This window comes from Oreochromis niloticus, linkage group LG6 (genome assembly GCF_001858045.2).
Source record: "Oreochromis niloticus isolate F11D_XX linkage group LG6, O_niloticus_UMD_NMBU, whole genome shotgun sequence".
NCBI classification, from domain to species: domain Eukaryota; kingdom Metazoa; phylum Chordata; class Actinopteri; order Cichliformes; family Cichlidae; genus Oreochromis; species Oreochromis niloticus.
In genome coordinates, this window is record NC_031971.2 from 25,042,805 (window position 1) to 25,172,647 (window position 129,843).

General features: G+C 40.0%; 3 protein-coding genes across 16 annotated transcripts; 1 reads left to right on the forward strand and 2 right to left on the reverse strand.

Annotated features, from left to right (window-relative positions):
* Window positions 1–3,287: 3,287 nt before the first annotated feature.
* Window positions 3,288–66,843, reverse strand: LOC100691640 (phospholipid phosphatase-related protein type 5). 6 transcript variants are annotated; one of them, XM_025907786.1, is made up of 10 exons: window positions 66,613–66,843; window positions 62,080–62,159; window positions 61,247–61,362; window positions 53,878–53,988; window positions 33,975–34,163; window positions 11,255–11,375; window positions 10,613–10,863; window positions 8,426–8,602; window positions 7,175–7,305; window positions 3,288–5,306 (listed from the first exon to the last, which is right to left on the reverse strand). In XM_025907786.1, the coding sequence occupies exons 4-10, from the start codon at window positions 53,986–53,988 to the stop codon at window positions 5,198–5,200; spliced, it is 1,089 nt and encodes a 362-aa protein (XP_025763571.1). In that variant the 5' UTR covers window positions 61,247–61,362; window positions 62,080–62,159; window positions 66,613–66,843; the 3' UTR covers window positions 3,288–5,197. The 6 variants fall into 6 exon arrangements, with proteins under 6 accessions (XP_025763571.1, XP_003447984.2, XP_019215337.1 ...); XM_003447936.4 differs by lacking the exons at window positions 61,247–61,362; window positions 62,080–62,159; window positions 66,613–66,843 and adding an exon at window positions 59,839–60,334; XM_019359792.2 differs by lacking the exons at window positions 61,247–61,362; window positions 62,080–62,159; window positions 66,613–66,843 and adding an exon at window positions 59,839–60,331 and having other exon boundaries at window positions 7,159–7,305.
* Window positions 66,844–66,930: 87 nt separating this feature from the next.
* palm3 (paralemmin 3) lies at window positions 66,931–100,555 on the forward strand. 7 transcript variants are annotated; one of them, XM_013272975.2, is made up of 9 exons: window positions 66,959–67,400; window positions 86,178–86,235; window positions 88,597–88,649; window positions 89,128–89,208; window positions 94,282–94,409; window positions 95,017–95,089; window positions 96,987–97,011; window positions 97,595–97,645; window positions 98,755–100,555. In XM_013272975.2, the coding sequence occupies exons 3-9, from the start codon at window positions 88,605–88,607 to the stop codon at window positions 99,717–99,719; spliced, it is 1,368 nt and encodes a 455-aa protein (XP_013128429.1). In that variant the 5' UTR covers window positions 66,959–67,400; window positions 86,178–86,235; window positions 88,597–88,604; the 3' UTR covers window positions 99,720–100,555. The 7 variants fall into 7 exon arrangements, with proteins under 7 accessions (XP_005469987.1, XP_013128429.1, XP_005469986.1 ...); XM_005469930.3 differs by lacking the exons at window positions 66,959–67,400; window positions 86,178–86,235 and adding an exon at window positions 66,931–66,952; XM_005469929.2 differs by lacking the exon at window positions 86,178–86,235.
* A 7,901-nt stretch (window positions 100,556–108,456) lies between these two features.
* Window positions 108,457–111,966, reverse strand: LOC109202420 (uncharacterized). 3 transcript variants are annotated; one of them, XM_025907788.1, is made up of 3 exons: window positions 111,649–111,966; window positions 111,258–111,539; window positions 108,457–109,451 (listed from the first exon to the last, which is right to left on the reverse strand). In XM_025907788.1, exons 1-3 carry the CDS (start codon window positions 111,863–111,865, stop codon window positions 109,405–109,407), a joined length of 546 nt encoding a protein of 181 aa, XP_025763573.1. In that variant the 5' UTR covers window positions 111,866–111,966; the 3' UTR covers window positions 108,457–109,404. The 3 variants fall into 3 exon arrangements, with proteins under 3 accessions (XP_025763573.1, XP_025763574.1, XP_025763572.1); XM_025907789.1 differs by lacking the exon at window positions 108,457–109,451 and adding an exon at window positions 109,639–110,013; XM_025907787.1 differs by lacking the exon at window positions 108,457–109,451 and adding an exon at window positions 110,691–110,796.
* Between the last annotated feature and the right edge of the window lie 17,877 nt (window positions 111,967–129,843).

Consider the following 129,843-nt stretch of genomic DNA (forward strand, 5'->3'; position numbering starts at 1 on the left):
ATGTCCAAAACACTAATTTAACAGTCACAAGTCATTAGAATAGCACACGTAAATTATTAAATTGAGTGGTTTTGCACTCTGAGGCAGAACTTAAAGATGTAAGTGATTCATACTCTAATTGGAGTGGATGTGTGCTTTTGCTCAGTAGCCAGTTCGTACGATTGGGAATGGGGATGCTGGCAATCAGGATGTAGAAAATGTGTGTGTGTGTCTGTTAGTGTGCGTATGTGTGTGTCAGTGTTAACAAGAGAGACAAATAGGAACAGAGAGAGAAGCAGGTGCATCACTAATGGCTTTTTAAAAAGGTTACAGCGTAGCGCTCTTCTTTTCTAATGGGGCTCTGGCTGTGCTTGAGAAGCAATTTCCGGAAAAGATAATGTTGTCGAGAGAGTGCAGAGAGTTCTCTGTTTGCATGTGTGTGTGTGTGTGTGTGTGTGTGTGTGTGTGTGCGTGCGTGCATGTGTGTATTTGTGTTGTTATTAACAAGACTGACAAACACAAACTCAAAGGAACACAAAGAGGGGGCGGGAAGAGATTGGGGCAATTGAGAGAGAAAAGAGAGGGAGAGAAATTGCCTTTGTCTTTATTGCAAAGTAATTGTGCCATTGCATTGCATTTATTAGTTGATGAATAATGCCTGCTCCCGGGCCAGCAGAGGTCTCAAGCCAAAATAAATAAATAAATAAAATTTTCTCTTTTAGCATATTTTTACATTCATAATGTGGGGTTTGATTTCATAAACATTAAAGCTGGTGAGTCCTGAAAGCCCCTCTCTTGCGCTTCCCTTTCCCAGTAACCATGGTAAACAGTGCCACCCTGTGTCCACAGTTACCTGCTTCAACGTTTTGAGCCACGTTTCTGCAGATTCATGAGGAATAAAGCTGCAATCCCGATATCCTGCAGATTTTAATAGTATATTGATAAAGACAGATTCAGACAAATGTACTTCCAAGTTCTCATTAGATAATTAAATGCAAGTGCATATGTAAATACATTTCATGTGTTGAGTTGTACATCTTAAACAAGAAGTTCAATTAAGACCACTAAGGGGCAGTACTTTCCCATTACATGCTTTACAACAAATTGTAGTGTTTACACTGTGAAATTGACAAAATTAGTAACAGTCGGCTTTTCAGAATGTGATGTTGATGAGAATTTTATTATTTTATATTTATTTATTATTTTCCTAAAAAGGAAATGAATGAAGCAATCACAGATGCAGACTAATTGTGGTTGGTATCTCCAGGAACACTTCAGATAAGAGAAACCCCTTTTTTTGAAGCATAATGAGAATCTAAGATCACAGTTTGAGTCAAGCCCTCCATGATTTCTAATATAAAGTCTTTTTGTGTCCAAATAGCAAAACGGTGTGCTGTACAATACACTGAGTACTTGTAGTGTGTATTGTGCAGATGTGTGAAACTGGATCATGACTCCAGTATTTCAAGAACCTGAGCGCAGACAGATCTTCCCCACAGATCATCACATGTCATGACATACTGCAGCAAGAAAAATGAAAATTGAATTCCATCTAGTGGCATGCTGGGTCACAGTCACACTGTCCCGGCTGGAATTCTTGTAATCAGTCACACCGGTGTTTCATTTAAAATGTCTAACACCAATCAGCTGCAATGTTAAAATCACCTGCCTAATATTCTGTCCGTCTGCCAAAACAGTTCTGACACTAGACACCTCTAGCAGTGCCCTGTGGTTGGATAACCACTGTGGATCTGGCTCATTTCAGTCAGAGACATTATAATAGAGAGACATGGCACCCATATTCAAATCTATGGTACAATTCCACAATGGCAAAAATGGTGATATTAGTATAATTTCCAGGGGGGAAAAGGAGCTTTTAGAAATTATTTCAGGGGCAAAGTCAGCACATCACTGCAGCTGTTTTTATTGAATTTGTCACATGATGGGTTGAGATGATTTGGGCATGTAAAGATGAGGGATAGTAGATTTATTTATTTCAGCCTGTACTCGATTATTCCAGCATCGCCCATCATAACATACACTGGCATCAAAAGACTTTCCTTGTAGCCCTTCACTGGCTTAAAATAGTTTAAAAAATATTATTGCTGGTTTTTAAATCCCTGCACAGTCTTTTTGTGGATGCTCTCTGCATCCACAAACTGCTGACTCCATATGATCCTGCCTGAGATTTTCCAACATGACCTTTATAAGTAATGCCAAAGACTCGTCAGGTCACTACAGGTGATCAGGCCTGTGCACTTTCAGCAGCACGACTGTGATATTCCCTGCACGAAGAACTCGGTCAGATAAGTGTGATTTATTTAAATCATTTTTCTTCTTTTAATCTTGTTTCCACTGAATTTCAAATCGCTTTAAATTCCAGTGATTTTTTGCATTTTTCAAATGTGTACATTCTTATACTTTAGTGCTTTGTATCTTTACTTTGTTCTATAAAAATCCAAAAAAAAGTCAAAACAAAATAAAGGGTGCTGTCAGGGAAGAGGAAAAGAGGAAGACCACAGAGATGCTTCATGGATGTAGTGAAGGAGGAGATTGTTTTTTCTTGTCACTGTTGTCAAGATTAACAAAAACCATTTGTCCATTTTCTTCAGTTATCTAATTCAGGGTCAGGGGGAGGCTAAAATAGGGCAAGAGAAGGGTACACCTGGGACAGGTGTACCCTAACACAGAGAGAGACCTATGGCTGGTTTAGTATTGCTAATAAACCAAACCCTGTGCATGTTGTTAGACTGTGGGTTGAATTAAACAGAAAGGCCTCAGCCGCCTGTGGATTTGAACCCTGGACTCAGGGGTGGCTGTAGCTGGGGGTAGTTGGGTTTGGCTAGAGCAGGTCATCTACTAATTGGAAGATTGGTGGTTTGATCCACAGCTGCTCCAGTCTGCATGCAGAATATCCTCGGGCAAGATACTAACCCCAAGTTGCTCTTTGACACAGAGTATGAATGTATGTTAATGTTATATAAAAAGCACTAAAGCATAGTGAATATTTGTGTGAATGGCAAGTTATATAAAGTGCTTTGAGTGCTCAGGCAGAGTAGAAAAGTGCTATATAAGAACCGGTCCATTTACCATTCTTGCTAGCTGCCCAACTGAAACAAAGTGTCCAAAAACCGTCACTTGCATGTGCAGCATTCACCACTACTGAATGTCCGGTATTTCAAATAAGACCATGTAACAAAAAAAAGAGTGAAACATAAAATCTATATCTTCATTAATGGTAGCAAGGAATTCAACCAAATCACACACAAAACAAAGTGAAAATTAGAAAAATGTAATTCACCAAGCGGTGTGTTATAATTGTGATTTATTTTGTTAAATAAATACAAAACAGTGACATTTCAACATGAAAATAACATTATTTAGACAGTTATGGTATTCTCTATCTCTTCAGTTGTTTACAAAAAAAATTCTGACTGAAAAGTTTCACCGTAGGTAATCACAGAGCTATAATGAGCACCTGCTATAACAGGCATTGTTAAGAAGCCTTGGCAGGGGTCCTTCGAAGGCCTGCAGTTACACACATGCACAAGTGTGTAATTATAGCAGCTACTTTTGACAGTTTAACTTAAGAAAACAGATTGCCAAATTAACAGTTATGCTGCCATACAATGTGCTCATTATAAACATACACACAAATAAGCACACGCACGCACGCGCACACACGCTTAATAAAACCTTAACAACGTCTTCTTTATATAACCCAGTGTGTAGAGTAGTATACCCTCCCTGGAGTGTCCTTTTGAACTGAGCAGAAGCAAGCAAGTTGTGAGCCAAACATCCCAATTTTATGCTTTTAGATTTCACACACTTCTCCACTGCGCTACATTCCTGCTTTAGATCAGGCTACTACTCACGTTCGTACAAGACAGCTTCAGGTAGCTTCACATTTTTCACACAATAAAACATAATGTGGTATATACTGTGTAAAGAAACCTATATACTGTACAAAACTATACACAGCTCAGAGGGCTTACCTCTGTCTTACACACTGGTCTGTGCCATCACTGTTAGAGAATCGGTGAGAGGAAACACTGATGGAGCTAGGAACAACTAGACAGGACAGATGCATGAACTGCAGCAAACTGATGTCATAACCACTCTTATTACAGACTAGTTTTGGAAACACCAGCTGATATAAATGTAGGAAACATCATACAGGTGTCCAGTATTTAGATAAATGTACTCTGGAATAAAAGACGATGCATGGAAGTGTTAAAAAAGGGGGAGAGGGAAACAGACAAAAGTTTTTTACAGACTTTCACATTGGAACAGGCAGTATGTCAAATCACAGAGCTCTCCATAATGTTTCACAGGATGGACATTAATCCTACAGTACATTTAGAACACACACCTGAATAGAAAGGAATAAAGATATTTGGAAAGTTGGTGAAAATCAAATGCTGTTCACTTCGAGGATGAATTAAATGATGCCACAAAACACATGTGGCATCACGAGCACAGCTGTAGTGTGTATAAATCTCTCTTCTATCACGTCACACAATATAAAATCAAATAAAATAGGATACAACACAGTTTCGTGAACACTGAGTCAGTTCATCTGTGCTATAATTTACAAAAGTGCTTTCTCTTTGACAGCATCTCTTATTGACTTTGAGGACAAAAGAAAAGGTTAATACTCTCGATGGTACCTGTATTCTTATTATAAAGGTCTTTGTTCTTATTCCTGTCCTCTGCTTGTTTCTATTTAATCATCCTGAGTGTTACAAAATGGTCTTGAGGGCAATTCACTTGTGCCCGGGATTTTCTTCGATCCCCAAACCCTCAGCGCTGCTGAGTTGTTTTTTTAATTGTTTTTTTTGTTGTTTTTGAAATATCAAGTCATCACCAGCCAACAGTCTTTATAGTCTTTGTGGAAAAACTGGACAAGAAAGCAGGAAACAGTATTGCTTTAACAGCTCTGGCTTTGGCGAGTCATGAAATGGGTCTTTTTCACCCAAAGGAGAAGGTAGGCCACCGTGGATGACAAACAGGACAGTGCAAGGTAAGGAGGGCAAGTCTCTGTCTCCGTCTGGTCCTTAGCAGATGGCGAATTTTGGCCAGGCTCGCCGTGTGTGATTTTTGCTGGTTTGTCTCATTTGACGGGTGGACCTTCAGACCTGGGTGGATTTGACTCGTCTGAGAGGCTTTCGTCCTTCAGGGTGGGCGAGGCAGGGCGGGGGGCACTCAGTGGGCAGGTCTAGACTGCGCTGGTGAGGCAACGTCGTGAGGGGAGGAGCACATCGGGAGGGGCGGGGGACGGGATTGGCTGATGGTCATGTGATCTCAGAATACGGTAGCCCTGGAGCCTAATGGGAGGACACAGGAAAGGGAGGGGAAGAGGAGAGAGAAAATTCATATCAGAACACATTTTAAAATATTTGGGAAGTTAAATTTTAGAGAAAAGGGCAAATAAACTTGAGTAGACTGAGATAATAAGAGTAAAAAAATGCACAGTGATGATGTCTAGACAAGATATCAGACAGAGATCAGAGCATCTGGTACACATTCAGACATAATGAGTCAAACAAGGACAAGACAGGAGGATCATTCCATAAAAGATCCATAAAATCTAAAAACAAGTTCCCATCTGACCCCTCAAATCAGCTGACTTTTTTTAGTATAGAAAAACAAAGCCTTACAAAGTTGCTCCTTCATACTGATGTATGAAAATTGTCCAAGCTGGCTGATCTCTCTAATAGGTTGTCTTGTTGCACATATGCTTATGAAAATATCAATTCCACAGGTCTCTGGATGCGTGTTGTTTTGTCACTATGGTTGTTGTATATTCACGTCAAATTGCAATCCAGCCTTTGCACATACAATCACTGGCAATCACTGGTACATCTGTTCAATTGTTCATTAATGCAAATATTTAATCACATAGCAATAACTGGGTCCATTTAGACCCATGTACACATGGTCACGCCGACGTGCTGAAGTATAGTCAGACTGCTTTGAGGTGACAGAAAGTAAACAGTAACTTCAATAACCATTAATCATAACCAAGCTGTGCAGAAGAGCATATCTGAACGCATGTTAAACCTCAAAGCAGATCAGCCACAGCAGCAGAAGATCACATAGTGTGCAACTCCTATAAATTGCACAGGAAACAGAAGATTGGAAAAATGCTGCCCGGTCTGATCAGTCTTGATTCCTGCTGCGACATTCAGACGTAATCAGAATAATATATCAACAACATGAAAGCACTGATCCATCCTGCCTTTGATCAACAGTTCAGACCGCTGGTGTAATGGTTTGGGGAGTATTTTCTTGGCACACTTTGGCTCCCTTAGAACCAATTGAGCATTGTTTCACTACCACAGCCTGCCTGAGTATTGTTGCTGACCACGTCTATCCCTTTGTGAGCCGAGCAGCTATGTTCTGATGGCTTGAACATGACAATGACATCACCGTACTCCAATGGTCTCCATAGTTACCAGATCTCAATCCAATAAAGCACCTTAGGGATGCGGGGAATGGGAGATTCAGGATGTGGATGTGCAGCCAAGTAGAAATCTGCAGCAACTGTGTTTCCAGCACCTTGTTGAATCTATGCGATGAAGAATTAAGGCATTTCTGAAGGAAATGGGTGTTCAATTTAAAAAAATGGTAATTTATTAGTAATGATTAGTAAAGGATTTCAACACAAAGGAATTGGAGCTAGAAAATGAACTTGGTATCAAAACAAAAGACCTTTTATATTCCACTTGTTGTGACCAGCCACCTCGATCACTTGTGGATATGACCCTTTAAAGTAAATGCTTTTTTTCTGTTCTTCTACATTACAGACTACATCCCATGATATTGATGCTCAAAGCTGGTTATAGAAATGCATAACAATAGATAAGATCTGGGGTTTAGACTGTAGCACTCAAAGTGGGTGTAAAATTGATCTGAAGCTCAAAAAAAGATCACAAACACTGAAAATATGTAATATGATGGCCTGTAATATGTTAAGTATTTTTTTTTCTGTAACGTTAAAAATGTATATAGTTTTTCCAAAGACACTACAGCTGATTCTGAGGAGGTCAGGTTGGAGGCACTCACTGATTTTTCATGGAATGAAAATGCCCAAACCTTTCGATAAAAAGCAAGTACATGTACATTTAAAGCATTGTTTTGATTGTTTTGTTACATTTCGTTTCCCCCACCCCTTACCTGGAGGCCACTTAACTTTTCAAGTGGACTCTCCACGCGGGGCAGGCTGAGAAGAGGCAGCCCAACGGGGGGCTCTGAGCGATGTGGAGGTGGAGGAGTTGGCGCTGCTATCTGGGTTGGCCTGAAATTGTTGATCACACATGACACCTGGTAGAGAGCAGACAAAAAAGGTGTAAAGGGAAAAGGAAGGGAGAAATTCGCTCCACTCCACTATAGAGATGGATGATTTTCTGCTGCATGAAATGCTGAAGTGTGCATGGAAACAGATAGTGAAGTGGGAGAGGGAGAGACTGAGATAAAAGAAAGAGGGATAGGCAATGACTTTTGGGGGAAGGCATGGAAAGAAATTTATATTCTTAGGGACACACAACAGAAACGACTTTGATCTTTGAAGTTAATACTGATCCTAGAGGTACTTTCTGGAAAATAGATTTGGGTCAAGAGGTCCAACACTAAATGACACTATTTGAATTATCAATGTGAAAGACTGTTCGGTCCATGCTTTTTTTTTTCTTTCACAGTCATGTATGGAAGTGCATCCTTTTTGTAGCCTCAATCATCAGTAAATCCTCCCACTATCATTCCTGTAACCGTATTTTACCACATTTCTCCCTTCAACATGTCCCACACACAGAAAATGTAGTGGAACAGATCACAATTTGAGTTTTTATGATGGTGATGGCACAGAAAGTACGACTTCCACAAAAACAGCATGTAAACTCGAGAGTGACAAGAAAATGGAGCTAAAATGCAAACAGACAAAGGACAGTGACATAGGAAAAGCACGCTGGTGACACAGCCATGACCACATTATTTGTTTATTTTTGCAACAGTTGTTCTCTGTAACTGAAAAAAGTAAATGCAATAAATGTGAGTTAAAATTCTACCTTTAAATCACACATTTAAATACACGAATACAAATATTAACAGAACATTCAGTCGGTTTAGTCAGAGAAGATTGTGATGACCATTGACAGTAATTTACATTTGACTGCCAGGCCTGATGGCAGGTATCGATGACAGCAGACATGGCATTGATTAAGTCAGGCACAGAATGAAAATAAGGAGGGTGGAGGATGTAGGCGGGTTGCTGAGCAGCTTGCAGAGAAAGAAGCAGCTGTAGGCAGCTTATAGCAACTGACAGCATATAAGGTGACTGTGTTCCTATCTGGGGGAAGGTATAAATAGGCTATGCTCTTTGCCTCTTTCAACCTACTTTCTTTTACTACCCCTCCCATTGTTTCCTCCCTCTCTTTCTCCTTCTTACCAGAAAGGCAGCAATGGCACCACCCGTTACGAATCCAGCCAGAACATCGTTCCAGTGGTTCCTGTGTTCAGTCACCCTCACCACCCCAACCAGCACAGCCAGAGACAGCAGCACCAAGCATAATGTGGGCTTCATCAGGCGGGTCCCTTTTGTCCTGAACACCAGAGTCACATACATCTGGAAAGCAGCAATATACTGAATTAGACACATTTTTAAAATGCTGTGTTATCTTAACAAAGTAAAGAGTTGAACAATGTGTTGAAAGCTCAAGCAGCAAGCTGAGATAATGCAAAATATTCTAGACACTGACTAGCTTAATAGTTCAAACAGCTTGAGCAAACCACAAGAGGCCGCACTCTGCAGGGATTTTTGAACAGCTGAGTGGTTTAACCGCAGAGAAAGCAGCATAATAACACCACCACAGCTGGTTTAAAGGTTCTAAAATGACAGGAGCAAGTTAATGTAACTACAGAGAAAAGAGGCAGAAGGGTGTACGTTCTTTTTGTCCAACTTAGATAGTTAAGTGAATGCTTTTTACTTTATAATCTCTTACATGAACATATTTTAATTCGGAATATTCAAAACTTCGAAAGTTGGGTATAAAACTTGCCAGTTTGCAGACGGATTGTTTTAAGAAAAGATGATTTTTGGTTCGCTATGCTCTATGTAAAGACTGTGTTCAAGCTGATGTTTATTTCAGTGTGTTCCTAAAATGTAGATTTATCCAGGGATAATCGGGAGTTTTACTTCTGTTTTTTATTTGTGCACCTACCTTAAAATGTGGTTGAAAGAACTGCCAGGCTAAACCTTATATTTGTCATAACTGATGTAAAGTGGTAGCATTGGCTAGTGTTTGAATCCCGACACATATGATTCTGTACCCCAGGATCTCCAACGTGGAGATGGAAATGGACAGCTGCTGCGTGTTTGAGGAGCAAGTGACTCTGGGATGGGATATAGAGCCACATGGCCATGACAAAAAGGAAGATGCACACAAATGGCAATTTAAATACAGTTTATTTTAAAGAAGGAAAGAACTTAAACCAACTATGATGTATGTAGACAGTATAATCAGTGGTGTAAGTTGGAGCATGGGTAAAGGAATGGTTCATGCAGTGTTGTTTACTGTAAAAATCCAAACCACAGAGCCACCCAGCAACTCAGCTCAGAGGCATTTCATAGAGCGCTGGTGTGCTCAAAACATCACTTCTAGATGCAATAAATCAGAAAACTGGAGTTCTGCAGTGTGTGAACCTTTAATTCTTTTCAGTGTCACTGATGGGAAACAAGCCACACCAGCCCTCCAGTGCCTGTGGTTAAGACCTGCCACACAAACAGGTTGAAAGGAAGGAAGGGTGGAGGTGGTTGTCACGAGATGAAGACTAGTTCATAGAGGTACATAGGGCCAAGACTGTGGAGGGACTTGTAGAAGATCTCATATTTATATCAGTGCACTTTATTGGGAGCCAGTGTAGGCGGAGAGTAGGGTTGATGTGCTGCCAGGATTTAGTGTGTGTCAGATCCAAGTAGCTGAAAAATACTTAACAGTGGAAAAAAATAACCATGTTTTCAACCTGGTACAAAAACCTGTTTGGACATCTATACATATACAAATATATGGGGGTAATCTATTCTATTATTTTAATTTTAAAATTACAGACTGCTGAATTACAGGTGGCTGAGGGCTCGAGCTGTCTGCTAGCGTTTACCTCAACTATCTGAAACAAGCCATGTTTTCATTTTACTTCCTTTTGAAGCATTTTTCCTGTAATTATTTGACAGATATGTATGATTAATTGCACAGCCAGCCCAAGTAGCCTATGCTCCAAATTTGATGAGTAAAATTATAGTATTTCATTTATATTTCTTCTGGCACAAATTGGCAGGTGTGTGTGTCTGTGCAATTCACCTATATAGTCTGTGGATGCACCTGGCTTGCCAAGCTCAGCAGCTGATAACTCAGCGTTCAGCATTAGGTAGACTTGAATAATAATAAAAATGTGCTAATGTTAAACAATATAAATAATATTAGTCTGCTTTAAGCCACTTATCAGAAACTTTGCTGGTGCTTTGTTGTGTGTTATAGCTCTTCTAAAAACTCTTCATAAAAGTTGCCTTAATATAAAGTGAAACCAGATCATCCGGTGCATCTCCCTTCACCCAGACTCAACAAAGAAAGTTTCCTACCACCGTGTAGATGGCTGAGTAGAAGCTGAGCGCTGCATCTTTGGAGGGGAAGGATTTGCGGGCGGACACCACCAGATACGGGTTTCCTGTGCAGGCTCGGTGCTCTGCGATGTACTGCAGTGGAGACTGGCAGCCCAGAGCTGTGTAGTTTGGCTTACAGGCAGATAGGAAATGAGGCGTCTGGTTTCCTGTCACCACCTGACCGGCATTGGCGAAGATGGTGGTGGTAAAGAGGCCGAAAGAGTACACACCTGAGCGAAAGACAGACAGAGTGAAAGTGAGGGATTGTGTACAAGAAAACAAGCACTCACCTGGGATTTCAGCTGTTATTGTTGATTTTATGCGTTTCGCACCAAAAGACTAGACAGAAGCAGTCTTTGCTTTTATGCTTCAGAACCTCTGTCTGTCATACAGATGTGGTGTAAAAGATCACAGAGCATCAACAGAATGGGACATAAAAATAAGGCTAACGAAAATGAGTCCACAGGAGACTCGTGTTAAGGACAAGGGCTTTTTGTGTTTAGTCTACATACTGTAAGATGGAGATGTAGTGGTGTAAGCCTTAATGAGGCTTCACCCCAGAGAAGAGAGGCTTTATTAGTTAAAGCAGAAGAAGCTCTGATCTTTAAGACTGTGACTGACCCAGAAAACGTACGATCCTACGGAGGAGAGGGTTGAAGTAACAGCAGTCAGCCGTCACTATGGTCTTCTCCTGAGCGCCTTCTGTCTTCACAAAAAAACTGGTCACCTCCCCGATAAGAATCTGGGACACACACACACACCAAGAGAGAGAGACCACAAACATTTTTGTCAAACAGAAAGCTTAAACTGTACGCTTAAGTATTGATCAGCCTCGATGAATATTCTGTCAGTTAAACATGGTGCAAAGCCAAAATTATTCATGACTGTTTCTCCCTCAGCCTTGATTAAAATTTCCCCTCATCATTTGGCTGATTTTATGCTGCTAGTAAATCCCGACACCAACACCTCCCATTCCTTGTCATCAGCGACAGTTTGTTTGTCAGCGTCTATCCGGTTTTTCCGTTCATATTTTACTGCAACTCCATAAAATCATGGATGGACTGGTTATGTCACACAAGTTAACAAGCTCGGTCTGAAAGATAAGATCAATCAAACCCATTTTATATGACTTTCTTGAAATGCTTAAAATTTATGAGCAAACGCTTTAGCTCACACTGATCGCACCCCATCACCCATCACTGTATATATCAGTATTTTTACATTCCAATACTCATTTGAAGAGCGCACAGCCCAAGCATCTGGCAGCTGTTTGAAAAGCGCTTTTAAGTCAAAGCAGCAGGACCTTGATCTCTTTTGACAGGAGAATAAATTGACTAAACACTATACTACACACTCCAGGACACCATTAAACTCTGCACACTGAACCTGTCTGATCAGGGGACCTCCGCTGACAGAAGCATGGGTATATGTAGGTTACCTGCTCATACAATATGCATGGCCCAGGGCCAAAAGCGTGGGACGATGCTAATGCACCAAAGCTCATTGCCCTTAGTGTGGCAGATGAAGGCTGAGGTTTGTGTTCCGGAGTAAGAATTACCAATAGAGGACTCGGTGTGACATGTAATAGCGTGTGTGCCACCATAAATTATCTGTTTGCAGCATAATGTCACCTGAGTGCTGCAAAGCTATGCAACAGGGGTGTGCAGGTTGTGAGTGTTGCTCCTGCATCCCTGCGATCACCTTCAAAGTTTAGCATGAAAAAGAAGACGACCTACTACAGAGTATTTATCGAGATTAATTCAGCAAAAAGTGTGAATTCATTTTGCCCGAAGAGAGCTCTAGTCCCAGGCATTTTTCTTCTTAGTGGAAATTTTTCCCTTTCAAAGCAGTCCTAATGTTTGCTATCCCGTCCCTCTGAGCTATCGAGGAAATTCATTTAATGATAGTATATTGTATAGTGCTAAGTGCAAGTGATTTCCTGGGTCTACATCAGAAGAGCTGGCGTGTGACTGAATAATAGATAAAGAATAAAAAAATCTTTTAAAACAAGTATCATCAGATAAATCTGACTCTGCCTTATTTGTGGCTGCGGTTTGTGTAGATTGTCAGCTGTAAAACTTGGAGCTGGTGGGTAGTTAATACTTAAATACATCACGACAAGCACTTTGGCAGAGTTTCATCACCCTATACATATGGTAAAATAACTCCGTACCCTCAACAAACACATTTTATCAGGTTTAACGGGATGCATGTTAAAGTTTTGATTTTTCAGAACTGAGTACTGGTACTGATGCTAGAGTGAGTGACAGGTGTGGGTAGGTAGAGCTACGTGTCAGACTGGAGCTGCTTGTCAGTTACTGACCTTATGTGCACATCATTTCTGTGGACTTGATGGCTGTATGACACATTTATTCAGTATTTATTTATTTATAAAGTTTTGTTATGTATGTAAGTGTGTTACGGTCATTCTTTGGGTCTGTATTTTCTCTAGCTTCTCTGGTGCACTGACTTGACATGTTCCACCAATAATGCGTACGCATGGCAGATTTCACCCTGCTGTGTTGCTTTCAGGCAGAGACTTGTACTCATTCATCCTATCCTGCGATGTCTCCTGCAGAGATTGAGGTGACACCCACCTGTCTCATAGTGCAAGCTTCTTGTCATTTTACTGAGGCAGATATGTTGACTTGATATATAAAACTCTTTTTTCACATGAAGAAATACAAGTATAACAGGTAAAGCAGTTACATGTAAATTTCAGTCCGATGCCCAAACTTAAAAAGCTCTATCAAGCCTCTGTTGGTGGTCATGAAACTTGGATCACAGTGAGTTTCATTGAGAAAGCAACACTACAAAGGAAAGGCGTTCTTGTATTTGGTTTAAAACATATGGTTGCCACAGCTGTCAGAACCCACAGAGGCCGTGGCAGAGCTTTAGAGAGGAGAAAATGAAAGCAGTCTTCTTTTGATTCTTTGAACTGGACTTAGGTGTTGCTATAAAAATGAAAGAGAGCATCTTTTTGAGAGGAACATGTGTAGTGAGGTGATTATTTACTGAGGATGCAAGGCAATACAAAGATTTAAGCCATCACAAGGAACTACCTTTGTAGTGTTTCTACAGTAGGATCACGATAAAACTCTTCTAATGTATTCCTGTGAGTTGGCTGTGTGAAGTGAGTGTGGGGAGAATATGTAGAAGACTGGAGGAGACAGCACCACTGATGATAGATACAGTAGCTAGCAGCCAACAAGGCAGGAGGCAAAGAGACTTGCAAATGGTGCTGGCAAATAATCATTGTGAAGCTGAGATTACAGATTAAAGAGGTCTATAACAACATAATTAAAGCTATCAAGAGGCTCAATCTACAATTCTCAAATTAGTTTTAGCAGCTTTCTTTCTAGTGTGGAGTGCAAAAAAGATTTTCTTTTGTTTGCTTTTGTTTTTATAACAAATCAAGGAAGCATGCCACGTGTGTGGTTTACGAGTGCTCTGGCTGCCACTAGCATGACCACAAAAAGGAAGACATCTCTGCAGGGCAGCAGGATGTGTAAGCAGCGTGACACAGAGCTTATAAAGAACAGCATGCGCTAATTGGGTGCAGCACGTTATTTGGCAGTTTTTAAACTTCAGCAAAACCCGCAGAAGACAGCTGCATCCCTTTTTGTACATATTACACACACTGTGTCTCGAATCTCATAATTCCATACTTATGCTCACACCATTAACTGCGTACGTGCATTCGCGCTGACAATTATATGGCTACATTAAGTACTCTATGAGAACGCAAATGGTGGACTGACTAATTGTCAGAGTGGCGCAGTATACATTTCTAATCCTTAATGGTTGCCAGCTTGACAACGTAGCAAAAACTTTCAGCGTGTAGAAGCAGGACACAGCAGCTGTTACGGCCATCAACTTATCGCCATGACCAAAAGACTTCTTTTTTTTTTATAGAGAGATAGAAAGAGCGTAAAAAAGAAAAAACAAGGTGAAATGGGTTTGGGCCAGAGGAACAATGGGGTCTTGGACCCAGAACCTCCTGCCCTGAAGAAATAAAACTAAACTAACAAATAAAGCTGCAGAAAAACAGGACCTCCATCCCAGTCATCAATTATGCCATGTGAAAGAAAGAAGAAATAAGTGAGGGAGAGGAGGAAAGAGGAAAGGTGGATAGAGGAAACAAATACAAGGAAAGAGCATCTAACACTGAGTTAACTGTAAAAAATAACACTAAAGGTGGTTGTGCTGGCTCACAGAACATCAGATGCGATGTGCACATTCAGACCTGTTCTAAAAGGTGTGTTTGTGACAGTCAGTAAGCTGGTAAACCTAATGGATGGATGTTTTTTAAATATAAATAAGAACAAGTAGTTACAATTACAGATCAAATCAAATCACAGTGCTATCAAGTCACTGAAAGGATTAAATAAATTAGAATACCATCATCTTAATCACTTATACATCCACAATTATAGTATTTTCGTTGTCTTTAAAGGTCACCATGCTGGAATCTAGTGTAACACAATAAATATCCATCCATGCATCCAGCTGGCATTTTATGTTTAGCCACTGATGTTACGCATGTTTTTTCCTTATTCATTCATGTTAAATTGTCATCTTCACTTCAGAAGAATTCAGTTCTAACTTCACAAACGCTCACAAACTGCAGAAACTAGCACAACCATCATTTCTGGTAAGAGGACAACTAAATCTGTTCGAGACAATCCACCTCACAACTAAATACTTAGTGAAGGTGCACAAACAAATTAAGTAATTAAGACAATAAACATTTCCACTCAAACAACCACCTGGTTTAATTCTTTCTTATTTCTAACAGCTAATGGCATTTTGTGTAACTACTGAGGGAATATTAATCCTGCACAGCTTCCTCAGAGAGCATACCGAGGTTACACCAACAGTGTTACTTAATGAATACTGATTTGTCAGTATACGCCTCAGAAAATCTCTCTTACAGACCCACCTCTATATTTTTTAAAACATTACATAGCTTTTCAGATTGCACAGCAACAAAAACAATTCAGGAATTTATGTGTTTGCTATCTTATTTATATTCCACAGCATTGAACTCAAGTTTCTTGATGATCCCTTGAAGGCAACATCAAACTGAAGGAAAATAAAATACAGTTAGGCTGAAGGGCATGTGGGAAGACAGAGTGGAGGACACTTGTTGAAGCATGTATTTGAAGGTTTAGGCTTAAATAAATTATTCATTTCTGATGTGATAGCAGTGCAATGTTCAGTGCTTTAGGAAGTGTGGTGTTTCATACAGCAGCTACAGCTAACAACACTCCATGTTACTGAATGGGCTTGTTACCCTTCCTCTGTCATGTTTTTCTCCCCCTAATTCTCGCTGTGAGAAAATCAAGACTGCACACCAATTAGGGAAGTGGTTGCCATATCCACTCCATTATCATTAATTTTTTCAGCTACTCCAAAGCTGTGTTCACACTGACATTCGCAGGAAGGTTTCCAACTGAATTGTTATCCCCTACATGTCTCCTGCTGTCATCAGAATTATGTGGTTTCAATCCTTTTTCCCCCACACTGACCTCACTGAAAGTAACTTCCTGCTGCTCCACAAAACCCTGACTTTAATCACAGTGAAACCTCTGAATGGAAATTTTAAAAAGTAGTCTTGGTTTTTCCCAGCTTTTAACAAAGAAGTCTCTCTATAGTAATCAGTAGGTAGTCCAGCCCCACCAGGGCTGCACATCAATATGTGGCATTGCAAGAAGGTTTGCTACTGTTGCAGCACAGTCTCAAGAGTGTGGCAGTTTTATCAGGACACAGGCTGTAACACAAGGACAGAGCACCAGTGGCAGACTTACCAGTTCTGGGATTCTCTGGTGAATGCTGATTGAGCTGCGAAGTGTGAGCACGGGACCCACTAAGGATGTTAGCACTTGTTAGCCACCCTCATAAAGGCTATTTCTCAGAGTCTGATTAGGAACATGCACATGAGTAGCCTGCTGGAAGCAATTTTGTGCCTCCTCTTCTTCCTCGCACAAAGGAGCAGAAACTGGTCCTACTACCAGGTTAATGCCATTCTGTCACCCCAGCTCTACTCATGTAATGGCACATCTCCTTGTATTTTCTCTACACTTTTGAGACTGCGTTAAGAGACAGAGCAAACCTTCTTGCGAAGGATGGATGTGCCATTCTGGAGGAGCTAGATTGCCTGTAAAGCCTGAATGGGTTGCACGTACCATCTCTTTGCTTGTGACGTGAACATAAGCAAAACACAAAACTTGAGAAAATTGAAACAGGAAAAGATCACCTGTTAAACCACTTCCTTTTTGGTGCTTGTCTTGTTGTTTCTCCAGTCACTTTCATTTGCACTGGGAGGAGATAAAATGGATTCACAATGGTTTATGCTTCCTAACTGAACAGACTGACATCCATGAAGTTTCGTGTAACACTGTGATGATCAAGTATTCACTTAATTTTGTTGAACAAGGTATGTTTGAAACATAGTAATATACAGTACCTTTGTATCACAGCACATATATCAAAGCTACACTTATAAATATTTAATAATAATAAAACATGGGGATTGTTTGCAGTTTGAGAGGGCTCCCCTCAGTAATACAGAGTTAATTTGTATTTGTCTCATTCTCATAGCTTTCCAGGATTTCCTACATTTCCAATGATACAAAAAAATTCCCCGTATTCAGCCTGCTCAGCTACAAACAGCAGGCACACAGTTAGCAGCTATGGGCTCAGGAGAGACAGCGAGGTGTTGACTAATCAGTAAATCTGTGGTTTGATCCCCAACTCATCCAGTATGTATTCTGTAGAGTCCCCAGGCAAGATACTGCACTCAAAACTGCCTCAGATACATCCATGAGTTTGATGTTTGTGCATGTGTACGTGATAGATAAAGTGCTTAAAGTCTGCAGAATAAAGTGCTGTGTGACTTTTTTTTTTCTTGGATTGCAAAAGCGTTAAAAATGTCACTCAATTTACATAGTGCAGCATTTAACAGAACCACATATTTCCCTTAGTAGTTAATGGAGACCGGATGCTTTCAGATTAAACAGTTATAAAAGAGAATGAATAATGGAATTAATATTGCCAAGTATATTACTTCAAATGAATGCTAATGTTGTTTTTTTAATGGTAGTTGCTAGCTGTGTAAATAGGCATCTGTTGTTGGTTGTTGATAATATGCTAGTCCTGTGCTTTTACACAGTACTACCATATTATAAGTCTCACTGAATCTCACTGAGATTAAAAATCTAATTTCCAAGAGAGACCTGGCATCATGGCAGCAAAAATTCAAAAGCACATGCACCACATAACAATTAAAACAAATACAATATTCCGTACAAACGTGAAAAATATACAATAACAGATCATGAAGAGCGACGTTAAAAACAGTCACTGAAACAGTGATGCCAGGTCTCACTTGGAAATGAGATTTTTAAATAATAAATGAAGGATTAATAATATTATCACAGGTTTAAATGTGTGGTGTGCAACACATGTGCATGTCTTTGCTTATCCTTGCAGTCGATCACTTTCTCTCTTAGACTGTAATTCTCACTCACAAATATCTTTTTTTTACTTGTTGTATCAGTAAAAAAGTTTTTTTTTCACCATAGGCTCTAAAAATCTGGCAGTGCTGCACCCTAATCCTTCTTCACCAATAGGATTCCTTTCCTCTTCAGCTCAGGCAAACCAGTCTTTGCTGGCTAACAAAAGATGCACTGGGTGGGTCATTGCACTGTGTTCTGAGGGTTGTTTTGTCCAGGTGTGACCGGTCACCTTGTCCAGCTTTCACATTGCAAACAGGAGTTCAGAGCTCTTTCAGAACCCACACACGCTTGCTGCATAGTCAGTCAAGAGAGTGAGCGAACGCTAAAGATGGACATGGATGGACAAACCAACTGTCTGCCTGCTTCTCTACCACTGAAGCATTAATTCAGCAATATGCCTCCATCCCAGGCTGCTCATGCAAACGAGCAGACCACTAATTTTGCAGCCCTACTTGTTGATGTAAAGGGTGCCAGACTATGAATGTGGCCATGAAATGAACAGTCAGGCCACTTACAAATATCCCGATGGGCTGTTGCATTTGTTCTATATCAGCAATGAAAAAAAGGAAAGGCTCTTAAACCAGACAAAGCTAAACGCTGCAAGTTAGGAACATTTAGGGTGAAAAAATTCGAGCTACCGTAAAGCATACACACACAGACACAGATGAACATATCACTGATATTTATAACTAGTCTGTCACTTATTATATCAACCAGTTGAGCTAAGAATGAGCGGTCTGGTGCTTTGTATGAACAGGATGGCCCGGTATGGAGAAAAATCCTTGCTCAGTATTTGGCAGGTGCACCACATCGGAAATGCAACTACAGACACCAAATTTAAAACTGCACTATATTAAAAAAATACAGAGAGATTTATCTGATGCTGATAGACTTACTCAACATTGTGCGAAATTATTTGGCAAGGATTTGCACAAACCAGACAAACCAGATGCTTATTTACATATATACAATACCACACTCCAGATTTAACTTTTGTCACACAGAAGTATTTCAAGGCTTCCAGTGTATCACTCGGACCAGTGATAGCAGCCAGTACTGAGTGTGTAAAATGCAACTGAACAGTTGTAATGTAAAAAAAACAGCTGAAACAAAGTTAATGTATGGAAAAATATACTGAAAACACACAGTTTGCTGCCAGTATAAATGACATTAATACATAAAGAAAGCTTGAAAATGCTGAAAATGCTTTATAATCAAGCAGCAAGGTCTTCTGTCTGCGTGATTTGATTCTGACAACTTCATGTCAGCAGAATTTCTGTGAAACTTCATAAATCTGCTAAAGCAGCAACAGTAAATACCCTCTCGCATTTGCAGCAATGCAAATTAAATCCACAGAAGACATTGCCATTTCTCTGATTTTAAGCAATAGCAAATACTCAACCACAAGGACACACATATGGTCAACCAAGCCAAAAGAGAGAGGGAGAAAAAAGAAGGGGTGCAAATATGAAAACGGTGAAATATTATTATCAGACAAACAAATCGTAAAGCAGGTGACAAGATTTGTGAGGAGGTTCCAGGTTAGAGCAAGGTAATGAGGTGAAACAGCATTTGGAATTACAAAGCAACTGATTCCAAGCTAATAATCTGACTCTAATGGTGCTAAGCATGGTTGGGTAATTTGAAAGTATTTGTGAGGTTCAATGAATTTGTTAAGATCAGAACAATGTGGATGAGAGCTGCCAGACTGCCAGCATGCAGCCCAAAGCAAAACATAACCCGCTTTCCATGCTTTAGGTGTCTGGTGCCATTATGTTGATTGAAAATCAATCTGATCATTCATGGGTTGCTTCCAAAGCCATCATGAGGTCTATCTGAAAGGTATTTTTGAGGTAACATTGAGGTATTCATGCAAAAGTGGGATATAGTATAACAAATTCCAACATGCACTGATTTGATTTGATTTAGGAGACTCCAAATGAGCAAGGCTAGGCTGTAACAGTATGGAAACGTAAGTACACAAGACAGGTGTCTGAATCCTGCCAACATTAACTTTAATTCGCACAGTCTTGGTGGACTGGAAATCCACTGAAGCAATGTGAAAATCTGACTTGGCAGTCAGTTAGTTTTGAGCAGATGTTGGCTGTTTTCTGGAGGCAGTTGCCGTGTTTTTTAGGCCATATTTATTTTTTGTAGGACTATTCGGGGGGGATAAAAGAGATCTCAGGTAGTGAGAGGAGATGGCAGGATACAGGCAGGCGTTTGTGCGAAAAATACCTGAAGCGAGATAACGCAACAGGGTGTGGGAATGAGACGACACGGAGATAGTGGAGGGCAGAACATGGGGTAGCAGAGAGGGGTACTAAAAAGAGAAATGATGAATGAGTGTCACAAACTGCCCTCTCCTGTCACAGAGATCAAATAACTTTCTTTGTTGAGAAAGTAGGCACATTTATTCATGTGTTGTGCACAAATGTGTAGGTGTCTGTGCACAGTTAAACCTGTTAGTGTGACTTTGCAAGTCAGGGAGTAGCTGTGGAGTCTTTGATGTGCAGCCCTGACAACTAGAGATTGAAAAAGTTATAAGGACATCCAGGGAAACGGAGGTGGCACAGGAAAGAGAACATGAACGTGTTTGCTCGAAGTGAGGGAACAAAATCAAGAGACTGAGTTGATCTTAGTTGATCTTAATTGGCGTTTTTTGGGCTCCCTGTGACCGGTTTTGGGTGTAACGTGATACACAGTCACACATTGCTCTAATCACATGAAATTTTTCAGTAAGGCTATATTGTAACAAGTTACTGCACTAAATACAGTAATCACATTGCCGTTATAGTAATATCACTATTTGTGTTGCAAAGGTTCTTCAGTTTTCTGTGCACCAGACAGATATATATAAAAGAAAATATCAAATAAACATGATTTTTCCTTCTTCAACTCAGCTAAAGACAGCCAAAAAACCCAGAGTGATTTTAAAGATGAGTGTTTGCTATGGAAGCCCGTTTCCGCCACTAAAGAAAAAAAAAGGATCCATAACTCAAAATTTCGACTTCTTAACTCGAAATTTTGAGAAAAGTAACTTGAAATTTCGAGTTAGCGCTGCCAATCAGTAATCTACGTGAATGATGTCATTTCCTTGTTACCCGGAAGCTGAAGCCCTCAGGTACAAATGCTACAGCTAAGCTACCGGTATTACATCCAGTCATGAATGCACAGATTGCTGATTATTTTAACCGTGGCTTCAAAAATGATGAAATCCTTGTGTTATTAGCTGAATCACATGGCGTTACTATCAGCAAACGTACTCGCGAAAGCACCAATTTGTTGCGATCCGGTTTTGAGTGCGCGTTACTCTGCGCCATATGCTTCCGGGTAACAAGAAAGTGACCTCATTCATGTAGATTACTAATTGGCAGAGCTAACTCGAAATTTCGAGTTACTTTTCTCAAAATTTCGAGTTAATAAGTCGTAATTTCGAGTTATGGATACTTGTTTTGATTTTTTTTTTTTTAGTGGCGGAAATGGGCTTCCATAGTTTGCTGACCCCAGCCCAGCAGCTAGAGCCTGAACTTCAACAGGTAACAAAAGCAGTGACGAGCAGTCAGGCTTGAAGCCTCCATTTCTACTTGTTCATGCTTATAAAAATCACTGTGGAATTTGCTTTGTAGGAAGTGTCTTTGTGCTGGTTTTCAACTTTGCTTCGTGTTGTCGGCTTTGTGTTCATATGTAAAAACTGAAGAAAAGATGGTATGTGTGTCCTCATTAGGATAGGAATTTGTGTTGGTGTGTGAGCCTGTAGCCTGAGATTTCTATTGTTAGCTGGTTATTATGTAACAACGTGTTTCAGGTCATTTTAAAGAGAAAACAAAAACGTAATGTAACGAGTACTTGTGGCTTTCTCTGCTTTTAATTATGCAACGTACTTCATTACTTTTCGTGAGTAACGACCAAAACACTGCCTGTGTCTGAGTGACAGTTGATTGTGGGATGTGCTTTTGCTTGCTTTTGTAAGCATGACTCTGCACACTCAGTCTTGTTTCACAAAATCCGAGAGCGAGCATCGAAAAGGATGAAAGCGTGATCGTTATTATTTTAACATCAGAGAAAAACAGCCTGTTGAAAACCTAATTTTTCAGGAATGTATTGTAAGACGAACGGAGCCGTTAACAGGCATCTAATCATCAGCTTTGTCTGTAAAGGCAAGACCTGCAAACTCATGTTTTTCTGTAACATCAGATGAGTCCAGGGTGATCAGTCAAGCGTCACTTTCAATTTCTCAGCTCCTCCACAAAGAAATATACGAGAGCTCCTTCAAAAAAAAAAAAAAAGACATCAGATCACACACAGACACACAATATATGTAGAAAACAGACACACACACTCGTTCGCAGGATGCACTGTGAGTAACAACAATCAGGAATCAGTGATGCAGCATTAAATGTTGGTTTGACGTCACAACGTATAAAAAGCATGTAAGGCTTGAGGCAGAGTGTGAAAATGTAAACCGATGCATCCATTCCTTCCTTTTTTTTGGTTCCAGATTTGCGAGGACTTCTTCGCTAACACCTCGGGCACACCGTGAGAAAACAGTAAATTTAGCTATCCATTTACACCGTGAAATGCTCAGAGTGACTCACATTTGATGCAGTGTTACATTCCTACTCTATGTATTTACGGTTTGTGTCTATAACGCGTGTCTTGATAGATGTCCTTTACAATTATCCACAGTTTAAAAATGATGTAATGCTGAAAACGGCTCTTCGTCGGTTAATGTGGAAAGAAGCAAATTGAAAGAAAAAAAGCCTTCATAAGGATTACACTGAATCTACATAAGGCTTCTGCAAATATCACATGACATCTGTTGACACTGCAAGCCCGGTGCTCTACTTTAAACACACGCGCACGCAGATACACGGCCAGCCTTCGCACAGACTAGCAATGGTAACCATGACAATTTAGCTTCATCATCACCCACACTCTCTCCATCCTTCTCTGTATCTCTTGCTCTGCTTTTACTCTGTTTTTATTTTTTTGTCTTTTTTTATAGGCCAGCTTTCTCAGTCTTTGTGGAGGAGAAAGTAGGCTACCAGAAGCATCTCCCTTTTCCCCTGTTTTTCTCTGATATAAATAAAAAAAAGTCCTTTCTTGGCTTCTCTCAATCCTGTAAGATTTTAACTATGACCCCGATATTCTTCCTTTCCCATTTTCTCTATTGTTTCTTTTGCATTTTCACCTCTCTCGTTCTTTGAGTCTCCCCTCCCTGTCCTCTTCCTGCTTTGTCTCTATTTTTTCTATTTATTTCTCTTTCCATATCCTCATAATCTTCTCCCCATATAAGTTTCCTTCCATCTGTGTCCTCTTAAGAAGAAACTGAGGGACCCTGGCTCAGGGGAAGAGACCTTGCAGCTAATCTACCAGAGTGCGAGTATATTGGGGGATTAGGGTTCTCATCTGCGGGTTAGACCATGTCTTACAGGCTATCACAATGGGAGCAGATAGCTGGTCAGGCGTATCAGCATGGGGCTACATGGCCTGCTGTCTTCATTTCTCAGACCTCAACCGAGTATGACTGGCAGTGACAGGATAAAGCTGTGATTATCCCTTATTATCCCTGCCCTTTTTTCACTGCTCCACCTCATACACATGATGACGCAATCATCTGTCTAGTTTTCTCGCCGTCTTTCCTTCACAAACACATACAAAGTAAAGAGTGATAGACACGGCTCGAGACACCGTGATTTGATGGTCGCTGGTCAAACAGCTTACAACTATTTTTACAAGTGCAACCCCCTTTAGATGATGAAAAGTAGCTTATAAATCTAATAATTCACCAGTGACAGTCAAATAACTGTTGCACAGGAAGTAGAATGGATCATCTACAAGCTGGAAGACTTCTCTATAAGTTCAATCCACACGTATAAGGCTACGTTCACACTGCAGGTCTTAATGCTCAATTCCGATTTTTTGATTAAATTCGATTTTTTTGTCTGCTTGTTCACACTACAAATAAAATACGACAGCAAACGTGCTCTAGTGTGAACGCTCAAAGCGGCCCGCATGCGCAAAAGAAGACGTCACACACAACTCGCTCTGTTTAGACCCAGAGCAAACAGTATTGTTTGACTGATGGCCCTTAATATAAAGACTTCGGACTTTACGTTTCCCAATTTTTGCTTTAAGTTATTTTGTTATTTACATAATAATGTAAATAACCTAATAATTATCCTTATTGCTGTTTTAGAGAGGAGCGGTGCTTCAAAGGATAGTTGCAGATTTCTGTCAGAATCTGCAGATTATACAGTACAAATAAAATGTTCACGTTGTCTTCCAAACAGTTTCACTGACATCTACACTGGATGGCCAGGAAGCGTTCGCGATGTCTTCTCGGGCGCTTCTCGGGCGCTGATAATTGGCGTCTGTCTTGTGTCAGTGACGTAAAAGACGGATTTAATGCGACATGACCGTTCAAACAGCAGTCGCTTTCTGAAACATCAGATATGTATCGGATTCAGGACCACATACGAAAGTGACCCAGATCGGATTTGAAAATATCGGATTTGTGCCGTTCACACTGTCATACCATGATCGGATATGGGTCGCATAGGGTCAAAAAAGTCGGATTTGATGCGCTTTCGCCTGCAGTGTGAACGTAGCCTAAGTGTCCTCGAGACCCTACTGCTAACTAAACATGTGTCTTTGTCAGTTCAAAGGTTTTAAGGATCAGGACATGATAAAAAAAACATCAGGTCCATCGCAAGTCTTAAAATGAGGTAAATACATCCTCAGGTGAACAACATCACATGACATGTTAAATGTGTTATTATCTATTAAACAAAAAAACTAAACCAAACGCAGAAGCAGTGTTTGCACAACTGATACAGGATTTTAAAGACATATCAAATTTGATTTATGGGCAGATATGTTTTCCCCAGACAAATTAAACATAAACTGATTTCCCCAATATTTGTGTAGTTATGTGTAGTTTTATGCGTCCCCACTGAGATAAAACAGTAATGTCATTTAATTATGTTTGCAGATCTGAAAAATGAAGGTATGTGTAAATACAATGCAAAGGAGGAAGGACATCTGAGACAGGGGCATTTCAAAATAATTGTATACCTATCATTCTAGAGTGACAAAGATGATTCACAAGTGGAAAAAGTTCACCCCCAATGTCTGACCATGCAATGCTCAAAGAAACTGCAAAGATATAAACAGAAACAAAACAAGAGCTGCTTCTCAGACGCTACAAGCCTCAGTTAGTTAGATGTTAAAATTCATGGCAACTGGAAAAAATGTGAAAAAAAAAATCTGTTGTTTGGAAGTGTTGGCAGGAGACACTGTTCTCTCGAAAAAGAACATGGCAGCAGCTGCAGAGCTGCAAGTGAACAAGCCACAAGACCTCAGGAACAATGTCCTTTGGACAGACGAGACCAAAGTGGAGATGCTTGGCCATAATGCACCGCACCATGTTTGGCAAAAATCCAAATACACAATATCAGCACAAACAGCTCACACCAACTGTGAACCACAGTGATGGAGGGAGGATGATCTGAGATTGATTCACAGCCACAGGACCTGAGCACTTTGCAGTCAACGGGTCAACCATGACGCCAAAGTGTTCTAAAGTAAAATGTGAGGCCGCTGTCCGACAGCTAAAGCATGGCCAAAACTGTGTCATGGAACAGGACGATGATCCCGAGCACAGCAGTAAATCTACGTCAAGGTTTTGCAATGGCCGAGTCATCAGATGTAAACCTCAATGAGAGCGCTATGCATAAACAAATATCCCTGAAAGTGATTATTTTAGGTTGTGCTGCTAAATCCGGTTCTACAAGCTACAGAGTCACAGGTGTCCCTAGTTTTTTCCTCATTGCTTCTGCATTTTGGCTTATTTTTTGTTAAATAAATAATGACAGCGAGATTTGTTGCTGTTCATCTGAGGCTGTACTTACCTAATTTTAAGATCTGGTGAGAACCAGGTGAATTTTTTATGTGCTGATATGTAGAAGGTTGTATTTCCTTTTTTTACAATTGTTAATGCCTGTCTAATTACAGTCACCTTTTCTCAGTTTAATACATTCTCTAATACTGATCTATGAAAAGGAGAAAGTAATAGGCTAATTTTTAGTGATTTTACTTATTTCTTGTCCTTCTGGTAGTTCCAGACCATGCCATTTCCTCACCCTCAAGCAGCTGTCCTGAGTTTTTCCCAATGTTCCCCAGCCCCCTCATCTACACATGCCAACAGTACACATTTGCCCATCATTTCCCTAATCAGTGTGCAGCCATTTTCACTCTGTTCCCTGCAAGAATGTCTTCTGTGCTTTTGCCTTCACATTCTCTGCTTATCTCTGTGGAGTCAATTTAACCAGAAAAATATTTATACCGGACTGCGTGCAGGACATTTTGTTTCACTTTAACCTCTTTCAGCTCTAAATGACTGTTTTCGCAAACAGACGCTGTTATGTGCGCTTGGTGTGACTATTAAATCACACCAGAAACGGTGCTGCCTTTCAGGGCCTCCAGAAATATTTAAGGTCCCGCTCACAAATGAAGCTATTAGGGCATAAATTACACTGGTCAAAGCATTTTGTTAACCTCTGGGGCTGAAAAATGAAGCCAAGACAGCAATGCCAAAAACTACATTATTTGAATGGCCACTTGAGGCTGACTCTAAATGCAATCCCCATAGATTCCTATGTAAAATAAATAAACAGGTTTATAGCCTGTTTTTAGGAACAAAAATCGTTTGGTGGGACCTTAATTTAAATGCACCTGTTTAAATGAAGGCTTAACGTGATGTATTATCTGGGTCTGACTGCTTTGACTGACAGGTGGATGCTGACACAGGCCACTGATAGTTGTCAGCTAGGCTTCACCTCCAGTAGTTCAAGTCTGGGCCTCTCTGCAGTGTTTGTAGTGTTGATTCAATTTAAAGCATCTTTATTATACTTATCTGACGTGCACACTCTTGCAGTCTGTGGCAAAGCGCTAACCAAGTTTGCTGAAAACTTCACATGCACTCAGTTATTAAAATGTGGTGACCTCTAGCTCTGAAAAATCAACAACCACAGGCTTCAAAAGTTAACAAACAAAAAACAGGTGACATCATAGTGTCCACATCCATGTGTTATATACAGTTTAAAGCTCTCGTGCACTGCAATTCAGCAAACCATGGCAACAGACACAGTAGGTAGCACTGAAACACACAGGATTAATCAAACATAATCAAGTAAACTACAGAGTGCAAACAATAAGCACTGAAAATACAGTGACGGCAGCATTACAAGCACCTTTTCACAGCAACTACAACATCCATGGTTTTGGAACGAAAATACTGGAAGAGTTTCAGTGTCACACTCAAATGTGTCCTCTCACTCAGTGGCTCTGCTCAGTCTTCTTCTGTCTTTCATATGTGACTCCATTATTCACGAGGGATTGTGCCCAGGCTTAGCAGTATGCAAACTTCTGGTCAATTTGTATATGATCATTTTGTTAAGTTAGGCTTATGTGTGCACGAGTGTCCCAAAAATACAGACGTTAACTGCAATCAAGTCGAAATGTCTGAACAAAAGGACGAGTTCAGAGCCGTCATGATTCACGAAAGACGCTCGTTTCAGCTTTCCTTTACAGTTTATGAGTATGCAGTTGTATGTTTCTGTGCATCGTGTGCATGTGTGCGAGCAGATTTCTTTTGGGCTGCTTGTCAAAGATGACAGGTCTGATTAGAATAACAATAGGAGGTAAATATAGAATAGAGAAAGGCAATAAATGAGAACAGGAAAAGCCCGGATTTTCTGAACATCATAATTTTCGAAACATTAGCATAACAAAGGCTCTGTCAAGGAGTATGATGGGGACCATTTTCATACATGAGAACTCCACTGTTGCTGGGCTCACCCACAGCCTTCCACCATTTTAATCTGCATGTCTACACCTGAGCTGGGAGTAAAGAGGGAAACCAATTTCCACATCCACAAGTGTTTACGACGGAGAAACAGAGGACTAGTTGTTGCCGGCTGCAGTTACAGCTGACATTTCCATCTCATTTCTGAGATCTAATCGAGCAGATTGGCTGTTGTGATGTAGCCGCATGTTACTACAGGAGGAAGAGTTTGGTTTGTGGTTACAGAGACCAAACTTCTTCTAAAGAATTCACAGGTTACAGCATATTTAATGACTTTGAGCCCAAAAAGATCAGCAGGAAAGGAGTTCAGCTTTTGTGTCCGACACCTTTGACAGAAATAACTCTAATAAGATAGCTTCTCCCTCAGGAAGCTATCTTATTAGAGGTGTGAGAACATTACATTTGGCAAAATCATGTTCTCTGAAATGATAAGCAGCAGGGTTTTTTTATAGCCGCCTTGCCACTGAGAATACTAACCAGTAGTCACGATGTCATCTGTCAAATGTCCTAATCTGATATGTCCCAGCAAACAGACTGGAAATATAAGCACTGGCGATTTGATGTTTTCTGTACAATCCAGGTTTAATTTTGTGAACAATTTCCTGTTTTTATTGCAACCAGTGGCAAAAACAAAAGAGTTGACACTAAAAGACTTGAAAGCCATTTAAGTTTTTATGCCTTTTCTTCATTTTATGGTGTTAAGCTCCACTGATTGAGCTCTTTTAATATCTCAAAATAACTCATTGTGACAAAAAGATAATTACCAAACAGCAAAAGAAAGGAAATTGACAATTAAAAAATAAAGCACTGTATCCTGTCTCTCCAGCTTCATCACGCTGATCTGCAAACACCCAGACATCTGACAAGCAGGAGCATCTCCCCCCTCCGAATGCTGCATTTATTCAAAGCTACTTTGCTTTCGCCGGTCCTCTTCCACTCCCACTATTGTTCCCCTTCATCACTTCAGACCCTGTGATGACAAAAACAGCACCATACAGATTTTCATGCATCAGGAGCTCTCCCTTGATAAACTCTGGCATGACTGGATAATGTGGTCTGTATCCATGCTTTGCCCCAATCCCCATCTTTCCGTCTCATGGAATTGCATAATGCATGAAGGTTTTTTCCCAAGGTTTAGCAGACAGCAGAAAACAAACTTGGAACAGAACCTCTTGTTTCTTTCCCTCTCCTTCACTACCCCTCCTCCCTTTCTTTTTTGGCTGCCCTAACACTTCTTTATCATTGTCTTTTCTTTCATTTCGCCATTTCTCTACCTCGATGTTGTAGTTTGTATTTGCTGCGTTTTGAACTCGTTCTGTCTCTCCTCTCAAAGAGCGCCCTCGCTGTGCCTTCTCACACAGTTTGAGAGGCTTATATTTAGCAGCATTAGAACGGAGCTCTCAAGGGCAAAAGTATTTAGCATTATGCCTCTGACCCACATAAAAAAGGTGGAGAAATAAACCTCTGCATTCAAAACTTCATTCATTTGTGTGAGCGTGTGTGTGTCCACGTGCTGTGAAAGCTCACACCAAGCCTGCAATTACCACTGGATGGATTGCAGTGTGATATCAACATGTACACATAAGGTCTCCATTACGCAAACCATGCACTCAAATACACACACACACAGATGCACGTAATTAGCAAATGGTTCAAATAGCACTTCACCTTGCTCTTTCAGCTTTGAGTGATGATTAAAATGAGTGCTGAAATGTCACCTGTAATGCATTTGGTACATGTAGTGCACACGCGGGATGCTACATGCTTTGCACTGAATACTGTGTGTGTAAAAACAGAATTATCTGCAGTTGTGGAAAGTCCTAGAGATCGCCTGTGGCTACTCTGACTGGTACTTAGATCCGAGCACTACTGCGTGCGTGCACACACACACGCGCGCGCCGTTTTCTATCTTCACACACGAAAATGGTTTTCAGTGGCCGTGGAGGAGATGTGTGCCGTCATCCTCCCACACACTTACCTTCGCTGATGCACTGAAACCTACAGCATTTTTGCCAAGTACCACACAAGTGCCTTTACTTCACTCACCCTCTCACTTCCTCTCTGTGTGTCCCTTTAGCATTGTGTAGCATTCACGTACCGCACACACTCACACACAATCTGGTGTGTGTGTGTTATTCAGTTCTTACAGGTTGTTTGAGATGAACGAGATTTGCACTGCTTTTCAGCACCGTCAGCTTCAGGACAGACTTTTGGGTCAAAGAGATGGAGTGGATTCTGTTTTAACCAGTGCAAATCAAATTTTCACCAAGGCTAATGTGTGCTATTAGCTATTGCTTACCATTTTTTCTAACAAAAATATGTGAAGGACTTGATGGAAAAACAAATGGAAAATAAATAATTATATTATGAAAAAAAAACTCATGGAGCTTTTGATTGTAGTCCAGTGCCTTAGTCATTCAATCACCCTTGCTTGGGTGAGATTGCAGAAAACCATAATGGAAGCCAAAATTTATTCCAGGATGAAAAAACAAGCTTAAATAAACAGATAAAAAGAAAAGGCAAGGCTTAATTTAAAAAAAAGGAAATGGATACTGAAACTGTAATGCACCCAACTGACTTAAAAAAAAAAAATTCATGGTCACACACCAGTGCAGAGGTCTGACAGATGTGTTGAATAGACCTGCTTCATCTTAAAACAGCTGAAAACTTGAAATATTTTATTTGTCTTAATTCTTCGCAGCGTAGTCTGAACAAAGCGCTGGAGACATTCCTCAGAGACTTTGGTTCATAATGACACAATAGCATCACACAGTTGCAGAGTTGAGGCCAGTGAACTCGCTGTCATGTTCAAGAACTCAGTTCGAGATGATGTGAGCTTTGTGACATGCTGTGTAATCCTGCTGGTTAACATGGCGGTTACTGTTGCCTTTCTATCAGCTCAAATTAATCTGGCCATTCACCTCTCATAGCAACATGGCATTTTCACACAGAGAACTTTTTTTTCAGATAATCAGTGTGGGAAAATCCCAGTAACTCATCAACTTCTGAAATATTCAGACCGACCAGTCTGGCACCAACAACCATCATCCGCTCGGTCGTTTCAACCATGTCTACACGTCTAAATGCATTGAGTTCCTACTATGTGATTAGCTGATTAGATAACAGTCAGTTAAAGAGGTGTACCTAATAAAGTACTGGGTGAGTGTATGTTCCTGCGTTACAGTCTCCAGTAGATCAGTAGAAAAGTACAGAGCCGTTTCCAGGAACGTGTACTGAAGGGTAGGGTACACATTCCTTGAAATGTTAACGGTAAGATGAATTATATAATGTTCAGCATATTGCCAGTAAGAGGAAATTTAAATGAAACTTGAATTCCTGAGTCATGCCTCTGACACTGTCTGACCTCACATATCTCTGTAGATGAAGAAAAATGTATTCAGCTGAGCAGGTCCTCACTTCACTTCAGCTGAGTTGTTTAGTATTATATTAAGCATGTAGCACTTGGAAATGTGATGTTAACATCATTTCAGAACTTTATATCACTTTGAATGGTGATGTCCTCGTCTGAACAGAATTTGGCTTTATATGTGATACAAAATACAATACAATATATAAAACATCACTTTTTAATTTGTAAAAGACATGTAAGGTATGACTTCACTAATCCTGTAGAAAATATCTTTTTATACTCATTACCTTATTTCGCACGGCTCTGCAACGTCGCCTGAAATCCATTATTACATAATTGCCAGCCTTACATATCAACACATACGCTTTCCTGAAAACAAAGACACACCAAAGAGCTTCGCACTTTGCCATCGCATTCTTGAGAGAGCCTTTTCACGCACGTTGATGCATCTCATGATGTTTTCTTTCTCTCTTTTCTTTCTCTCTTTCTTATCTCCTCATTATGCAGATAATTGAAGAAGTTATGCAACACAAGTGGCATAATTTTTGGATTAGAAAGTAGGAGGAAAACTCTGAATTTAAGAAGACTAATGCATTTCTTTGTTACATTACAGACATATTTAATCTCATTACAGTAATGCGCTATTTTGTTTTGCTGCTTAAACGCTGTGTCAGCCAGAGGAGCACCTGCCCTGAGTGTCAGTGCAACACATGCCTTATCTTAGAGAGAACTTAACTAAACACATTCCTGCATGTGACAGATTCATTTAAAGGTTGTACAAAGTTATGCAAAGACATTTCTAGGGGCACTCAAGCTATTTCACTATTTATCAGAGGGAGTATCTCTCAACTCGCAAAAACTGCAGTAAAATGTCTTCAGTGGCTCTGGAAGGAGTGTTGTGCAGTCAGAAAATTTGAATATGGGGCTTTCACTTGGGTTAGTCTAATAAATAAATGGACTCTAATGGAACAAAAAAACCTTCCTAGATGCATCATGGGAAGTGTAGGTGTCAGCATTTCTGGAGATTCAGTCACACTAAGGACTCAATGTCAGAATATCTCAGTCCTCATTTAATGGAGGTACTAAACGTAAATCTCCAGAGTTCTGTTTTAAATATTTTAACTTGGGCAAGACAAAGCAGCAAGTGTACATGAAAAGAGAGAGCAGCAAAAAAGAAGAGGGCCTAAAGGGAAAAAAGAAAAATCTGTGCAATTTCTGGTGAATTTGAAAATAATCTTGAGCTATTAAAGATACAATCCACACACACGAGATATGGATACTTTGTTAAAACAAGTGTTTGCACGGTCACTTGAAAGAATTAGTCCATGTTGTGTTTGTAGCTAAAAGTCTGAGTCAAATTTGAGGGAGAAGTTAGCCGAATGTCTGCCTTTTCATTGTTACTAAAGAAAGACTTGTGGGATGGAGCGTTATCTTCCAGAAAAAGAGAACACAGATGCTCTGACTTTTAAAAAAGCCGCTTCCCTTCTCCAGGCAAAATCACACCACTCTGCTCCCACTCTGTACCCCGACGCTTGGAGCCTGCAAGCATTAGAGCGCATCTAGGCTCCACCTGTGCATCTGTGATATGCACGCTACATACACAAACACGATGAAGCTGTAGTCCAAAATGTCAACTTTGGATGATTCCTAAACTGGTGGTAAAGTCTCACACAACCTAAACATCACTTACACACAATAATGTGCAAGTGATACACAAGTAAAACAGGCCAACTAATGATATATGTGAGTTTATAAAGTATGTGTGGAGGATTTTTTTATGTGTGCACTGCCCTAATATGTGTTTCTGAGACAGACATGTCCTACTGCCAATTAATTGCAGGGCATCAAAGAGGCAGTCCCTAAGAGACAAGGCAGAAGTCATGGATGCACAGCTTTGATGAGGATGTGAATGTTTCATTATTAATGATATTCAAATGTACTGATGAGAAACTGTGCATGCTGTGATTAACTTAGGGTAATTACATGAATTATAGTCACTATAAACTGATTGAGTGCCAATGAAAATGGATAAAATCCTAGATAATTACTAAAAGAAAGCACTTTAACACTGATTGGTCTGATCTGCTGTATTATGACTGACAGTATACATTTCTCTCAGTTACTGAAGATGCTTCTATATGCATATTGAAGTAACAGGTGAAAATAATGAAACTGTGCAGACCTAAATAAGGCACACCACTCAGAGGTGATGTTTTATTCTGTTTTAATGCAGTGTGGAAATAAGGACAGACTTTCTGTACACTGTAGCTATCTCTGACTGCTCTGTGGAGGACAAATATAGTGCCCGTTGCCATGGTTATGACAGAGAACGCAACCACACAAACAGAGCTGCGAGTCCACGAGGATGCACACCTACGCATCGCTACCCTGTTTTAATCCATAAACACCACGTGTAGATGAGGAGGTACCGTCCGTGTGCGTGTGCGTGCTTATTTCACATGCTGTGGGTAAATGTTGTGTGCATGACTGTCATGTATATTCATGTAAGATATGTGTGTGTGCGTACATGATGATCACATGTGGAAGTTGTTTTTTTTTTAAAGTTGAAAACAGACTCACCGTCACAGTGGGTATGGCGGTGACGAGAGAGTAGACGAGGACAGGTGGAGCCTTGCTGTTTTCTTCTGGTCCTGGGTACGGCTTGGAGTAAGCTTTGTCAAAGCAGAAGAAGCCCTGGATGTGCACGGGGAACGTGTCTGTGTACTCAAAGTAGTACGCCAACAGAACGGTCCCTGCCATGATGACCAGCTGAAAATAAAACATATTGGTTCCAGCTTTAGGATTGGATCCACAGGAGAGTGTAGGAGTTGGGAAAGAGAAGACAGCCGTAAAGAAGAGAAGTGGAAAATATTGTTGCGGTTTTTAAAAAAAAAAAAAAAGAAAAGGGGAAAAAAAGAAGAGATTTTTCCTCCACAGAGCAAAATGATGGATGCTTCCGTAATGTGTAAAATGAATCAAGTGTGCATGGAGAGATAGCGAGGGAGGAGGATGACAGGGAGGGAGGAAAGGAGGGAGAGTGAGGGAGGGAGGTAAAGATAGAGACGGAGGGAGGCAAATAAGGAGAAAGACAGATAGAGAGAAGAATGAGAGCAATGAGGGAGACAGAGTGAGAGAGAGAGAGAGAGAGAGATCCCTTCAGCTGTGTCAGTATGTAGAGTGGGAGGGTAAAGAAACAAATGGAGAGCGATCAAAGAAAAAAAAGCTGTATGGAGGAACAGAAGAAGAGCTGAAGAAGGGCAGGAGAGAGAGTGGAGGGTGAGACACAGAGAGGTGAAAAAGAGCAGAACAGTGAGGAAGGAGCAGGCAACAGGGAAAGGAAGAACCCGGGCAAGAGCAGAGAGTATGAGAACAAGAAGAATCATAACCAGTGTACATGAGTGTGGATCTCTGCATAACTTTGTGCTATTCTGACATTTATAAAATATCAGATTTATGCAAAGCAGGAGCTGTGAAGCATAAAATATGACCTTCATCGCTGTTAAAACATAAATAATAAATAAGCATTTCAAAGCAGATTGTATGTATGTGAGGGAGAAGACAGGAAGAGGCGATGATAAACATAGAACACATCAAAAAAATGCAAGATATTCTCCCTAGATGAGACAGATGCACAAGTTCTAATTATTCATTTATACTCCAGTAAACAGCGCACAGACGCTCTTTGCAGGAAAAAAACAAAAAGCGACTGCAGTGCGAGCTCCTGCAAATCTGCAACTGAGAACTGGAGGTTTGTGCAATATTAGCTTGCCCTCGCAGATCGGCCCGAAACAAAAAAACTGCAAATGAAAAAGGAAAATGTGAGTTTAAATATAGTGAGCTGCTGATTAGTTTCCTCTTAAGCTGCAGCCTAAATGCTTGCTAGATGGACTTGCATTGTATGCGAAGGACAAATTTATCAGCAGCAAAACATGAGGAGCCTCTGCTGGCAGGCTGAGCTGCTTCACAGCTTCAGGGACAGTGAGACAAGGAGCAAACTGTAGCAGTTTTTGTGGCTGTCACCGACAATTTCTTATTTTACTTGAAGGAGGTTTTACTATTTAACATTTGCACATTAACAAAATATAAATGAACAAATTAATCATGCGATGAGATCCTTGTTTTTCAACCACAACAACAGAGTGCTACATCATAAATCAAAGCAGATCTTAAGAAAGGACCCCAGCTGAGAGCTAATAATTATTACAGCTTATTAATGATTTCCTAGGTTTGTTTGTTTTTGATTATGTGCTGGACTTCAGAGTTTTCCGGTTGGTTACATTTCAGTTTTGCTGCCTCAACTATGTCTTGTTAAGTCTCTATGTGTGCTTGGTGTTTAGTTACTTCCTGTTTTTTGGGGGGTTTTTTTGCTAGTCTTGTGAACCCCAGCGGGATGTTATCAGTTTTTCTTCCCTTGTTTCCCTCTTGTTTCCCCCGCTGTGTCCTCTATCCCTGTTACCCCGTCTGTATTTGGTTTGGGGTAGGAGTAGTTTTAGTGTTTTATTCTGTGTTTTTTAGTGGTTCAGTTTATACTATACTATATTTTGCCTGCATGCTTTTATTTTGAAGTTTTTCTTTTACTTCATACCCACACCTTAATCAAAAAAATTATTCACACCTGCTCGTGCTGCATAAAAGATGGGAGGTGAGGGCAGTGACACAGAGGAGGCACAGAGCATATGCAGAGGTGGCACAAGCATGAAGATGGCAGAGCTTCACAAGAGCAACAGGATGGATTGGCCAGATGGATGCCAATGAGATTGGCTGTGGAATTGTCTGTGGAACTGGTGCTGGATGTGGTGGAGGAGTTGGACCCGGTAAGAAGGCCTTTCCCAGTGTGATACGACTGGTGAAGAGTGACTTCTGTGATGGTTGGTGCTAAAGCATGTGATTCAAGACTGCTGCACCTGTGCATGTCGTCTGTATAAGTGGGACATCTCATTTCATTTCATTTTTTGAAATGCTCTGCTCTTGTGTTATTGTAAATAAATTATGTTAACCACTACACTTGAGTTTTGTACTCCTTGGCTACCACTGCCCTCTTATTTTTAGCTGCTCTCCACCTGATGGAAAAGGACCTTCCCTCCTTACATATTTAAGCCCTCAGTTTTCCCATGTTCCTTGTTGTGTCGAACTGTTGAGTTTCACTGTGTTTCTCCATTGCATCTCTGTTTGAATTACTGGACTTTTCTCATGTTTCTCTTTTCTCGCAGCATAAAACATGTTACAAAGCTCAGGTTTCTAGCTTACCATGAGATCTACTAGCAGAGGTTTTAAATGCACGTAAGTGATCAAATGGAGCACAATCATTTGGTGTGCTTAAAAGAAAAAAGGCATGCCTTCTTTCATTCATCTATCAGGTGTTGTTAATGACCAAAATGAGGTCTGGATACACCTTATGTTGCAGTAGTAGTAAACTGCTGAACTGCTGTCATATTAGTGATATCAATAGTTAGTGTAGCTTTAAAAGAAAATCAGGCAGGAAGCCCAAATGTCAAATTTATTTATTTATTTAATATGGAGATAGTCCATAATAAACGGGGCTTTATGGAGCTCCAGTTAATAAATGTAATCTTTCCTGAAGGTAAAATGCAGCCAAATTTGGTGCAATGGGATTAATAAGTGAACAGCTCTCTGCCATTTCAAGAAAAGCTGTTTTATTACAACTTATACTTCATATAGTTCTTATATGTTTCATCTTCACGGTCCTTGCAACTCAGAGAAAAGGAGAAACTCACATAAAGTGTGACTTTCACACAAGAGTAACATGTAGACAGGACGCTGTGGTGGACAGATGGGTTGACAAAATACTGGATTTTACACAAAGTCCTTTATTTTTACTTTCTGATTCGCTTATTTAGTTTTACCTCACATAAACATAAACCCTACAAGCTGAAAATTGATACTTAGCACTACTCACTGCATTCCAGTGAAACATCATGAAATCCTCAACAAAGTTGGAAGTGCAACATGCTTCACTGTTGATATAGCCCCATGCATCATGCCATAGACACTGGTGGGCACCTTGCACATGTCTTTGAGAATTTAGTCACTTGTAAATGTGCTGGCTGTAACAACATCTTGGAGACCAGTTAATGAGTGCTGTGGATTCCCGCGGTCTCAGCTGACTGTTGAGCAAACTCACTGTTGTGAAAAGACTTCAGGGAGTCACCTGGCAAGGCAAACATGCCATCTACAAAACTCTTGCTTTAACTTCCTGTATATAATGTAACTTCAACTACACACAGAGCAAAAGATGCTTAACATGTTGAGTGCTTTTAACCGAAAGCTTCTAAAATGCTATTTTAGTTTATGCGATAATGCCAAGCAGACTTGTATTCATTCATTTGAAATAAAGAGATGTGCTGGAGGAGCTTCATCTTCCTTTACAGCACCAAAAGAGAAAGGTTTCACAGTGGCAGATGGCTGGAAAAGTGACATAACACTGAGAAACGTCCTCCAACATGTTTATGCTCTTCAGCAAACAGAGAGCCCACATGGATTAATGCTATAGGGAGGGGAAGGGGAGGCTTAGATACTATTCTGCTTTATTACACATAAAGGAGCACTGAAGATGGGATGGAGAGGGTGACCTAATTTAAACTCCATTCATTACACTTTGCTGTCTGATCTGCAAGTCTACACGTTTCTCTGCAGTGTTTTTGTAAACAGTTATTGAATTTCAATGAATGGATTCCCTACATGAGCAACAAGATCAAATAATTGATCTGTTCCCCGTGGCAATATGCAGAAGTAATCTACATAACTCTGTTTATGGGAGACGTCTCACCGAAGGTCCCAAATGAAGAGAGCATCATCATGTAGGCCCTTCGAGCGAGATCTTTAAAAAACACACACGTACAGGCACCCACAGCCTGTAGTTTCTATATAGACTAATAATGTCAAGCAACTCATTTCTCCAAGTTTTTTTTTTCCATCTTCGTTTCCCTTTACATGAGCTTTGTGTGTGTTTTTGTGTTTCAGTATGTGGGTGTGTTTCCGTGAGTGTCTGTAGGCATGTGGGTGCATTCCCATGTCTGAGCAGGAACTCTGACACAGATACGCTGTGTTGAACATTTCTTGCCATCATCCATTTCTCTCTTCTGCCCGAGCTACAGAAGGCTTGAGGGAGGGAGGTGTAGATAGTGGGAGGAAGAGAGCGAGGGAGGTCTGCGAACAACCATCAAAGTTTAAACAACGTTTGAAAACAACTGCAAAAAAACCTTCCTGGGAGATTACGCGTCATTTTGGTATCTACTTTTGCTCTACGCAACCGTCAGTGTCTGTGTACTATATGTCCCATCAGACTTATACATCTTGTACTATGATTTACTCAGTACATTTTCCTTTTTTGTTCTGCATAAGCCTTAGAATTAAGTATCATGTTTGCTTGTAGTCAGAAGATTCAAATTTTCACAAGAAAGTCAAAGGAGATCATAGTGAGCCTTACGGGATTTTAACACTTCAACACTTTTACAGGACCTGCCTATCCCCAAGTCACTTTCCTGGCTTTTTGGGGGGGGTTATCAAGGTGTTCGCAAGCCAGTCTCTCCACTGTCCTTGGTCCTGAATATGACTGAAGCCTGAAGCATCTCACCTAGGAGGCATGATGTAAGAGGGTTTGAAGCCCAAGTAATCCAAGCAGCTATGCTGTCTAAGGCAACTTGCCCCTGGTAAGATTTCCCAAGACATAATGTATCCTGATTGAGAGGCCAGACTAAGTGCATTTCAAAAGAGCCCTTTGACAATGATACCTAATACCCACCCTGGGTATTAGGGAGGAGCTCATTCACGACCACCGGCTGGCCAGTGGGGCCCTTTAAGGACTAAGCCAGAGCTACCTGCATAGGTCCATCCTCCTCTGGGCCCCACCAGCAGCAAGAGCAGCCAAAGAGCTCATGCGCTTTGTGGACTGGGTTGGTGTCAAAAGCTCTTGGTCTTTGCTAAACCACTCCCCAGTTGCTAAAACTGGCTAAAACTTCTCCATTTGGACAGATTGATATTCTTGAGTAATTAAAGTTCTTTAACTTGGTAAAACCAGCAAATATACATAGCATCCCTACTGATTACAAATTTAGAGCTGATATATAACATTTAATCCATCTTTATTACACACAAACAAGAAACCAAATCCCTGCATATTCTGCAGGCACTGCCAGTTTGCCTTAATATCTGTAAAGGTCAAAGCAACTTCAAGTTGATGGTTTCTAATTAGCATCGAGGAACATCCTGCACAAGTCACCTTGGAATATTAATTTGCATAAAATTATTTCTAAAGCATCATGAAAAGCACTGATGAATTAAAGTTGCAGGGTGGTAATGAAGGGCTATGGCAGGCCAAATGTCATTCTGTCACAAGTCATCTTCACACATGCTCTTTAACCAGGATACTGCCGTTGTAGATTCATTAACATCTTCGCTACAATAGTAACCAGCAGAAGTGCTTAAATTTTGAATTTTTACACAGTAAGTCTTCCTCGCAGCCACTGAAAATAAATTTCTTCTTTATTGCCCCCATAAGTCCTGACTCTGGCACCCTTTGAATCCAGTCGGTCCACCTGTTTGTCCCACTTAAAGAACTGCTCACCAGATGGTCCACACCTTGCCCTTTCAATTCTGTCCTCATTTTTGTTCAGGGTGTACACACATAAGACCTCCGCCTAATTCTCACATACAAAATAAAACAAAATCTTTTCTTTCTTTCTTTTTTTTTCTTTTTAAACGTAGCATAATTACATTTTATTAAAATGTATCTTGCACTGGCTTTATATCTGGCACTTGTAAATGTTCAATGTTTCTCTTAGTAATTTATCAGCTCTTTGTTAAATTCTTCAGAGGCTATTTGGGAAACTCGCCTGGAAACAGAAACAAAGCATGGTAAAATTGTAATGAACCAGCCTGCATTCACACAAAAGTCTTCCTAATCAAACAATAAATATGTAATTTCTGCACGCCTTCAAGAGCAACAACTATCATGTGGAGGATAAGACAAAAATTCAAATTAATTCACTTTCATTTTAAGAAATGTGATGGTAGAGTGCAGAATGGGTGAGCAACGACAACTCACTGCTGTAAACATCAAATGTCTCCAAAAACCTGCAAATACATGACAACACGAAGCCAGTAATGATCGACCTCAAAGCCCAAAGAGATGCTCAAATGTGTGCCAGCCCCAACCAAGCAGCCAGAACCTGATTTTCAACAGGTCACCGAAGCACACATGAACAGGCTTGCGGAATTGAAAATAGTAGAGTAAATGTTGCCCTTTTCTTCAATACAAGCGCTGCTGACACAACATTTTGAAGTGCTCCTTGTGTTTGCTTTTACCAATTCTGCTGGTGGCTCAGCAGTATAACACTAAAAGAATGACCTTGTGTATGCCCGTCTTATTTTCAGAGTATTTGTGTACAAGTATTTGTGCGGATATTTAGCCATACGTAAGGTTTAATGTTAATATTATGAATTGCTAAGCAAACCAACATCACTCAGGTGATAATTAAGAGTGATGCATGAGGAGCAGTAGAATGATTTGGCACCAAACTTGGTTTCAAGGCACAAAACAACCAAATTATATTTAGGGAAGGATCGTCGTGTTGGGTAAAATACCAATTTTTAAGATTAGACGAGCTTTGTTGGTTGTAATACTTGCTAAAGTTAATCACGGTCAGTTAAATCTGTACACAAACTGTGTCGCTCACACACCTTAGAGCCAATCAGCCATCATACCGACTAGTGAGTGATCACTAACTGCTGACTTACTTCACTTTCAGTGTTATTACTTGTTAACAATCATGGATATGGAGGATAATGATAGTGTGCCAAGTGTAGAGTGACAAGTTGCTGGTTTACTATTACTATTATATATATTCTATAAGAAATGGATCCACATAATCATAGTGTCAAGAGGGCAGAGAAAGTCTGTGGCTATCACATATGTTATCACAAAAAAAAGGTCTAAATAAATTTGCTTGTTATCTTCTCTGAATGTGAAAATTAGCAGTTGGTTTTATGCCACAAAGCGTGTTCCTTTCAGTGCTCTGTCAGTCTGTTTCAAGAGATGTGAAATTAATCTTTCAGAGACTATAATGGATAAAACACTAAAGCCTTGAAACGTTGAATGCCAGTTCAACGACAGGAAATAAGACAATGGCTTCTGTTCACATATTTAAAAAGATAAAAAAAAATCAAATATGAAGAAACTAAATATTTCATGCATTTTTCAAGTCTTGGTGGACAGTGAGGTTTGAAAGGCCTACTGTCACGCAAACACAACTATATGCTTGTAAATCTTTGAAATAAGAAAGATCCAAGCAGCCGTACTGTACTGTACAGTAAATATCATAGCACAGCCAGGAATAGGCATCCCTGTTTATGAATCACATAGATTTGTTATTTCTAGCCTGCTGCTTCAGAATCTGGAACAATGTTGCCAGCAGAAACGATGATGAAAAAAAGGGATTACACTGTTATGCAATAAAACCCAATTTGACTTAGATACTAAAATCTGTCAGGATAAATTTAGCCATGGGATTAAATCAGATTTGTAAATTGCAAAAGATTCAAGAGCTTGACCTCTTTCCATCTGACCCAGTAAACTGAAATCACTTATCAGACCATGTAATTAAGACTTAATGCTTACACCTCTGCACTTCAAAGGGAGTAAAAGCAAGAAATCAAAGAGACTAATACGGGACTCATGTGACAGAAAATGAGGAAAATCTCCTTCCCCTAAAAGCCCTTTAACTGGAAAGGGGGAAAATGAAATGTGACAATAATGGTGCATTATGGGTAGGGAAACTAGAGGTGAAAATAGAGTGGGCATCACTAATGTCTCCTGGGGCCAAACTGTGAGTTCGCACATAACTGCTGCATGTCTACCGTCGGCCTGTGTGGAGCAGCCAGATGGCAGAAAAGTCAACTGCTAAAGTCAAACATGTTTACAGAAGGTGAGAATGTGTGGATGGAGGCTGGTGACGAGATGACAGCGTCCTGCTGCAAGACGACAAATGTCACAGCGCTCAGGATGAACTGGAGGCATGCTGCTGCTTTTTGCTAACAGCAGGTCTGCAGTGTTTTTAAATGAATATACACTCTATACTATAACTGAGTCATAATGAGCACGAGTGAAGCTGAGTAAGCCTACATTTAAGAGATAATTTTCTATATTTTAAATATGGTTTTGCACATTTGAAATTTCATTTATATAAATTAGTTATGTTGTTTTTTATTTTTTTGACTCATGCATATTAGGTGCGCCTGAGTAACTGGATGTAAATGTTCTGCAATAAAATCTACTTTGGAAAAGTCTCAATTCATTGCTTCCAAGGAGCCAGACTTTATTGTAATTTTTTTTAATGTGCTCTTAGTTCTCCAGGCTTTCTAACTGAATGCTTTTTTCTAACTAATTTTCAGTCCAGGCTGTAGTTTTTATGTCATTTATCACTGACCCATGAATCATTCAAGCATGAAAAAGCCCCCTAACTCAAGGGACGAACTAGTATTGGATCTACAAATAACAGAAAACTTAGCAGCCTGTCGCAAAAACACAGAATTTGTTCCCAATTATTTAAACAAATCTACAAAAAATGCCAAACATAACACAGTTTGACAGGCATATAATAGTATTTTTGCACCAACAAGGTGATTCCCAAATAGCTATTAGCTGAAAACTTGGCATATCTCAGCGCAGTGTGCAGTGTGTCCTTGGCAGGCCTAAAAAGCTATCTGCAGCAGATAAACAGCATCTGGAAGTCATGTCCTTAAGAAATAGGAAAAAAAATCCAGCAAAGACCTGACACAAGACCTGAAACATTTATCTCTACTGTTGACTGAAGCCTCATCAGAAATGGTTTTAGTGGAAGGGTGGGCTTCCCTTGTTAAGGAAGGGAGGCAGGGAGAAAAGGCTGTATATAACAATATATACAGAAGATGCCAGACGTGAGTATCTACAGCTGTCTGTAAAACACAGTGGAGGCTCTGTCATAGTTTCTGGCTGCTTCTCAGACAGTGTTGTTGGAGATGTTATTAAAAATTGATGAATTATGAATGCAGAAAAGTACAAGCAGATCTTGATCCATTATGCAATACCATCTGAAAAGCATCTGACTGGCAACAGCTTCATTTGTTAGCATGAAAATGATCCAACAGACACAATGAAACACTATCAATCATGGATTGGCCTTCCCAGAGCCCAGACCTCAACATTACTGAAGCAGTGTGAGATCATCTTGACAGAGAACAGAACAGCAGCCAACATCCAAAGAAGAGCTTTGAATCACCTCCAAGAAACGTGGAGAATTATTCCTGAAGACTACTTAAAGAAATGAGAAGAAAGCTTTCCCAGTAGAGTTAAGGCTGTGTTGGAGAAAAAAGACATATCAAATATTTAATTTCAAGCTTGTTAAAACTATACAAACTCTGTTTTTGTCTAATATAAAGTATGTATCTAAGCATGCTTTATGCTTTTAAAGGGACAGTTCAACCCATAATCAAATTTACTTACATTTTTCCTCTGACTGCCTCCCTCAGCTGACTGGTAATATTGGCTTGTTACACGCTTCTTTTAACTGGCGGATGCAAACAGCAGAAAGATAATTGTTTCTAGATGATACATATCACGTTACAAGTATCATTTAGTTCTATTATATTAAAGAGAAAGCAAACATTTTTGCAGCAGATAACTCCAAAACCAGACAACCCACACCAAAACAGTCTATGTGGATGAACATCACAACAGGGCAGAAGAAAAATGTGTAAATTTAGTTAATAAGGAAATTATTAGCTTGATTTTTTGTTGTCCTGTCCCTTTAATCTTTCATTGAATTGTTAAATACATTAGGTCCTCAATAATACCTCCTTTAACCTCGACCACAGTTGTATACATAATATAACTGAATGAACATATTTTAATAATGTCACCAAAAACAAATCATTATGATCTCTGCAAAAATATCTGGCACACATTAGCTTGTGAAGGTGTTTCTCATAAAGTGGCCGCAAAACGTTTAACCTTCTTCTCATTATATGTTACTAAACACCTAAATGGTCTGTTTTTTTTAATGTGCCAACATTAATCAGCCACAATTAAAAACACATCCAAACAAATTAACCTCTAAACCAAAAGCTGGCATCTTCAGCTGAAAGGCTTTTTATATTTGCACGGCTTCAGATGACTTCAGAGTTACAACACTCACAGAGCTTCACTGAAAACATTTCACCTAAATTAGAGTGAGACGAGGCAGCAACACCTCTCCTCTTTTCCTGATGAGCCACATGATTACTCGCTCACGTGATTGGAGCCACTAAATATTTTACAGCAGCTGAGATCTCGATCTGTGCGTCTCTATGAGTTTCAGCAGATTTCCAGATAAAAAGAAGCAAAGGTGTCGTGCGCATGCAGCCTCTGGGACAGAAACGGCTCAAGCAGAGCACCAGTACGATACATCACAGGGACACTGAGCCTTAAAAACATATTTGTTAAATAGATGAGTGTGATTACATGTGATAACAAAGTCAAAAAAAAAACCTCACTAAAGGAAATCATAATCAGCATTGATAACTAGCAAATGAATGGGCTTGACTGCCGCCTGGTGTCACTGGGTTGTATTACAACACACTGAGCAAGAGGACTACAAGATGGATTAGATGGAAAACCTTGGTCAAGCCAGAGGGATAGAGCCTTTAAGAGAGCACTGGGAGAAGCAGCAGAGGGTTAGGGTTAGTGGAAGTGGAAGAAGATAAACAGACAGATAAAAGAGTTAATGAGACATTAGTACATCACAGAGTGCGGCCGGGCAAAGCCGCTGGGAAATAAAACTAGGAGTGGAAGCAGGGAGGAGGGGAAAACAGGGGAGAGGAGGTGCAAGAGAGTAAATGAGGATATATGAGAGTGAAAGAGGGTGAAGTGGAGAGTGAGGTAAAATAAAAAAAGGGAACAAGGGAAATGAAGAGGATCAAATCATTTTATTTTATTTTTGGGCGGGGGGCACCCACATGTCCTCCACTCTTTTCCCCGTCTCTCTCTCTCTCTCTCTCTTTTCTCCCAGTGCTTTTGTTTCTCTGATGGGTTTATTTATCTTAAAATCACCCATCCTTCCCTCCCCCCCTTTTCCCGTTATCTGTCAAAAACATCTTTCCTCAATAATTTTCAAACCCACGCTTTCTGTGTCTCCCCTTCTCGCTGCATTTCCTTTTATGTCTCTCAATCATCCTCACTGTCAGAATATCTTTGTCTCTCTGTGTCCACAGTCTCTCACTGGCTCCCTCACCCCTTTTTTTTTCTTTCAGCTCTCTGTCTCGCTCTCTCTCTCTTTCTCTCCCCATAGCAAACAAATGCATTTAGAGCTTCCTCGTGCCGGTGGACTACATATCCATGAATAGTGCATTTAAATGTTCACTGCTACACACCAAAGAACAATCACATAATTCTATAAAATCCCCAGTCCTCAAGCACACATGCCCCCGCATCTTACAAACAGGGAGGAATAAAAGGAAGAGGCTCACTCGCACAAACACGCCGCCAGAATAAAAGCCTACAGTGCAGTTAAAGGTTTTTATGCCAACGCTATCTTGCTTATGAATATACACATGTATTTGCTTTTTTAAAAATAAACAGTTAGTTGACATGCATCCCCCTTTTCTATTAGAATTTCAGCCTTTAAAAAACAGCACTTTTGCAGAATAATTTAAATCTAACTTGATTTTAATGTGTTCTGGAAAAAGGGTGTACAATTTAGGAATTAAGCTGACCTTATTTAGAGCTACATGTAGGATAACCAGCACTGAGAGCCAACCTCTATATCTGACTCCTGTAATGACGTGTAGCTCAGAATAGAAGGAAGAGTTTAAAGATTATATCTTAGACACAGATTTTATTGAAAGTCTTTTTCCAGCATCTTGTTGTTCTATTTCTAAAACAGTTAGCTCTGATGCTGCTGCAGATATTTAGCTACTCTACTGATTACCTGCAGATGACAGGGACCTACAGTATACTGAGATATCCATACAGTACAGGATCTCTATTCCTCCCATCCCTTTCTTCCTCCCTCCCTAAAGGGATAAAAGGTGGGAAGCAGCACAGCTAACAAGTGTTTCAAACATCCACCCAGAATATTGAGAAATCCCAGAGCAGCAGACAGGCGGGCAGGTGCTATTCATGGAGTCAGAGAGATAATGAGGAGAAAACTAGGGAGAGAATGATGTGCCAATGAACTGTTACAGTGTCTTCATGGGAGTATGTGTGTGTCTTGAGGAGGGAGGGGACGTAGAAAAATGAATCTGTGCAGGCACCCAAAAATTACCAGGAAAGTATGACGCTCTAGTGTAAAGTTAATGTGCTCAGGGATGTTACGAAACTGAATTAATTTTTTTCTTATCTTTCCTTTGTGGCATGAGGAAATGTTGATTGTGAATAAATGGATCATAACAAAGTTAAAAAGAAGTTAATGGCAATCATTAGCACTATTACAAAACGACTTACGGGGATGTACAGTACTTTAGCAATAACGTTTAATCTACTGGAGCGTTTTAATTTAAGTAAAGCTGGACTAAAAGCACGTATGAAAAGGAACACTAATGGAACAGGTAATGGGGACACTTTATGCTTTTTCTTAATTTCTGTCATATATAAACTGACAGCAATGGATGAGATGGTCATCTCGAGCACACAGCTCTGACTCATAAACCAACCAATCAGAAGAAAATCGGGTTATTCTACAGTCATAAGGAAAACAGTGGTTGGATCAAAATAATTGTGACTTGTGATCTGGCAATATTGTTACCTTTGAAATGCGGTCTACAAAGCAGCTTTGGTGATGACAGCGATAACACGGAGTCAGTCTGCTGTCAGTTTCCAATTAAAATGGGTCAAGATGGCAATTACTTGCAATCTGTTTGTGAAATACAGTGAATAACTATGAGAAATGGTTAAAAATTGCAAATTTGTTGCTGTCTGTTCCAAATCTGTTTCCGTCTACATACACAAAGAGAGTCAGACAGAACCTCACATAGCTGAAAACTTCTATTTGTGGAGAAATTCCTCCACAAATAGTTTAACTGCAAAATGACATAGTGGTTTGACATAGGAGGAAAACCAGCTGGCAACAAATTGAGTCAGGTCCCCTTTTACGCAGATGCACGTCACAGATGATTTGCACTCACTGGCGCAGACTGGATTAGATCAGTTGCAAAGGGTGGGCAATCTGTCTGCATTTATAAATTAGAAGGCAATTATTTGCCAACCTTTCCCAATCTCAGAGCGATTGCATTCAGTCTGAGTCAGACAATAACTCTTTAAAGAAAGGTTGCCTTCCATCAGCCAATGATCAACCTATCATTAATGGAAGCCTTAAAAGAAGAGAAGCTAAAGTGGCTTGTTTCAGGCAAGCCACTTTAGCTGTTTTGAACTGGGAATCATGCAAAGCTGCTGCAATAGAGACTAAAAATGAAGCAGGCAACAAGTAGCCTAGTCATGTTTATTACTTTGTATCTGAGAAAATATTGTGTTTCTTCTTCCTAGCACAAATGAACCAAAAAGAAATATTTACAAAAAAGCAAAAGATATATCAAGCACATTGCCTGAAGGTAGAAGATGTACTGAGATGATGTCATACCCAGCAGGGACTGTGGATGAAGTGAGCGCATGTAAGGAGAAGGCTTTGGTGGAGGCAAGTGTCGGTCTGATGTATTAGCAACACTGTTTATTAAAGCAAACTAGGCTAGGCTAGAGAATTTGTTTTTAAAAACTGAAATGGTAAAAAGATGCTAGATTTGTGTCTGTCCTGAGTAACATAACATATTAACAAGCAAACTGATGCCAGGGCTGAATCCAACAACATGGATGAAACAAAAGAGAAGTTTGCTCTGTATTTGTCAGGATCAGTACTGCCCCCAGAAATGATGGTGATATTTATGCTCTGTTTTTCTAAAAGGGATGAAACCATCTTTTTGGAATGAGTTCAGCGTCTCTATTTTTCTGAATACTGAAAATATCAGAAGGAGCTAGTCTTTTTCAGAGATCTAAATTATGATTAGGCGAGCACTCCACTGTTTTAGCACCGCATTGTAACACTGTCACAGATGGACAAAGGATCAAAACAGATGCAGCAGAATCAGAGATTTAAATTTTTCATTCTTGTCGCACTCAAATAACAACCGGCTCAGTGACATCGCTTCAGACAAGTCATTTCACGCAGCTCCCTCTGAGACACAAAAAGGCTTTGCACAACTTTTTTACATATGCACGAACACTCCCCAATGCATGTAAACAAACTGATGCGTAAAAACAGCAGCGTTTAACCAACCAAGAGCCTAAATATTAAAACTTTTGTCTTGCTTTGGATGCTACAAGTGAAAACTGTTTCACTAGAAAGAAAAAGCAAAGGCGCCTGTGAATGTTTTGAACTTTCAATATCAAGAAATTTGTGACTTGCCAGATATCCTCAGTATGTTTTAGGATTAAGGATGTAAATTAGTACAGTTGCATATAAATGCACCTATTTATTAAAACTTTTAATAAATAGCCTCACTGACTACTTTAAATTTGACTTTGAATTTGTGGTTTAATGAGAATGGTCCAAAAAAGAGAAATCAGTTCTCTGGGCACAGATGCTTTGATTATGCCAGAGGAGAATTAGCAGACTCCTTTGAGTTGACAAGAAGGCAACGGTAACTCGTTACAAACACGGCGTCCAGAAGAGAATCAACACAGAATGTCAAACCTCGAAGGAGATGGGCTACAGCAGCAGAAGACCACACCGCATGTCACTCCTATGAGCTGAGGCTACAATTCACATGAGGTCACCAAAATTGGACAATAGAAAGCCGGAAAAATGTTGCCTTGTCCAGACCAAATTTCTGCTGGAACATTTAAATCGTTGGGTCAGAATTTGATGTAAACCACATTAAAACATGTCTTGTATCAGTGGTTCAGGATGGTGATGGTGTAATGGTGTGGGGGATAGTTTTTCTTACACATCAAACTATGTCCATGTACTGATGGACTGAGCTTCTCAAACTGGTTTCTTGAACACAACAATAATTTCCCTGTACTCAAAAGACCTCCACAGTCGCCAGATCTCAATCAAACAGAAGACCTTGGGATATGGTAGAACAGGAGATCATCGTGGGTGTGTAGCCAGCTATGACGCTGTCATGTCGACATGGACCAATGTCTCTGATGGATATTTCCAACACCTTGTTGAATCTATTCCATGAAGAATTAAGGCAAATTTGAAAGCAATAGAGGTTCAACCGGGTGCAAGTAAGATGTATATAACTAGATGGCCAGTGAATCTATTACTGACTATTAAAAAATTACTATGCGAGCACATACTGGGGTATCTACAGAAAAGCTCAGCTATGAGAGCTGCAAGCTGACATGAACTAACACCTCAGAGTATCATCAGACAGCATAAGCTGCAGACCTGAAATATTATGTGGTCTGATGCTGAGCAGTCTGTTTATTTTACAGAACTTGCTATGCCACAGGAGGATGCAGCCAACGAGGCGTGAGGAAGGAGCGAAGAGGAGGAAGCTTAGCGAGCCCGAGCTGGCCGAAAAGTAAAGCTGGAAAGCCTGCGCACACGCTTCACGAGCTGTGTGCCACGAATTAATAACCACAGCACATTAACAGTTGACAGTAATAATTATCATATTTTACTATTGTTGCAGCTGATACAACACTACTATTTGACGGCTGCAGTGAGAACAGTCAATTTGTAGTCACTCCCACTTCGATACTATGTAACTCGACTTCAGTACAGATTTTCACAGTAGGCCCGCCTGGCCTAGATCACACCAAAGAACAGCCCTCCTCCCACCCACCAGTGTCTAAAGCAAGTCAGGAGCCAGTCGTATCAAAATGACTTTTTAAAGAGGATCCTTTGAAGCCGTGCCTCTGTTAGGCCCCAGACCAGCCTCTTGTGTGGCTTCACAGCTGCAGAAGCAGCATGAAGCAAAAACAAAAGAGAGCAGCAAGGACGGAGAGATAGAGCGGCGAGTGAGGACGACTAATCTGCTGTCCATTATGTTGTTTTCATCACATGCAGTTTAAAGGAAAATGGTGTAAACGCTTTCTTGTTTTAACAGGAAAGTGATAGGGCCAGTTCTCACATTTTAATCAAGCAGAGGGAGAGAGAGAGGGAAAAAACAATCACTAAAGGGGGGGCGACACAAGCACGATCACAGGGGAAGAGAAATACAGACAAGTGCGGTGAGATGTGGTAGACAGGCCTTTAAAAAAACCAAAAAAGGAGTGACGAACTGACAGAGAGACTGACTGAGTAAGAGGAAAAGGGCCATCGTCATAAATAAAATTATAAGGAAGGAATAAATGAGATAGAGCGGCAGACAGTGATAGACAGACAGTTAGATTGTGGGGGAAAACGGTGAAATGAGAGAGGGAATCGGCAACACGATCACAAGAGTGGAAGGGAAATAAGACTGGGCGTTTGGATTGAAAAGAAATGGGTAATGAGATGCTAATGTAACAACAAAGGAGAGTGTGCCCTCCGGGGGGAGCTATGCTACAGCAAGCTGCTTTAGTCTGAATGCAGCAGAGGGGGGAATTTAATTTTAAAACGCTCTTTATTAAACTACTGTAATGCACGCAGATTCATTCAGGTGCATATACAGTCATTAAAGTCAGACCAAATCTCCATCTCCAGATCCATCTCTGAGCTGAAAAAAAGAGGAATCCTCAGAAATGGGGTAATAAGGTGGCAAAAATGGGAAGAAGTGCTCACCCCCTGGTACGTAATGCCCTCCTGTCTCCATTCTGATATGAGGTAAGGTTGGGGACAAGGTCTACCGAGGACAAAATCTATCCTGAGGAGGAGCAAACGAACAAAACCAAGAGGAGCGACACAAAGAAATACCAAGAAACGATGGAGACTCACGGGAAAACACGGACAGAGTGTTGGTGAAAAATGAGGAGAATAGAGACTTTGTGATAGCAGACAGGCTTTTGAGTGGGAGGAGGAGACTTGAAGCTTTACAATCAAAGGGGAATAATGGAGAGATCTATGGTACAAACAATGTACAGTAATTACTCGAGGGACTGAGTGCTGAATAGGAGTGATGCAGAGAGGTAAAGAATGGCTGGGCAGTACTCAGGAGGCCATCAAAGAGAATATAGAAGGAGGTGAAGAGCACCTGTGACAGATTCAAGCCTAGAGATATTACAAACGCACGATATAAAAATTTAAAAAAGGCGGAAAATCATTATAACATGTCCTCAGGAGGATCCCGAGAATGAGCGAATGCTAAAGCGCAATGAATGAAAAATAAAAGCAAGCTTAAGGCCGCGTGTAAACCTGCAGCGATCGCGAGATATTTGAGCTATAAAGAGATGCAGAGGTAACTGAGGTGTGTGCGTGGAAACAGTGCAGGCTCCGTGTGTTGGCTGAGGTACAAAGACCAGATAAAAAAAAAGTTATAGTCACATCTCAACAGGTTGTTGTGTTTTGGAACATAGAGAGAGAAGAAACACAAGGCTGAGGAAAATCCTTTTGGAGATTCAGGTGAAGAGGTTGGGTCGTGTAGAAAAGAAAGAGTCAGCTTGAACTTAATTTTTTTTAAAACTACAAATCCACAGCCCTGAAATAGACTGGCGACCTGTTTAAGGTATACCCCACCTCTCAACCAATGACAGCTGGCTAACTGGAAGAAAAAGGATGGTTGGATGGATGGATGGATGGATACCATAAAGAGACCAGCTTTTCACAACATTAGTGATAGTTTAAGTTTGTCTCAGTTGGTAATTCAGAAAAATGGCCGTATACATCATCAGCTCTTTGCTTGACTGAACAGCCAAGCAGTCTCCAAAAAAATAAAAATAAAAATACGTTCCCATATAACTAAACTGCTTTCTCAGTGATGTTTCAAGAGAAACCAATTTTCTCTCCGGCAAAACACCTTATAATTTAAAAGATCAATAAAGACTGCATGAGGGGGCGGTTAAGCAGAATGGTGGCAACATAATCCGTGAGACTAGGGTTCATTTAAAGGGACTGTCATTATTTCACTTACTTTAGTGTCTTTAACTTAAGTCTGTTTTAATTTGCTGTTTACTTTCATTTTCGCTCGCCGTTTGATTACGTTTAGGCACAAAAAGCTGTATGTAAGTAGCCATCAGTTGGATCAGACATTAAACAGCTTTTGCTTTTGCTCCAGGCGCTACCCCTTGCCAAATCCAAATTGAGTATTTCCAGTAGTGAGAGCACATCTGACACAGCGAAGCGCCTACTGTGTGATGCATATGAGAGAGGGAACCTGTGGACAATGTCTGGGCCTGATTTTCCCGACACTGTCCCAATTTCGTGTTAGCTTCCTTAAAAGGAGAGACACTATGAAAGCAAGAACACAAAGATCAAAGATATGTTGGTGACACACACGCACACACAAAAAAATGCTTTCCTCAATTTAAAAATGCACATTACTTGTTTAGGAATATCATTTTTAGGATACAGGGCCGTACTGGAGGCTCTATTGTCAATTGGAAAACCTCAATTTCTAGTCAGCTCTCTATGGCACTATTTGACTAAACAGCTTTCATCAACCTTAAACATTAATATTTGATCTCATGTAAGAGTAAGAAATTATATTTTTAGGCTGAATTTAAATGCAAAGACCCTTATTTTAATGCTAAAAAGTGCTAATTTAGCATATTTTGCTATTTCTGCTGTAAGTCTGAGAATCCTCAGGCTTGGAGCATGTTAACAGTAGCACAGGCTAATTGGGTTTCCGTTCTTAATCAGGCCAATTAATTAGGAAATGCAGCTTGATCCATGAGCGCTTCACCGGGTCATTTAGGGATTACAGGGAAAGAAGAAGAGTTGTGGGAAGAGTAGAAACATATGAGGGAAAAGGTCTTTGTGACAGATCCCTTCACCATCGTGCTGAATGTTATCACTAAACGGACTCATGGACGAGGGGGTAATTATCCATTTGTGACAGTTTAATCAAAATCAATCACTTCTTTCGAGAGTCACTGAATTGAAAAGTGGTTCAGCCAATTCATGCATTTTTCCCAAGGGACACATTTTGCTCTTAATCCACCATGAGAAACACAGGAAGAGATTGAAGAAAGCGATGCAGGGGTGAGGGAATAGCAAGCGAAGAGAACATCCACCAGCAGACGTCTGTAAAATGTGCTTTTATGTCTCCATCCGTTTGCTCTGTGTGACTCCAGCTTCCAGAGGTTTCTAAAATCTCCAACAAGACCTAAATACACAGCTGACCTTTTTTTTACATTTTTTTTTTATTTCTACTGCGCTTGGTACACAGCACATCATTTTGTTCCACAGCATAAAACACATTAAACCTCGGAGACTTTAGATTGCTGTAGATTTCTTTCAGTTATAGCTTCCAAATGATGTTCAGGCCAAATCAAGCTGAAATGGCCTGTTGTGAGTTAAGCCTGATGAGCACAGCAGGAGACCAAAGTGCTGAAATGTTGAAGAAAACGTGCCTTAACAGTCACACTCACCTCCACAAAGAGGAAGCAGGGCACAATGTAGGTGCTGGTTTTCTGAAAGCCTCTGTCTTCAGGAAGGTTCCTCATCGTCCTCTCCTGTGCTGACAGGCGACTGTCCATCATCTGTTGGGGAAAAGAAAAAGTCTCTGTAAAGCTTCAGTCTACTGGATTTATGGTGTTGAACTAATCCTTATACTGAGCCTTTGTGCGGCTACTCGCTTCATCCACTGTCTGAAAGAAGCTGCTTTAGCTCCTCACCTCACTGCTTTCCACTGACTGGCTGCCCCCTGCAAACAAATAGGTTTGAACAGCAGGTAGGTGGGGGTCCAGTGCTCTATAGCCAGGACTGTGGCTCTGAGCACTGTGGCAATATTGCCTCTCACTGTCATCATACAGAACCAAGAGTAGAGAAAATGATCTGAAACTGAGTGTTTAGAGCAGTTTGAAGCCTGAATGTTTGGCTTACACTGACTATTTGTATACACACTGACCTCACGTTGTCTCACGTGTATTGAGGAAATTTTGGACAGAGTCAGAGTCAATATTAAGCTTTGGCAGTGGTTAATAATTGGTTTGAAATGTTGTATTTGCACAAAAGAAACCCATCAAAGAGACTGACACTTCAGTTTGGTCACTTTTTTCAACTTTGTAACTAAAATGAGTCACTAAATAGTTCTGGGCGATAAAAGTCTGTAAGCGGTAGTTAACATAGTGCCAATCATAGAGTGGACTGTTGAGGAAAAGACTGTATAGAGGATTGTTGTACAGTTTTTTATGTATCACTACATCCTTTGATGGTTTCAAATATATTGTTTTAAAATATGCTGGAGAAAAACCTCTGTAAGGCCTTACTCATAGAGAAAGAGGTCAGCATGCTAAAAAAATCATTTTATGCTGTTTTTGTTCAGAGAATGCAGAATAATCAGACTGCAATAAACTTTACAATAAAGCAATGTTCAAACACAGCAAAATACATTAAAAAAGTACTGCATGCTGCTGAAGTTCAGTTCAGATCCAGTGTTGTGCAAACCTTTTGAGCTACCCCTCATTTCTCTTTACTTTACTTCTAATAACAATAGTTCTCGTGCATTTTATAACTTTGTAACTGACCCTTTTTTGCTAAGCTACTTACACTCACCTTCAAGCTTTAAAAAGGCACCTAACTCAGAATATGAACCTGTGTTGTGTCTACAGATAACAGACAACTTTGCAAAGAAACAAATGTACATTTTACTGTTAGACACTTTATTATGTTTCTTTGCAAAAAAAAAATAGTTTCTTTAATTGATTCTACAAAAATACCTGTGATAACACAGGCATAAACAGTATTTTTGCACCAACAAGGTGATTCTGAAATAGCTATTAGCTGAAAGCCTGGCATATCATCAGAAAAGGTCTTAGTGGCGAGGTGGCTGTCAAGAAGCCATTCTTAAGAAAGTGAAACAGGGAGAATGGCTGATGCCAAATTAAACACAAACTGGACTGAAAATCAGTGGCATCCTATGAAGTGATGGATCCAAATTTAAACTTGTTGTTTTAAATCATTGTTGTATGGAGGAGGTTAGGAGAAAGATACAGCAGTGACTGTCTATCGCCATCAGCAAAACATGGTGGAGACTTTGTTAAGGTTAGGGGCTGCATTTAAGCCAGTGGTGTTGGTCTTGTCAAAATTGAAGAAAGTACTGTCAGATTGTGATCTACCATGAAATACCATCTGAAAAGTGCCTGCTTGACATCATCTTTCAGCATGTCAATGATCCCGAACACATACTGGATAGAAAACCACACACTGGAACACTATCAGTCATGGACTGGTCTCCCCAGAGCCCGGACCTCAACATTATTGAATCAGCGTGGGATCGCCTTGACAGAGAGCAGAACAAAAGGCAGCCAGCATCCAAAGAAGAGCTTTGAATGTCCTTAAAGAAGCCTCAAGAACTTCCTTCTTATTTCTTTAAATAGTCTCAGGGAAAGCTTGTTTAAGACAGTTCAGGCTGTATTCATATTAAATATTGACTTTCAAGCTCATTAGAATTGTAGAAACTCTGTTTTGTACCATTTACTGTATTTCATTTATATTTCTACATTTGAATAAATGCACCATTTTCTATTTTCCTGGCAAAATATAAACAAATGACAAGCGGCACAAGACTTTTATACAGTGGTGTATTTGCATGATCTATTGATTTTCATTTTATGCTGCTTTATAGTTCTGAGAGATAGGATGTTTAGTTGCTTTTAAATTTCCTTCATTTACTAGTGTGGTGATTAAACTGTCATCTCACAGTGAGAAAGATCAAATCCAGTCTGGGGATTTCTGTGTGGAGTTTCTGTGTTCGCCCCATGTCTCTGTGGGTTATCTCTGGCCGCTGCCACGGTCTAAAGACATGCATGTGGTTAGGTTAACAGGTGTTTCTAACTTGGCCATGGATGTAAACGTGAGTGGGAATGGTTATGTGTTAGCCTTGTGATAGACGGGTGACCTACTCAAGTTGCACCCTGCCTCTCACCCTGGGATAGGCTCCCAGGTTGTTGCCCCCATGCAACCCTGAATTGGATAAACAGATAAAAAATGGATAGGTGGACACTTACTTATATAAAAATGAGTACTTCTTTTGTAGAATATATAACTAAGAAATTAAGATATAAAATTGTGGATTAACTCTGTGGTATATAAAGTAGATTGAACCTACCTTTACCAAGTCAAAGTATTTTTTTTACACACATCTTCTTCTGCAACAAGAGTAGTCTGAGTCTTGACTGCTTACAGTCAAGGCTGAAAATGCCCTCTGCACCATGCATGAATTGAGACCCTGGGTCCAGAAGGATATTTGGACTGTGATAAGAGTATGATGTTTTCTTGAAGACATACAAGAAAGTGCCTTCTAATTTCTCTTATTTAATTATGATATTTATTTGAGAAAATATACATCACATGAAAATATATAAGCTGCCCTGTCTTGTAAAGATAATAAATCATTAATCAACTCCAGAAATCACTTTGTTGTCGATCCCAGCCCCGCCTCTTCTAAAATTTTCATGCAGTTTTGAATAATCTTGATTACAAACTGGAAAACAATCACCAATCATCTCCTTGTCTCCTTCTCCAGACTAGTAATTTTTCATTTGACCTAAAACACAAACCCCCCGACATTTCCCATGGTGAGTTTTTAGGGGGGATTTTTTAAAGTATATTCTTCTTTATTTAATAATGAAAAAAATGGACCTGAAAATTCCAAAATATAATTGAGGAAAGGTTTTCTCACAACTCATCTTGTGAGAGCACCGCTTCTCCTACCATAAGAGAAAGCTTCACTCGCTATCACTTCATCAGCTCGGTGATGTGTTTCTTTAAAGACGTGGTAACGCTTTTCTGGGACTAAATCTTCACGGTGAACAATAGAGGCACCAAGTGTTGTACTACTTAAGATCATTAACTATAATGAGGACACTTTTTGCCTGATGCTCACAATGTGCCATCCATCCATTAATAAATTGGCCCCTTTGAAACAGCTGATAACCCCTGTGCTTCACATTTTCGTAGATAATCATGTCTCAGCACAAAGAGGGAAACCATTTATTATCTAACATCAGTAAGAATACAAAAAGATTATTCCAAAGCAAACACACAACCACAGTTGTATACATCCACACCAGCTCACTCACCAAATCGTCAGGATGCCTGTAAAGACACTCTGCATGACACATCAAAAATGCACACAGGTACACACACGCACACAAACCAGTATGGGTAGGCAATCAAAAGAATTGGAGGGGAAATGAGGTTGAAAGGAGGAGAAGTAGAGTGGAAACAGAGGAGCGATGATCAAAAACAAAAGCCTGACAGTAAGAGATAAGAGCGAGACAAAGTCCTGATGCAGACGTTCGGAAACTCTTCAGAAATAAAGCGGGTGGGGTGAAAGCCAGCAGACTCAGCAATGGGAAATTATAGTGACTGAGGGATAACAGGTACACACTGAAGAAAAACAGATCCAATCCCCAAACTGAGAAGAGGTGGTAAGGGGGGGGGAAGATGATGATAAAAGTCAGAGTAAGAAGAGTAGCTTATGAGTTGCTCAGGGGTTTGTGACATGCAAATGACTGCGCTCATGCTAAATAATGTCAGCTACTACTCTTTCAAGTTTAGGAGAGCCTCAAAAGGCTTTCCAATATATCCTCTGATTAACACAGTAAATGCATTTTTCAAGAACTGTGAAATCCTGATATTATCAATCATAAAGCAAAAGGCTTCAGGAATCTTCAATATAATTTTACTCACTCGCAAACCAATTGGTTTTCCTCCCAGATATCGAGCTTAGCCCCCTCCCCGATCTCCTTGACAACAATTATCTTGCTGACTTTATGGCTTAGTGAGAGTCTCTGCTGCCTTGTCAGCCCTTTCCCCAATCAATGGTCATTACGGGTGAGAGGAGAAGGAAGGCACTTCACAAGTTTGGAGTGTGTCCATGCATTCATTGTGCACTTGAGCGCCTATCAGTCATATCCTAAAATGATAGAAGCCAGATTAAAAATAAAATAAGAGTAAAAACAAGGTAAATGATTCATTCCTGTTTACACAAACACTAAAAATACACCATCTTGTTATTCGTGACGGCGATTCAAAGTGCACATTTGCATGAGGAACGGGAGCACGACGGTTAAACACTGTCATAGAGTGCTTTAGAAAGAGATACAATATATGCATTAATAAAGAAAGAATTAAAGATGTAATACTCGGACAACCCGGAATTCATTTAGATCTTCTCTCATCTTCAACAGCTTTTTTTTTCCTAGCAGAAAATTTAAGCTCATGCATATATGCTATCAAAGCTTTTCAGACTTCTGAGGCAGCAACAAGATAAGATTTAAAGAACTTATTTTTTTATATGTTCGTCTTATGCTGTGAAAGGAGTGAAAAAATTATATTTTCGTCACTTTAAACATGGAAGATTTCTCAATTAAAAATCCCAATTTGGGCAAAAATCACCCTCAGGTGACATTGTGCACAAACTTAAATAATCAGTGGTTCCTCTGCATTTATCTAACATCATGTCCCGCTATTTATAGACCTGAATGAGATTTGTTAATCACCAAAAATTCTTATAATATTCAAGAATTTCCTTCAGACATGTACGCTTAACTAAGAAACGGACATAAGTATTCGTGCTGTGGTTCATATAAATGTATTAGATTCTTTAATTTCAAGGCCACCTGTCTGCTTCATTAATAAAACACTATTCCACTATAAGGTTCAGAGCATGAAAGACAAGATTGTTTAGGTTATGGCAGGAGATCAAAGGACTGTGTATTGTATATGCATACATTCTCACACAGGGGGCTGTGGCTGTAAATACTGTATTTGGGTCTTCTTTTATGTTCCCATCTTCCAAAGCAGTGAGAAGCAATCAGGCATAAGGCAGCTGTGTCTGATTGTCTTCTGTGTTGCTGTCCATGTTGCTCACAATGATTTTTTCACCCTTAAGCCTTGCATTGGTAGCACAGCACAAAAAGAGTTAGTCACTATCTCTACATGCACAGGTGCATTCACACATTTACGCTGGCAGATATTCATGCAAATGTGTGCACGGGCTAATGCGTGCACGCATACAACTGACCAGTATTTCAATATTCATAGCATGTCAGTTTGGATGCCAGTCCAACAAGTGGTGTCACACAGCTGCGTGCGAGTCTGAGTCTGTGTGTGTGTGTGTGAGAGAAAGAGAGGAGAAGAGAGATAAGAGGAGAGAGAAGGAGAGAGAGGGGAGAGAGACATCCTACAGAGAATTCCTGCTGTGCTGCTCCTCAGGTTCAACAATGTGGGTCACACTGATGCACATCTGCACTCACACTTTCTCCCTTTCGCTCTCTCTTGCACGCACACACACCCACACTCATGCAAATTTAGGAACAAAATGTTTCCCAAAAGAACCAGAAGAAAAAACCACGGCAGTAACTGGTTTGAAAAAGTCTCACCTTCTATGTCTGTTTGTTGGAAGCAGTGCTGCTGCAAAGTAACGGCTGCCACCTCACAGTTTCTGTCTCTAGGAGGATTTGCTCCTGCAGCGGACTTCCATTCTGAGGTTTTGTTGTGGTCTCAGCTCCGCTTCTTTCTCCTTTCCCCTTCTCGTCTCTTTCAAAGCAAAACGCCCCTCACTTCCGCCGCTCCGCCACTGAGAAGCCCTCGGCGGTGAGTGTGAAAAGAGAGAGATAGAGAGCTTGCCCGCTGCCAGGCACTCTGCCTCCAGCCAGCCAAGTCTATATCTGTCTGCACTCTGCCGCTAGGTCACTAAGCTAAATATGATGATCTTCAACAGCACTTCAAGGCTAATTAGTCAAGTGAAGGGATCCACGGGCTTGTTGAGGGAGCCTGCTCAGTTGCCGGTGGATATGAGGAGAGGGAGAGGGAGAGAGAGAAAATGTGTGTGTGCATCTGCATGCGTGTGTGGAAGAGGAAGAGGAGGAGGAGGAGAAGCAAAGAGGAGAAGAAGAAAAAACAGAGTTGGAAGAGGGAACAAGAGAATGAGAAAGCAGGAGTGGAGACTGAGAGTAGAAAGCAGCCAGAATGTGTATAAGAGAGAGAGAGAGAGCAAGAGAGAGAGCAAGAGAGAGAGAGAGAGAGAGAGAGAGAGAGCATTAGATAAAGAGAGAAGGAGGGACTGTATGTGTGTCAAGCAACACAGTGGCTAAAATGGTAGATGCTGTGCACTTTAGTACCCTAGGAAACCACTGTGACACAGGAAGACATCATGCACTCTGTGAGAGCGAGTGTACCATTGTGTGTTGTGTAATTATGGTAAAGTGGAAAGCCAAAGCAATGGAGAAAAAAAATAAACTAATAGTATGGTGCCATTTCTTATGTGTGCGCGTGTGTGTGTGTGCCCATGTCTCTGAATTCAACGGGAATGTGGGTTCAGGTGAGCTGCAGGGACTTGACTTTGGACAGTCAGAAGTAGGTTAATGATGCATCGTCAAGCGGAAAAGTGGGATACATCCCCCACACGCTTCAATGTAGGTCATGGGCCTTCAGGTGAAAGTTCACGGGCAGCTTTCTGGGCTATTGTGTATATGTAAGAGCACACTGCATAATTTTTAATAAATTCTGCCTCCCTTAGGGCTCAAACAAAACCTTGTGCATTTCTGTGGCCGCGCATGCATATACATGTTGATGTGCTGGTAATCTTTGGTAAATATTTAGACATGCTGCAGTGGCTGAACTGTTGGACCACTGTAAAATAACCAGGCAGCACTGTTGTACAGGTCTGTACTTGGTGTGGTGTGGACAGACATTTGTCTCATATAGGCATCGCAATTACATTCATCAGTGAGTGGACTATAAAGTTCTTAGCCTGCACAGATTATATTGTGTGAGCTTGTACTTTACTTCTTTATGCTGTAGTGTCTTGTCTTGGCTGGCTGTTCACACTGACAGAGGACGTGACGTCCACTGAAGATGCATTCGGACTACTGGTACATCATACAGCTGCGGCTTCACATTGACTGCAAAGAAAAAAAATGACAAAGAAAAGAAATAAATTGCTGTTGCATTCACAGACGCACAGAGCGCTGAAACAGAAGGAACTCCGATATCTCATATTTCCATCATACTAGCAAACACACACATGCACATACAAAACCAAACAACAAAAAAACACCTCAAATCATAACTTTTTCTAACTTGTTAAAATGCACTGTAACAAATTTGTGTTCTAAGGTTAGTTTTGTTGACTGGAAGGGTTTTTGTATAGAATTTGCTGATTTTGTTGTGGCTACGTCGGCTTCCTCTGGGGCTCCAACCCACTCAAACAAAACAAAATACTGATAGATATATGTACGTGTTTTTATTCCTTGTCAGGCACACACACACACACACACACACACACACATGCAAAACAAAAACATAATCTCAGAGAGATTGAGAGAGCTTTTGATCTGAAATTACCAATCCATTTTTCAAACCTCTTCCTTTTAAATTTCCACCCACTACTTCCAAAACCCCACCCTTACATAGCGAGCTGAAACCAACGTTGTTTATCACATCTGCATCCCTCTTAAATCTATAAAAGCGAGGCAGTAAAAGCAAATTGCATCTTCAGACTATAGCATTATGATGAATAAAATCTAAAGAGAATAAATGAATAAGTAAAGGTGTTTGGCATCCCTATTGCTAAGACAGTTTTTTGAATACATCTCTGTTGTTAACGGGAAGCCACCCACCTTTCTAATGCACTCAAACGAATCATTCACAGCTGGAGAGGGACAACGGACCACATGTGGTAAAGTGTGTTTCTTTTTTTCTGAAAATCATAGATAATATCACGTGGTGTCACAGATGTCATGGTTCCCATGGTAACTTAATACATTCATTGAGTGGTACATCAAGGAAAGAAATGTGAATACGCAGAAACGTGTACGCTTTACAGCACAAACACAATGTAGATTCAACAAGTGCCACTTAATAATGACCTTGTCTTAATGACACCACTCGTAAAACACACACATGAAAAAGCTCTCAGAAAAAAAACTTTAGTAACTAGCCTAACTCGCTGCTCTCAGAAGCAACAAAAAAGTGTTGGGCATGAAAAACATAAAAGAAAATCATATCAATAACTGCACAGCTAATAAATTTGAATAAAAAAATAAGGATAAGTGGATAAGTGCACCGATACAAATTTCCTGTCACCACAGCACCTGCTTCCTGCGAGGACATCATTAGAACTGCAGTATTTTTTTTGTGACTACATTAATATCTGTCTTTTATAACCTCCCAAAGGAGAGCTGCACTTTTTCACTGCAGGTGTACATTTTTCTGTAATATCTCTTCTATGACAGCTGATACTTTTAGATATGCCCGTCTGGTCTAATAGGGCGATGTGTGTCTGATAAAATAACTTAGATAGCATCAGGCTTTCTAAGAACAGAAAAAGCACAAAAAGTTGACAAAGTCAAGGGCAAAACAAGCAAGGTAAGACACTGCAGAGCTCTTTAAATAGAGCAAGCACACAGAGGTGGGCGTGCGTAGCCTGCAAACACTGATACACACAAGTGCAGTGGACATGCACACAAACAGAAACACATGCAGTACACTTATCATCTTTAAAGTCATTTTGAACACACTCCTTATAGCCCCATCTATAGGAACTACAACTTTGTGTTTACAATAGACCTTACAAATCTTTATTAAGATTGCAGCTAATGTTTTATTAGAGTGTGGCAGAATCTAAATCTAAAGATTCACAGGTCACAGGTTTGCACTAGAAAGGACTTTTCAGGCATGAAAGTAATGTAAAAACAGTCATGTGATCCACTTGTGATGTTAATGCTGATAGCCTAATCAGCATTTACATCACAAGTGGATCACATGACTGTTTGAATACAGGTGATGGTGAATAAAGGTGAAGCTCAACATTACTTAAATGCCTGAAAACACATACATAAACACACACACACCTTTTTTGTAATCACCAGCTGAAGTCCAAAGATTTACTCCTTTACTGTTGCATCTTATGTCAGCACTGTTTTCAGCCCCAGGTTATACCTTTGTGCTGACAAGCATCTGCCCTGTTAATGTTTTCCTTAACAACTGTGCTCACACTGGTTTGTTAGAAGACATAAGGTGTTTTCACCAATGAACCGCAACCCTGATGTTTTCTAGATACAGAGCATCTGATGACCAGGGTACATGTAAAAACACAAGTCTCCTGCTCAGTCAAATGGAAGCTAGCCGGTCTTTATCCTGTCAGTTGTTTGTGTGATGCTGGATTGCCAAAAATGTATGAATCAAGTGTATTATTTCCTGCTGTTTGCTACGACTGTGGAAAGGATCTGTTTACCTGTTTATGTATGAGAACACCTACACGGCAAACAACCTGACTGAACCTCACTGAGATAATTCTGTCTCTTAAAAACCACAAAACCCTGTCAGTAAACCGCCCATTAGAAACCAGTATTCCCACTTCCTCTTTACATTTGTATTGTGTGTACATAAGCGCGTAGACAAATACGGCGCTTTTTCTGCACTATGCTATTAAAACAGATGCAGGCAAACAAAGAGCCGTGCTGGTACTTCTACACGTGAACACAAAGGTACAAAAAGCCTGTGCATGCAGTATTGTTAAAGAAACGCTGCTACCCTGCCAAATGCCTCCCCTACAAACACAGACAAAGGACTAGTTGCTGTATTGTTATCTATATGATTTTAGCCTGCATGCTCCCTCTCTCCCTCTCTGGTGTGGTGTGAAGACTGTGTCTTGGGGAATCAGAAGTAGGACGAGTCAGTGGATGCGCTCATTTCATATAATATCACTGTGGGGGATCACAGCCAAGGACATTCTTACTTCAAATTGCCATGGTAGGGACTTTCAGATATAAAGAATTAATCAGATTTTAAGCAAAATGGGATTATAAAGAAGAGACAGCACAGGTCAGCTAAGCTGTGATTCATGAGGCTAAAATACATCTCTAAAGAACTTGTTACGCTTGGACGTCAGGGGTTCATACCCTACATTTGGGAAAATTAAAAAAGCAATTAATGGCGGGAAAATGAGGATGAAGTATATGTAGTATAAATGAAATATGACTAAGCTGTAATGATACATAAAAATAGCTTGGCCTAGTTTTATTTCATGGGTCTATAGAGTAGCTGAATAGCGCCTTTGGTCTGTCCTTTCTGTCACTCATAAAATTATTTTATCACTGATATAAAGTGCCCTAAGACTTTTTCACACGTGAACCATAGATAATGTCATGTGAATCAGGTCAAGACACTGTCTGAAGCTGTCCTTTCTCACATGTAACAAAGAGCCGGAGCTAGACTGCGTCAGCCACTATCTCACTAATGGGAATACATCGTTGGGTTGCAGTGAGCAATGGGAGTACAGGAGCCCGGCAACTACTCAGTAGCTGTAAATTTACTGGACTAAAGGCACTATCGGCCCAACTTTGCACAATTGGACTCACATGTATTTTGTACTAGGGAACTGGCAGGTTAAAGATTGCTTAATGGTGAGTCTCACTGAGTCAGACATTAGTATTTTCCCATGGACCTCCTCTTAATAATGTCTAGAAAGATCTGCTGCAGGGCACATGTGAAAACAACTTTAGCTCACCAACAGTACACCTTGAAATTGATTCTGTCCAAAATGACACAGATCTGGTGACTGTAAAGATGATAGTGCATTAGACTTTTCGGGGTTAAACGAAATTAGTCTTAATGGAGCTTTTAAGAATATGATGACCTTGGCTTTCTTGTGGTGCCTGTTGTTTTGGCTCATTGATAGACACAAGGACAGCCTAGCTGCTTGCCGATAGTGCAGAGACATACTGAGCTTCGTTATCTGGAAAGCTGATATATGAAGGGGTATGTTACACTGTCTGAGATTAGGACTTCAGAATGGTATAACCGTGCCTGCTTTTCACCATTTTTCCATGATATGAGGCGATATATCATAATACACGCATCTATATTCTCTACTATTCATCTGCATCTCAACATTCATTTTTCTGCACAAGAGCCTGAATGATTACCAGTAGCAATGAAGCTTTGTTTGTGGGGCACTGTTCAAAACATAGTGTGGTTACAAAGTGCTGTACAGAAAGCAGTAAAATAGATCACAATCCAAACTCAAAAAGAAAAGTAAACACAGTTAAAATAACAATATATGAAAGCATGGCATAAAACCTGGACAGACAGTGGCAAGACTATGAGAGGCAAGATAAGTAATGAATAATTAACAATAAGAAGAAATGGATGATAAAGAAAAAATAGAGACTACTGTAATATTTATTTAAAAACAACTTTTGGTTAAAGTAAGCTTTGAAGAGTAATTTAAAAGTAGATGCAGAGTTTGTTAAGCTTTAATAAACTCACAAAAATTAACAAGATTACTACCAAAGGCAACAAGAAATTCTTCTTTGTATCTTTTGCCCCTGCTTTTTAAAATATTGCAAACATAAAAATAAAGGTTAGGAACATGACACATTAGCTATTCCAAATAAATGTGCAACCCACTCCTACATTACCCTTGTCTCATTTGCTTATTAATATTCCACACAGCCTCTTGTGTTTCCATCAAGCAACCAGAATGCAGCTGAATTAGTTGATTTCAGGCACCTGTTTACATCCGACACTCAGGAGCATTTAGGCAGATGACCCACGGGTCACACGCCATAAACTAATCCCTGGCTCCCATCCTATATAAATAATAAATACACGCATAGCTTAATGCAGCCCTGAGCAGTTACAGTCTATTAATTTTACAGCTACATATTGGGCAATCCAATATATACCACCCACTTAGCTCACAGCTAGAGGTGTGATTAATATAAAGACTGGTCAAAATAATATAAACACCTGTCAGCATAACACAAAGGAGCTGAACAGCATCACAAATAATCATAAAGCTGAATCACAATATATAGGCTACCTAATTACGTGCAATTAGCTGCACTTTTACTGCGCAGTCCTCTGAAGTGTTATAATTGCTCTGAGCTCGGTTATTTTTAATAAGCTTCTTTTCCTTTGAAAACAGACAGGAAGCTGGGCTAGCTGTGTTAGATGGGGCTGCCACTGGGTAAATGTATTGCAGATCTAACAGCGGGTTCAAATCAGATAGCATCCACCTCTGCACACATAAGTGAGAGAGAGAAAATCATGCATTTGCCACCAATGAAACTGAAACTGAAAGGGATGCTAATAATGATAATTATATTTTTATCCATACCCTGGTTAGACTTTCGTGATAGTCCTACCTTTTAAACGACTTGGCCTTGCACGCCTACGGGAAACAAGCACTGAGACTTGGTTGAATGCAGTGCAGCTACATATCTACATAGAAAACACATAGAAAAGTAAATACTACAGTAACTGGAGTTTTCGCCGTTACTCTTATGTTAATGTAACGGATCAGAGCCAGAGCCGCAGGTCACAGCTCACTCCTCGTCAAATAAAAGAGGAAAGCATCTCAACCTGTTGCTTTTGAGGAAAGCTGTTTGTCGGTTTTGCAGCCACTCAGAGCGACAATACCAGGAAACATGAGGCGGCAGCTGCTGTTGTGAGGAGGGCTGGCCTCACGGTAATGACTGGAGTCAGGTAACCGCCGGACAGACCGACTCTGGTCCTCCTCACACACGCATACACTCCAAAAAAAGCGGGTTTGGAAGCGCAGGAGAGCGCCGAAAGGCAGGACTCTTTCACTTTTTCAAGCGATGCTGCGACTTTCTGTTTGACGAGGACTTTATTAGCTTTCAAAGTAAAAAGTTTCACACATTTGACGACGCGTCGTCCAGCCTTCATGTGACGAGTGTCACATTTTGGGGCCAGCTCCGCGCTGAAGCTACTCAGGTGTTCAGTTACACTACCCGGGGAAGTTTGTGTCGCATTTTTTTTTAACTCTTCTTGCTCTCTTCTTAAAATTTATTGAGCCGGAAGAAGGGTCGCGTTTTTTCTCCCCGCATTTTTTTTTTAACTTTTCTATTTTGTGTAATTCAGCTTTCCCACTGTGTTGGACTTATAACATCAAGCGGGCAAGCCTGAGCTGGTGAGTAACAGCGTAATATTTTCATTTTCCCCGTGAATATTCTTTGCATGATTTGCAACAAGAGTTTGGTGTACGTGGTCGGTTGACACCTTTTGAGCCTGAGCCAAGAGGTGGAAGTGAGCCCAGCCAGAGTGTTGGGACAGCCCATGCTGCTGTTGACTTGTCTGACCTCTGTTAAGCATTGCACATTAATGAGTTACCTTTTGATTAAAGCCATTAAGAAATAATTTAAAGGGGTCGCTTGTGTTATTTTCGGACACTCTTTAGTTTCTTTTATCCTGATCCAGAAACATTAATACAACTCACAGAGAAAATGTTGGTCCTGCATATTAGGACTTCTTTATCATTTAAAAAACTTAAAAAACAAAAACAAAAACTTTTCACAGTTAAGTATCAGAGTAGTTGCGTCTCTGTTCTCCAATATCTTTCTATCAGTTTTGTGGGCTAGGCTAATTACACCCATGAGGCACAAGTCTGCAGTTCATTTAGAGTAGCTTCAAGAAATGTGGTTTGAGATAGAGGCTCCATCTTTTTGCATGTTTGTAGTTATTGTTGCAGCTGCATGTCACCAGCGGTGCTCGCAGACACCCCGCACACGGATACACAGCAGGCAGATTTTAAGGTGTGCGTATCAGATCAACCACACATTTGTTTTTTCTCGCTCTCATGACTCACCAACAACAACATTGCTGTTTCATCATTTTCACCAACAGCCATGCAGGATCTGTGTTCTGAGTTTCGCTTTTAAACAGCCAGTATTTAACTTGCAGCCTATCAAACAAAGGCTGCTTAGCATGCAGCTGAGTATACTGATTTACAAGCCGAGCGCCCAGCAGGAGCTCCTGACATGGCTCGTCTTCTGTCAGGTTGAAGAACTGAGGGCCTTGAGGCCATTTCCAAAGGGTGTTGCTCACCTCTGGCTTCATTTGGCTCTCTGGAAAGAGCTTTCGTCAAGCCTGCTTTTTGATTTAAAAGAGAATCTCTATGTGGGATGTATGGAAATATAATGTTATCAGCCAAAGAGTATGGATAAGCACTGCTTTTTTTAACACAACTATAAAGAAATCCTGATTTAGTTTTCAGTTTCTGTCCTGGGAAATTGTGACATTAACTTAAACTGTTGTCACTCACAAAGAAACCAAAGGTGTAATCTATAAATCTCCTAATGTACTGCGCTTTATATTAGTTATGCTGCTATAACTGATCAGAAAACGTTCCTAACATTTTATTGTCGTTATGTGAGTCGTGGCTTGCAGCGAAATGAGATTTAGACTGAAATGTCAACCACGAGCAAGTTGCGCTGCATTCAGCTGCTGTCACATTTTCATCTGTTTGATTCCAACTTGTGTTATTCTGCTCTTGTACAGTGACAGTTTTATTTTTATCTTAAATAACCATTAAACTCGCTAATGTCTTCTGTGAGAAGCCAGACAGCACATCTGTCTAAGATAGCCTCAAAATGTTCCACATTATGTGGACACAAATGAAACATGCATGAAGGGTATTTTTTAGTTTCATGCTTTTAATGGTGTGGATGTCTTTGTGGCATTTTGGCTGTCACAGCAGTCTCTCTTGCTTTGTGCCATAGTAATAAAGCCAACTCCTGTGTAGCAAAAAGTGATGGCCTGTTTGTTGTTGTTCAGCTGAAAAGTTTTATCTTTGATGCACAAACAATATACCATAGCAGCCAGATCGGCATGCACGTCGCTTGCAGAGCATTTAGATTTTATATGAATCTGCAGAAAGGCTACACAAATGTGCAAAAAGGAAGAGAGAGCGGGCTGTTAAAGGCAGATAAAAGGGCAGGAGAGACTGTGTGGTCGTCAGCACCACCAATCAAGAGTTTTATCTTTTCAAATCCTGTTGAAAAGAGCAGTGGAGAGTTAGACTCTGACAAGGCAGAGGGAGATTAAAAAACAGAAAGATAAAGGGGAGGAGACAAAAGTGTAGCTGGGAGTGATGAAACCCACCACTTCTTTGCTTGGCAAACTGGGGTGATGGATGAATTTCCAGCAGGAGGGAAATTCCTCACTGTCAAATCGCCTCCAGCATTTCTCTGTGAAAGTCTGTCCATCCCTGGTTTAAGTGAGATTGGATTTACACATTTCTTTGCCCCTCACTGAAGCATTGACACCAGAAACCAACTCCTCCATGATTGTTAGCACATTGTCAAATTTTAGCTGAGCTTTTTACACAAGTGCAACTTTTTCCATTAAAAGTATGTTCTGTGGAGCTTTGCCTGATTAATGATTCCGCCTGCTCACTGTGTGGTACTGCCAGTGCTTGGGCGTGCTACCTCACACACACTCTGTGCCTCATGTTTCTATCTCGGTGTGCAAAATGCACATCTTGCTTCAGGTTATTATTTTGGCTAAACAGAGAATTAGACTCAGATTGCAGAGCATGGGCAGAGCTGGTTCCTGTGCAAACAACAGATTACTATGATAATGGTCACATGTAAAGCTTTTTTTTTTAGTCTTTCCTATTGCGACTGAAAGGTCTCAGCATTCTACTATCATTTAGTTTAGGTTTCATTTGCCAGTATTATAATTTTAGCAACTAGAATTCGAATTTTAGGCAAAGCTGTTGTGGTTATTCCCACTATGACTTTATGACTCATACTGCAGTTCCTCCACCAATTAGGTATTGCATCAAAGACATCATAAATGGAGAGATTCTTACTTAGTTCCTAATATGGGCCAAGCTTTAAAACAGAACTTAAAAGCGTCTTCGGTTAGAGCCTTCCAGCTTTTTGCACAGCTATGTTTTTAAAACTTGACATGCCCTGTTTGTAACACAGGCTTTCTTGTTAGAAATCTTTTTGCCCAAGCCAGCATAACCTTCAAGATATAACCTAGTTTAACTTTTCAGATTTTAGGAGTGAAGACATTGATTTGTGTGAAAAGGATGGATTCTCCCTTTACGAAGAGTTAATCATAGAATATTGTTTCCTAGTTTGCTTACATGACCTTCTAGGATGTTTCAGCAATATGTCACCGTGTCACTCTGAACATGCCTCACATGGCAGCCATACCCTAATACTGAGCTATCAACAGTGGTATAAGATTCATCTTTTTGTCAGGTCTCTTTAGCTTGTCTTGTTTAGGCACAGACGGCTGTTTTTCTCTTCAAATCAACGCCTGTGTGTGGTATTCCTTTCATTTGCAATAATTTGTTGACTTAAAGCCTCAGAAAATCCTCGCTGACAGTACGAACAGGGAGGGGGTGGATGGAAAAACATTTACTATCTTCAGTTTACTGGGTAAAGAGTAAAGATTTCTTTCTTTTGTCTGCACAAGAGAAGTATTAATCAAGCGGTCAAGGATTAGGGAGTTAAGTAATGTGTTATGGCAGCGAAGGAGTCTGAGGAGATAACAAGAAATATCAGAGCTGCCTGAAAGCTGTCTGAATACTTTAGCTTCTTAGCCTGCCAGCATTTAAAACATCCCTCTAATGCATTTCTTTTTAAATTGTGGTGTAAGATTGCAGTCTTCATTAACATGTCGCCTGTGCCTTTGTGGCTTTTATCATATGTCAAACGTTAGAGGAAAGTAAACTTGTAAAATTCAAATTTATACATAGAAAAGGAATGTTAATGAACCACCACAGGAAAATCTGGCCTTTCTGATGGACATAAAATGGTAACTATTAATTAACAGCAAATTAAGCTGCTGCTTGTGCAAAACTGTTGATCATTTAAGTACATTTTCAAGCAAAAATCCAAAAAGGTTATCTGAATCAGTGTCTCAGTTGTGATTTTTCTTTGTGTTACTCTTTATGTGATAATAAATTAACAACACAAGCGCTCCATGACAAACCTTGTGCTTTTGGAAATGTGGGAGGGTGATACGAACCAAACAACTGATCAATAATGGAGAGCAATGAAAGCAACTGCTAGCTGCAGCTCTGTTCCAGAAACTAGAAGGATTTGGTGTTTCTATTCATCTGCAAATGAAGCAAAGATGATAACATAAGTAATAAAACCACAAGATATCAGAAAAAACAAAACAAAAAACCCCCCACAGTTGTGGTTACTAGGTTACAAAGTCAGGTTGGCCATCAAGCGAAGCACAGATGTAACAAAAGAATCCCACTAATGCACACTGTACGCAACAATTACTCTGAACAATGTGGTAATCTTTATCTGAAGTATTGGATGTTTAAAACACTGGAATAGCATGGTTGCAAAATAGGAACTGGATATGTTTTTGATTATGTTCACTAAAGTGGTTTAACAAAACAGCCCATTTAAAAAAAACAAAACTGAAAGGACTGTGTCCACATTTTTGGTGAGTCTGTGTCTTTGTGGTGGGAGAAGCTGAAGTGTTCTCACATTTTTGTGATGCCAGAAATCTGTCTAATGTTAGGCATCCTTCCATAGCTGCAGCCAATGTGTGATGCTCTTGTCTAGTCAATTATACGGTAAACCACATCTTATCACTGGCACTTCACAACTAATTTGGAAGAACCTCACCTGTAGCTGAATTGCACAAACTGCCAGTGACAGATCTACATCCCACACTGAAAATTTAACTGATGTACCAGGCTTAGTTTGTCTGTAGGGGCTTGGTGGCTGTGGTGTAGTCCTGGCAGAAATGCTTATTGCAATCACAGCATAAACACGGTATTTCCATCATCAGAGGGGGTTGACATGTGTTGCTTTCTTTTGCTGCCTAGAGGTATATGTCCTTGTCCGCTATTCAGTAAAATATAATTAATACAACTACTGTTACAGTGCTCGGTCAAGAAAGGTCCTATGCTCTTGTGTCTGCCCCTCCCAGTAAAGAAAGGTCCAGAACACATGATGATGTCTGTACCTGGAAACCCTTCCATATTACTTGTTCCCTTATTATTGAAGTTTACTTTGTATAATTGTTTGCAGTCACGAGTTTTTATACCAGTTAATGTTCAACATGGACTTTTGAAGTTGCATTAAACCCCTTTTCTGTGTCTAATGGTAACCATGAGAGATTGTAAGCTGGTACTTTTTTGGCTATTTGAAGAAACGTGTGTATCATACCTGCTCTGAAAGGTTTTGTTCTTACTGGACTCTTCACTCTAATTGGATTTCTATCAATAAGTCTAACTAGACACAGAGCTTGTCTAGCCTGTTTAGTGTGGTAAAGTGTTATTGACTGAGCTGCTATTGAAACCCTGCTATGTTGAGTGCTGAGAACCTCGCTAAGCCTATACTCCTGCTACAAAAGACTTTTCAAGCATATATGGCTGGAAATAATATTAATTTACATCATTTTGATAGATTTCAATACTGTAAAGAACCAAACATTCTTGTACAGAATATAATGGTGTAGATTAAGTGTTGGCTGTATTTAAAATTTTTTCCAACCAGCTAGGCTCAGTCCACAAACTGACAAGCTAAGGGACCTTAACAAAGAAAAAAAAAATCATTTCACAACTTGCTGCCACTAAATTAACAAACAACGGGGAAAAAATGAGTCAGTGATGGAAAACTATTTATTCGTTGACCTCCATCTAGTTTGCAGCCAGTCATAGAGGCGTCCTCCCTAATCAGTTGATTATGTCTGTTGGTGTCAGCAGGTCTGATGCTGCACTCCCAGCAGATCACAGCAAAGTATAGTGCACTCACTAAAGGACTTCTGGAGAAATCTCCAACATTAGCTGCTCTTGTTAAAGGATCTGAACTTCCTTAAGAAACAGAGCCCGCTCATCTCCTTGTATGCAGCCTTAACTTGTATACAGCGCTGGTCTTCCAGTTTAGTCCGTTGTTGATGTGGACGCCCAGGTACTTGTACTCTTCCACCATATCAACATCCTGCGCCAGGATAGACATGGGTTGTGTAGCTGTCCTCTTCCTTCTGAGGTCATCTCTCTGGCCTTATTCACATTCATAAGCAGATTATTTCTCCCAGACCACTCCACAAAATCACCCTCTAGTGTTGTGTACTCCTCCTCATGCCCATAACTAATGCATCCAACCACTGCAGCATCGGTTGTACTGAAAGTCTGAGGTGTACGAGGAATTGAGACAGCATGACCTGTGGAGTTTATGTACCTCGTATTATGAGTGGGATCCTGAACCAAGGAGGTAATATTTTGATAACTTGTTCAACATTTTGGAGTATATGAGTGAATAAGGTCATGGTTTCTTAACGTGGTTTCTTATCTACCTCTTAATTCTTAAGATTCATTGTATTTCAAATAATAAGCATTATGTGATTTACAAAATAATCCCTTTTATTTCATTTTGGTGTACTGGTGCAGCATCATCTTTTGTCTAAAATGAGCAGTTTTAGCTCTTGAACCTCTCCTTAAGCCAAGATGATTATATTATGAGTTTTCCCAGTCCAACATCATACATCTAAGAGTATCCAAGCTCAAGCATTTCAAGCATGAACCTTTGGCTCAATGGGATGTCTTACACATACACCGAGCTTTAAATATGAGCACCCAACATATTAATAGTGTGTGTGTGAATGAGAGAAAGTTGGAGAAATTGTAATAGATCCCCTTTAAGTGGAAAAGAAAATCAAGATGAACAACATTGTACTCTACCCAAGGAGTGGTTTGGAGCAAAGGCCAGGGGACAGATGTATAAAACTGTGTAGATTCACATCTAAGTGTGGACAGAGGAAGAAATGTGTATATAGATTCTTCAAAACATCTGTTCATCTTCATCTACAAGCCCCATTAACTGAAATCCCGAGGACCAAATGAAAAATCAAGAAACTCCGAGAAGTGGAGAAAAGGAGAACTGCTTTATTTGATGTTCTTACTATCAGGACTGAACAAACACTACTGAAGGAAAAGAGCTCTATGCAATAGCAAAGGAACCAGGCAGGGGTAAAAAAAGAAAAAAGAAAAAAAGAAGAAGTGGTCAGACTACAAATGTGAGGCAAAAACGCATATCAGCACAAAAAAAGCTTGAGGGCAAGATGAAGAGGAGCGGCAAACCCTGTTTTATCTGTGATAGCTCACTCCACTTCTGTTTAGAGCCACACAGCTTTGGGTGGCTCTAAGAGCCCGAGATGAAGACGGAGACACAGGTGCACAAACTGTTGAATGTTTTTATCAGATAAGGTTTAGATAAATAAGGCAGTTAATTATTTAGCCTAATAAGCTATTCCACAATGCCAGAGCAGCCATCTCCATGGACAACCATTATGAACCATCATGAATGCAGCTGTTTATAACAATTATACAAGTATGAGTGTGTGTCTGTGAGAATATGTGAGATGTGCATTTTTCTTTTCTTTTTTTTCATAATGATGAAAAATATGTTGTTAAAAGGAGAATGTTAAAGAAAACATTAGGTCCTACAACACATCCCTGAGGAACTCCAAAGGTCAGCAGAGCAGAGTCACTCAGTGAACAGTAGAAAAGGGTTGTTAAAGTGACAGATTCCCTAACTGTCTATGACTACGTTTAAAAAATATGAGTTTAAAAATGTTAGACTCTTTGGTAGGGTAAACCAGGTTTGCCAAACATAATGCCCCGGGGCCAGAATCGGCCCGGCAAGGACACTTTGAAAAATGTGAAGCTTAAATTGTAGACTTTTTCATTTTTTCCCCACTATCTGCTATATGAATTTATCTATAGTAAATGTTTTGTTTTCTACAATGGGCCCCCATTGAACAAAAAAGAAAAAGAAGAGAATTTTTTCTGTGAATTAACAAAAACTAGCTATGCTACCAGAACTTCACCTGTAATTTTACACATTTGTTTGTTACATTTTAAGCACAAATGACAGATGTCTTTCATTTACTACCATGACACAGCATTTTAATGTGTAGTTAAACTTCTTTACAAGTTTGACTCATCTGGCCCTCCTAAGATCAAAGTAAGCTGTATGTGGCCCTCTGTGTAAAACGAGTTTGACATCCCTGGGATAAACTATACCATAATAACTAAATCAGCCTAGCTAAGTCTGGCATTGATAATACCCAAATGAAATGCAGCAAAATCATGTCACATTTCTTCCATTGTGTTTACATAATGGTAAGCTGAGAGCGTTGACAGCTGTGGGTTGAAGGATCAGTGTATTGTCTTTAACGTATTTAATGATTGGTTGAAATTGTGTTTGCTTGTCCACAATGATTACAAGGAAGGAGGGAAGTTAAACATTAAGTTGCCTGACTAGACATTTGCAAGGTGACTGGATATCCTCCAGAACAAATTTAAACAAACCCACTTTGACACTGCAAGGTCATTCTGTTACCTTAGTGAACTGTATCCTTAGGTTATTTCAAAACTTGAAATGTAAAGATCTTTTAAGAGTTCTTTTCACTGTATGTACAGATTGCTTTTCCAATGATGTGTTGTCCCGCTGTTGTTTTAAAAACGATTTAGGCTGCAGTACAATATGTGAGAATATGTCTGTAGTCATGACTGAGCTATGGGGCCCTGTGGCAAACAGGCCTACAGGCTTTTGACTCAGTGACAATAGCGAAAATGAACCGAGACTGGATTACAACAGTCCTGCATTCCTCTCCAAACCTGCCTGACACACACACACACACTAATCCGGCACACAGGCAGACAGATCACAGAAGCAAGCCAATACATGTCTAACACACTCTTGCCTAAAGTGCAAAGAGAGTACTTAGGACAAGAATTGTGTGGGAATAGAAAGTCTGAAAATACTTGAGTAGAACATCCTAAAATAACACAATCATAAGTCTTAGTAACCAAAAAGAGGTCAAATCATTGATAACTCTCATTAGATGTGTTTCACTGTACTCGCTCAGTCCTACTCCCAGACTTTTCTGTGCTGACTTGAAAATAAACGAAGTCCTGTGCCAGTCTGCATCATCAGTACGCTAGCCAAGAAATACATTTTAAAATTGATTAGTATTTAATTCAGAATTTGTTCGCAGCCTTTGTTTATTAGATTCTGCTGCATGAATGCCACCTGTCACAACCTGCTTTCCGTTAACACAGTCGACAGTTTCCTAATGCACAGAGTGGTGAATGATTAAACCACAAAGCGGCGCGAACAGATAACCTGAAGGCAGCAATATAAATGAACACCCTCACTGCCTGCGTGCATCATTGAGCAGAGGAAGCAGAGCCACTTTGGGCTGGGGAGAAAAGAGTCTTCTCCTTCATTTTGGTGACATTTTGCCAGTGCACTAGGCTTCTAAAGTGCTCTTTGAAAAGAACAAGCCCAGTCTGTCCAAGCCTTGTTGAAGCCTCCTCTTCACATCAGCTCCTAAATAAAGTCTAAACAAAACAAGAGTAATTGTATTTTCAAACCCAATGTGGTTTTATCAGGTTCTAATGAATGAATAGTCAAAAGTACCCAGTATGTTTTCCAAACCAAATTTATGCTTGGTGAACAGTTTCAGTATATAAGCTTGTGTCAAGTTTAAAACTCAGTTTTAGTACAATATTTATTATGGAATAGAGCGGTTATCACAGGATATCATCAAAGGTTATTTCAGGATATTCAATAATGTACTTACAATGTGAATGTCACTTTTGTATTTCTAGGAAAAATGACAGTTTTACAGTTTTAACTGTTAGTGCACTATTGCAGGTGAAATTACTATCACATTCCTAGTTTTATTCTAGCCTTGTTGTGAATGTGTCTGCACAGAATGAAGACAGGGGCGTTATAAAGAGTCTTAGTGTGAACTTAATGTGTGCGGGTAGACTGTTAAAAGTGGTGTTACTGCCTCAAGTGTCTTGTCAGGACTTGTCAGAACAGGTGTCTGAAACTCTGATCCCCCTCTTAACTTCACTTCCTCTAATTCTTGTTCTCCCGCTTGTTTTAACCTCTCTACTTCTTTTTATGTCTCCGTCTCATCTGTCTTTTATGCTTTCTTTAATCTCCCCTTACTTTTTTCATTTCTGAAGCTCGCCCTGCTCCTCCAAGTTAGGAGGTTTTAGTCCTTTTAAAATTACAGATCCACTTCAAGTTTACACTTCTAGAGCTATTATGTAGACAGTATACGTCTTGCAATGACAGTGGCACCATGTACCAAAGTGAAATATACTGTAAAAGGTTATAATGACTGTAATGACATTGAGTTACCCTCTCTCGCTTTCCTGTGAAGCCTCATCTAACATATAATCTTCACTCATCTGAGTGTAACACCACCCACTCGGTGCATTCCACCTCAGGGTTAAAAACCAGTGGTTTCCTACTTATCGGGAAAACTAATATGTACCTTGACTACCTGTGCACAGAATTTGTGCATACCAAAACACTGAAAGCACAGTGATTACGCATCTTACAGTTTAAGGGTGACACTTTATAACTGTCATGCAGGGTCATGACTTAGTCTACATGCAAACAAGAAGCTGGGTGGTAACCCAGCTATTAGCCAGTGCTTTCATGATGGTAATTTTGGTAAAGTGCAAACATCTTCCGTGTCAATTCGATAGGTTTCACCTAGGCTGGGGAAACACGGCTGAAACCTTTAGTGATATTAATGAGGATATTTTAGTAGATCCACATGCTGTACAGTGTGTTGCATTCCTTTGCAGTTTCTGCTGGCCCTGCAGTGGGACAGTGGCTGTAGTGTTTGGAAGTGCGTGGGCTTAATTGCAAGCTGTCACACAGCTAAGAAGATGTGGATAAAGGCACACCTTGGGTGGTTTTAGATGGCCACTTTTGCTACTTAAACTCATCATGCTCTCATAGCTGTGTTTTTCAAAGCAGTGACTAAGTTGCACTGTCATCGACTACATTAAACCAAACAAAACCAGCTGTAAAACTAAAAGTTTAACTACTGGTTTTGTTTTAATTGAAGCTTGAGGCTGGGATTATGCTCACTTGTGGATGCACACAAACAGCTACAGGCACCATGGATGAGCAGTTACCGTTGTTCACTTTTTCAAGTCCCTTAGGAGTACATCTGGAGTACTTGCTGCAATGGTAGCACAACAAATTTGAGGGCACTGATCCTCTGATGACAAATTTCACATCACAAACTTAAGCAAGCCTTTATTCATTGAGATGAAAACGCTAACACCTTTTCTGTCATTGGCACAAATAGTAGCAAAAAATGTATATTAAACATAATTTGTTCAATGTTCAAAAGGTCAAATTTAACATTTTTATGTTAGTTTAGGTTCAGTTCAGTTTTCATTCATATAGTCACCGTTCTCAAAAGTTAATGACTGTCAGTGGTGGCTTAGGGGAAGTGTTGAGTGTATCATGGATGATAAATAAAATGCAGTTATTTTATTTTTTTTTAAAACCCAATCACAAAGTCGATCCACTGTATAATGTTATCTTTCCTTAGAGATGTCCAACCCAACATACCATAATTTAAGGCATGAAGAGATTCAGTGATTTTACAGAACACCTAAAAAAATACTGAAATTTTCCCTTAATCTAGTCCAAATTTAAATATAATCTTTGTGAACATTACGGAATCTTCAGTACAAAATAATAATCCCTTGTTAGCTCTTAATTACATTAAGACTGCCTGAGCTGACTTCACACAAACCTTCAGATCACAGAGGTGTTTCCACACACTGACACTTCTAAAACTGAGCCATTCTCTAAAGTGCGTACAGTTAGACTCTTACAGCAATCTGACTTCTTCACGTTTGGATAAAACAGATAATCCTGCATGTTAATCATACTCAGTAAGCCACGATGACTCATCCGAGCTGCGTCGTGCATTATTCTTCAGCTTCGTCATACATATGTATGTTCTGGATGACCATGTTAATCTCTGCAGCCCCTCTGCTGATTTGATGAGTGGATGACAAGGTCTTAACAAAGGCCTCGCCATGCTGTCGCTCTTGATCAGTTGCTCAGCCTAATGGCTGTGGAACTGATTTTTCTCACCCCAAATCCATCTAGACTTAATATTTTAAATGTGTGTGGCAGATGGTGAGTTTGACACAGCTAGTGATCAGAAGCTTGCCCATCTTGAGAACCACTCAGAGGGCAGCATCAAGCAGTAGGTAGCCATATACGGTATTTAGTATTCTTTCAGCCATCTGTGTGTTTGCCTGAAGACATAATGGCTGCACAAACTGTAGTTTAACAGCACAGAATATGTCAGTAGGCACAGCAAGGCAGACCTGGTAGATAATTTTGGTAGATACAGGATGACACTATTCAGTCAAGCTGCAGTCTTGACTAAAATTGTTCCCAATAAGTAATTCCTGTACCTTTCTGAGCTATTGGTGACACAAAAGAAACTAACCCTTCCACAAAGAAAGAGCCTGCCATCATTCGCGTTGGCTTCATTTCTGTACATGGATCCATGTAGCACTGACATTCCAGGTCTAATAGGTTACAGTGTGTAACTTTTTCTCCCTGCTTCAGACCAAATGAACCAAACTCCAGTTGTGAAAGAGAATCACAGCCGGAGTTCATGAATCAGCCTAGGATTAGGAATGTGATTCACTTTCTGCCCACCTAATCTGCCCGGGAACAGGTTACGTTCAAGATAAGAGACCAGCACATATGAAAATCATTTCCAATTGACCAGTTACCTCTCTGAAAATTACATCATCATTCATTTCTTCTGAGAATATCCTGCAGCCCTGCATATGAGATAGTGAGGTGTATAGATTTCAGAGGCTGTTTAAAATCTTTGTCTTTCCTGGTGAGCATCAATGAGAAATATAGATTCCAGCAGAGTCAGCCCTTTTTTCATGCAATCTATAAATTTCTTTTTAACCACTCACTGCAAGTATTTTTAAACCCTTGCCGTTGTTCTTCTTCTCACAGATGTGGCTTATCTGTTTCCATCTTTTCATGTCCAACACTTTGTAGTTGTTGACCTTTTGTATAAGCGTAGGTTTTCTTGCTGGTTAGAATTGTTTATTTGTTCTTTACCTGCTTCCAGACAGTTTAATATTACAATCATGCTCTGAACACTTTTCCTAAAACACACATATTCACACAGTGCTGCTAGGGCTGGAGCAATGCTGCTGTTTTTAGCATGTAACGTGTTTAACCTTGTCATATTTTAATATATACACACACATATATATATATAGTTTGCTCTTTGTAAAATGTGTCTGCTCTGCTGCCAGTAGACCTGTCCTGACTTGTGACTATTCGTAAGCTGACAACTTCACTCATTCAAATGTTATAAGCACGTTTCTATTAGCCCTTACTGCAGAAATGAGGTTTAGTGAAGCAAGATCACAAAAACATATCTTTGAACTTGCTTTGAGGTATAACCCCAGATGGAGTTCTGTGGGTGTGTGCTATGTTGGAGCAGGATACTGCGGGCAGGACGAAGACCAGCCCACTACCTGCTCAACAGAGACTCTATTGTGTGTGTGTGTGTGTGTGTGTGTGTGTGTGTGTGTGTGTGTGTGTGTGCGCACACATGCACTTGTGAGTGTATTACCTGACAGGATCCTATTGATCCCGCTGAATCTTTTTCACTGCTGTAAAACTTACGAGACCAAATGAGAGCAAAGAGATTTGCTCCTTGGAGGTGCTTTTGTTCCATCACTGTCTCCTCTCAACACTGTTTAGTCAGATTGTCAGTGCATTAAACTCACTTTAGTCTTAGCCACTGGAACATGTCTTTTGATATCCTCCTGCAGTGAGTCCTTTGATGCTTTCAAGCAAATGCGTTCCCTTGTGATGACTTGTGCAAGCTTACTGTTCGCATCTGCAAAGGTAACCCTCTGATAAATCTGAGATTCGTAGGTGGATGATTTTCTCTGTGCTTTTATATTCACAAATTGTTTTATCCTCTTTGTTACGTAGATGCTAGGTTGTAGTTGTAGTTATGAAGTGGATGAATGACTAGGAGTGGTTCTGTGATGTCTGCTGTTGATTCTGATAATCCTCAACATGCTCCAATGTCTACTACACTGTTAGCTCTGTGATTTAGAATGTACACACAAATTGCACATTAAACTTTTTTTGGTTTTTGTGATGTGCACACACACACACACACACACACACACAATGACACACACACACACACACACACACACACACACACACGCGCACGCACACAGAGCAGTGGAATGTGGTGTTTTCATTTTCCTGACCTGGACTGTCAATCAGAGGATGTTGGCCGTGTGCTTTTGAGGCAGAACCATCCAAGCTACACAAATTCCACTCATACCACCCACTCATGTACAGCACACACACACACACACACACACATTACCCACATAAATACACCTTCCCACTGCGTGTCAGATTTATTTCCATCTAGATATGCAGGATGTCCATCTCCAATAAGTAATTTCTGCTGCTGGGTCTGTAAAGCAACCAAAAGTCAATAGCTGATGAAAAAGCACTTTACTACAGTTTGCTCTGTCCATCCCTCAAGATAAAGAATAATTGCTTCTTTGACTGACTCGTCTCCAAATGAAGTTCAGTCTGCTAATTTGTTTTACAGTAAGTTTCCAGGCTCTTTAAATCTGCCTCTTCCTGAGCAAGAGCCGGTGACGAAAGCAGAGGATGCATCGGTTCAGAGATCAGGGTCGGTGAGATTGCATGCTCTCCTGCCGAAGGATGATGTTTTCACTCTTCCTGTTCCCAAGCACTTTGGTGGAAGGATATTTTGAACTTGCGGTGGCCTTGAAATACTTTGTTTGTCTCTCTTTGTTTCACAGATTAGAAAATGTGAAACTTTCCAGATTGAACCTTTAGTCCCAGTGTGCTTTTGAACCTTTTTTTGCTCCTTTGACTATTCGTTTGGCTATTATGACTATTCGTTTGGCTTTGACTATTCGTTTCTGCAGTTTAAATGCTACAGTTGAATACTCTGTTCCCCAAGGCTGAAAAGAACTACAGCAATACTGAACAGAAACACAAACAGGACATTTAGAAGCAATATTGTAAATGAGCCTCAAGCTGATGCAATAAACTTTATACTTGATTTCAGTGTATGAAATCTTTTCTTTTATGAAAGAAAAAAGCTAACACTGTTAGTACTTAGATAAGCTTATAGTAATTGAGGACACACGGTACCGCACGCTTATCTGCTCCCCACTCCTCTCAGTCGGCGCCTTCTTTTATATCATTTTTATTTTTTTGATCTCCCACCTCCATCCCCACATCTCTTCAAAGCCCCTTTCACGTAGTCATACATTGCCATTATGCATTTTTTATGTGGTTATTGTTGCCTTTAAGCCTGTAACAGAGCCAGTCACAGAGCTGATTCAACATCTGTGTGAAACAGGGAGCCAGCATAGCAGGACGCCATCCTGCACACCTACACTGCTGTGTTAGTCGTCAACCCTCTTTGTTTGCTTCGGGTTGAACCAGGAAAAGCAGTTTAATGAGGGGGTATTCTTAGCGTCATTATAACATGAACTGTGAAAGGAGCTTTAAAAAAAATGGAGCAGAAACTTGCGGTGCTGGCCACCCTGCTTCTCTGCATTTCTGTCAGCAGCATGATTTCATCCTCACCCACAATCAAAATGTAAATGGGTGGCCTTTCAGTGACTCCCTCTGCTCACTGTCCTCCCCTATATGTGTGAAAGTATTTTAGGCTTCCTAACCTAAAGCCCAATCTCAGTTTTTGACTAAATTGATGCAATTTCCCCACAATATATTTAGGGTGTTAGAGTGCTCCTGTTTAAGCCAGTTGTTCATCACAGGAGCTTTGTCAATCATTTATCCCAATGTAGCAATGTCTGGACTCAAAGTGCACCATGTCACAATCTTATTAGTCTCATACCAAAAGTTCAGTTTTCATGCTTCACTGCAGTTGCTGCTCTCGTGTTTGAGTCATTTATTATTTTTAAATAAGGTTCTCAGTTCAAAAACATCCTTTAGATTTCTATGACAGCTGTGTAGCCAGCTCATATAGACATTGCATCATTCCTACCACTATAGGTTGTTTTCCACCTAATAGAGACCAACATGAGGCATTGATGTATGTGAGGACTGACTATCAGGTAACACTGACTGTGCTGATTGCATCCCACACAGATTTTTTAGAGACTTTCTTTTTAAAGCGGTCGAAAAATAAAATGCTAATGTTTCGGTTTTTGTGGTATTTTCTCAGACTTTTCTTTACATTCGCCCTGTGATTTAGCTGAACATCAAAGTTTGTAGGGAAGTTGTTCTGGTCTTTTGATTAAGTGCCTTGCCTTTTAGAAATAACACTACCCAACTTTCCCATTTTTCAGTCTCATATGCAGTCAATTGTGCACTCCCCGTCGGTGTGGATCAGAGAACAGCACAAACTGCGAGCTGTAATTCTATAATACTTATAGTTTGCATTGCAGACACCCTACTGTTCCTCCATCTGTTCCCACAGAGCTAATGTCACTACACAAGCACTTGGTATACAGACTTCATGACTCCCCACTAGGCAAATATACATTGTTACATACACATGCATGCACGGCAAATATGCGCCGCATTCTTTTGCACCAGGGCAGGAGGAATGTTTGTAAAGAAACCCTGCTGGGGTAATGCTGAATGACGGTGACGCAACTCGACTTCCTCAGCCTTCCAATGAACACATCAATTAACAGTTCATTGAAGTGTCCAAGAAGGGCCTTCCCACTTTCCTAAAGGCCACTGTGACATTTTAATACTTGACTTAAGGTTGCAAAATCCAAAGATATTACATTTAAACTAAATAATTCGGTTTATGAATTGATGCTTTCACAGACTGTGAAATGCACAGGACATATAAAACCAGAAGGTAATGGATAAAAATGATCTGCATTCCTATGTGAATGGGGTTTTTTTTGCCAACAGGCTGATGGAAGGCAGCGTGAATGTGTCAACTGGCGCTAAGCAAATATATGGTTGTATCCCTTGAAGCTGCCATTTATTTCTGATAGTGGATAGTTGACCCTTAAATTTCTCAAGAGAGATCTTTTCTATACCAGCCATTTTTATATGTCCCAGAGGGGAAAGCACTACGACATCTAGAACTTTGAAGAACAAAGTTATTGATGGCTGAATTCTGCTCCTCAATCTGTCCTTGTATTGTTTATGTCGGCTCACATTCACACTGCCTTGGCTCACTGGCCAAAGTGTTATTGTTAATGATATCTCAGCATTGCTAGACACACACAGACTACTGTGTGTGTGTGTGTGTGAGTGTGTGTGTGTGTGGTAGAGGGTCATACCACTGACAGCAGATAGCTTCAATTGGCAAGCTTTGTGTTGGACGCAAATTACAGCATTCAAAACCAAATCTGGTTTAATGGGACTGATCTAAGCTGGCATGTAACAGGTGTTACAGGTGAAGCATTATCTGTAATTAAATGCTGTAGTGGCAAAACTATGATTATGACCACATGATTTAATTGCCGCTGTCTGCTTCTGGGATGTATTGGATTTAGGCTGAATTAACAAAGGCCCTGAAGTCCCACACATTTATGCGCTGCTGGGCTTTCTTAATGCCAGAATATGATTGTGGGAGTTGTGTGAATATTCACAGTTGAGGTGAAAAGATTCATAGTTTAAAAAAAAAAGATTTCATATTCATATGACTCCTAATTTGGGGGGTGTGGGTTATTGCTGAGGAACTTCGAGTGAATTATGGCATCTAAAGTTTTGTTGACTTGACTTTTCAGTTTGTACTTGGATGGTCTGCATTCGAGTGTGAATGAGGACGGGATAAAGATTAGCACCTCCAAGTCTGAAGCCATGGTTCTCAGTCAGAAAAGAGTGGATTACCCAGTTAGGGGTTGGTAATAAGTAGCTCTACCAAGTGGAGGAGTTTCAGTATCTTGGGGTCTTGGTCATAAGTGAGTAGAGAGTGGAACTGGAGACTGGAGTGAAGCTGTTGATTTGCTGGTCGATCTATGTCCCTACATTCACCTATGGCCATGAGCTCTGGGTCAGACTGAAAGAATGAGATAATAGATACAAGTGGCAGAAATGAGTTTCCTCCCAAAGGTGGCAGGGTGTCCCTTAGAGACATGGTGAGGAGCTTGGTCATTCAAGAGGGGTTCGAGCCAATATCCCCCATGTGGAGCTTCAAGCATCTGACTAGGATGACTACTGGCCACCTCCTGGGTGAAATGCTTCAGGCATTTCCTACAAGGAGGAGGCCCTGGGGCAGGCCCAGGACTTGCTGGAGAGATTATGTCTCTCAGCCTACTTGGAAAAACCTTTGGTGTCCGCCTGGAAGAGATGGCAAGGGAGGAGGAAGTCAGGTTGTTTCTGCTTAGACTGCTGTCCCCACAAACCTGATTTTTGTTTTTGTTTGACCATTTCTGTCTATTCTAACATCACCTACACATCTTCCCATCATGCACATTGTGCTGTTTTTTATCCTTTTAAAATATGCTTGTAGCACATTTGCTTTAAGGTTCTAGAGTTAGACAGTGTCAGTGTTTGCACTTTGGATTTGATTTGGAGCTGTATTAACAAAATTGACTTAGGTTGACTGATTGGTTTTGAAATGCTCCTCACCAGAGGGCATGGAAATCAGTTCTCCAGATGTTGGATGTTTCCAGGCCTTTAAAATTCCAGATTACAAATTGATTCTTTGGTTTAGCTGCAAACCGACTGACCTGAGTTTGATGACAATCAGGATCTGTTCTCCTAAATCCTTTGTTTTCTCTCAGACTCCTACAGTGTTTGCTCTCTGCCTCTTTGTGTTACAGGTCAGTCACATTTAGAAGTGACAAAAGGAAATCACAATCCTTAAGCAGCTGCTACATTTGCACCTCAGTCCCCTTTCATCTTTCTGTTGCTTCAGCCAGCTTGACTTTCCCAGTCTCTTAACTTTTTGACTTTGTCAGCCTTCCCTTCTCTACCCTCTTGTATCATGTCTAATTATCGAAGTCTGTGTGTCTACGGGGAGCTCCTCAATACCTCCTCATCAAAGCTCTTGTTTGTGTTTGCTTGTTTATCTCTGGCTGCTATTCTAGGCGCTCTCCTGGAGCCCTGATGAGACACAAGCCGCCGCTCCCCACGGAGGGTTATACTGTAAGCTGTCACTGCACCTTCAGTCATTCAAAACCCTGGCACAATAAGATTTTGTCGCTTTCTACCTCTTTTGCTCTTTTGCTCTTGAAGGCTGCATTCTATGTTGTCTCTGTATATATAGCATATGTATATATTTTCACATGTCTTTCTGCTGATGCTTTGTGCATATTTTAGAGAACTGCAGAATAATGAGAGCCATGCTAGAGGTCGTCTCCTCATCAAAATTTTTCTCCTTCCTCCTTTTTTTTTAATCTTTCTCTGTTTCCCCTCTCCATACAAAGTGCATGCACATTTTCATATGTTTTATTTGAGTCCCCCCCCCTCCACCACCACTACCTTCCCCACACCTGGAGGGTGCCAAAAGGAATCCTTCAGGTGTTGGTAAGAGAAAGTTTCTTGCTATGATTTTAGGAGCAACATAAGCTAAAGCGCTAGGTTGCCTTCTGGGAAGAAAAAAACAGAGGCCTCGTTTGCAGTGTGCGTGCATCAGGATGGGGAGGGCATTTGGGGGAAAAACAAGCAATGCGTCCAAGAGTTGATGTGTCAAGGCTTATTCTGGCAGCTTCTTTCATTTTATTGAATTTGATGTGCCAGGATAAAGTTGTATTTTAGTCTAAAATCTGGCATCATCTCTGAAATGTAACCTTCCTGTTGGTGTGCTTATTACCATCTTTATGAGGTTTTACAGGTTATGCATCTGGAAAGTGTTTTGCGAGTGCATGTTGTGCATTGGTAAGCACATATTTTGCGCTTCAAAGCGCTGTGATGGCGATTAGCAGCAGTAGTTGTGACAGCGTGGCATTTGGTATAGAAACGGCTCCCTGCATTAGTCAGATCTGTCCCAATGTGACATCTCAGTTACCCTGGTGGCTAAATGTTTACTGGTGTAGGACAGCACTCCTAGCATACCACACAGGATTGACGGTGACAGGCAAAATGTTGCTGTCGTTGTGTGGGGGAAAAAACCAAAAAAACTTCAATTTCCAATAACTGTTTTAATTATGTTTTCCATATTTTTATGGAACCTAGTCAGTGCTGAATTACATGCGGGTCAGAAATACGTGTTGTTTTTCTCCTAGGAAGGTAACTTTATTTTTAAATTTTATTTTAAGAGTTTCACTCTGTGGAGAGCAAAATATGGAGAGTTAAGGCTTGTGATGGCAGGAAGTCAGTAATGACTGAGTTGCCGTGAGCTGGTTGCTATGTGTGGCTCTGCTCCTAGTTTGGGGTAACTCAAATATTGTCCCACAGAGTGTCAGCTGCAAGGGAAAACAAATATTGTCTGTGCTTATCTTCTTGCAGATGCCTGAGGCTGCGTCATGACAAAAACAAAAAGCTTAATGGGGGTACTGGAAAGACATTTTTGGGGGGATGATCGTGAGTCATATTGGGTCTGTTAATGAGGATACATACCAATGCTAGTCCAGCTGCATACTTCACAAATATGATTTTGATTTTTGTTACCGCTCATTAGCTGCTCCTGTGTCCTCTGATGTAGAAGACTCAACTGCACTCCAAGAGTTGGGGACCAATGCAGAAATGTTGTTTGATTCTCATCTTTATACACTCTTCAAACCAGTGTTTCTCAGCTGGGGGGTACTAGAACCCCTAGTGTTAGTTTAAATAGAGCCAAGGGGGTCTTCTGATTTTTCTGTTGATTTAAAATCTATCAGCATCATGCATGTTTTTTAAACAAAAATGAACAAAAATGTTGTAAGTTGATAGAAAAATGTTTGATAAACCACATTTTTATATTCAGTATTTCTGTTTCCGATGCACTTTGTAACTGTCATTAGCCAGCCAGTTTCTAAACCAGATAGGGGAAGAAAAGCAAATGGTTTTTATGGTTCTAATGTTACAACACAGCGAAAATAAAGTCATCAAAATACTGTTTATCATTAACTTAGTGATGGATTTAAACAGCTAATGAGTTGTATTTTAAGTCTTTTTATGTTCGATGACATTTAAGGAGACAGACATATTATGCAGACGTCTTCTTTTTTTCTACTAGAAAATGCTTTGAGCTGCTGAGAGCTTACTTCCCTAAGAGAAGACAATTCAAAGGGGGAACATTATTGAGAAAAGTTTGAAAAAAGTTTATGAAATACTGCTTCAGGCCAGAGACATTTTTTGCAAGAACACAAAAAACTCGCCAAAAACTGCATAAAATGGACATCTCAACAAAAGGAAACGCATAATAGGAATCCAGAGCATTCGTCCAAAATAAGTGCTGAAGCTCATTCTCTCAATTCAGTGAATAAGGTACATTTTGAGCATAAATGCGTCCAGCCGACTCGCCTCATATTTGTTTAACCTCTGATCTTTAACCTTCGATCCTATCCCGTCTTGTTTTTGTCCCAGGTGCCGAGATGGATGAGGCTGAGAAATACAAACAGCGCATTGAGGCCATTGCTGTGAGTCCACACACACATATCCACATCTCTCTGCATACACAGAAAAAAAGAGGGTGAAGAGACCGTGCTCTTAGAGCTGTCCTTAACTCTTAAATATTTTAATGAGTGTACTGCGTGCTGAGCCAGTCTGTCCCCGGTCCCACGAAAACAACACCAGTTTGCCAGGGAACAGCTGCTTTGAGCGTTATGTAAAACAGAGTACACCTAATGCTCACAGTGACAGTGTCCTGTGACATGATTGGTGGTTAGACAGGTGTCCTCATTTCACTTCTCCTCTCCATTAACTTCTTCTTCATGGCTGCTTCTCACCTTTCTTTATTTCTGATGTGTTATTTACTCTTTCTTCATACCTTTTTTTTTTTTTGCACGTTTCTCCAAATCATCTTCCTGCACGTCAGTTCTTCTAAACTCTCTAAGTATGTCCATATTTATTCTCTTTCCTTGCCATATTTCGCATTCCTCCTCTTCTTTTTTGCAGGAGAAGCGTCGGTTGCAGGAAGAGCAGGACAGATCCAGAAGAGAGAAGGAGGATGAGAAGCTCAGACTACGGCAGTTCAAGGTCTGACACACACATATTCGGAATGAGCTAACCTGTCTCATTCATTTACACACTTACTCACACAGAGAGACACAGCCTTAATTTCACTCAGCTAAAATCCTCCGTAGGCTCATTCCAGCTTGTTAACAAGCAGATTGCCTCCAAATTTATTTCCTTTTCACATTCAGTATCTCACACATAGACACACGGATGAGCTGTAAATACAGACTTGCACATTTCCTCGCCCTGCCACTCTCTCACAGGGTTAGCGGCAAGCCTTCCTTTGTTGAAATCAGTTTTTATGTGTGTGTTTACACACTCACATAGTTACAGAGCTGCTCTATTGTTTTCACATCATTTCCACACTGGTGTTCCAACTTCCTACTCCACTGTGTTATGCTGCCCTGGGGCACATTCCTCAAATTTTGTGAAATTTGTGCAGAAAGCGTTTTGTGTGCATGCAGGTATGCATGTGTGTGCCAGTAGAAATCCTGTAACAGAATATTGCGTGTGCCTGTGAATTTGTGCAGAGTGCTCCAAATGTGCGTTTTTGAGATCAAAAGTCTATTTGCAAGAGGCTTCAGCGATTAATCTTACATGATTGTATTGCCGTCTCGCAGGAGTTATTATCGTTACAGCTTTTAGCACATTCATTAGCTTTGACATTGACTCTAACCTCTGGTTAGATGCAAGGATGTGATAAGTGGGAGCAGCAGCTTATATGCAGTTCCTGACCTGCAGAGAAGTTTAGAGGGGCCTGCCCAGCTAGCCAAAGGCACAGGGAGGGAAACAGAGCCAGGCTTGTCCTGCGCAGCAGGAGAAAACACAGAGATGGGATTGTGACGTTTGCTTTTGAGTAGGAAACTACTGGCCAACGGTGGCCAAATTTTGAACACATGGGCCAATAATCTGAAACAGAGTGGTTTCTGAGAAGCTTGCAGACATCACCTCGTATTACAGAGTGAGAGATATCGCTGAGAAAGAGCTCAACTGGTGTCAGCGGGAATTGATCTGACCAGACATTTTAATAGAGAGACATGACACTGAATAGAAATCCATGCCTTCTATATGCCATGCTTTATTTCGAGGTTAGGTTTGAGCAGTTTTTATCAGATATGTGCTTTCAAATTAAGGTTATTTGATGTAATGCTTCGATTAACTGCTCAAGCAGGTGCCTGGAGGCATGTTAAGCAGAGATTCACAAATTGCAATTTTCTTGGCCAACTGGGATTTCCTTTTTTTCTCTCTAAGTATAATATGGCAATATTGACTTTGCCGATTTCAAAATATATAGTATATATATCAACAAAATCTGTTTATTATCGAAATGTTAGTTTTAGTAGAAAAAAAAAGATTACATTTTAAATGTCCCCAAACTGCAGTAAGTTACAGGATCTTCTCTGACTTAGACAACTGAAAATAAAGCGCTATGCTACTGTACAGAGGCATAAATAATTAACTGACATATTTCACCTAAGCAAACAAAACCAGCACAGCACTTTTTTTTAAATGAAAAACAAATTCTCATACTGAGGCTACTGACTTGTGGCTGGCTCTGAGCTCCTTGGTTAGCTTTTTTAAAGGCAAGGTGTATAATGTGTAAAATCTGCTATTCTCTGTTTAGCAAATACAATATGGGTAGGCATATTGGCTTACATCCACCCCTCACTGCCCTCTTTTTTTTCCTTCAAGGATTAATGTAGCATACCGCTACGTATATAAATATTATTATATTAATATCCTATTATATGGTATTGTAGAGCATTTAGATACTCAAATAAATTGCACAAGAGTAAATATATTGCCCCAAGTGTTAATGAAATATTACTGCACTGTTTTCCTGTTTTATTATACTGCCACCTGCAGTTAGTTCAGAGGTCTAACTGCAACATTTTGTTGCTGGTAGCAACCACTACTAGCAATATGCTAGCTCGGTTCCATAACTCTACAGCACGGTAAGAGTAACCTAACAGTAAGCTAGCTTAACTCTATTGCTTTTACTACATTCCAGATATAATTTATCTACTCTAAATAACCTTGCTGAACCGCTATCTGCAGATATTTCATTTTCTGAAGCTGTTTTATTAATGTTCTTTTAGTCTATTAATCTATTTATGGTTAATTTCTACTAGCCCAGGTTAGCCTCGTGCTAAGTAGGCTAGTAGCTGTGTGCTAACTCATTTGTTAAACATTCTGACTGTGCTGTTAAACTTATATGTGGACTGCTGTTGATATTTAGTTGCTGAAGGGATTGATCAGCTGCACTTTCTGTTTAATTTATATATTTAATATTTCACACGCAATGTTTATACACCTTAATGGTAACACGCCAGACATAAACAAAATCAACAAAAGACCTCTTTTATAACAGCTTTGATATATAATCACATTAGTAAGAATATTTTTTCATATCTATATGTATACAAAACATAATAAATCAGAATAATTAAAAATAAAAGACAGAAGATAAATATAAATTCATACAGCTCTGTTCCCCTGTGCTAACAAATAGCAAAGAAAAAAAAAAAAAAAAAATCTCTTGGTTTCTACCAAATGAAATACTCAACAAATGCACAAAAATATCACAGAGCTCTTCAAACCTGTCAATAATTTGACTGTTTGGATACCATGTTTTCTTTAAAAATCATGCTAAAAATCCAGTAGTACAGTATTAGAAAGCTTTTCAACTTTACTGATTCAAACATATGCCCCAAGTCACATTTATTTGTTTCATCATTTTGTTACCGTACCTTCGAAGTAAAAGTTGTTAAGCATCTAAAAGATCTTCCTACACAGTTAGTAGTTGTGCACACACCTCTTGCGTCAGGTCTTGTGTTGGTAGCTTAAGGTGGCAGTAGAGTTGAAATTATATACAGTGTGTTGATTGTGTGCATAGACAATAGACAGTTTGTTTTTTTAAAGGATGTAGTCACCATGATTTCAGCTGCTGGTTTGTCCTGTTACGAAACCTGACCATTTTCATTGTGGGATTTTGAAATTAGACACGATGGATATGAAGCTGCATGTTTACTGACTAACCACTTGAGAGTGACATATTGTTAACTAATCAGCAGTACCCTTTATAATCCTCCTGTCTGAGTCTTAAAATTACTATAATTTATAAAATGAATAATGTTCTATTTAATGTGACCTGAAACAGTGTTTGAGTCCAGTAAAGTCATCAGGAAAGTGTTTACTGAGGTCACAGACCAAGGGGGCAGAGGGCTGTTTTCCCATAAACCTCTATGCAACGATAAGTCTTGGAGCCACGTCCCTCTTTTATTATGTCTGTGGTGTAGACTGTGTTTCATGGATGGTTTGGCAAAGTGCATGATAATGCTGGAAGTCGTAAAATACAGGAGAAAACATGAAAAAACTGAGTGTTGGCAGGCCTCCAGTGCTGCTAATAAGCCAGTTTACCTATTGATTTGCAATGCTGCTTAAAAATATGACTGAAAATGATCTGAGATTAGGGCAGGGCGATATGGCCAAAAATATTTATCACGATATATATTTGAAAATTTGCGATAACGATATAACTGACGATATAATTGATGCGAGACAAAATACAACTCCACAACTTTACTAGCGCAAAAAAACACCATCCATTTATTTTCACTTAAAGAAGCAGCTGTTTTTTTATGTGCATTAAAGCTATATAAAAACTTAACAGTGCAAATGCAAATTCCTTGCTGAAAGTTTAACCAAAAGGCATTTCCAGTAGAAATGGGCTGACATATCCTGAGCATGACCATGTATAATATCCACTTAAGTTAAAAAGAGTTGCTTTGCAACATTAAACTGCAGTGTGCCAAATAAAAAAGTCAAATACATATTTTTCGGACCATAAGGTGCACGGGATTATAAGGCACATTAAGCGAAACAAAGCAGTCAGATAAATCAAACTTTATTCAACTCATTCTTCTGGCTTCCTCCATTTCTGTACCATTGATTCATTAATGCTGTATTCTATCACAGCTTCTCTATTCCCATGTTGTTGCAGTATGTTAATGACTAACCTTCTATTGTAGATGGATTATCTCAGTTGTTCTCCTGACTAAAGTTTGGTCCGTTTACAGCATCCTGCTATGCGATTGCATTTGTCTCTAACCATCAGGAAACTTCACGTTAACTTTTATTGAGTGGAAAAGTGTTAGCGTTCATCCTCCAGCTTCACTGTTTATGTTATGCTAACATAGCTGTGTCGCTAGCGATCACGTAGCACATCATTATATACCAGCTAGCCCAACTTCAGTAACCTTACAAACGTCACTGCTGTGTAGCTTCCTGTCTTCATTTATGTTGGAAGTGATAGCAGAGCTGTACGTTTGAATTTTTTCAGAAATCTCTCAGTCAGAACATGCTATATCATGCTTAGGTAACTAGCGAAACTAGCGAGCTAACTTCCGCTAGCTTCCTGCTAACTTCTAACTCCGTTAAATGTAATAAATTCTGTTTTCATGGGTGCCTGGATCTTAAACTTCATAGTTACACCTGGTAAAGCAGCAATGCTGATCATTTTATTAAAGATGAAAGAATTTAGACCATTTTTAACTCTTAGTGATGCTGCAGTGTTTGTTTGACTTTGGGACTTGAAGAGAGGGAGTTTAGGACCCAGATTCCTCCCAGATTTACGAGCACCTTAGTCCGACAAATACGGCAATAACGACGGCCACTTGAATGTTCTACAAAAAAAATGTGCTTTGTTGTGTATCTGACGGACAAACACCAAACCAGTTCCACATCACTGAAGTGGCACCATTTTTACAAACCAATTCTGGTTCATCTGTTTCACTCAACAATCGGCCATGAGCGTATGAAAACAAAGGCATTGCGCATGCGCTTTTGACTCATATTCTATCGCGATATTTCATTTTCCTATCGTTGCCTAACATTATACCGGTATTACCGTGAACGGTATAATATGGCCCAGCCCTATCTGAGATATAATCATATTTGCAGTCTATTTCTCCATATTATTACCCTCTAAACACATCAATAATATAATTACATTAATGAACTACAATACTAATGAAAGTTGGTTCACTGTTTCTTTCCCCCTTCATCTCCTTCACCCCTTCTTTGTTCCCGTAGAGGAAGTCGCTGAGAGAGCAGTGGTTAATGGAAGGAGCTCCCTTGTCCCCGACCTCTCTGGACGCTGAGAGCCTTCACTCCCCTCCATGGAGCGACCAGGCCGGGGATATAGAAGAGCACATTGAAAAGTACATCCACAGTTTGTGGGATTTTGTGTGTGTGCATCTGTGTGTTAGTGCTAGAAGACAAGGAAGACATTTTGTGTTTGTCTGAGACAGTTGGCAAAGCAGAGAATGAGAGAAGTGTCACAATTCAGTTGTATTTGCATAGTTGAAACTTCATGTATATTACAGAATACCCTCTTCTGTTTCACTTCTAGTAGTTTTCTTCTCTTTTTTTTTTGCTTTTATTGTACACAATGTATTCTTTGGCAAAACTGAATTTTAATCCTGCCAGTACTGAACTCACGCAGAGAAGGAGCCACACATGAAGAGATTTTTCTGAACTGTAGTGGACAAAGTTGTCAAAGCTCTGAAAATTACAAAGATCCCACTCTAATTATTCCAAAGGTCCACAGCTTTCTGTCACTTTCCAATAAGTCTTCCAGCACATGTTGTACATGGCCTTAAACTAAAATGTGGGGGAAAAGTGCTTGTAGTAGTGATGCCTACTATTATTCTGTTAGGGTAATGTAATATTTACCCAAGTTCTTTTAGACCTTACCGAGTATGAGGATGTTGTTATCATAGGTTTGATTGTGTTTCTTCTTTCTTTGTACGTTTGTGTCCGTCTCAGGTCGCAGTCAGAGAATAAGCAGTTGGCAGAAGAGCAAGAAAAGCTGGAGAAAAGGACAGAGGACGGTGAAACGGTGCGGTAGTTGTGTGCTCACATACACACTCACACACTCACCCACCCACCCAGTCACTATGTGGACACAAAAGGGGTTGGAATATGTGTTGAACAAGCTTGCTCCATCATCTTCCATTAAGCAGAAAATTTCCCACAACCTCTGTCTGTGGCTTTTTGCCATGCATAATGCATTCCACTCTTAATGTACCTTTGATGTAGCACCTCTTGTTCAAAAGCAGGAACTTTATAAATGCAAGCAACCCCGTTATGTAAACAATACGGCACTAGATCCACTCTTGAATTATTGTTTCAGCTCAAGCCAAGGCCGCGTATGTGTACCTCACGTCCGAAGGCCTTTATAGTCGAACAAAAGTCGTCTGTCCTCGTCTACCGTCTGCTCCAGGGTCTTTTAGTAAAGTTTGTCATACTTGCATATCTTAACCTTGGCTTTTGGAGCTCAACTAAAATCAGTAGGAGACGTAAACAGAAGATTCCACTTTTATTAGCTTTTACAGCCTATTAGCCATGTTGGCTGTGGAGAGGAACCTTTGAATGCTTGACCTTATCTTCTGTGAAAATTAAATGTTATAAACAAGCTCAGGCAATAAGGCTTTGATTTTAGTGGGCCAGACTGGGAGTGAGTGAAAGGTACAGTACATCTGATAAACCAAATTCACACTTTTTCTTCACTTCTTGCATGTTTGATGTGGTTAAGCACTTTAGATGGGGTCAACTTTCACTGGTTACAGTGAAACCACATAAATTTTGCTCATCAGCTGCAGCAGCAGCAGCTTGTTTATGGGGAGCTGGCTAAATAAATTGTGTTGAGCGCTAAATCTAAAGGAGGAGGACTGGGACGTAGCTTATTAATGACTCATCCAGCAAACATAAAATCATTATCTCAGTGCAAATCATCAGCTAGTCTCTCCACCCGTGTCACGTCAGCATGATTACGTTGGCCCAAAACATCTGAACCCACAGCAGTGCTGTGCTAGCTTTACACTGACTGAGTGGTGCTGACTCACCTCAGCAGGGGTGAAAGCTCAAGCCACAGCAACAAGTAGATGATAAGTTAGTCAGTATGTGAATAAATGCCATTAACACTGCAATCATTCTACAAGCACGTTCACACACCACAGAAAATAACATGTGGTGACCTTCAAAAAAACTCGACTTACAAAAAAACCAACCAAAATAACACGACACACAAAATGGTGACATGAAAAACTTAATTCCCACAGATAATCTACATAAACAGCCACTGTGACTTCACCCACTGGTTGTAAACAGCATAAACTTCAGCATTATAGTTACTGCCACGTTTAGATTTTTTGAATCAGAAGTGACTATGTTTGGATATGAGGCTGTAGAGCTAAGTTTTAGGCTAAAATGCCAAAATTTCAGTCACTAAAAGTGGAGAATGAGCTTCTTGGATGGTCTGCAATTAGGTAATTGCATTAGAAATGCCCCAAAGGGCATCAACATCACAATAACGGTTGAGAGAGTCAGTGACTCGAATTAGCAGAGGTGACGCCAGCAGGCAGCTGCTGGCTACAGCCACAGTCTGTTCAGAAATAAAGCTTCATTTCTTTCTATCACGCTATTGTGGTTGTTGCTTTTTTAATGTTTGTATTTTATGACAGAGCATTGACTTTAAGTACCCTTAAAATGTGCATCGTCTTTTTTTGGCTGCTCCCTTTAGGGGTTGCCACAGCAGATCATCTGTCTCAATCTCATCATATCTCGCCCATTTGAAGGGGAAAGTTTAATCAGTTTAGATCAGTTTAAGCTGCACTTGTCTCAACTGATTATAGTGTTGGGTAGAAATGAGCAAACTTTAGAAAGTCAACACTTCACAATGTCACCATTTGAGTACAATACATTTAATTTGTCCCCTGTTCCTTTTTACCCAACAGGTAAAAATGTCACATGCTGGAGAAGGTAAGTAGATGAACATTTCTTTGGGAATTAAGAAATGTTAAAATTTGGTGCTTTGCTTTTCATTGTCTTCTTTAATCAAAGAAAGTGATAAATTCAGTAAATTAACCCTGAAAAATAGTTACATTTTAAATTCATAGAGAATTTGTATGTATAAATGTAGAGTGAGGCATTGCTGTCATCCATCTGCCTGCTTCACTTAACACTCACATGGTATTCTGTCCAAAGCCTTTCAATGTGTGCGTGCACACTTTTCTGGCACCTACCAACTGTCAGTCAACAGCTGCGCTACTAATTCTGCTTTTACTTAATTGCATCAGTCCATACTGGTTAGATTTCATTTCTTTAATTCTGGGACTTCTTCCAGCTTTTCTTTCTTTACTTGCAGTGGATTGTGAATGGACGTCATCCTATAGAAAGAATAACGTAATTTAGTCAGGACATGACAGCTTATCCGAAGCACAGGTGTAATAACTGATGCAGTACACCTTATACTGTAAATTCTGATTAATTATTGCGCCATCATGTTCAGCATGCTCGAGTTACACATTACATGTCTGTTAATAACTAATTATTTTGTCCTTAGAAGTGGTCAGTGATGTTGCACAGAATGGAGAAAACAATTCAACTGGATCAGGTGGGCATAGGACATTCACCTCAACAGAATATCATCCAGAAACATCCAGGCTTTTATTAAAATCTCCATCATCATCCTGAGCCTGATAAAATCTTATCCTTTCTTTGTTCTTCCTCTTGTTAATTCTTATCTAATCACCAGCTTGTGCTGACCCTGTTTATCTCACCTCAAAGACCACGTAATTCCCTGCAGATGTGCTTGTCTATATGAGTTGTATACACTGATAGAAATTTGCATTATAAAGGACAGAGTGGCACGCGCGTACCTATGCTGCACAGGAAGATCATATGTTCTGTTATGAATAATTACACATGTTGGATAAGGGTTTGAATTTAAATATATGCTAATAGAAACCTAAGTGCATAACTTGCATTTTTATAGTTCAGCAGGTTCGTGGACATGTCCGTTGGGATGCTACTCAAGCTGTTAAAGTAGACAAAAGAGTTGGTGAAATGTAATCAACCCATCCATTTATATTGAAATCATCCAGTGCCTAGAACTTTCTTGTCCAGACTGCAGAATTTAAATGGCTTCAAAAACATTAGTTGGCATACTGTATCTAGTTTAAGTCCAGTCCTCAGTTTACATTCTCGTGTGTCCAACTCTGTATTAAGCTAATACTTCTTTACCTCATGGCCGAGCCTAAAAGGTTTAGCATATATTTATTTTCCTTTATTATTTAGATATATACGCATATCTAAATGATGTTGAGACATTTCAACATCAGCTAAAAAAATATATCTATATTATTATTATTTTTCTTTTTTAATGTATTTTTATCTGATGTTGAAATGGTCAATATGTTCTGCTTCATTCAAACGGATACCTCTCTTCATTAGTATGCACTTCATGGAGCAGGTCAATAATTTTTCCATCTAATGGATCATTCATGGATAGAAAACCGTTTGGTTAATTGTTGTACATGAATTGGCTGCACTGAGCTAATGATGTAAAAAGCAACCTCTAATTGTATTGAAAAGCTGCTTCTACACCAGCCATTATGAAAGTTTATAATCAGTGTAAAAGGTTCAGTTCAATATTAATGAATGAAGAACATTTTTAATGAATTTTGTTGACCTTTATTGATATGTATTTGTTGGTTTCTTCAGAAACAACTGAAGATGATACGGAGGAAAACCAAGAGGCACCACTGGATGAAAATGGGGTCATTGTAACCAATGGTGTGGAAAACACTGAAGTTAGTGCTTCAGATGAAAATAATCAGTCACTCACTAATGGGCCAACCAGTGATGTTAGTGTGGAGATGGGAAAGAATTTGGATGTTTCTGAGGAAGATCCGGTCCAGGTTCCAAATACCAATGTTAAAGAAGAGGAGGAAGAAGAAGGGACTCTGGTGATGAGAGCAGAATGCATCTTCATCACAGATGATGGGGATGATGTTTCTGGAGAGGTTGTGTCGCAGGCAGATCAACAGGAATCCGTGCAGTCAGACCAGATCCTTCTGCCAAATCCAGAAGGAGAAGCCAGAAAAGAGGGAGGGGAGGCTGCAGAGGTGGATGTACAAACAGAAACTTTTACAGAGCCAGAGAGTGAGCCATTGGGAGACATAGATGATAGCATAAAGGCAAATCCAGGTGAAGATGAAGATAAAGATGTAAAAACTGAGGGCCAGGACAACGATTTGAAAGATCCAGCCTGTGTGCAGTCGCAGTCCCTAATCAGTCCTCCAGAGAGCACTGCGGTGGCTTTGTTGCCTGTCTATACTGAGGCACAACCTTCTAATCTTAGTCCCGATCTACAGGTTCAAGCTGAAGAATCAGCAGCAGTACCAGAGGAAACTGAGGCAGCATCAAAAGCACATGAGGCTACCTGTCTTACTGATCAGTTCCAGGAGGTGCCTCTGTCTGATGCCCAAGAAAACCAAAGAACAGAGGCAGGGCCTGGGGAACAGGAACCCCTTCTGTTGAACGCCAAAGCCCCCAGCACTATGGTAGAGCCAGCAGGCGCTGACAGCCCAGCCAATGCAGAGGCACAGAGCCCAAACGCAGCTAGCCAGGGAGCAGCGTCTGAGTCACCCAAGCCCAAAAAATGCGACTGCTGCTCTGTCATGTAAATGCCCTCTGTGTACATGCATTTGCTCTCAACCTCTTCACTCTGCCAGTATCCTTTAGCCTGTGCATTGGCTGCTCAGTTCATAACAATTACTTCCCTCATCTCTTTGTTTTGTGCATCCATCCATTTTTTTTAATAAGAATGCCTGGAAGCTGCTTCCCTTTCCTCCACTGTCCACTGCCAACATTCCTAGTATTCCTCTTGAAATTTCCTCATCCCCAGTCTCAAGCTTTGATGCTGCAACAGGAAGTGTGCTCGCTCCAACATGAGGAGAGGAATCATATGGACTGAACTAGTTTTAAAGTGGAACTACAGTTTTAAAAAGAAAAAAAAAACAGTTTTTTGGGCCACACTGTTTTGAGTTTGATATAATTCTCTTCAGAGAAAAAAAACGATTTCATGTATTTTACATTATTTGCTGAAGTCATTTTGTAGTTTTAAAAATCTGAGTTGTAACTAGAAAATTGCAATGATATGGAAAGGTTCATAAAGTTCTGGAGATATTCTGTTTTACTGACTTGAAGCTGGACTGTTAATGCTTTAGGCCTTTTAATAAATGTTTTTAATCCCACTACAGTAGCCTAAACAGGTTTAACCAACTGACTATTTGGTTAAATTGTGTCATTTATAAACAGTGTGCTCCATTGATAGTTAAAAAAATATTACCTAAAAGTATGATACATATGGGTTTGGTTTTTTTTAATTCTTAACATGGAAGGCCTGGAATTCCTGAGATGACTCTGTTACAAATGTACATACTGTATACAGAAAGCGTGTATAATTTTTTGAAATGATTTAATGATTAAACTGTCATTTGCAATACTCTTCTTAACATAACCTGGTCTGCATTCAGAGTTTTTGTTCTTCAAATACTGGATTTGTCCCAAAACATCATCAATGCTTCATGCAAAAGAAATACAAAAACGACTGTATTACATTTTTTCTCTGTTCATGGTTTTTTATCTAGTTATATAGACACCACTAGGAAACAGAATTTAAGATTCAGGTTGAGAAATCCCAAGACACAAAACTTAACTTTGCATGTATTACTTCATACAGTTTACTTTTAGATTGTATTTATTGATTTTTATTTTGGACATACTGCTTAGAAAAAGATATGTTAAAGCATTGAAAGGTGAATCATGAGTGCACACTGGACCAGTCTTCCAAATGTATGCACATTAAGCTTTTTATTATGAAAGAAATAAGGGAACTAGTCATCACCTTTTGGCAGTAGCTGTTGTTCCCTTCAACATGTCTCACTGCAAGAGCTTCTCCCAGGTCTTGGGATAGTCCCATGGATAACAGCAGGGTCCTCTTATGGACCAGACTGAAGCTGGAGTCTTTGGAGAAAGGACTGCAGCATGTCCTCGAACTTAAAAGAAGTCCTGCTGAGCTGAGAGCTCCCAGAATCTCTGCTCCATCTGACAACAAAGACATTTCAAAGAATTATTGCATGGGGATCCTGTACCTCTCTAAACTAGGTGCAAACATCACTGTGCAGATGTGCTGTGCATGGATACATTTGTCCAAGCTATAAATTACATATAATTTGTTATTATAGCCAACCCTTTCTTTCAACACCAAGATTAAGTCTACTGACCTACATGCTTATTTCTTTCAATTTAAGATTTCTTTCATTTATTATTATAGAATTTCTTTATCGTGTATCATCATTTTATACAGGGATATCTCAGGGATTAAATGAGCAGTTTAAAGTCTTCACACTGGCAGAAGGCAAAGTTTCACTGGTCCGGCCCACTTTAGATCAGTGTGAGCTGTATGTGGCCATTGATATAAAATGAGTTTGACATCCATGTCACACCTAGGACAGGTTGCTAGTCAGTTGCAGAGCTAACAGAGAGAGACAGACAATAAAATCCCACCTACAGCCAATTTAGAATTATTGGTTGAGCTAATATGCACATGTCTGGACTTCAGAAAGAAGCCAGAGTACCTGGAGAGAGCCCACTCAGGCACAGGGAGAACATATGACCCCCAGACAGACATGAGCCAGCCAACTGCTGCGTTCAAACCCAGGAAATTCCTGCTGGGAGGTAACAGTGCTAGTCACTGCTTTTGTGCATAGCATTGCGAAACAGTCAGTCCTCCATCGCCATTGCTCTTTCCTCACAATGTTTTCAAACAGACTTTTTCCTCAGTGCGAGATATTGCCCAACCGGTGTTATTACTTGGCTATAGCCAACTCTGGTAAAGAGGACTCAAGAATGACTTAAAAAGCAGTTGTTCAGTTACTTGGTGCAAAACCACAAATCACAAGAGCTCAGTGTTAGATTTGGTAATATGTAGGGGAGCATCTGAGAAAGAACTTCTCATTTATGCTTTAATAACCTGAAACCTGAACAATTAAAAAACTTGCACACAATATATTGGAACAGCCTGTATCGTGTTAACATTATTACTAGATTTTCATATTTAAGATTTTCTCTCTATGGGGAGAGCAGATGATGAATTTTACGCTTGAAGCAGCTACGCTGGCAAAGGTACTTAAACCAACCCAAAAGCTTTCAAAAGTCTCTGCTAAATAAAGCAAAAGTGAGGTTTTAATATTTTTCCATTTCTTCTCAATTTAAAACATAGATTTATCACAACTGATAAAATAAAGAGTGCATGCAACTTGAGGTCATTGACCATTTGTTACTCAAATATTGCATTAGACTGAATGTTGAATTTACCAAACATGGTGTAAACAACACACAATCCTTTCACCCATCCTGGAATTTCCAGAACTACAAAACTGAGAATGTGAAAGAACTGAACTAGAAGGAGAACCTCTTTACCAGACACATTTTCAGTGAGACCCCACGTTGCAACGGACATCATGTTTGCGGTACTTCTCACAGTTCTCTGTTTGGTGTCTGTGAGCCGTTCAGCTCCTCTGGCCTGTGAAAAGTTGGTCAAGCCTTTGGAACAGTTTGATATTCAAAATGTGATGGGAAGGTGGTCTTTAGTCGCTGTCAGTCTGAAAGATTGGGAAAATGAGAACTTTGTAAGAAGAAAAGACAGTATAGCTGTTGATATCCGGAACTCCTCGTACATCGAAGCTGAACGAGTTGCTGGCAGATGCCAGTATGATCTCCTTGACTTTACTTTGGAAGGCCACATATTAACCATGAAGGCGGGAAACGTCAACCTCACTGGAACTTTGTTTTATACATCCTGTGCAGACTGTATGGTGCTCACCATGCACATCAAGTCCCCCACTTACTGCACAGTGGAGTTCTACCTACTTAGCCGGAGGAGACAGCTGGAGCAGAAGGAGATGGAGGAGTTCAGTACTCAAGTGCTGTGTCTCAGCATGCCTCCACCTATTGTGATGGATCCTAAAACGGAGCTTTGTCCTATAGAGACAACCAACCAACAAACCGACCAGAGAACAATAGAAGCCCCATAAAGGGAGCAAGGGGGAAGAAGAAGAAGGAGACGAAGAAGGCAGTTAGCTTCAATGTGCTGAATGTCAGCGTATAGTGTGACAAAAAGAATAACAATTGATGATCATGTGTTGGAAGCTATAAAAACGAGTTCTAATTCTCCATTTTTTTAATCTGTTTTTTTATGTTTAAGGTCCAACAACAGCTTGTTGAACCTGTTGTTGTTGGATGCTGCTATGAGTTCTATGTGATCCATTATATAGTGCATTTATTCATATCTTGCAAATGACATACTGCATATCAAAAAATGTCTGTGTTTTTGCTTGTAAATTACCATGCTAGACCAAGACTGTAAAATGATTTTTAGTGTAAATGTATAACTTTAATCTCAGAAGTTCTCAGTCTTTTCTCTGCATATACCCCACTATACCACTTCATCATTTTTAAATCACCTTGATAAGCCCTTTTACACAGAAGTTAATAGAAGCTCTCTGAAAAATGTATTCAAATATACAAATATACAGTATACTCAGAGGTTAATCAAAGTATTTTGTTTAACCAAGAGCATCAAACTAGTAGCTTTAGCTAACGGTATTTCTCCATATCTTTGGATGTACTAATGTTATATTATTAACCTACTGAAACTGCTAGTGCATCAAATGTAGCACGCTAGTACATTTTCATATGCTGTTAATTAAATTCCTATGTTGCGTATTATGATGATACCTTTTTTTCCCTTGTCCTCGGGAAGAGCAAAGTGGGAAACTGTAGCATCATAATAAACCAAACTAAAGCAATTATGGGTTCACATGGAAGTATTCACAGTCTGCTTCAGTATTCCCAGTGTGGATATCATTCCTGCAGAACATGACACAGTGTGCAAACAAAGATAAAGTCTGTTTTGTTTTGTTTTGCAGTGGGAAATTGTGAAACTTGAGATTAATGACATCCAGTTTAATAAAAATGTCTATCCACATATAGTACTTTCATGATATTTCATGTTCTTCATGTCGCATATTTGGTAAGCAATAGGTCACACCTTTTAAAATGTGTGCTTATCTTTAAGATAGATAGAATAAGAATGTGAAAATATAGCTTTCAATCAGCATCAATTCATGACAAAAATTAGTTCACTGTTTGACTTTTTCATTATTTTATTGATGATAGAATAAAAGTGTATCCCTATTCTGTAACTGAACCTGATTTTGCTACAGTTCACAGAAATTTCTGCTATTTCAAAATCCCAGAACCCGTAGAGTGGACTCTGCCCTCTGTTATTGCCAGTGTTGCATAACTGGGGGGTTCTGATCCAACTAAATAGTTGTACACAGTACAGAAGAGGGTAACTGGCTTCAGCACTATTTTATAGCAGTTTATATGATTTTAAAGAAATATATGTACGTCTATATTGACGTTCTTATTCAGTAAACTTCTCTTATTTAGTTTGAAGCTTTTACATGCTGTGAACTGTTCTAACATAACATCCAGCTAATTGCAAAAATATGCCAAACTGAAAATATTTTAACCGTTCAGAAGCTTCCTTAAATAACAACAGAAAATGTACATACTGTATACAGAAAGCGTGTATGATTTTTTTTTTTTGAAATGATTTAATGATTAAACTGTCATTTGCAATACTCTTCTTAACATAACCTGGTCTGCATTCAGAGTTTTTTTTTTTCTTCAAATACTGGATTTGTCCCAAAACATCATCAATGCTTCATGCAAAAGAAATACAAACGACTGTATTACATTTTTTCTCTGTTCATGGTTTTTTATCTAGTTATATAGACACCACTAGGAAACAGAATTTAAGATTCAGGTTGAGAAATCCCAAGACACAAAACTTAACTTTGCATGTATTACTACAAACAGTTTACTTTTACATTGTATTTATTGATTTTTATTTTGGATACAAAACAGTGAGTGCACACTGGACCAGTCTTCCAAATGTATGCACATGAAGTTTTTTATTATGAAAGAAATAAGGGAACTAGTCATCACCTTTTGGCAGTAGCTGTTGTTCCCTTCAACATGTCTCACTGCAAGAGCTTCTCCCAGGTCTTGGGATAGTCCCATGGATAACAGCAGGGTCCTCTTGTGGACCAGACTGAAGCTGGAGTCTTTGGAGAAAGGACTGCAGCATGTCCTCAAACTGAAAAGAAGTCCTGCTGAGCTGAGAGCTCCCAGAATCTCTGCTCCATCTGACAACAAAGACATTTCAAAGAATTATTGCATGGGGATCCTGTACCTCTCTAAACTAGGTGCAAACATCACTGTGCAGATGTGCTGTGCATGGATACATTTGTCCAAGCTATAAATTACATATAATTTGTTATTATAGCCAACCCTTTCTTTCAACACCAAGATTAAGTCTACTGACCTACATGCTTATTTCTTTCAATTTAAGATTTCTTTCATTTATTATTATAGCATTTCTTTATCGTGTATCATCATTTTATACAGGGATATCTCAGGGATTAAATGAGCAGTTTAAAGTCTTCACACTGGCAGAAGGCAAAGTTTCACTGGTCCGGCCCACTTTAGATCAGTGTGAGCTGTATGTGGCCATTGATATAAAATGAGTTTGACATCCATGTCACACCTAGGACAGGTTGCTAGTCAGTTGCAGAGCTAACAGAGAGAGACAGACAATAAAATCCCACCTACAGCCAATTTAGAATTATTGGTTGAGCTAATATGCACATGTCTGGACTTCAGAAAGAAGCCAGAGTACCTGGAGAGAGCCCACTCAGGCACAGGGAGAACATATGACCCCCAGACAGACATGAGCCAGCCAACTGCTGCGTTCAAACCCAGGAAATTCCTGCTGGGAGGTAACAGTGCTAGTCACTGCTTTTGTGCATAGCATTGCGAAACAGTCAGTCCTCCATCGCCATTGCTCTTTCCTCACAATGTTTTCAAACAGACTTTTTCCTCAGTGCGAGATATTGCCCAACCGGTGTTATTACTTGGCTATAGCCAACTGTGGTAAAGAGGACTCAAGAATGACTTAAAAAGCAGTTGTTCAGTTACTTGGTGCAAAACCACAAATCACAAGAGCTCAGTGTTAGATTTGGTAATATGTAGGGGAGCATCTGAGAAAGAACTTCTCATTTATGCTTTAATAACCTGAAACCTGAACAATTAAAAAACTTGCACACAATATATTGGAACAGCCTGTATCGCGTTAACATTATTACTAGATTTTCATATTTAAGATTCTCTCTCTATGGGGAGAGCAGATGATGAATTTTACGCTTGAAGCAGCTACGCTGGCAAAGGTACTTAAACCAACCCAAAAACTTTCAAAAGTCTCTGCTAAATAAAGCAAAAGTGAGGTTTTAATATTTTTCCATTTCTTCTCAATTTAAAACATAGATTTATCACAACTGATAAAATAAAGAGTGCATGCAACTTGAGGTCATTGACCATTTGTTACTCAAATATTGCATTAGACTGAATGTTGAATTTACCAAACATGGTGTAAACAACACACAATCCTTTCACCCATCCTGGAATTTCCAGAACTACAAAACTGAGAATGTGAAAGAACTGAACTAGAAGGAGAACCTCTTTACCAGACACATTTTCAGTGAGACCCCACGTTGCAACGGACATCATGTTTGCGATACTTCTCACAGTTCTCTGTTTGGTGTCTGTGAGCCGTTCAGCTCCTCTGGCCTGTGAAAAGTTGGTCAAGCCTTCGGAACAGTTTGATATTCAAAATGTGACGGGAAGGTGGTCTTTAGTCGCTGTCAGTCTGAAAAATCCTCCATTTCAGTTCATTGAGAGAAGTAAAGCCAGTGTAGTTGTTGATATCCGCAACTCCTCGTACATCACAGCCGAACGAGTTGCTGGCAGATGCCAGTATAATCTCTTTGACTTTACTTTGGAAGGCCACATCTTAACCATGAAGGCGGGAAACGTCAACCTCACTGGAACTTTGTTTTATACATCCTGTGCAGACTGTATGGTGCTCACCATGCACATCAAGTCCCCCACTTACCGCACAGTGGAGTTCTACCTACTTAGCCGGAGGAGACAGCTGGAGCAGAAGGAGATGGAGGAGTTCAGTGCTCAAGTGCTGTGTCTCAGCATGCCTCCACCTATTGTGATGGATCCTAAAACGGAGCTTTGTCCTATAGAGACAACCAACCAACAAACCGACGAGAGAACAATAGAAGTCCCATAAAGGGAGCAAGGGGGAAGAAGAAGAAGGAGACGAAGAAGGCAGTTAGCTTCAATGTGCTGAATGTCAGCGTATAGTGTGACAAAAAGAATAACAATTGATGATCATGTGTTGGAAGCTATAAAAACGAGTTCTAATTCTCCTTTTTTTTAATCTGTGTTTTTATGTTTAAGGTCCAACAACAGCTTGTTGAACCTGTTGTTGTTGGATGCTGTTCTGAGTTCTATGTGATCCATTATATAGTGCATTTATTCATATCTTGCAAATGACATACTGCATATCAAAAAATGTCTGTTTTTGTTTGTAAATTACCATGCTAGACCAAGACTGTAAAATGATTTTTATTGTAAATGTATAACTTTAATCTCAGAAGTTCTCAGTCTTTTCTCTGCATATACCCCACTATACCACTTCATCATTTTTAAATCACCTTGATAAGCCCTTTTACACAGAAGTTAATAGAAGCTCTCTGAAAAATGTATTCAAATATACAAATATACAGTATACTCAGAGGTTAATCAAAGTATTTTGTTTAACCAAGAGCATCAAACTAGTAGCTTTAGCTAATGGTATTTCTCCATATCTTTGGATGTACTAATTTTATATTATTAACCTACTGAAACTGCTAGTGCATCAAATGTAGCATGCTAGTACATTTTCATATGCTGTTAATTAAATTCCTATGTTGCGTATTATGATGATACCTTTTTTTCCCTTGTCCTCGGGAAGAGCAAAGTGGGAAACTGTAGCATCATAATAAACCAAACTAAAGCAATTATGGGTTCACATGGAAGTATTCACAGTCTGCTTCAGTATTCCCAGTGTGGATATCATTCCTGCAGAACATGACACAGTGTGCAAACAAAGATAAAGTCTGTTTTGTTTTGTTTTGCAGTGGGAAATTGTGAAACTTGAGATTAATGACATCCAGTTTAACAAAAATGTCTATTCTCACATGGTTTCATGATATTTCATGTTCTTCATGTCGCATATTTGGTAAGCAATAGGTCACACCTTTTAAAATGTGTGCTTATCTTTAAGATAGATAGAATAAGAATGTGAAAATATAGCTTTCAATCAGCATCAATTCATGACAAAAATTTGTTCACTGTTTGACTTTTTCATTATTTTATTGATGATAGAATAAAAGTGTATCCCTATTCTGTAACTGAACCTGATTTTGCTACAGTTCACAGAAATTTCTGCTATTTCAAAATCCCAGAACCCGTAGAGTGGACTCTGCCCTCTGTTATTGCCAGTGTTGCATAACTGGGGGGTTCTGATCCAACTAAATAGTTGTACACAGTACAGAAGAGGGTAACTGGCTTCAGCACTATTTTATAGCAGTTTATATGATTTTAAAGAAATATATGTACGTCTATATTGACGTTCTTATTCAGTAAACTTCTCTTATTTAGTTTGAAGCTTTTACATGCTGTGAACTGTTCTAACATAACATCCAGCTAATTGCAAAAATATGCCAAACTGAAAATATTTTTAGCCCTTCAGAAGCTTCCTTAAATACCAATAAACAATGAGTGCTGCAGCTTTCAGTACCACACTACATATTATCAATAAATGCAGTCTGCTAAATAAATTGAACCCTTTCATTTATATTTATATCATCCAGTGTCTAGAATTTCTGTTCAGACTGCAAAATTCACCAAGAGTTGTGTTCAACTCTTCAATCAGCCATTGCTTCTTTGCTTTGTGACGTAGCATAAAGGTTTAGAACATTTTATAATTCTTCTCTTTTTGTTTTGTTTATTTGTTGCTGTTTTTGAAATGGTTGATACATTTTGTTAAACAGCAGAATGAACTCATCCTAACCAATGGTAGGGAAAACCTTGCTCGAGGGCAGAATAATCAGTCAGTTGCTAACAGGCCAATCACACCCACTGTTCTTAGCATGAGGATGGAAATGGATTTGGGTCTTCCTGAGGCAGATCCTGCTCGGGTTTCAAATGACAATGTTAAAGAGTGGGAGGAAGAAAAGGGGCACTCTGGTGATGAGAGCAGATGATGATGGGTATGATGTTTCTGGAGAGGTTATGTAGCAGGCAGATCAACAGGAGTCCACGCAGTCAGATTAAATCCTTCTGCTAAATCCAGAAGTAGGCGACGAGGGAGTGAGGAAAGGGGGGTAAGGCTGTGTGGGAGGAAGTAAAAACAGAAACTTTTACAGAGAAGAGTGAGTCACTCACAGGCATAGATGGTAGCATTAAGACAAATCAAGATGACGATTGAGAGATAAAAACTGAATCAGGACAGAAAATTGGAAGGCCCAGAGTGTCTTTGTTGTTTTTCGGTGTCTGTGCCTTTTGTTCCCTTCAGCATGTCTCACTGCATGTGGCTCTACCAGCTCCTGGGATTGTCCCATGGATAACAGCAGGGTCCTTATGTGGATCAAACCAAAGTCAGAGGCTCTGGACTCGCCTGGAGTAAGGGAATGCAACATGTCTTCTAGGTGAAAATAACTCTTGCTGAGCTGAGAACTCCCAGGACGTCTGTCCTGCCTGACGACTGGATTTCAAAGAGCAATTACATAAGGATCCTGCGCCAGGAGCTGGATAGTGGTCAACCTGCTGCTTTATACGAAAGTGTTCAGCAGAGATTAGAAGCCCAGTTTCCAAGGAAGATGGCGGTGAATCCAAATCCAAATCCAATTTATTTATATAGCACATTTAAAAACAAAAGGTTTGCCCAAAGTGCTGTACAGAAACAAAAGGGTAAAACACAAGATAAAACCACTGACACTCACATAAAAACATAATAAAACACATCAAAAAACACATCAACTCACGCCAGTCTGAACGCTATCGAAAAAAGGTGTGTTTTCAAAAGTGTTTTAAAAACAGGAAACGAAGATGCCTGTCTAATATTTAAAGGCAGCGTATTCATAGTTTGGTGGCCATAATTGAAAAGGCTCATTCTCCTCTACGTTTGAGCCTTGATTTTGGGACAACCAACAGCAGCTGGTCAGCTGATCTGAGGGTCCGTGAAGGAATGTAAGGCTGAAGTAACTCGGAAAGGTATGGGGGAGCAAGACCATTAAGGCATTTATAAACCAGTGTTAGGACTTTGAAATTAATTCTGTCATGAACGGGAAGCCAATGAAGAGAAGACAGGACAGGTGTTACATGTTCATGCCTGTGGGTACCAGTCAAGAGGCGGGCAGCAGCATTTTGAATAGTCATTTTTTTAATTAAATTGAATTTTCTTCCACATCTAGATTCAGGTTGTGGTTTAATTTGAGTGAACCTGGTAGAGAAAAACAAAATAACATTATTTTTTCCTACTCAGACTGTAATTTATTATAAAACAACAGACAGATTTGCTTCCACTGCCTTTCTTATTGTTTTTTTGTTTGTGTTTGTTTACATTTGCCTCAGTACAAAGTATTGTACAATAGTTGGGTTGCGGTCACGTGGTTCTGATGACGTGCGGAGGCAGCGCGATTTTTGAGTGGAGGGCGGAAGTAAACATGGAGGACACTGTGGAGAGTCAGGAGAGCAGCTATTGTGCAACTTTAGACCCCGTTTTTTAGTGGGCTATTAGAATCTGGTGTAATGTGTTTAATTCACTATGTTAATTTAATGTAATTATTTTTTTTAATCAACAAAAAAACATGTTGCGTCTAAACAAAAAATATATTTATATGTTTCTCACCACAGAAACCTTACATTACGGATATCTTTACTTATCTGTGAAAGGAGACTGTCTGGAATCTGGCAATATAAGAACCATAGCAGTGTACAAAAACCTGTGGTGTGTGCCTGACGGTAATAAGTGCCACTTTTTCTTTTTTTCTGAATAAAATGGTATGGATTTACTCTGTGATTAAAAAATTACAAACATGTAATATGTAACTTGGACCATAATCATTACAGATAATGGCATCTTTTTCTCTTTGACATGATTCTTGTTTGTTTTACATCTCAGCACAATATCTTACCTGGATAAGTGAATGTCTCATTCACACTGAAGTCTTCTGGTTGTGGATTCTCAGCTGGAAGCTGCAGTTCGGGGTTCTCCACTGTCACTAGGCTCAAATCCGGGCTCTCAGCCGTCTGTTGCATATCCAAAATCGCCTCTGCACATCGATGCTGTTCTGCCTTAAGCTTCATTCTTTTCTCTCGTTTGAGAACTGATTCCGATCTGGGTTTTCGTTCGTAGCCGAGATTGACCGTCGGAGCCCAGTCCTCCGACTCTTCGTCATCCAAAGCACTTGGGCAGCCTATAGTCCCAATCAAGTCAATATTAGACTACTAACTTAAAAGCACTAAGTAAACGAGAATTTAACGACAACCTAATGCTAATAAGTTCGTTTGCAAACATAACATTACCTCTGACGAAGTGGTCGCTGCAGACACGGGCATTGGCAGACTCTGCTCCTCCCGACTGTAAACGTAAATTTAAAATCCATTTTTTCCTACGTTTTTCGGTTAGAATTTTCCATTTTTCTCCTCTTCGTTGGGCTATTTTTGGTACCCTAAAATACCGTTTATCGGTTTCTCTGGTCGACCTACTGGAGCATCCGTAAACACAACAGGACATAGGCATTTTGCGTACTGTCTGTCTGTGATTTTGCGCTTATCTTTTTCACTTCCGACCGCCAGTCAAATTTCGCGCTTTACGTCGACGTCACGTCCACGTCAAATGAAACCTAGCTATTAGGGCTATGACCTAATTTGTCAATCTGGATAAAAATTAGTAAGACATTAAATGCAGAAACTAGAACAAAATCAAGTCAAGTGAAACTGAAGCTGAAGAAAGGGCGAATAAATATAAACTATTTATAGTGGCCTAGGTTCAACATGAAGGTTTAGTGTTTTACCATTTTAAGAGTTTTTATACAGTTTATTTTACTGCTTGATGGAGCTAATTTTGCTTTGTTAGAATCTCTGCTCACACAAGAGATCACTGTCAGAGTTTTGAATAAGCAAAGGTGTGAGACACAACAACATAGACCTGGTGCCTCAACAAATAAACACAAGATATATCATAAAAAGTAGATTTCTCTGTGGAAGTGCATTTGATCTACTTAAGAAGTTTAATTTTATTTAAGTCTAACTGCTCACATTGCATGTTTCCAAAATGTATGCACATTTTGTGCAAATGAGCTTTTTCATTAGTATGCATGCAAATATATCCATCCATCCACGTATTAATCATAACTCATGTTGATTTTCAGTTTCTTCCCCAAATATCACAAATATCACACTAAATACTGAATTTACTAAATCTCACAAAAACATTACACTTATGTTTTTGTGTGTAAGTTTATTTTAATTCATAAACAAGACCAAGACCAACACAGCCGGTGTAAACAACGCCCAATCATGTTCTTTGGTTTCACAATTCCCAAATCAACATATCCAGGATCTTTTGTATTCCAAAGGTAAATATGTGAAACTGAACTACAAAACCAGAACATCTTTACCAGACAAAGTTTCAGTGAGAAGCACAGTACAGAGAGCACAATACACGCCGCCGCTCTTCGTCATGAAACTGAACAGCTTCATCATTAGTCTAACATTCTTTCATACATCCTGTCCAAACTGTGCTGCTGGCATCATGTCCTCCACCTACAAGTCAGTTAACCTTTTCAACCAGAGGAGAGCTGGAGCAGAAGGAGATGGAGGAATTCAGTGCTCAAGTGGGGTGCCTCCACCTACTGTGACAGATCCTACCAAGGAGCTCTGTTACTACACAGAAATCTGTCTAAGTGAACCAAATGAAGGTTGTGTGTTGGAAACCCTAACAGGCTTTCATTTCTTTATATATGTATATTAAATAAGCGAAAATCCACTCTTGGTCCTCTACCAGAGGCCTGGGAGCTTGAGGGTCCTGCGCAGTATCTTCACTGTTTCTAGGGCTGCGCTCTTCTGGACAGAGAGCTCCGATGTTGTGTCTGGGATCTGCTGGAGCCACTCGCCTGGCTTGGGAGTCACTGCACCTAGTGATATTCATTTATATGACGCAACTTTTTTTACTGATTGCATATGCATTGCTAATTCTGACTTACATTATTTATATCTTGGACATAATATACTACACCGAAAAATATACAAACGCCCACACACTGAATGTTTTTCATTATAAACTGACAGTATTTTAATAAACTTCAATCTTGGAATGTTTTTTCCTCACATTATTATCATCCTACTCTTGCTTCATAACTAGTATATATGAGTCTTGTACCTCAAGATAACTATACAATTAATTCTAAGTGCATGTACTTAGTTGTATTTCAGTACATCTTTGGATGTACTGAAATTAGATCATTATGATCTTTTATGATATTATACCTTTAGTATAGTTGTTCTGTGTGACATATGTTACTTTTTTGATCCCAAGAAGAACAACTTAAAAACTAAAACTAAACCAATTATCAGTATACTTAAATAAAGTCTACTACTTAAAAAAAAAGAAAAAAAAAGAAGAAGCTCTGGCTATCATTAATGATTAACAAAGAGCATTTGTTGTGTTACAGAGATCATTGATATTGGCTCATATTGTTGGGTCTGACTGTCATTTTTGATTAAATAATTAATTTAATTTGTTAAGTTATGGGAATTTAGTATATAATTTTAAACATTTTAATTAGAAATAATAGGCCTTTAATAAATCAAATATAGAATCTTACAGCTTTAGATAACATTAATAATTTATTATCTTAGTCTGTTCATTTAGATGGATAGTTCAACCACTTATATTTTTGGGTTACAGATACCAAAACACACAAGAATATCCCACATTTTTTGATGCTTACAAACTAAAAAGGTTTTATTAAATAAACTCCTACAAATCATGAACTGAATAGAGAACTTTAAACAGACGTGATGCAGTCAGACACAAAAATATGCATGCCATGTCGTAGTCACTGGGTTGTTTGTACCTGCTTCATCTTCTTCATCTTGTTGATAAATACAAACATTTGAATTTAAACAAAACAAAGATATCATAAGAATATAACGATGTTGCCTATAAAGACAAGTTAATGATGGCAGTGTGCTCATTCTCTGAAATTATGGATTTTTCTTTTTTTATGATGAAATAAAAGCAAATCCCAGTTATGTAATTACATCAGAATTCGAAACGGTTTCAGAAAAATGTCGGAGAATCTGCGTGTAGAGGGAGGACTCTGCCCTCTGGCTCTGATAGTGTTGCATAACTGTGGGGTTTCTGACCAAATCAAATAGTTGCACACGAAGTGCAGCAGAGGGTAAGTAAATATCTGCACCATTACCTCCACCCATGTTTTTAATCATTCATAGTTTATTGTACCGTAACAGAATATTATGAATAGGTGCTTTATTTCAGTAAATTAAACAATAAAGTTTAGCATCTTAATTTATCATAACAAGAATAATTAGATTTGAAATCAGAAATAAGATTGAATAATTTGACTTTACAGATTCAAACTTATTTTGAATTTTATTCATTTGGAATCTTTTATGTACTCCAAACTCCATATTTCAGCATGCAATTAATTGTAGAAAATATGCAACACCAAGCTGATTTTTATCCTCTCCCAACCTGAATAAGTTTGCCAAAGTACAATAAAAAAGGATAAGGGTTTGCAGCTTTCATTAGCACACCACCTGTTGTTAATATGTGCTGTTTATTCAACTCCTGGCATTTCATGCCTTACAATATGTTTGGACAGCCTGAATCTGGGAACAGTAAATAAAAACAATTTGACTTCACAGTGTTACACCACAGGTACTGGAATAGAGAAACCAGTCAGCGGGTAAAACTTCACTGTGAACAATCAATAGTCACAGGCAGGACTTCAAAATATTGTTTAGTTTTCCAATCACGGAAACCACAGGTGAAAAATTACCGTGCTTTTTTCTCCTGTATTGTGAAACTACATGTTTCTGAAACAACTATAAAACCACCCGGCACACATCACCGTCTCCAAAGGAGGTTTGAAACTGCAGTGTGACTGACAATATTTCACTGACTGCCTACTAATAGCTTGACATGATTTTTGCTGCGCTTTCTCTTCTTTGTTTGGTGGCTGTGAGTCATTCAGCTCCTCTGACCTGCGAGGAGTTGGTCCGTCCATTAGACCGACTCAATCTTCATCATTTGAAGGGGAAATGGGCTTTAGTTGCTGGCAGTTTGAGCCACCTACCTTTCCTGGAGCGATTTAAACAAAGAGACAGTGCCTCTGTGAACTTCTACAGCAACACCAGTGAAACTCATATTTCCTACACCCGCAGCATCAGCTTACACAACGAGTGCCAGTATAACACCTACAACATCACTCTGAATGGCAGCAGTTACACCTTTGACGGGACAGAGAATGACAACTTCAGTGCAAACTTTGCCCATACGTCTTGCCATGACTGCATGCTGATGCACATGAGAATGGAGTCGGGGGAAAGGCAGCATTTTTACCTGTTCAGTCGGAGGAGACAGCTGGAGCAGAAGGAGATGGAGGAGTTCAGGGCTCAGGTGGAGTGTCTCAACATGCCTGCACCTGCTGTGATGGATCCCACCAAGGCGCTTTGTCCCGAAGAGACTGCCAGCGATCCGGCAGCACAGCCTGAAGAAAAAACAGAGGGACAGAAGGAATAAGAGAAAGTGAAAATTCTCGCTCTGATTTAGTGGATGAACATAAAATTAAAAAAAATCTTTATTCCAGTGATTCTGTCTGTTACACATGCTCCTCAATGTAGAGAAATAAACAGTCATGCATTGTAAACCATTACACCTGCTGTAAGTCTGATATTTGATTTTGTAACTTGAAATAAATGATTGTTATTTCTATGATACAGTGTTTGTTTTTCAGCTCATTGGAAGATGTATCACCTTCACCACTATATTATTCTCTTATTCATAGGTTGGTGTATCTCAGGCATGTTTGAGGAGATATTTTAAGGTGCAAATTTTAATTCTAAATTCAAAACCCAAATAAATTAATTAATTAAAAACATGAAAACTGTTAAAACACAAAAACTAGCATTTCTTAACTTTTACCTCAGGAGTTCCCATCAAACAGTGAGTTGACATTTTTTTGTTTTAATAATGACACACTATTAATTAATCAATTATTATTAATCCAATGATCATACCTTAATCATAATATATATAAATGCTTACTTAGACTTTATAAATGATAAAATGAACATGTTATATGTGAGCTTATTAAACCAGAATAAGCTTTTATATCTGTATTTATAAACTGCATACTAAGGAGGAGTATTGCTCTATAAATGATGAATTGAGCACTTACTTATTTCTTATTAATGTTTCATAGTGTGCCATTATTATAAAGTTTGACCTTGTTTGGCTTCGTTTGCAAGCTGAGCGGGCATCCATTTGTCACAAGGGTGTCGATTCCAACCTCGGGCCCTTGCTGCATGTTTTCCCACGTGCTCTTTTCCCTGCTTTCCCGTCACTCTTCACTGTGTTATCTAATAAAGGTGAAATAGCCCATAAAAAATTAATTTAAAAAAGCTTGCCAACTTCTGTGATGTGAACTGTATGAAGACAGTGTCATAGAGGCATTTTTGTGTCTTCATTGTCTTTCCGTTTGAGATGGACAGTTGAATAATGTAGCCGAAACACCCGCTGTGGAGACAGTGTGTGAAACGATGGAAAATGTACCACTGCAAGATGGTATATTTTGTCATTGAGACAGTCCGTGGTTGGGTCTGCTAACTTTTTTGTTTCATTTTATTCATACAGCACATTTCATTACATGCAAACTCAATGTGCTTAACACAGAAGGTCAAAACTTTTATTGGTCATGGTGTGTTTTCTGGCATATAAAAAAAAACATGCAGATCTTAACAAGGCTGAAAATTAAAATTTCATCAGAGGGCCTTTAAGACATTCTTGAAAGGGAAAAATTAGATGCTTTGAGCACATAAGACTCATTTCATCATAAGTGCCTGTAATATTATCAAATAAAATTTAGTTTGCCAAACAAACATATTAGAAGTACTTTGCTAGTAAAAAGGACCCAAACTGCTTTAATTCTTCGTGGCATAGATTCAGTTCAGTTCAACTCAGTTTTACTTATATATTGCTAATTAACAACAAAAACAGTCACATAAAGGATCAGCAAAGTGCTGGAAACATTCCTCACAGATTTTGGTCCAAGGTGACAACAAAGCCTCACACAGTTGCTGCAGTGTTGGTGAGCCCTTGTGAATTGTAGCCTCGGTTTCCTGCTCTTAACTCTCAGGGATTGGACCTGGTGTGGTCTTCTGCTGCTGTAGCCCATTATCAATGTGTTGCACGTTGAAAGATGCTCTTCTGCCACCTGCTTCAGATGCTTCTGCATACCTTTTTTGCAACAAGTGGTTTGTTGAGTTACTGTTTCCTTCCTATTATTTCAAAATGGTCTAGCCATCCTCCCCTGACCTCGGTAACATCAATAAGGCACTTTGGCTGAGAGAACTAAATAACGTTAGTAATGGTTTTGAGAGAAAATCCCAGCAGATAAGCAGTTTGTGGAATACTTTGACCAGCCTGTCTGGTTCTTAACAACCACGCCATGTTCAAAGTCACTTAAATCACCTTTCTTCCCCATTACGATGCTCAGTTTGAACTTCAGCAGCTCATCTCAACCATGTCTACATGCCTAAATGCATTATGTTGCTGCCTTGTGATTTGCTGATTAGATATTTGCAGGTACAAGCAGCCGAACAGCTGTGCATGATCAAGTAACTGGTGAGTGTATGTAATTTTGTTGGTACTGGATAAACCTGTTTGTGTAATTTGCAACTATTACTTAATGTTAATTTAATGTCCCTAAATAAATATCGTGGGTGGGGGGGTTATTACAGATTGTACTTGTTGTGCTTCTTTTAACAGATTACTGATTGATGGATGAATTGTATAAGATCAGCGTGGTGTACTTATTTACAAAGCAGTGGACAAATGTCCTGTGTTAGTGTCCCGTTTATTTATTGTGTAATCAAAGAAACCACAGATGAAAAAGGGACTCTGCTCCCTGGTATTTTCAGTATTGTGAAAGTAAATGTTTGTTAAGCAACTATAAAACCGATATATATTTATTAACCAACCTGATTTTTTAGATACAAACTGAGACTTAACATTGTTAAATCGACACGATCCTGCAGAGAGACGGCACCATGTCAGAAAGAGCCATGTTAGCTGTGTGTGCCATTGCTGTCGTCTACTTGATGTCTGTGAGCCATGCTGCGCTTCTAGCATGTGAATGTTAGGATGCCTGGGTCGTTGACCCAGGGTTTTTGGGTTTATTATATTATTCATAATTTCTAGTTTTTGGTTTCTTTGAGTTCTGTTTTATGGTTTGTCTCTGTCTTCTTTAGTTGCTCTGTCTCCCCTGTCAGCTGTATCCCCTTGTCTAGTTCGCGTCTCTGTGTATCCTTTGTTGCTATATCCCCGTGTCCAGTCAGTGTCTGTGTCTGCCCTGGTCCCATGTCTCTGTTCCCTCTGTAGTGCCTGTAGGTGAGTCTGTGTCTTTAGTTCAGCCTGTGTATGTTTTCTGTTTTACTTTGAAAGTCCATGTCTCATGTTAGTGTATCTGGTTTTGCTCTTCCTGTCTCGTTAGTCCTGATTTGCCCCAGTTGTGTTTCCCTCCTGTTGCCCATTCCCTGATTGCTCCCTCTGTGTATTAAGCCCTGTGTTTTCCTGTGCTCTCTGTCGCGTCGTCCCTCATGCTGTGTGTATCTCCCTGTGGCTCCCTGTGTGTGTTTTGTTAGATTCTTTTCAGTTTAGGTTTTGTAGATATCCTTTGTTCAGCAATAAAGCTGTTTTGAGTTCATGACTGTCTCCGGAGTCTGCACCTTGGGTCCTATTCCTGTCTGCACACAGCCGTAACATGACAGAACGACGCGACCATACTATGGACCCAGCAGACATTGAACTTCAGGAGCGACGCCGAGCAGCCTTTGCCCAGCTGGAGGAGGAACTCCGCTGGAAGCCATGGCGCACCCCTGACGTCGGGCGCATTTTCCATGGAACTCGGCTGGCTCTTGGTGGGCCCCGGAGCTGTCAGAAGTCTCCACCTGTTGCTCCGCTGGCACTCAAGATGCGGCCGCTTCAGTTGGGAGTCCTCCGTATGGCTTCAGGTGCTCACGCTCCAGCCTCAGCGTCACCGTTCTGTGCACCAGAGGCTCAGTTGCTTACGCCGCCAGCTACCTCTGCCCAAAGGAAACGGCGCTCACTTCGCCGTCATATGGACACTTCTGAGCAACCTCCTACGGTGAGCCAAAAGGACTACACTTTCCACACTCCACCTGAGCCATTAAACAGTAAGGATTATGAGCTCACCTCAGAGACTTTCGGGACCTCTTTTTTCGATGAGGATTTGGATTGGGAGGCCAGTTTTGGTTTAAGTCCTCACAAGCTAGTTAATGACAACGTACATTCTTCTAAGACTGTTGGTTCTTGGACTGTACATCATGGTGGAAACAAGCTAAAACCTACTTTTGCCAAGTCTGTTTTTTCTAACCCTGGCCACATAAATTCTGAGACTGTGAAAATTGTTAAGACTGTTAGACGTGGTGGTGGTAGGAAGCAAAGAAACTTTGTAGAGGAGTCTGTGTTTGCTGACCCTACTCCTTCGCCCCATTGTGTTCCTGCTCCCAGGGCAGCTCGGGCCCAGCATTCCCCTGCACCTGTTTCAGTGCTTCAGGTGAGGGAGCTGGTCCCTGCTCCAGTATCCAGGCCGGCTGAGGCTCTGCCTGTCGCTGCACCCGTACCAGCTCCTCGGGTGGGGACAGCAGCTGCCCAGCCATTGACGGTGCCTGTCCCGGCTCCCAGCGTGAGGATGACCGGGAACCAGTTAGCTCCAGTACCCGTACCTTCTCCTCGGGTGGGAGTGGCTGGTGTCCGGCAGGTACCTGCACCTGTTTCTGACCTCGCTGCAGGCTCAGGTGAGCCCGTCCAGCGGTTGTTTTCAGGTTCTGGAGGCTCAGGGGAACTAGCTCAGTTTATTGCTAATCCACCACCTAACCCGCCATTACTACCATCGTTACAACAGTCAATAGAACTAAAACTTCTATCAATAGCTCGAACATTAGCTCACCTCTCAGCTCAGTCGCCTGCTCAGTTACCACCTGCCTCGCCTGGAGGGTCCGAGGGCCCGTCCAGCCTTCTGTTCCCGCTGGGGGTTCTGGAGAACCGCACCAGCCTTTGTTCGTCTCCGCTGGAGGGTCCGAGGGGCCCGTCCAGCCTTCTGTTCCCGCTGGGGGTTCTGGAGAACCGCACCAGCCTTCTGCTTCCGCTGGAGGGTCCGAGGGGCCCGTCCAGCCTTCTGTTCTCGCTGGGGGTTCTGGAGACCCGCACCAGTCTGTGTTTACCTCCACTGGAGGGTCCGAGGGGCCCGTCCAGCCTTCGCCTGCCTCGTCTGGTCCAGCTTCAGCTCCGGCTTCTGCGTCGCCTGGTCCGGCTCCGGCTTCTGCGTCGCCTGGTCCGGCTCCGGCTTCGGCTTCACCTGTCCGTCTTGCTCGTCCTGTCCGTCTTGCTCGTCCTGTCCGGCCTGCTCATCCTGTCCGGCTGCTTTCCAGGACGATGGCTGGACGTCATTGTCGTCGTAGACGGCCCCCTTCCAGGCCGATGATTGGGCATCCACGCCATCGTGGCCGGCCTCCTGACCTGCTCCGTCGCCGCCGGTGCCTCCCGCCCGGCCGGCCTCCTGACCTGCTCCGTCGCCGCCGGTGCCTCCCGCCCGGCCGGCCTCCTGAACTTTTTTCTGGACTCTTGGGCCATCGTCCTCCGGGCCGGCCCCCTGAACCGCCCGGATTTGCACTGTTATGCCATCAACCTCCGGGCCGGCCCCCTGAACCTTTTCGAGACTGTTGCCTGGGCCTCTGCGCCTTTCATGGGCCTTTTGTTTGTTTTCTTTTGGACTGTTCCTGGGCCTCAGTGCTGTTGTTTTGTTCTGTTTTGGACTTTGTTCCCTGTGTTTTGGTTTCTGGTTCCTTGTGTTTCGTTTGTTTCGTGCCCTCCGTCCTGTTTCCCCCACCGCCCACCCTGGTTGGGTTGTTTTTTGTCTTTGGGGTTCTGATTTGGGCTGTCTGGAAGCCAGCCCTTAAGGGGGGGGTACTGTTAGGATGCCTGGGTCGTTGACCCAGGGTTTTTGGGTTTATTATATTATTCATAATTTCTAGTTTTTGGTTTCTTTGAGTTCTGTTTTATGGTTTGTCTCTGTCTTCTTTAGTTGCTCTGTCTCCCCTGTCAGCTGTATCCCCTTGTCTAGTTCGCGTCTCTGTGTATCCTTTGTTGCTATATCCCCGTGTCCAGTCAGTGTCTGTGTCTGCCCTGGTCCCATGTCTCTGTTCCCTCTGTAGTGCCTGTAGGTGAGTCTGTGTCTTTAGTTCAGCCTGTGTATGTTTTCTGTTTTACTTTGAAAGTCCATGTCTCATGTTAGTGTATCTGGTTTTGCTCTTCCTGTCTCGTTAGTCCTGATTTGCCCCAGTTGTGTTTCCCTCCTGTTGCCCATTCCCTGATTGCTCCCTCTGTGTATTAAGCCCTGTGTTTTCCTGTGCTCTCTGTCGCGTCGTCCCTCATGCTGTGTGTATCTCCCTGTGGCTCCCTGTGTGTGTTTTGTTAGATTCTTTTCAGTTTAGGTTTTGTAGATATCCTTTGTTCAGCAATAAAGCTGTTTTGAGTTCATGACTGTCTCCGGAGTCTGCACCTTGGGTCCTATTCCTGTCTGCACACAGCCGTAACATGACAGTGAACGTTTGCTCCGGCCTTTGAATGAGCTGGACCACCATCACTTGGAGGGCAGATGGGCTATGATTGCTGGCAGCCTGAGTGAACTACCCCTGATTGAGCATTTAAGACTTAGAGACAGTGCTACTGCTAAGTTTTCCAGCGCCAGTGAAACCAACATCTCCTTTAGACGTAGCATGAGTTTAAATGATACATGCTCTTATAAGTCCTTCAACATCTCGCTGGAGGGCAGCACCTTCACCTTTGACAACGGCAGAGTCAACACAACCTTCATCCAGACATCCTGTCATGACTGCATACTACTGAGTTTTGATGTAAAATCGGGGACCCGGCAACATTTTTACCTATACAGCAGGAGGAGACGGTTGGAGCAAAGGGAGATCGAGGAGTTCAGAGCTCAGGTGGAGTGTCTGAACATGCCTCCACCTGTTGTGATGGATCCCACCAAAGAGCTTTGTCCTGAAGAGAAAACAGCTAAAGATGCTAGAAAAGCGGAGGAAAAGAAGGACTGAAAGACAATGAGATAATAGTTTGGTCAAATTAAACTGTCAGTGATGGAAACCATCTCGTTAATATCTGTTTTCTTCAACCAATCTGTAACTAGAAGTATGTTCACTTTTAATCCTCTGTCTTCAAAGAAAACTTTCTCTTGCAACGTCTTAAGCTTTTAATTTAAGCTTCGTGACAACAGGAACCGTGCTGCTAATAATCCGCGATAGGAGAAAACAATGACTGAAAACATCACCGAAAATAAGTGCCAACATCTGTAAAAGCTCATCACAGCATATTTGACTGATTTTTTTTTTCAAAAGTTGCTGCGAATAATCAGTAAAACTCTTCAGAGCCTGATTTGTTTCTTCTCTGTATTTACATGAATCAGCTGTCGTCTAACACGGTAAAAGGCAGCGCTATAACACACGTACAGATTGTGTTCAGAGCCAGTAATGTTACGGCACATTCATCATTTTAAAACATTTTTTTCAGGGGCTTTTAACTTCAAATACACATAATAACAAAATAATAACAAAATTCCACAACATACGATGGCAATACCACCATTATCCCAACCTGCTAATATTCATTTTTATGTTAAAGTTTTTCATTTTAAACTGCAAAACGTCTTAAGTCTTGGTTTTGTTGGCAGCTGTTTGAAATGTGGTTTGGTCTTTCTCTCACCCCAGGCATCTGATTATTTGTAAATTCTTAACACTGAATTTAATTTATGTATGTTCAAATGCTTGTTTTATAAGTCTATTTATATGAGTGGATTAATTTTGCTCCAATATTTCATCTTGTTTCTGCAAGCTAGCAAATTCTCACACGATAAAAAGAGAAGGTGAGCTGTTTGGGGACTTTTTTCTTTTTCTCTTTTTCTTTTATTTTTGCCTTAACTTTGATCTTTAATCACAGAAATTGGATAATTTATGACAGGAACCAGAGTTGTGCTGTGAGTAAAAGTGTATTTAACTGTACTGACAATCAACCCTAAGAGAGGGTTTAAAAAGAGAAGTGTGTCTGATGAAAATAGCACAAGTATTGTATTTAAATCTTTGCATTTTATAAAATAAATGCATTAAAACCCCTGAATTTCCCCACAATGTATAAACCCTAGAAGAGCCGAGTCACAGTTGACCCAACAGTGAACCAAATGCTGCATCACATGTAATGCATGAGAGAGGCGAGCACTGTTAATATTAGACAGTCCCAGAACTCTCATTTCACAATCACAAAATAAACAGACACACAAAAGAAAAGGACTCTGCTCTTCAGAGCTGGCAAAAAAAAAAAAAAAAAACTGGATGAAAACCAGCTGAGCTGCTTTCCCAGGCTCATTTTCAGTCCGACGCTAACTTGTGACAGTTAATATCTGAACACTGCCAACATAAAGAGGGCCACATATCACACATAAGACATGTTTGCTGTTTATAGCATCCTTTTCCTCTGCTGGGTGTCTGTGAGCCATGCAGCTCCTTCCGCCTGTGAAAAATTGCTCCATCCTTTGGAACAACTGGATTTTCACCATTTGGAGGGCAGCTGGGCCTTGGTTGCAGGAAGCGTGAGTGATCCGGCGCACCTGGAAAGCTTGAAGAGCAGAGACAGTGCCAGGATTATTTTTGCCGGTAACAGTGACACCTCCAAAATATCCTTCACGCGCGTTTTCAGTTCTGACGACAGCTGTCAATACATGCATTCTAATATCACACTACAAGGCAGCGGCTTCACCTTTGAACAGTTTAACGTCACTGTGACTGCCCTCAATACATCTTGTTCAGACTGTGCAGTGATGCGTTTTGACAAGTCAAAGCAAGTCCAGCGTTTGTACCTGTTCAGCAGGAGGAGGGAGGTGGGACAGACGGAGATGGAGGAGTTTAAGGCCCAGGCGGCATGTCTGAACATTACTGCACCGTTGGCGATGGATCCTTCCAAGGAACTTTGCCCTGAAAAGATATCCGGCAATCCAGCTGAAGGTCAAAATGCCTAAGACACTCTGGCTTGTGACATATTGTGACAAAGAGCTGTATGAATACAAATGTGGACATAATGTGCAAAAACTAAATTGATGCAGATTGTCTGTATTTTTCTTGTTACTTATGGACATGAATCCTTAAATCACCCTTCAGACTGCAAACTCATGACTGACTGGATTACTTTAGAGTTTCATGGTTTCATTGGTTGCCATTGAAAACAGATTAAAACATCCTAAGATCAGACAGACAAAGTGTAAGAAAGGGGAATGCATCACTCTGTACTCTTTAATGATATTGTTAATGTTAATGTCTCGATATTTTTCAATTACTTCCTCAAAAGAAAACGTAACCAACCATCAAACGAGTGAAATGATCTGCACTGAGAGTCGTCCATTTAAAAGCACATGTTTGAACTTGATTTGCTTATTCTGTAAAAATAATGAACCACCTAAATAAAATTTAAAAAAAAACCAATTATGTGGAATCTTTGCTAAATAATTTTTAAGTGTCTTTTATTTGGCTTTTTTTGTCTCATGTGTCTGGCTCTATTTCTCTTCAACCATTATTTATTTAAACGGCACAGAGATGCAACTATGGAAAACACATGGCGGAGAAAACTCGGATTTCTTTAATCCCTGAATGTCTGCCAACAGTTTCCAAATCCACATCCTCTCACAGTTCAAGTTTACTTAGGGAAGAGTAACGAAATACAGCTGTCAAAACTGTATTTTTAAAGCATATTACCAATAAATACCAACTTTTTCATTTACACAAGTATATAAAGGAAGCTTTGAATAACTGTTATTTTTCAAACCACACATTTTGTACCCTTTTGGCTATATACATATATACATGTACATAATTTTATACTGTGACAAACTTTTGGCAATATTCGTTATTTCAGGACAACCAACAGATTTTTTTTATCAAGACACAGCAATGACAAAACAACAGAGGAGTTTTGGGGTTATCCTCATTTTTATCTTTATTGTATGAGTCCATGAGTGAGCTGACCCTAACCCTATTTTTTTTTAAAAAGGAAATTTTGGAAAATAAAAGAGGACTCTGCTCGCTTACATTTCCAGTATTATGTCACTTGCGGTTAATTATAAACTAAGACAGGCTTTTTTAGCAGCATTTCTTTCAGTCGCGTACAAGATTGAAACTCAAGTCTGTGACCACTAAAGGTGTCTACAAAGACAACCATGCTTGCTGCGTGTGCTGTCATTCTCCTGTGGTTGATGTCTGTGAGCTATTCGGCTCTTCTGACCTGCGAAGAATTGGTCAGGCCTTTAAATGACCTGGATCCTCATCATCTGGAGGGCAGATGGGCTCTGCTTGCAGGCAGTTTCAGTGACCCAGCACACCAGAAGTTCTTCAAACTCAGAGACAGCAGCAGCATTCACTTCTCAAATACTAATGTCACCTCGAACGTTTCCTATACACCCAGCGTTTATTACGGTGGAGAGTGTCATCATAAGACTTACAGCGTCGCACTGGAAGGCAGCACGTTGAACTTTGATGAAAGAGAGCAGGTGAACCTCACCCTGACCTTCCTCTTCACATCCTGTCCAGACTGTCTGGTGATGCGCTTTGACAGTGAGTCAAAGAAAATAGAGCGCTTGCTCCTGTTCAGCAAGAGAAGGGCGGCCGAGCCAGAAGAGCTGGAGGAATACAGAGTTCAGGTGAGGTGCCTGAATCTGCTTCCACCTGCTGTGATGGACCCTACCAAGGAGCTTTGTCAAGACCAGAGCGCTCAGACTGAACGTGAACAACAAGCTTGAGATGAGATCAATTAGTGAATGAATACTTGCTGAAAATCTGCATAAATCTCCAATGCAGTTTTTGATATCTTTAATTAGTTATCATATTTTTGTTCTCAAAATTGAGATTGTCGAGATAAAATTGATGAAGCACTGTATGAATATGTTTTTAAATGTCTCTTTATCGGTGTTTCTGTGTGGCATTAAAGTGAAACTCTTTAAACTGCAAACAGGTTCAAGTTTTACAGTAAAAATCAGCATTTTCAATCATTTAATGTCTATGGTGATGTTTTTATTTCTTAACATTTTGATTGGAAGACAAAATCATTTGTAGATTTAATTTAATCAAACACAAAATATAATCTGCAGCAACAGTTTTGTACTGATAATCAGACAAATTAAATCTGAATAAAACACACACACATGAAGTTTTTTCTCCTATTTCATCTTTTAATAGGCCTTTACACTATAGGGTACAGCATTGGTTTTTCTATGAATGTAGGGTTAATTGTTGGACTAATTATAAAGTCTACTTTCTGAGAGCCAAAAAGATACAAAAATGATGCATAACTGATACATTTTAGACAAATACAATAATAAATTAGGTAAATTATCAATTTTAATCTTTTACCCAGTTTTAGAGTTTTCCTGTTTTCTAAAAGTTAAAGTTTTATTGTGTAACTGTCTTGTACTCTGTACAAAAGCATTTGGCCATATTAACAGTGGGGTTGGTCTGGGCCTCTTGGTTTCTGTCCATGAAAGCATGGTTGGATGTGTTTGGTGTGGAAGAAGGTGTGTGGCACGCAAATAACTCTTAAATCAAACCCATAACCAACATCACTGCCCGGCTTTTCTGCTCTTCTAGATGAACTGGCAAAAAATTTCCAAACTCCAAAATCTTATAGAAGGCCATCCTGGGAAAGAGGAAGTAGTTTAGCTGCAAACTTCTGCAGGTGTAATGTGCAGGTGGCCCAGTATTTTTGTATATATAGTGTATATCAACAGCATGACGGTGCCGTGCCGCAGAACCTTTTAAGGACTTTTGTTCTCCTCTTGCTTGATGGGCTTGCTCGGGTGCTCCAATTTCTTCCCACAATGCAAAAACATCCATGTGAGGTGAATATGTGATTCTAATTTAGCTTTAGGCACAGATGTGAATTAGGTGAAGCTTTTAGTAAGACTACAAAATGTGCTTTATTAATGCCAGTCCATTTCCAGTAGCACGAAAAAACAATGTTAATAATATATAATATAAAGTAAATTAATGGGTACCCACTGTCCTTTTTGAAGGAATATTATGTTATATGAAGGTACAAAAAGTTTCCAGAGGTTCAAAGATTGGTGTCCACAGTTTATAATAATTATACATCATCAAGGATATAACATTAGTAAGAGGAGACAGCTCCACTGGCAAGGTGTTACTTTATTACGTTACTTTATTTTCTGGAAGTCTATGTTCATTTGTCCATTTGCAACCCCAACCCTTCTGACAAAACCCACAGTTGCTGCACCCGAGATTCCAAGAACACATGACGATTATTTACTTTGTCAATCTGTAGCTGTACTTACTTAAATCCAGGATAAACAAAGCAGTGTGACGGGACATGGCAGTGCAAATATCAAACTGAAAAAAAAAAAGCAGTGTCATTATTAGTAAAGCTTAAAAATTAAGGGCAACAATAAAGCAGTTAAATGAGAAATTGTCACCTAAAAGTATAATTTCTGCACACAGAGACATGTTTCCTCTGTTTTCCATCACTCTCTGTTTGATGTCTGTGAGCATCTCAGCTTCTCTGTCCTGGGAAGTCTTGGAATAGCCTTTGGATCAGCTGGATTCTCATCATCTACCAGGAAGATGGGCTTTAACCACAGCTAGCATGGATCTCCCACATGACCTGGAAGACCTGAAACACAGAAGCAGCATGATTGTGTACTTCTCCAACTCTAGTGAAACTTCACTCTATACCTACACCCATGTCAGCCATTTAGATGACAAATGCTATTATCTGTCTTACAGTTTCACAGCAGAAAGATGGTACTTGAATTTGACCAGGTCCTTCCTCTACACATCCTGTCAAGACTGTCGATTTGCTCTTTTCTGGAGAGGGAAAAACTTGACTTGATGCTATTTTGTCAAATGTAGTATTTTTGCATTTGCAAGACAACAAATGCTCTTTTGCTCCTCATAATTCTGCTGCTATAACAGAAACCCCACTCCTAAACCACTCTTTGGACTATTTATTTAGTTTGTTTGACTACCCTTTTGTACTTTCTTCTAATTATGCTGACGTATCCCAAATAAAAGAAGGAATGAGTTTAAAAAGTCAGTTTTAAGGTCTTTATAAAAACATGTCAGGGCTCGCAGCCTTAACTGGTGCCTTCTTGCATGCAAGGTGGACTATAACAATATTTCAAGAGTATTTATTTGTTTTTTACCCTTTGACCCTCAAGGATAAGCAGCTATAACTAGTGATACTTGGCTCTCTTGACAAGAATTAAAAAGAGAAGAAAACAAGGGAACAAGGTTTACCTTGCCTGTCTCTTCAGAAAGTTCAAACTTTTATCAGTTGTTTTTGGGGTTTTTTACTTGAATGCCCAGCATTTTCCTGAATCTTTTAAGCTGTCCACAGAGATTCACACATATTATACAAAACATTCTAAGGACCTTTATCTTCCATCTTGTTGGACTTGTTGAACTCCCTGTTTTTATTTTACTAATTTAAATCCGGGCTTAGTGCAACAGTTGTTTAGATTGGCGGTATTGAGATCTTCATATGCCATTTCTGGTTTCTAACCTCCCCGGCACAATGTTTTATATTTTATTAATCTCCATCGCCTTTAAAAATCAACAAAAACAACAAAAAAAAACCCCTAAACTACAGTATGAAGTAGTTGTTTAGCTTAGCATAAAGAAACAGAAGAAACCCACTAGCTAGCATAGCTCTGTTTAGTAGCTCAATAATGAACTGTGCAAACCAGAATAATAAATAACTTAGTTTGTTAATTAAATCTGTACAAAAAAATGATATGTTTTAAAAATAAATGTTTACACTGGGATTATGTGGCTGGGGTTTTGTTTCCACCCAACTAGCAAAGACTCCATATAATAATCCCTGCTGATACGTAATCAGATCATTCCAGCTTCATTCAGAGTTAAGCTAACTGGTCCCTGCCTCTTAAGCTAAGCTAAGCTAAGCTAACAGGCTACAAGTTTAAGTAAGCATGTCAAACTATTATAAACTGGTTTAATCATCATAGCTATTTTCATATAAGACATATTTACTCGGGCTCTATAAGTATATCTTTACCTAACTTTTGTCATATGGTATTTTATGCTTGTACTTCACTTTTGAATTAATATTGCATTTGTATATGTATCTGACTTTTGGTCATTTCTTCTTATTAAAATTTAACATCAAAAACTATATGAAGATCTGAGAATCCCTCACCTACTGCATGGTTAAGAGTGAAACAGTGACAAAAATGTGGCAAATTACATCAGCATCTATTAGAATCTCTAATGACCTCTAAATCTTAAAACTACTCCAAGTGTTTGAATAATCTTTGAAGGAGCTGTTTAACTTTGATTTAGAAAAGGCAAAGGAAATAAGACAGG

What these genes read in the sequence shown, in the direction of transcription:
- LOC100691640 (XM_025907786.1), bottom strand. Translation starts at nt 53,988, where the DNA reads ATGATGGACAGTCGCCTGTCAGCACAGGAGAGGACGATGAGGAACCTT. An exon ending in CCGCCATACCCACTGTGACG is followed by an intron (nt 11,376 to 33,974) that starts GTGAGTCTGTTT and finishes TGTGTGTCCCAG; the next exon opens with ATTCTTATCGGGGAGGTGAC. An exon ending in GTGGAGAGTCCACTTGAAAA is followed by an intron (nt 5,307 to 7,174) that starts GTTAAGTGGCCT and finishes TCCTCCCATTAG; the next exon opens with GCTCCAGGGCTACCGTATTC.
- palm3 (XM_005469930.3), top strand. Translation starts at nt 88,605, where the DNA reads ATGGATGAGGCTGAGAAATACAAACAGCGCATTGAGGCCATTGCT. An exon ending in AATGTCACATGCTGGAGAAG is followed by an intron (nt 97,012 to 97,594) that starts GTAAGTAGATGA and finishes TTTTGTCCTTAG; the next exon opens with AAGTGGTCAGTGATGTTGCA. An exon ending in AAACAATTCAACTGGATCAG is followed by an intron (nt 97,646 to 98,754) that starts GTGGGCATAGGA and finishes TGGTTTCTTCAG; the next exon opens with AAACAACTGAAGATGATACG.
- LOC109202420 (XM_025907787.1), bottom strand. Translation starts at nt 111,865, where the DNA reads ATGCCTATGTCCTGTTGTGTTTACGGATGCTCCAGTAGGTCGACCAGA. An exon ending in CAGCGACCACTTCGTCAGAG is followed by an intron (nt 111,540 to 111,648) that starts GTAATGTTATGT and finishes TTGGGACTATAG; the next exon opens with GCTGCCCAAGTGCTTTGGAT. An exon ending in TGAGACATTCACTTATCCAG is followed by an intron (nt 110,797 to 111,257) that starts GTAAGATATTGT and finishes GACTCTCCACAG; the next exon opens with TGTCCTCCATGTTTACTTCC.